This window comes from Cyprinus carpio, chromosome A3, assembly GCF_018340385.1.
Source record: "Cyprinus carpio isolate SPL01 chromosome A3, ASM1834038v1, whole genome shotgun sequence".
Taxonomy (NCBI): Eukaryota; Metazoa; Chordata; class Actinopteri; order Cypriniformes; family Cyprinidae; genus Cyprinus; species Cyprinus carpio.
Window position 1 is genome coordinate 17,811,552 of NC_056574.1, and position 119,936 is coordinate 17,931,487.

General features: G+C 39.4%; 3 protein-coding genes and 1 long non-coding RNA gene across 9 annotated transcripts; 1 reads left to right on the forward strand and 3 right to left on the reverse strand.

Moving 5' to 3' along the window:
• Window positions 1-6,688: 6,688 nt before the first annotated feature.
• LOC109056717 (fascin-like) lies at window positions 6,689-14,974 on the reverse strand. Its single transcript, XM_019073916.2, has 5 exons — window positions 14,024-14,974; window positions 11,158-11,314; window positions 8,891-9,012; window positions 8,551-8,718; window positions 6,689-8,443 (listed from the first exon to the last, which is right to left on the reverse strand). Exons 1-5 carry the CDS (start codon window positions 14,844-14,846, stop codon window positions 8,238-8,240), a joined length of 1,476 nt encoding a protein of 491 aa, XP_018929461.2. The 5' UTR covers window positions 14,847-14,974; the 3' UTR covers window positions 6,689-8,237.
• Window positions 14,975-17,164: 2,190 nt separating this feature from the next.
• LOC109056720 lies at window positions 17,165-36,216 on the reverse strand. Of its 3 annotated transcripts, none has more exons than XR_006154349.1 (3): window positions 35,941-36,216; window positions 34,869-34,995; window positions 17,165-17,532 (listed from the first exon to the last, which is right to left on the reverse strand). It is a non-coding gene; the product is annotated as an uncharacterized LOC109056720 (long non-coding RNA). The 3 variants fall into 3 exon arrangements; XR_002012168.2 differs by lacking the exon at window positions 17,165-17,532 and adding an exon at window positions 33,498-34,535; XR_006154348.1 differs by lacking the exon at window positions 17,165-17,532 and having other exon boundaries at window positions 33,498-34,995.
• Window positions 36,217-36,290: 74 nt separating this feature from the next.
• LOC109056718 (actin, cytoplasmic 1) lies at window positions 36,291-39,985 on the forward strand. Its single transcript, XM_042721308.1, has 6 exons — window positions 36,291-36,433; window positions 37,710-37,839; window positions 37,949-38,188; window positions 38,492-38,930; window positions 39,024-39,205; window positions 39,308-39,985. The coding sequence occupies exons 2-6, from the start codon at window positions 37,717-37,719 to the stop codon at window positions 39,449-39,451; spliced, it is 1,128 nt and encodes a 375-aa protein (XP_042577242.1). The 5' UTR covers window positions 36,291-36,433; window positions 37,710-37,716; the 3' UTR covers window positions 39,452-39,985.
• A 13,698-nt stretch (window positions 39,986-53,683) lies between these two features.
• Window positions 53,684-116,175, reverse strand: LOC109113387 (trinucleotide repeat-containing gene 18 protein). Of its 4 annotated transcripts, none has more exons than XM_042721331.1 (30): window positions 115,839-116,175; window positions 112,440-112,771; window positions 98,473-98,619; window positions 91,801-91,905; window positions 89,290-91,041; window positions 87,659-87,761; window positions 84,535-84,740; window positions 83,378-83,512; window positions 83,031-83,215; window positions 82,256-82,676; window positions 80,614-81,576; window positions 80,021-80,172; window positions 77,794-77,927; window positions 77,497-77,670; window positions 77,243-77,420; window positions 76,752-77,124; window positions 75,985-76,245; window positions 71,358-71,597; window positions 70,273-70,676; window positions 69,754-69,879; window positions 68,199-68,376; window positions 67,345-67,462; window positions 62,374-62,449; window positions 61,808-61,916; window positions 61,153-61,269; window positions 60,548-60,706; window positions 58,954-60,224; window positions 57,930-58,166; window positions 57,717-57,791; window positions 53,684-57,631 (listed from the first exon to the last, which is right to left on the reverse strand). In XM_042721331.1, the coding sequence occupies exons 2-30, from the start codon at window positions 112,648-112,650 to the stop codon at window positions 57,425-57,427; spliced, it is 8,817 nt and encodes a 2,938-aa protein (XP_042577265.1). In that variant the 5' UTR covers window positions 112,651-112,771; window positions 115,839-116,175; the 3' UTR covers window positions 53,684-57,424. The 4 variants fall into 4 exon arrangements, with proteins under 4 accessions (XP_042577265.1, XP_042577280.1, XP_042577274.1 ...); XM_042721346.1 differs by lacking the exon at window positions 115,839-116,175 and adding an exon at window positions 114,068-114,257 and having other exon boundaries at window positions 68,199-68,340; XM_042721340.1 differs by lacking the exon at window positions 115,839-116,175 and adding an exon at window positions 114,068-114,257 and having other exon boundaries at window positions 68,199-68,343.
• Between the last annotated feature and the right edge of the window lie 3,761 nt (window positions 116,176-119,936).

A 119,936-nucleotide genomic window follows, 5' to 3' on the forward strand; every position in this document is an offset into this window, starting at 1 on the left:
AATCAGCATATTAGAATGATTTCTGAAAGATCATGTGACTGAAGACTGGAGTAATGATGCTGAAAATTTAGCTTCATCAAAGGAATAAATTACATTTTAAAATATATTCCAATAGAAAACAGTTACAAATTGTAATAATGTTTCACAGTATAGCTGTTTTTATTGACTCCAAACTTTTGACTAGTACATTAGATACGATATTATTAGTTTTAACCCCCTCATACTTGTGAGTGATGGACCTTAAAATCATTGCAATATTCACAATTTTATATTAGGGTAAACTGTGAATATTCAGTTTGTTGTCCAGCACTAGTGTTTAACTGGCTTGCATCACAAAGGAAAATGAAGAAGGAACTGTAAGCAGATGTATATGTGATAGTGGAGCATATTCAAATTTAAAGGGGTCATATGACGTTGCTAAAAAAGAACATTATTTTGTGTATTTGGTGTAATGAAATGTTTATGCGGTTTAAGGTTCAAAAAATTTCCATATAATGTACATTATTGTTTCTCCTCTATCCCCCGCCTTTCTGAAACGCGTCAATTTTTACAAAGCTCATCGCTCTGAAAAGCGAGGTGTGCTCTGACTGGCCAGCTATCCAGCGCGTTGTGATTGGCCAAATACCTCAAGCACGTGACGGAAATGTTTCGCCCCTTATCATACTGTCATGCCATGACCTGGTGTGACGAGACAAAACCAGTAAAACCCATTACATTACAAAAGAGGGATTTGTTGAACCCAGTGGGGACATAATTACTGATTATAATGACTTATACTGTCTTACTGTCTTACGTGTTGCGTTGCGTAATGCGCTGCGTAAACATAATACCATGTCTGCATTTGTGATCTGAGAAACAACAAGCGCTACTCTACACTGCTCAAAACTTGCGTTTGAATAGTCAGTGGCAAATTCTTTAAATATGAAAATGTACTTACAGGCTGTGAGTCAGCATTATTTTTCTGAACACTAGCATTGTAGGCTACTCTCCCAGGAATCGGTCCTCGTCCTCCTTAAAATGCGCTGCTGAATATTTGGGCTGAAATGTTCTGGAACAGTATTGTAAATACAACTTAACCACTGATTTCTAGTTGTTTGGAAGACCAAACAAAGTAGTTTCGTTTCCACAATGAAACACATCGACTCCACAACGTGGCAGCGGCGGCAGCAACAATACTACAGCGAGAATCAAAGTAACGCCTTCTTTCTTTGCGTGAAAATCTGGGCGGCGTTTTGCACATATCCCCACACAGTGACAAGTGACGGGTGTGTTTTAACAAGGCATTTTAGGAGGCCGTGGACGAGTATTAACTTTTATAAAGAATATCTCTTTGGGTTTGAGACTTTAGTCTTTGCAACTTTAGGGATCTTATTGATTCACAAACAGCTTGTAACACTCCAAAGAGCAAGGAAATCTTGAAATCGCATCATATGACCCCTTTAATTAGAAAATAGGCATTTCTTTGTTCTGGTACATCCTCACTGTGAACGTGAAAGTCTCTCTAATTGATGTTTTTGTTTTTAAATTTAGATCTGTTGAGTTATTTTTATAAACTTGTAATTACAATCTCTTGCTTTCCCTGTTCATACATGGAAAACAGACTTGTGTCCACATTTGTTTAATTCTTGTACCAAACAGCAGCAAGACCAGATGAAATATTCCAAATATATCTTCTACACTGATTTGGGGGGAAATCTGCTGGATTGTTTTAAACATGATCCAGTTTGTTAAGGTATGGTCACATTAGCTAAACTTCAGCAGAATATTATGGGCAAAGATGATTCATTGACAGTGTAGTGATGCAAGAAGCACCACTTACTCAGAGGTCATTTCCAAACTAAGCACTTCCAAACGAACACACATGTTGGTCAATATGTGTGTTCGAAGTTAAACAAAAATTCACAATCACACAGATTCCTAATGAGGTGAATGCACTTCGCCAGCAAAAAATTTTTCTTAAAAAGCTAAATGTGATCACACCCTTACGCAGAGTTACAGTCTTACTGTTAGCTAAAAGCGTTACCAAATTAGTCAATATTTTAAATAAATGAACACGCAAAGGTGACTGTAATACTTGTGAATGACAACCTTCCACTTTTGCAGTTTTCTTGAGTTCTTCAGGCCCATAATCCATGTGGACCTGCTAATCTGACACAGAACATCTGACAAAATCATACAGGAACTGACTCTTTTGATTTATATAATGGAGCTGCTCAAAAATGTAGGCTTTCAGTGCCAAAGATCAATACGTAGTCAAAAATTAAGCTGTTGTTATTCAGCATGTAGGCCCATAATGCCTGTGAAGTGGGTTGTTTATTGTGCTGTATTGCATGACTCGTCCATTGGCTTGACTGTAGTGCAGTGAGACTCCTGCAGAGAGCCCCATCCTCTTGCCCAGTGCTTCAACAAAGAGCCACAGGTCTTGCTCACTAATGGAGCCCACAGGATCCTCACCTCCTGCTCTATTCAGACCCCTGACGCCTCCTAAAGCATATTACTTATCCTTACAGAGAGAACAAGGCTCTTACAGTAGCCCTTTTTTTGGTGAAATCTAAGGGATGGTGGTGTCAATCAAACTAGAAGGAATGACCAGCAGCTTCTTAAATCAGTGCTGAAGTGTAACACAATCCTGAGAAGATCAGAATAATCTGGCCATCTTCTCCCATCTGTTCTTGGTGGTGTATTTGAGCACTGGTGTACCACACCTGACACGGTGCAGGCGAATGAAGTGTCTCAGTTTGACATTGTAACCTCCTAATGGGCCAGCAGATGGACAGTCTTTAGGCCTGCAGGCCTACAGGTGTGAAGGGTCAACCCTGGCAGCTTGTGTTCAATGCACCCACAGCTTAAGAGCTTCCTGAAACTGGATCTGTTCCCCTGAATCTTCTGCCTCATGTTTCATCAAGTCTCTCACTCTTAAAGGGGTCCTATTTTGCACTTTTACAAAGTCTTACATTTAACATTTCCATTTAATCATTTAGCAGACGCTTTTATCCAAACGACTTACAAATTAGAACAATAGAAGCAATCAGACCAGCGAGAGAACAACAACAGTATACAAGTGCCATGACAAGTCTCAGTTAGTCTAGCACAGAAGTCTTGATTTTGTTTTGGGGGTGTACTAGAACAGGCTCTCATACTACCGTAGGTTGTTCGAAAAAACAATTATTTTTGACATATTTTACATTATTACAACACCTCTCTCCCCAGTCTGGCATGAACGGCTCGAATAGTTCCTGCATCAAATGATTGACCTGTTCTGAAATACGAAATGCTGTGATTGGTTAGCTGGGCCAGTGTGTGTTGTGATTGACAGCACTCGGCGCCTGGTTGGTAAATGTCATGCCCCTTATCATAGCCACCTGCTGCAAGCTTCAGTGAAAATATTGCCTCAAAATCAAATCAATTTGATTGTGATTAAAACCCAGATGATTGTAACCAGTTCGTCTGTCTTGGGAAAGCTAGCATGTCTCCGACGTGATATAACACTCGTTGCCTTCTCTAGTGCAGCTCAACCAGGTCTCGTCCCATTCGTCAATCTTTTGGAAATATGCGCTGTAGTCCAAACGAGTCGTTCGTTGTAGTTTTTGTGAAAAGTGATTTCTGTTAAATAAAATATCTCCTTTTGAATTGGACTTTGAGCTTTGTAACTTTGCCGATCTTTTTTATGCTGAAACAGCAACATTACAGACTAACTAAAGTTGAAAAAGTGGACCCCTTTAAAAATAAAAGTTCTTTATTGCCATTGACGGTTCCTTGAAGAACCTTTAACCTCCATGGAACCTTTCCATTGGACAAAACGTTCTTTATAGTGAAAAAGGTTATTTAGATTATTAAAATGTTCTTCACATGAAGAAAAAGGGGTTCTTTTAAGAACTGTTCACTGAAATGTTTTTGGGGAACCCAAAATTGTTCTTCGCACTTTTGGAACACTCATAAAAAATGTTTGCAGTGATTCCATATAAGATCCCTCTTGGGTTCCCCAAAATACCTTTCAGTGAACAATTCGTAAAATAACCGCTTTTTCGTTGTGTTGAAGAACATTTTAGTAATAACTGAATTTTTATGTTAATAACTGAAAGCTTTTTTGGGGAACCAGAAATGCTGCTTCTATGACGTTGTTGCAAAAAACTTGAATTTTAACAGTGACATTGTGGTTTGTGTATATGAATTAGGTCTACCTGAAGATAGATTCAAATTCATCATCGTTGTGGTAATGTACAGATGATTTCCAGAGGGATGGTCAGTGTATCTAATACTCACCCTGAAGGGAAGTCATGTTAAGATTTCTTCCTTTTGTGTTTGCTGAAGTGTTAATGGCGTGAAGGGCTGGACTTGCAGTCATGAGAGTGTCATCACCCCCCGTTGTGATGTAGGCGATGGTCACATAGCAGTGATTTCCCAGAGTCAGTGATGGTCATGTGACTATGTAAACATTGTGACATGTGACTACTTTCTATACAAATACATTGATTTTTTTGGTTTTTGGCTACTGAGCTCTGAATAAAACTCAGTGCCAGATGTTTTTGAATGGTCTTTGTAGCTCTCCTCTTCATATAAAATAACTAAGCTATAACGCACAACTATCTCACATTTGGGAAACAGTATCTGGTGTTTTTTCAGCTGTTCTTCACACTCAAATAAAGTTATTTTGACATTTCTATTTATCAAAGAATATTGGGAGAAATATGTTTTCACAAAAATGTTAAGCAGCAAAGCAATTTTTACCATTGATAAGAAATGTTTCTCAAGCAACAAACCAGTGTATTAGAATTATTTCTGAAGGATCACGTGACACTGAAGACTGGAGAAATGATGCTGAAAATTCAGCTTTATCATCACATGAATAAACAACTTTTCTATTTGAACATGCAAACATGTCATTTAAAATGGTAATATTTCACAGTATTACTATTTTACTGTATTTTTGATCAATTAAATGCAGGCTTGGTGAGCATGAGAGACTTCAATCTAAAACTTTTGAATAGTACTGTGCACACTTAATTGGAAAGTTCATCCCAAAATGAAAATCCTGTTATTATTTACCCTCAAGCAGAAAATTCTGTCATTATTTATTCTATTGGAGCAACATGAGGATGAGTAAATGATAACAGAATTTGTTAATTTTGGGTGAACTATCCCTTTAAGCTAACATTTGGGGTGTGATGAATGAGCTGGAATTACAAGAGTAATTTGAATTGCTTGCTTTCTTGACTCCGTATTTGATAAGAATGCTCAACGCCGACATTTTGACACAAAACTGAATGTTGAAAATTGATAAGCATTTTTCAAGGTAAAAGGTCAAGTGATGACTAACATTTCAACTGTAGTAATGCATAGAAGCTTAACTGTTTCAGTTACTGTTTTTAAAAAAATATTAGCAGTGTACCTTGTGAGTAGGTCATGTTCCATTCCATGCAGATCACAAAAATGCAGATACATGGAAAACTTAGAAACCACATGCATATTTAGAGAAATGTCCTGACATTTGTCACAGTTTAAACATTGTTCTTTTTCCACCGATTGTTACTGTCACATCTGTGCAAATCTGTTGCTCTGCTCTGATGCGTTTACTCAAATGTTGTACACCAGTCTATCATGAGAATCTGAATTCACCTTCTGTGATCTCAACCTGCACATGCGTCTCATGAAAATGATGGCTTAAAGAAAAACTCCCTGTCTGCCCACCTGAAAAACTGCAGTTCTAGCCCCATCACCAACCCCCACAGTAGAGCCCCTTCAAGTTACAGGCTCGGAGTTACCATGGAAACAATGGTCCGTGTCAGCCAGACTAGATCATTTAACCCTTTCAGTCTCTTTTGCTTGAAAGCCAGAATGGAAATGCTCATGGTGTCGTCTTCAGTGCTCACATTTAGGCTGTATTTGTAATCTAATATTATATAACACTCATGAAGATTAATTTGTCTACCAATCAATCTGGTGCATGCATATTTATTGAACTTACAAATAATCAGAGCAGCATCCTGTTCAATAAACCTAATTTCCCACCTTAAAGAATATGATGCACACTCTTTATCTTTGGGATGGGTGTGTAAACTGAAGGGGTCAGTCTACAGTAGATTTTTAACATAGTATGTTATCTGGGCAGTCATTTAAAAAAAAAAAAAGTGTCTCTGTTCTTTTTTTCTATTTACACTGAGTGGCTTCTCTGAGGATCTTACTGAAATATTGAGGATTTAAAATCTTTTTATAGCTTGCACCAAAGATCAGATGCTTTCAATTTGTATTTCTATCTGCATTTTAGATACTGAAGCTCTTTCATTGTACACTGTCCATTCAATTATAATTTTAGGCTTCTTGAACTTCAGTAATCAACCTTTTTGTTGTTTCAATAACTCAGCAGATAGGATTAACATCATTCTGCTGCTCCAGCAATAACAGAACAAAAGCCTCATTGATGAAGTGGCCAAAAGTTAAAAAAAGAAAGATGGAGTAGAGGTCTCAGGAGAAAACAAATTTCTTTCATTCTGCTGCAGCAGGGTAAGCTTTAAAAATAAACTCAGTGGAGCTGTGGTCATACTTCACCGAACTCTGCTCAAGCTTGGTGACTATTAGCTAGATAAAGTCATATCACTTCACTAGAGTGAACGTGTTTGCTTTGATCATTGCTTTGCCACTTAAAGAGAACCAACATTTTTAATGTTTATTTTCAAAAATAAAAACAAAGTTTCATATTCAAACCATATTTATTTCCGGATTTCATTTGTACCCATGGCACATGAGGAAACATAACCATAATATCAAAACAATATAAAAAACCATCTGTTAAGACTTTACAAAGTATAATGTGGAATGTCTTTTTCCCTCCCATAATGACCTTTTAAGGCACAGTCATTATCATTCCCTTAGAATGATCATTATCATGTGAAATGATAGCTTTTAAGTAATTTTGCTTAAGTTCTTGACGTGTGAAGCTCAGAGTGGCTCTGTTAGTTTGTTGCAGACCTGAAATCTAATAAAGCACCAGTTTAACCTCAGATTTAAATCTTTAATCAGTCTTGTGTGCGGTGGTAATGTCTTCATTATGTACTGTAATGTGTATGAAGGAATAAGGTTTATGATAATGTCTGTGCCTTCAACAATAAAATAAAAAAAAATACTTTTTCAGACACCTTTCCAGATTAGACCACTGCACGAGTCCAGTGAACCCAGACCCACCATTCCTTTGAGATTTGTCAGGTTTTAGAAGGAAAAGTGGTTTAATTTAGCATAAATATTTTGTTGAACCTGCAACAACATACTTCACGTCTGTATCTTCACACCCACAGCTACAGCACACAACGTAACGATGACATCACTTTCGAGTTGCAGAAAACATTTACCATTTTAATATCTATATTTCTTTTTTCCTGTCCATTCACAATTCCAGGCATGAACCCTAATTTTGAGATGAGGGACTGTATGGTACCAATCCAGTTCTCTAGGTTTTTCCTCTTTTTAAACATTAAAATTGATTCTAATGGCGCAGACAGTGAGGCAGTACATACTGTAGTACACAATCAAAGCACTGCCGTACTTCAAACAAGAAAATAAAACAGTGTAGCTCATTGCCGTCTCAGTGGTCTGAGAGCTTCCTTAATATCTCTTGTCAAGTCTATGGAAAGAAAAAAAACAACATTCATACATTTACCTGTAAATATTGCCTTAGTCCTCAGGTCACGAGGGTAGGTACTTATGACTGGCAATACAGTGGGAGTAATTACATCAACAGCTCACAGTCACAAGGTTTTCTTTAAGATTTCGCTATGTGTTAATATTAAGAGTGTGAGGCTCATACAGGACTGTGCAAAGACTAGGAAGAAGGATCACACTACAATCTGGTCAAAATCAAAATCCTGTGGCTCGACGTGTGGCGCCCGAGCCCGAGCTTCCAGAGAGCGAACAGAGTTGAGTGCAAGTCAATTATTCTGACAGATTAAAAGATGACATTAGATGTGCTTAACCACACAACACAAATTTGGATGCCAGTAAAGTCCCAGTTTTGGCCAGTCCTCGTCAATGAAAACCGCACAACATTGCGGTAATACTGTGGCACACAAACTCTGAAGTATTTAGACAGAATCGAGTATACGTGACTAGAAGTAAGACCCTCCACCTTTGGGTTTCTCTCTGCTGTTGGCCTGCGTGCTCACTCGTATTCAAAAACCATATTCAAAATGCATAACAGAAAGGGAAAAAAACAGAAAGAAAAAGCCACAGTGGTTACTTAAGTTCTTTTAGTACTCCCACATAGTGGAGGTGTCCAGATCATCGGCGTTGGACTTCAGAACACCTGCGTGATCACCCTTCAGATACTTCCCCTCAGTTGACTTGATGGCCACTTTGTTGTAGTCACAAAACTCGAGGAAGAAGTCCACTGGGGTGTCGCTACTGCTGAGCACGTTCGACTCACTGCCCACCATCCAGTATTTCCCTGTGGAGTCTGAGAAGGGATTCAAGGCATCAAGAAAAGTCTTAAGCTAAAACCTTGCTTTTCCTTTTCAACAAGATGAAGTCTGAACTAAAAACATTATTAAAGTGTAAACAAACCTCGCAAGCTATAGGCTCCGTCTCTAAACTCCAACCCGAAGACATCATATGAGGAGCGGTTGGAGTCCAGGGTGCCGGTCACCTTCCTGCAGCCAATGAAGCCATGCTCCCCTCTCAGCACAATGAGGGGCCTATTGATGAGCTTCATCAGGAACTCCTCAGTCTCACCTGAAAAAGAATTGAGACTCACAATAGCCAAGCGGGAATATGATTGCACCATTTAAATGCTCGACGCAACATGACCACCGATTGAGGGGCAATCTATCAACAAGTTTACTAAATCACATCAGCGTTTCCAAACAAAAGGTTGAAACAGTGGAAATGGTGTACCCCACCCCACCTGCGGTGTCAATAGTGGCAGCCAGCTGTCCATTCTTTTTGGCAGCCACATATTTTCCATTGCTGGCACGCAGGGTTATCTTCTTCCCACGCCACTCAATGTCAAAGTGACAGTTAGCAGACCTGGTCGAAGAAATGATACATGTATAATTACACATTATAATTTTTTAATAATGTTAAAAAAGATTTCCATTTCAAATGAACACTGTTCTTTTAAATGTCCTATTCATCAAATAATCCAAAAACAAAACTGTTTTCAACATTGATAAGAAAGGTTTCTTGAGCAGCAAATCAGTATATTAGAATGATTTCTGAAGTATCATGAGCCACTAAAAACTAAAATAACAGCTGCTGAAAATTCAGTGTAATAAGTTACATTTTAAAATATATTAAAACAGAAAACAGTTATTTTAAATCAGGGTATATGCAGGAATCCTGAAGTAAATTTCAATACATTTTTAGGACATTTTTGAAGAATTGGCGATGGACAGCTCTCTGCAGCCAATGGCAGCCTTGTGGCTAGCACCGTGCATGTGAGACTTGACAGCATTGATGCCCATCGAGACTACGCTAATTATCTTTTTACAATATGTACAGGAAGCCTCATGGTTGTTTTCAGCGACAGGCTCCAGCCATCGTTTAAACTCACCCTTCTCCAACCAGAAGTCCCCAAACTTACATTTCCCCATTTCGGAGTCCGTTTCGCGGCATGTAGGGGCGACACATCACCTAACTGCATCTGTCGCAAAATATGTGATGTCACCCGTACGCACCACGAGCACGTCGATGTTTTTAATAGTCATGAGGAGGAAAATAAATATATTCATGCATACTTTTTGGAGTCGAACTCTGGACAAAGCTTGAACAAAATTGAATACCTCATAAAATCGGGATTAAGGCCTTAATTTTCCCAAAATTGATTTATCAACTTCTAATACTTTTTAAGACCCCGCGGACACCCTGTAAATTGTAATAATTTTTAATAATTTTGTAAATGCAGCCTCGGTGAGCAGAAGAGACTTCCTTTTGGTCCGTGTACTTTTGCGTCCATTCGTTTTTTAACAATGGCAAAAAAAAAAAAAAAAGATTGGTTGTTGTATTTTTACATGCTATATTGAAAACCAAAATTAAAATTAGAACCGCATACACAAAATGCTGCCCGAAAAAATAAAATATTGACTTCTTTCCAGAAATTTGTTTATGACTTTTAGCACCTTTAATGCAGAAATTAATATAGAAAAATTACAATTTTACAAGTTTTCTTTGGTCAAACTAGAAGTAGTCTAATTCTCCAACAAGAGCCATCTCTGGAACAATGCAGAGACCTAATACATTACTTTAAAATATCATTTAAAAATAGACAATGCAGAATTCTGGGAATTTTATCATCATGAAATTAAATATTGGGGTTTAATTCTGTCAATTTTGTGTGCTATCTGGGTCATGGTATCAGAGAGGACCAGTGCAGCACTGATCAAAACTGTGGCGTTTTGAGCAGTGAGTTTTGACCAATGCTACAAAAACACACTAAAAAAATAGAGACCTTTACAGCTCTCCAGAGTTTAAAAACAAATACACTGGAGCATCTGGAAAATATGTTTCACCAGTATATATTTCTACAGCTAAGGTGCTCTTGCTTTCATTTCGTTCCCTCTAGCACTCCCGTAGAACTGGTCCTGGATACATTTAAATGCAAAGAAATATGCAATGAATATTTCATACATATTTTTAGGCATGAACAATTATCAATATCAAAAAACTATCCAAGCCAAAGGTTTTCATTAAGCAATAGGTTACTGGTAGCCATGTCAGTACCACGAGAGTGTGCTTGGGCCATCTGTATAGAGACGGTCAGAAAAGAAAAAAAGGTACAAACTAAATTCAGCATTTATATACATTAAAAAACAAACTAATGAAAACTTTTGACCAGCAGTGTAAACATTACTTCTATTAAAAAGTCTAAAACTGAATATAGTCTGACTTTTCTCAAAAGGTCTAAAGGGTCTTTAATTTATTTTATTTTTTATTTATTATTAATTTAAATTTGTTGATTCTGATGTTGAAGAAAACTAGTTTAGGGTTATTTGAGCTGATTTTCTGTCTTAAAATTTGACTTCAACACAAAGCATTTAAGATGCCTTTCACGATCTAATTAAATTAATATTGTACACAGCCGTACATCTAAACAAATCTAAAGAATGCCAGTATGAAAACACTGACAATACTAAGCCATCTTCATTATGGCATGTTACTGTGATTCACACTCACTTAGTAGAGGCAGTGCACTGAAGGCCACCATTAGCTGTGAGGGTCCAGTATTTGCCAGTGCAGGTCCTGAAGGCACACTTCTTCGTGTCCTTACTGATTTCCATCTGGAAAGTCTCCTGGTCACCTTCTTCATCCTGGTTGGCAGAGAGGTCCATGCCTGTCAAAGACAAAAAACAGCATACTGTAAACCACATTATAAAAACCACCAAACCCCTGGCTTTCATCAACGTGAGCTCACAACACATCTTAGATCTGGATCAGCCGTGCTGAGTGAGCTGAGAGCTTGGCAGTTTTGGGATGCTGATCTTTGAGATTACTTGACTAAAGAGTGTTGAATGCCATAGACTATCACTCTGGCAATTGCTTTGACTGCCTCACACCCACACACACACACACACACACACAGAGTTAATCCCCTTAAGAATTTTGGACTGTCATATATGCCAGGATGCTTAGTGGGAGACTTCAGGACAATGCATCCGGTTTGTAGTTTAGACTCATGGAGCTCAATGAAAGACCAGACCACCAGTCCTCTACTGCAGGAAATCTAATTAAACTCCATTGTGTGCATTTAGAAACCCAGTCATCAGATAAATCTAGCGTTTATGGTCTAAACCTCTTTGGAGAGGAAAACAGAAGACAAGATTTTGAAAGGAAATATTAAAGTTACATTAAGACAAACATCTACAAGATGAAGTTACAGCTATAATTTTATTAACATCTACTCTGAGAATAAATTGTTTGGTAAAATCAAGAATCTTTTGGAACATACAAGGTCAAACACGTCATCTATATTTTTAATCTGCAATTCACCATGATTGCTTTCATGTTCCAGTTTCACAAAGCTCGTAATACAGCTACACAAAATTGGGTATTAGCACCACCACGGCCTGGCCTCTGGAAAGCAGATTGAGTTTCACCCAAAAAAAATAAAAAAATAAAAAAATGCGTGCCTGAATGGGCAAGAAAAATAAATGAACAAGATGAGAAACACATGGCTGCAAATGGAAGATCTGCAAAGGAGAATGACTAAGACGCCCGGAGACTTGCTCTAAATCAGTCTCGGGCAGGACGTGGGGGTGGATCAATCATTCTAGGGAGGTATGTATCCTCACCCGGCATTTAAATGGTTTGGGAGGATCTTTTAAGCCACCAGCAGACACACCCCCAACCCCCATCACTCGACGCCTGACTGTGAATGGTCGATCCATCCACACGACAACTGCAGGGCTTCTATTCCCAAGTGAAAAGCCTTTAACCTTGGCAGCAAAATATTGTAGGGACTTACATTTCGGATGTTTTAAGTAAATTTCACAATTATAGTGCCAAACACTCAAACGGGCTCATCGGTCAACAGGGTCAAGCAGCTGCTATTAAATAGCAACACAGACAAACAATTCAAATGAATACAAAATAAAATGCAAGACACTGTTGGGAAACCATTTTTGCATTTACAGAATGATAAACATCCGATGTCCTTGCCAGGAAGGAAGAGCAGGCAAGCAAGCAGGGAGACTCCTAATCTTTTAAGTCAGATGCATTTAAGCGAGAGTACATCAGTGTTTTTTGTGCGTCCTGAAATGGCTAAACTTATGCATAGCGAGGCTCCATTGTTCTGTGTGCTGGGCTGCCTAAAGACTCTCAGCAGTTGGGCTGCATGGTGAGCTGGGGCCCAGAGCATGCTGTCTTTGTTCTCCTTCTACCCTCAACACACGCCTGAAATCTCGGCCCCCTCACAAATTCTCTAAATGACACATGACACAAACACTGAGCCTTATTCCTCTAAGGAGTGTATCCCTGAAGGCAAATATTTGAACTAGGCAAGCATGAGCACTGGTGGGGTCTGGATGTAAGATGAATCACATGTGATTTGGATGTTGTGCATCATAATTAAGTCCAGATTGCTGTAAGCAAAATCACATGAACTGCTTTTTGAGGACAGATAAAATCTTGCACCACCACAAGGCTACATGAATCAGAAACATAAAAGAAGCAAAGTCTAAGAAAAAAAGGCAAAATAGAAGAGCCAATCCTGACCTGAAGAGACCACGTGCCTCCTGGCACAGGCCCAACACACTGGAACTGTCCTGCCTCATTTAGCAATACATTGCATTGCAAATCCCAGACATCCTTTCTTAATGATGCCATTTAGGTCTTTCAATTTATTTTTTTCTATTTAGCGGTTATTAAAACATAGCAGATCATCTAATTTCATTTTCAGCAGTAATGGGCTAGTAGAATTGTAATGGTGACGCTGAAAAGCGCAATATTTCACCAGTCCACTATATAATTTGATATATTACTTCAGTCTGGCAGTCTCAAGTCAATTCTTCTGGGTGTTTACAGTAATGATTGCCTTCACTCTCAACTTAATTACAGTACACTGACCTCTCCAAAATACAGGCGTTATGGAATTTACAGAAGAATGATTGTGCAAAACTCCAGACAAGGGCTTGAATATTGATCTCATTCTCAGCTAACAGATTTCTATTCTGACAATAACCAGAGTACTGTAACCCACAGAGAGTCATCAGACAGAAACGTGGAACCAAAATGGAGCCTCACTTGGATGCACAACCAGACTAATCATTAAAAATTATATTTCCAGGAACATTTGCGAATAGACCAAATTTCAGGATCATCAAAGTAAAGCATATGGATTTTTCCCCCCACATTTGAACTGATCCACCCCTGGCTCTGCCCATATCCACACAACCACAAGAAAAGAAAAAGAGTTGAATATCTATAATTAAGAACAAGCTGTAGATAATTATGGAGGATTTATAGGAACCCAACCCTGACTGATGTAGGCTACCCTTGCATAGATGAACACATTAGTAACTGACAATAAAGCAGCATCATTTACCTTGCCTGGTGGACACATTCCTGTCGTTGCCAGCGGTGAGGACCACTTGAGGGTGGCTCTGCTCCATGACAAAAAGCTCGTCTTTGCCAACCTTCGAGCTCTTGCCGGACTTCATGGTTCCACTGGGACCAGAGGAAGCCAGGTATTTCCCAGTGCAGTCTCTGAAGGCAACCTTCCCGGACCTGAACTCCAGCGTGTACCCCGTACTCTTGTCAGGGTTTTGGGACAGGCTTCCGTCGTTCTTCAGGAACCGGTTGTCAGACGTCTGTATGTGGTACCTCTGGTCCTGGAAGACCAAGGTGATGAGGGAATCCACACCCCAGGGAACGTCTCGGTCAATGGCGATCTCGTTCTGCTCGGAGCTCAGGTGCGCGTATCTTTTCCTGGTGACGCTGAAGATGTTGACCTGGGGGTGCATGGCAATGTGCACGCTCCATTTCTCTGCGATGGAGATGGTCTGGGCGAAACAGGTAATTCTGTCCTCGGTGCCGCCCAGGTAGCGCTTGTGAGGCTCAGACTGCAGTGACCAGCGCCCATCATCATGTGCAGTGATTACGAACCGACAATCCTCGCTCGGGGTCTCGCTGTCACCCGTCACGTTGCCGTCTTTGTCAGCTGCGATGTATCTCCCCAGATGGCTCTTCAGGTAGAACGTGCTCGACTCATCGCCGTTCTGCTCCAGGGTCCAAATCTGTTTCTTCTTCATGCTGGTGGCTGATGCATTGATCTTGAAGCCGAACGTTTCAGCCGTGAGGTACTTGTTCCCACAGTTGATCAATCCGAATTGGATTTTGAGCATGTCGCTGGTTCCGTTTGCAGTCATGGTTCCTCTTGGCCTTGCTGGAATGGGTTCTGCTGGTGCACTGTGGATGATGGTCTCTTTGTTTGAAGGAGCGAGCGTGCGCGCACCTCTCTCTTTCTGCAGCCTCACAGCGCGAGCGCACAGACACAGCTGGGGCTTTTATACAGATGAGTGATGTCACGCGCCTGTCCCGCCTTCCTTCCTCACGCTCTCACATCCCATAATGAGTTGGGAAACACATAACTGTATAATATTCCCACTAGTAAAGAGTTTAACAAATTACTTCTTTTCCAAATACACTGACTCTATTGCGTAAAATAGACGTGAGCAACCTCGCGCATTTGAGAGAGGTCGAACTCTCGCGTGCACTTGAAAGAATTCTGAAATTTTTCTCACCCTCAAGTGGTTCCAGACCTGTCCAAACCACAATGGATTGTATTTAACTGTATGGACAAAAAGAGGGACATTTTCGAAAGATCATCTTTTATGTTCCACAGCCAGAAAAAAAGTTTGGAAAGACATGAGGGGGAGTTAATGATGACAGAGCAGTAAGTATGATTCAAAATTTATTTTAAAATAGCTCAATTTTAGTGAAAAATTTAGATTGCAAATCACATAACAGATCTTGGTATATGCATTTACATATAATGTTCATTCTCCATTATGAGCCTCTCAGCAGCTGTTTTACTCCAGGACAAATGCCACTTCACCGACAAGTGAGAGGATGAGGAAACACAATGCAGTGTTTATTCTGCACAAAGATATATTGACAGGCTACACATGTTGTTCAATGGGTTCAGGAAGGTCTAGTCAAATAAACAGCAGCTTCATCCAAATACCACTGGCACCGTTTCAACAGCAGCACACAGACATGAGAAAGTGATGCAGGACAAACATTCCACAGTGTCCACTGTCTTTGTAGTTCTTATGATTCTTTCATATGACTTATAATCAATCACATATTCCTTAAAATGCTTGAAATGTCTTTATTGGCATATATTTATTACAGGAACTATGCAAAATGCATTAGTGTAAATAAAAAAGCACATTAGAGCTTGTTTGAAAAATCATATAGGTATTTCAATACAAAACCAGTTTCACAGAAGGGCAAATGCTAATATAAGATTATTTAATTTAAAAAAATGCATTTTGTGTATAGAGTAAATGGATCAGACCATGAGCCACCAGTTTCATTTGCATATCAGATTAGATATTTTTCAGACATACTGTTAATAGGTGAATATAAGGGTGTTTGAAAGGGAATTTCAGTATGTAGGGTTATTTATGCTTATTCATATTTGAAGCAGTTCAAAGTATAAACAGGTTTAAAAATAAAACAGTACATCTCTAGAAAGTAGTGGATTTTGGTGTATAATTACAAGAGACTTTTTTTCTGAAAAAAAAGGGAATGTGTCAATGAGAAAAAAAAATTAGTTGGAAAAAAAAAATGGTTGGAGAGTACAGCTTTATAACGTAATGAATTGCACATCCTTTAGAAACCAATGACTGCTTTGATCAACATTTTCACTGTTGTAAACATACAGGCATACAATAAAATATTATTAAAAATAATTAATGTCATGTTGAATATTTATGTTTTATTGCATAATGCTTTTTGTTATTTGTAATAAAAAAAGGGCTTTGGTATATTGTGTGTGAAACAAATATTAAAAATACTGTGTTCACACAGAAAATTCCAAAAATAATAAGTGCACTTCAAATATCTGGATAATACACTTAATTAACTTAAAACCTGTAAAAAATGTGACATGTTGAACTCGTGCACTCAACTGGTGCAGCTTTATTACATATTGTAAGGCTATCAGGTTCTGATGCTGGATGACAAAATAATCTTATAAAGCACATACACAGACAGTTGAGTACATAGTGCATAACATAAGTTCACAGTATTACATCTGGGACACAACTAGAGAGAGAAAGAAAGAGAAATGAAATATTCCAAATGACAACAAAAGCTTCCAGTCAACTGCAATCTAGCCTCCATCACTTATCTGGGATGATTAACGAGCTGAGAATGGCTGTCTACTTTACACAAATGTAAAAGTAAACGGCCATTTAGCAAAGCCATCTCCCTTTCTGATCCTCATGCATAGTGCCAGACAGTTGTGGCATTTGTCTAGGCTGATGTTTGCCTAAAGATATTAAGTGTAAATCACAGAATTTCACCTTAATCCTTCAAAAAATACTGAGGTTAAAGCTACCCCCGTAGTGCTGGATTCTGTATCGGTGGGAATCTATCTGCATTTCTAAATGAAACCTATCTTTGTTAACAGTGTGAAGCCAAAGACCACATATTGGTCAAAACATCTTAGAAAATAAACCAAGGTCTGCAGTGTTAGCACAATGAAAGCTGATCACAGCAAAGCAGACACAACAGGACTTTCAGACATACAATCTGTAGAAAGAAATCGCATATTGGTCAAAACATCTTAGCAGAAATGGTTCTTGCACCAACATATGGTGTTTTAAATGGCAGTTCACATTACCATGTTATTTAATCTTCAGGCAAGGAGGACATTTTAAACGTTAATAAAAGCCTCAAAAAGCACACTAGAAAGTTTTGCTGAAAATTTACTCACCCTCTGGCTATCAAAGATGTAGATGAGTTTGTTTCTTCATCAGAACAGGTTTGGAGAAATTTAGCATCACATCACTTGCTCACCAATGGATCCTCTGCAGTGAATGGCTGCCAAATCAGGAGAGAAATAAACACAGATCCAGCACGGTTTACAAGTGAAAACAGTCCAAAACAGTTCTAAGCAAGTATGCTGGTGGGTTTTGTTGTGAGAGGACAACAGATTTTTTTTCAAGCTAAAAGGCCTTCATGATGATTTGTTCTTACAAACACTTTTTTGAAGCTTTTTACTTCACAAGAAGTTACCTGGAGTTGTGATGTGATGTTTTTATCAGCTGTTTGACTCTCATTATGGAGGCACCCATTCACTGCAGAGGATTCACTGGTGAGCAAGTGATTTCTCCAAATCTGTTACATGAAGAAATTAACTCATCTACATCTTGGGTGCCTTGATGGGGAGTACATTTTCGGCAAATGTTCAAATGTTTTTGAGTGAACTATTCCTTTAAGAAAAGCCTCAATAAGCACACCGAAAAAACAAATATATCAAGTAAACACAGCAACTCAAAGCAATGTCTGTGGCCCTGCTGTGCATAATGTTCTGTCTCATCCAAAAAGAGTCTTTTGTGTGCTGAGATTGTGTTGCTGAGAGAGGCATAGCAGGGTGGGCATGAGGTGGTGGCGGCTGGTGATGTGAGGCTGACTTTGCAGATGCCTGAAGCCACGTGGCATGGCAACAGCACACAAACCCTTGTGTGGCTGAACGCTCGGTCACATTCAACCCACTCTCTCTCTCTCAACAGCATATGTGCACATGGAAAACTTTTGAAACATTTTGCATCGCCCCTCTTTCATTTAAAGAATATGAGGAAAAGGTGTGGTACCCGGCATTATGATGCCATCCTGCAGTACTGCGTCAGTATGTGACCTGGCAGCGCTCTGAGCAGATTCAGACTCCTTCAGTGCCCACATCCTTGACACACACACCCTTCTGGAGCCCAGCCAATTGGACAGAGCTGCTGACAGACACAGGCTCGTGTAGCCCCTCCCTTGTATTGAAACCATCAGAGCCTGCATTACAGAGCTTCTTTGTGTTCACCATGATGAGCAATTTCTTATTTCAGCAGCACATTTACCCCCCAGGCACTAGAGATTTCACAAGTCGACAAAATAAGCGAAACATTTGTTACTGTGCAAATGCAGCCAGTTGTGTACTTTGCATGTGCTCCTAGATATCCTCAACAATAGTGATTATGTTACAATCAACACACCATACAAGGGGCTTTGAATAACTTCTATGTTGGACAAATGCTCCTTTATAACGCAACATGAACATTGCAGTCAAAACTCCTGTTCAGATGTTTTACAGTTTGGACACATTTTAACATTAAGGTGTAGTTCAAAACATTAACCACACAGTTTGCCCTAATTTTGAACAATTAATATATATGTATCTAAAAAATTTTTTATTTGAAACCTAACAGACTCCTTTTTGTGATTTCTTTTGCTTGCAAAGTGTGTTTGTGCTCTCTTCCCTTATGAAAAAGAAGCGTGCTTAAATGCACTGAATGTGCACTTGTAGTGTACTTCAATATTTTGCAAATAATATAATATTAATGAAACAAAAGGCAACTTAAGTGTACTAAAAATTTTCTTAGCACACTTAAGTACAAATATTACAAATGTATTTAAATATGACACGTTTCAATAGAAATTACATTAAAGTATATTTTAGTTTACCATAAATGTACACTTAAACCATATTTTAAAAAAATAGAAGTAATTAAGAAATTACATATGATGTATATGCATTTAAGACCTTCTACATTAAGTCCTAATACATTTTCATTTAATTGCACTTAACACACAATTAAGTATCAGAAAACATTACATTTAGTTTGTATATTCCTTTAAAGTGTATTATTTCTGTAACTGTGCTTTTCTTTTTAACAAGAGTTTACTTAAAATAAATGCCTCTTGGTTTGATATTTTGGAATCCTTTCATACATTTTTATTTGTGCCTAAACATGTCTGTCCTGAAACATGACGTGCACTGTAGATCTTTGTTGCACGTCAGCCTCTGGTTCAATAGCTCTTATTTTTGGACACCAAACCACTGTGGAAGAATCCAAAAGAATTTTAAGGGATATTTCCTGCATGGGCATGTGTTTCTGCCACACTTCCTCGTAACTCTTTTGAGGTGACATCAGATAGAAACACATCAGAAGGTCACTGACCCAAAAGTGGTTCGTAAGAGCACTTTTTCCTCTCAGGTCTCACACCTCTTGGTCTCCTCCTCTCAGCTGACTGAACTATGACTGTCCTGTTTCCCCACAGATCTTAATTGATAGCAGTCATTTCTCTGTGGAAAGTTTGCAGTGACTCACTGACCTACATACAGTACAGTGAGATGCTCTTTGTGGATTAGGCACTGAACAGTAGTGTAGATATTTGGTTTGGGATTTGAGTCACTGTATGAGTCCCCTTGCACATTGAATGACAGCAGTATGACTAAACTAACACTCATGATTGCTTTGATTATGTCTTATTTTGCCTAGGTGATCATGTCTTATCTTGCCTCACCTATGTTGCCCAAGTGAGCTACAAATGCAATTGGATTCTCCACAAAAACAGCTAAATGACGCCCCTGATTATGTGTATTAGCTTTGTTTAATTAAATGCACCAAGTCACAAATAATCCACAATGTGATACCAGTCAAAAACAATGTCACCTAATCTGAATAGGATTCAAAAGTGAAGAATGGCTTGTTTATTTCTGAGGAGCAGCACCACTGGATGTCCTGCTTCCCAACTGTAGCTCTTTCATCACAGCCTCCTCTGCTCAATAAAAGACCATGCCTGAAACCACTGGGGAGCTCTCCACCCCTCCAGCAGCTGGGGTGAAAGGTCACAAGCTTGTTTTTGTGGAGCCCCATGTCTGCTAGAGTGCTTGCTTCCTCCTTCCCTCCTGCCATTGTCATGCCGACAGGAAAACAGTTGCTCAGCCTGAGCCAAAAGCAGCAAAGCCGGCAGAAAAAGGCAAGCTTCTCCAAAGAAAGGCAGGGAGTGAGTGTCCTGTTTAATTCATCACTCTGCCAGCAGTGGGTAAGCCCCTCCACCCAGACTGCAGCGGCGCAGTGTTCCGAAGTACTGAATAACTGACGGGGCTGCCCTACATCTGCAGCAGGGGCTCCTGCATGGGTTCATAGAGTGTGGCGTGAGTGAGTCTGAGCCCGTTAGGGATGAGACAGCAGGCAGCAGAAAGTGCCATGAGAGTGCTAGAGATTACATTCAGAGCAGGCAGATATAGGTCAGTCAAACCCTGAGACAGGGCGGCGAGGCAGGAGGGGGGCGGTCGTGCTGCAGAGACATGTGGGGAGGGGTGACTGCAGTGTGTGTGTCACTGCCCGCTTGAACCAGTAAATGCACAAGTCAGTCAGAAGGCGGCTTCTGTACCTGCAGATGCAAATCTTCCTCAATGTCAAGACTCAGCATGCAGGCATTTCATTATGATGTCGATCATCATAATCGCATTTACTAACCCTGCTCCAGTTCAGTAAATCAAATTTCATGACACACAAAAAGGGGTGCTGGATTACAGAGCTGACATCACTTGATCAATTAAAGCTATACAAGGATTCTGATAGCGTGGTGCGTGATGCAGGAGATTGTAAAAGCACTGAAATGCATTTATTATTTTTCTGCTGTCTTGCAAGAAAATGTCAAAAGTGCTTGTTTTTTTAATTTTTAGTACATTCTCATGTTATACTACAACTATTCCTAAAGAAATAGTTCACCCAAAAATGAAAATTTGTAGAAAATATACTTATCCTCAACCAGGGCTGGGCGATATATTGCATGCGATTGTCACACGCATTTAGTCAGTAAAGCCGGTTCCCTGATTACCGCTAAATCGCCATCACCTGCTTTCAGATGGCGTGGCATTTAATAAACAGAGCCGTAGATCACTGAGAAGCTACGCAATATCGCATTCATTATCGCAGATGAATCGCCTTCGATAATGAACGCGATATTGCGTAGCTCGTTAGTGAACTACGGCTCTGTCTATTAAATACCACTCCATTTGAAAGCAGGTGATGGCGATTTAGCGATAATCAGGGAACCAGCTTTACTGACTAAATGCGTGTGACAATTGCATGCGATATATCGCCCAGCCCTATCCTCAACCCATCCTAGGTGTAAAGACTGAAGATTGTGATGCTTTTATCAGCTGTTTAAACTCTTATTCTGACTGCACCCATTCACTGCAGAGGATCCAATGGTGAGCAAATGATGCATTGCTAAATTTCTCAAAATCTGAAGAAACAAACTCATTAATCTTGAATTACATTGTCTGACATTACATTCCTGGTCCAGGGTGTTGTGACTATGTGAAAAAAGTAAACAAATATTTCCACTTATGATTTAATGAATGACTGTCCTCAGCTGTCTTTCAGGCTTGCTGCTGATTGCATGCTCTTAATAGAAAGATAAAATAGATCTCATGATGTAAAAGATAAGGTGATCATCCTGTGTCGAAATAAACAACTGTTGGCAGTGAAAACATTACCATAGAAAAAAGAAGAGGAAAACAATGCCATGTCTACAGTATTTTGTTTCACCACACATTTCTAAGATATACTGTGATCCAAACATCTGCGCCATCTGGCAAAAAGATGCTTCTATTTTGCATTTCTCTAATTTGCCCCTTTTTGGTTTTCATGACCATGTGCTAAATGATTTGAGATGATCCAAAGAGCATCTTGAGCTTCAGTGGAAGAACATCAGACCTTCTTTACAGTCACATGACCAATGTCACTAATTTGCTTATTAGAATCTGAAATATTTCTAGTTCATTTATATCATAATGTTTCTTTGTTTCCATCCTAACCCTTACCTAACCCTAATCCTAAATTTTCAAAATGCATAGACATTAATTTACACATTCTGCCCTGCATACTGTATCTTCTGCACTACACTGACTACTTGCACTATAATGACATTTGTCCAACATTTGCATATTTTATATGCTACTATTTGTACTTCTAGTTGGATGTGAACTGCATTTAATTGGCTGTACTTGTAATCTAATATAATCTAATCAAGATGGCAAGATGTCTGTAAGCATTTTCTGCATATGTGCATCAAGACTTGCAGGTCCTGTGTTTATGGTGTGGTTTTGGTGGTTATGGCTTCAGAGTGGAACCAGGTTTTTAAATGTGATACTGAGTTTATTTGCACTGAACACATTGTTTATGGGGAGTAATTAGAAGCACACAGGAAAGCTCGGAGGTTAATTACAAAAGACTGGATTACAGTCATTTCTCTGTCATGTCTAAACGAGCAATGCACACTACAATGCTTTTGGAGACACCAAACTAATTTTCTTTTTGTTTGGTTTATGGAGTTGTCTATTTCTATAGAAACTTAAAAAGTGTGAGATTTCTATGCTATTTATGCAAAACTAACATCCCAAAGTGCAAAGATTTGTCTGCCATTGGTCTACAAAACAGTCACACTTTTGGTTGAGTCAGTGTTGCTGTGTTAAGGGCTGATCGAAAAACACTCAAACTAAATTTTTTTTTAAAAAAGGTGTAGTGTTCACACTTTTAGGAGAAAATTACTAATAAAGTTTAAGTCTAAGCATATGAAATTAAGAAAAACGTGAGGAAAATTGCACACATCATCACCTTTAAAAAGAAAGCAATATTTACAAATTTGGAACTGTAAGATGAACCTGACGGAAAACATGCAGACATTTCTCAAAATATCTTCTTTTATGTTCCACAGAAGAAGGAAAGTATGGAATGACATGAGAGTGAGTAAATGATGACAGAAACTGTCCCTTCTACCATGACTGGCAGTGCCTCATTACATCAGAGTATTTAGTGAGACCCACTCCCCCAGTTTTCACTCATACACAGCAGATTTTCTGGATGAATGAAATGGGAGAGGGTCACATCAAACGGGGCTGCACCACAGAACAAATAAAACACAGATCTGCTCTCCTTCATGGCCCTGGATCTGCTTACACACTGCCCTTGGCTCCATTGATCTTCATGTGCAGAGTGTGTCGGATGGATAGGGAACAGGATCTGAGGAACTGGAATGAATGTCCTTGAAGTTGCTGATATTAAGATATTAGAGCTCAAGGTTAGGGTGGCAGTGAAGCACAAACAATAACTTTTAACAGTCAGTTGATGCATGATGTGTCATCATTAAGAAGTTTAAAAAAAAACAGTAGGCTAAGCTCAATTATTGACAGTAAATTTGAGGTGAAATCACAATGTCTGATTGAACCAGTTGTCACACTGACATGGTTTATTGTAAGGGTGCAGCATTACGTGGATTTTGAGGCAGTTTGGGGCTCTGCTGCGCCATCTACTGACCCTTTTATGCAACTGCATCACTTATAATAACTACTGCCAGGCCACACATCTGAATACAAGGGACCCAAGTATTTTTGGAAATTTAAGTCACACATAGACATGTAAAAATGTAATATCAAAATATCAAACCAAGTTAATTTATTAAAATCACAAGCACACTTTTCAAGCAAAACAATTCATATTTTTTTGTAATCAGTACGAAACATTTGATATGTTAATCAAAAATAAGACAAAAGAATTTGAAAACGTCCTGGTTTTCAAATGTCCACCGTTACTGTGATAATCTATACCTATGGTTATTCTTCCGAGTGGAAATGGTTTCTTACATGTACTGACACAAGTTGATTAAAAGTCATATATAAGTAAGTAGTTAGTTCTGAGGAAAGGTCTAGAATTATTTATTTCAGATGCCATTTGATGTCATATGTTATCTAATGTCATGTTCATTTTTAAAGTGTGGTACTTCCTGGAAAAGCTGTAAATACATATATAACACCTTTTGAAGATTTTATATAAAACCTTTTTGGATAATCATACTAAAATATTGTTTTGCATACTATGATTTGCATAATTTAATTAAGTAAGTTTATTACTGCATGTTAATTCTGTAATATCAAGCCCTATAGTATCGTCTGTCCCTCATGCTGTGAATTAGGTCGGTGAATGACATATCTACTATTTGAGGTTTAACTGAAAGCTTTCATATCATGTGCTCGTCTGAAGATTTCCGCTGGATTCCCTCCCCCTCTGTCTTCACTCAGCTCTCAGTCTCCACAGGGTAAATAAGGTATTTTATATGCTAATGATATGCTCTGGTCCAACAAAGAGCTTCTGCTCTCATGTGGGACAGATTCTTTACACCATTCAGAACCAGCTGTTTGCTCTCTTTCTCCACACATATTGGGCCAGTTTTGAGAAATTAAATATTTAAGAACCAGATTATAGCACTTCAAGAGGAGATGGTATTTAAAAAAAGGGCCTCAATTATTGAAGGTGTCTTCTCAACATTGTGATGTTTTAACTCACTGTCATGAATTGAATTATATTATCATTGAAACTGATACCAGTCAGATTTTCTTATTAAGCTTCATATCCTTCCCCATCTACCCAATACTTTCTAATTCTGTCTAATTGATAAAGGAATAAAAAGCTCAAAAATATAACTTATAAATGATATGACACTTTTTTTATGTGGGGACAGACACATACCATCTGTTCAGAGTAATGTTTCATTAACATCTGGCGCAGATGGCCCAACACACACATACACTACTGATGTCAGAATAAAATCTGTAAGGTTCATGTCCATTGTCTCATTTTAGAGATTTACTGTGAAACTGTTCTAAAATTCCTTTAAAAAATAACACACTCTTCAAAATAAAGGTTATTAATTGGTATTGATGGTTCCATAAAGAACCTTTAAATTCCATGGAAACTTTTCACTGTCCCAAACAGATCTTCAGTGGCATTGCTCCCAAAGCCCCTTTTTGGAACATTTATTTTTGAAAGTGTTTTATTAACCAGCCCACAATGTCTTTGTGCAGCCCATCCATGTTTTCCACATGTATCAGAAAGCAGTGGGGTGACCAGAGGCCAGCTGTAGGCTTGTAGGTTGAAGCTGGTGGAGGAAAGGGGCCTGCAGGCACCACCCTCTCATCTCATGCTGAGCCAAGTCTTTGTGATCTGTGATCCTGCCTCACCACTGCCCATCTGTCCAGCTCCCAACATCATACATTCTCTCATTCATTAGTCAAACAGCAATCTGTTTGCCATGGCACACATCTACCTGGCTCCAATCCATTTGTGTTCTCATCACATCCCACCAGAGAAACAACATTTGGTTGAAGGGAAGACCTGAGTACTAAAAAACATGAGCACAGCCAGTCTCCTTCTATACAAACTGATGGTTTACGAAATGTAGGTCAAATGTGAGTGTGTGTGATTGGAGCAACAGGCATTTTGGAATGAACCATGGAATAAATGCTCTGAAGTAAAACATTCTGCCACCTATCTGTGGAAAAGTGCTTGTGTCAGAGTTGACTGCAACTTTCTTCTAAAGTGAGAAAAAGTATTTTACTATTATGCTTCACTGAAATTATTACTAGGATTTCACATTTTATGATACCTTGTCAGGAATAAAAATACTTCAATGAAAGTATGAGTACATTGTGTCAATGTACTAAAAACATACTTGAAAGTAAAAAAGATTTCTATTTTATACATTTAACTGTGCAAGCATTTAAATTCTTTAGTTTCAGATTAGACTGATATATTCAAGAGGCTGAGGAGATTTTCTCAGTGTCCTATAAGGCTCCAAAACATTTTTAAAAGTGACTGTTGACCATCATCACAAATGAAAACTTTAACACACAGAGTTGAGAGATTAGTTAAGTGTTTTCTGAGATTATAGCTGACTCCATTTGTGGAAATTCTCCCCCTTCAAAGATTTTGCTCTAGATAGCGTCCATGTTCCTCACAGATATTAATCACTGGAAACACAAACAAATATTTGAATATGGTAAATGGTCATCGGATAGCTAATACGATTAGAGGATTGTAGCTTCCCCCAGCTTCATTCACACAGTCATAAATTAAAACAAGGTGGCAGCTAATTGGCTGGGACCACCGGCACCAAGAGGGAGACCTGTCTGTCATTACCTTGCCTAAGCTTCCGCCTCTCTCTTTACTTGGTGCTGCTCCCATCATGCCCACAGACTTGATTTCCTTTTTAGGACATAGCTGTCACAGTCCTGAAGCCAGCTCTGGATTCCCCTTTTTATTCAGTTCACCCTGTTTCTTTCATCATCTCTCTCTCTCTCTCTGTCAGAATGTGTTGAACAAGCCTGCTACCAAACACATTCTATAACAGGTACAATTCATGACATTTGATGCCATTTTTAGAATTGTATTTAGACTGAAAGCCATTTCAGATTCACATTCAATTCAAGTTGTTATATTGAGATGTTAAACTGCTTTACTCACAATCAGAAGACCATTTTTTCTTTCAAAACACTAAACAGCAACAAATCCCTCCAGCTATGAAAAAACCACCTATGAACTGCAAAATAATACTGTGTTGAGGTCATGTCAGAAAGATCATATATATGAGTTGAACACACATGAACACCACCACAATGTTATAATTATGTGTGGGGTTTTCATTGAGACCTGAGTTTCAGAGATGAGTACGTGTCATTGAGATAAGAAGGTTGACACAAAGGATGCAGCATCTGTAGTTGAGGGTAAATTTGTTGAAATGTATGAAATTACTATTATCATTATTTTTTATTTACAATAACACTAGTTTCATTTACAACATTTATTGAACAACATACTATTACAATACCATATATAACAATTTTTACAGCATCGTAAGACAATGTATTAAAAACATTAAAAAGCAACAACAACAAAAAAACACACCTGGTGCACACATTTATTCAACATTTTGTAATTTTTAATCTAACATGCAATCATTTTTAAAATTATGGGAGTCCCTGAAAGTATCAAAGACATTCAGAGAATGTTTGTTTGTTTGTTTTTTTCCCCAAAGTAAATCAACAGTTTTTCTGTAAATATCAGATAAGTGATAGTTGGGGTAAATAGCCACCCTTTCGAAGCGGCTAAAAGGAGTGAAAACCACTATGGTCAAAAATGCCACCAAGATACAGTTAGATTGGTACAGAAGGAGGAACTGTTTTCTGTTACTAAGAGGGAATAGACTGCTGTGAAATACACCTACAAAATCAATATGTACATCAAAATGTAAGTGAAATGTACAGAACTTCTTTGATAAACATCTAGAGGCAAACATAAAAAAATGACAAATTAGTACATTATTTGTTACTTAAAATTTGCATGAATATTATTCAAAAAATGCTGAAAGTATACATTTATTTTGACAAATTTTGCCCCATCACAATGGTGTCTATTTAAATTATATCACTATGTAGTCCTGTCCCACTTCTGTTTCAGGACCATTAGACCCAGACTGCCACAGCATTTACATGATTTGTAATATAACCAAACTTACCGAACCATTCATTGTTAACAAATTTTGTTGTTTCATCAATGTTCAACAAGAAAACTCTGACTATACTTGACCTTGCAAATAAATATTACATTTAAAAATTCATCACCTCCGTCCAGACTTTACATGACAATGGTTTTCCAGAATACTCTTTTTTTCCTTCTAACAGGCAGAAATAAATAGGCAAGTGAAATGACATCAGCCCTCATCCAGTAAACAGAGTATCAGCCAGTCAGTAAGACAGACATAAAGAGTAGTGGTGGGATGGGCACACTGTATGAACACAGACCCTCCCAGACTTGGCCTGTAGGAAAAAACATTCTTTTTCCATGGCTTAGCAAGATTATTGCTGCAGTCACGGTACCCTTAAAGGCCTCTGATTGACCCTCTGTTGCCTGCGGCAGTTGGCTTGGCTGTGTTTTTCGGGAGGGAGTGAGAGAATGAAATGCTGCTGAAAGAGAGGGGATCAGGGTGGAGAGGATTCCCAGTGCAGAGGCGGAGCTAAAAGAGAGAGGCCAGGCAAAGGGCCAGCCAGAATACTAAGCATCTCAATTTCAATACCCCATAAAACAGCAGAGCCCCTAAAAACAGGCGTGCCACCCCTTTTCTAATTGTTCGTGCAGTGGAAAGAGGAAAGATCCCATGCTTAACAGAAAAGGCGTGTAAAAACTGGTTGTGTTACAGTCAAAAAGTAGGTCACAATATGCAAGATTCAGCTTAAACAAAGTCTGAAAGTGAATAATTAATAGCATTAAATCCTGAATGATGTGAATCAAATTAGTAGGCTTAAAATGCTAAGTCCTCACTTGAATGCACGATTCCTGAATTGCAATTGAATTTTAAAGCTTTCTAAATATCAGTAGCCTTTATATTCACTTTGCTGCCTCATTACATGGTTAACAGGCCTGGGTCTTCCAGCTGTGCAAAACGTGCATTATGTAACATGAGGAAAGGGGGATGTTATTCCTGACCTACATTCTGTATGTTGGGAACGCCTGCACAGAGCGATGTCGTGAACTATGGTGCTCACTTTCAGTCTGTTTTTAAACAGTTTAGTCACCTTTGGAGGGGTTCAAAAAAGAAACCTACTTTTTGGATCCATGAAGGTATTCTTCTTATGTTCTTTTGGCCAGCTACATGTACACTTTGCTCACATACATTAAATGGTTAATGCACATTTGAGTGGCTGTTGACTGATACAAGTGCTTAACTCTTAATTACAGGGTCATCAGGGTCAGCTTTCCATTAGCCAGTAAGATTTAGTTACATAAGAGCTGCAAGTAATTCTAGTAGTGCTCAGAGAATGTCTTGTTGTGCCTCCACAAAGCAGACTTTGACATGTGCAAGCATTCACCTAAAAACCACTGTTTCATCCCACAATGTCCAGTTGATGATTACCATGCATATGGGCTCAACCATACCCACCCTAACAAAACTTTTGAGTCAAGAGTCATAGGCACAGCGTATAATTTTCCTCTCTAAAGAACAATTGTGGCAATGAACAAACTGAGATCTAAGCTTAATTCAGACAGGATTATTATTGACAAATGTGGTCACTGGCTTTTGTTTTCTTAGTCAGAGGGAGAGGGTAAATCTTTTGTGTCCCTCAATCTTAAACATGACACAGGATCAGTCAATAATCAACATATAACAGTCTGCTGAGAGGAATTTATCACCTCATAAACCAAAAGAAAAGCTGCTGTGGCCACATTCACAAGTCAATTCTGAAGATATATAGTTCTGCTACTGCACAACGCCATTTCCTCTTGCAAATCCAGCTGAAGGAAGTGACCCCAAACTCCCTTAAAAACCTCAGCTGCTGAATATCCATTAGCATATTATGTCATGGAATTTTGTGGAGAAAAATGGAAATCAGAAAGAAGTCAGTGCTTACAAGGCAAGAGTCGCACGTCTTCAGAGCCCAAGCGAAACACAAGCGGAGTGTGCAATGAATGAGACGCATGCTTTGATGACTAAGTTTGGCAATCACTACCTGCTAGTCCTCTCCATATATGGAGGCTGAGAAGTTAGAGATAAAGCTAAGCCCCGCCCAACAGCTCTCGTACTAGTAATTGTTTGCTGTCTAAGCACTGCAAGGAGGGGCCGAGCATGAGAGTGACAGTGCGAGTATGAGAATTTGTGTGTGTTTGGGAGCAGTAGATTAAGAGTAAAAGTGAGAGAAATGTTGAAAAAGAACAAGAAACTGTTGATAGTATATCTGGGCTTTCTGGATTATGTCAAGCATTAGTGTGTGAAAGTGCAATGTGAGTGAATGATGTTGATAGGACATAGCAAAACACTGAGAGATGAAATCAGCTATCTAAAGTTGAGACATCATCAGTCATCGTTGCCTTGCCAAGGCTGACTATATAAGGATATGACCTTGTTGTCATTATTTGAAACCACTTCCTTCTTACTCATAGTGAGGCAGATTGGAGGTAAGCTTTAAATTTCACTAAAGAAATGAATGAGCAACACTGTTGCTTTAACTCAAATAAACACAACAGAAATCCAACTGTAACCTAAAGGAAATACTATAAACAAATATCAGAAACGTTTCTGTATTGTGAAGGTTGAATTTACATAAAATGCTTGAATATGCAAGCATGTGTGAAGGAAAGAGACTCACATTGTGCAGTTTGAAACTGCAGCAAAAAAAGTAAAAATCTTCTTTGTTTAATTAAAATTCCCCAGCATCTCTGACCAAGCGCTGCTTCATTCATTAGGTCTAGAAGTTTCAATCTGATTTCCACAAGAAAGTCCCATGTGACAAGGGCCTTGAATTCTTGACATTGTTACCATGTGACACACTTAAAGATTTCCTTTTATGGCGGTTGCTGTTACATCGCCCAGAGGGCGAGGCCTTACACAGCCAAAGTGCACAAACCGTCTACAGTAAAAGCCCTTGAGGAAATAAATAAGAAGAACCCTTTTGCAGACAAAGTTAGAGGAAAAATGCAGCACAAGCCAAGCAGAATTTCTTGTTATATTATATCTTATCTCTCTGCATGTAAATTCATCACATATCTGGTGATGTCAATGGTTTCTATCATGCTCAAATGTCATTCATAGTTTGACAGGCCTATGTATGAAAATATTTAAACTTTTACAAAAAAGTAAATGTAAATGATATTATATTACACTATGTTAAATGTACATAATGTGTACAATTTCGCTCATTTAAAAAAGCAACTCTTTCTGCTGGGTATCATTCTGCGCTTTGGGCCACACCTGAGCCAAAAGGGTGTCAAATTGTTGTACAAGAAAGGACTTGTTTATTGCTTTCTCAATGCACAGTCAGGGCATCTCAATTCACTGAAAAAAGGGCAAAAGACTTGCAAGGACTGTGGCAAAAGGTTACAAAAAGAAGTCATAGGGATTTCCTTTCAATTTATCATTTTTTAAAACAAAATGTTATGTTAAGCTAAGTCACAAAATGGTTTTTATTTCTTTTTTCAGCTTTACATTAATGATGAAATGAGATGTACATATAAAACAACTGAACAAATAAATAAAATGCCTTCCGGAAGAGGGAATTATATTAATTAAAAAATCTGACAATACATTTTGACAATAAACATGGTCTTAATGAGCTCCTGACCAATTCTACTAAAAGTAATAAAGCACCCACATGAGGTGTTCAGCTGTTTACAAAGTAATTTAAAAAACCTGTTTGTGTGATGTAATGTTATCTTTTACACATCATTGAGTGAGGCGTGCCTTGCATGGCATGATGGAAAACACTAAGTATGTACTACTCAGCTGTACATTCCTGAGTTGGCTAGGCTCTCTCCCACACCAGAATATTTGAATGTGATTTCCTGTGCAAACTTGCAGATGAAATGACATCCCTTAAAAATTCACTTCCTGTAAGACATGCGTAGATCATTTCCTTATTTGGCAACTAACAATGGCCTTTGGCTTTCATGCTGTGGAATTTGAATCTTTGAGGAAGAAGCTATATTTCAATGAACATATTTACTTGCCTGGGTCAGATTTGAATCTGTTGAAACTCAAAGTAAAGAAAAATCTGTGTAAATGACATAATTGTTTAGTAGTTAATTAGGTTAGTGCTCAGCTATTGGTTAGATTGGCATTGGAATTAAAGGTGGGAAGGTTGAGTGTATGTTTTGTGCACAAATGACCCAAAACATAGATCTCTGCCAATATTATTGTTGGAGCTGGGCCGTATTACAACTCTGTCAATCTAGCCAAAGATGTTAAGAGAGCCACACCTCATCAGTTTCACACAGATATCACTCAGGAATGGCAAATATTTCAGGCACAAGAGACATTAATTCGAAACTCTTTAGAATAAAAGGTCTGACGAATAGGGTAATGACGAAATGACAGCACGCTTTCATTACAATATTTAGTTAAAGGTTCTGGTGTAGTGTTATGATTTGCAGACACTAACCTGGCAATTTCTTCTGAAGAAAAACTAGAGCTTTCATGAGCTGAACTTGCTGAAATTGTGCTATGATATTTTTTGTGGTTACTAGAATTGCCTAATTCAACAGAACACAACAACACCAATTTGAAATATCATTTCATTTCCTTAAAAAATAATTGTGAGGACAAGTTACTGGCTGAAGGGTTTTGAAATCTGAGCAATACTTGTACGTATACGCCATTAAACATGACATTTTGTATGTGCTTTGCAGGGTCTGAAATGATGAAATGATGAAGCAAATATATTGCAAGGATCATTTCAATCTTGCATTAAATGTATGTTAGACCAAAGGTCATGAATGATGAAACTGCTCTCTGATATGTAAAATTCTAATACGGTGCAGGACCTCTTTCCTGCTAGCATTACTCAACTTCCTGTAGCAGGCTTAGGCGATGCTGCTTGGCACGGTAATCTCTCCCATGCTGGTTTAAAGGCTGACTGAGTCTGGAGTGTGGACGTGCACGTCTGACTCATTCCAGGCCCAATCCCTGCTCAGCCCTCCTCTCATGAGCAGACAGAAGGTGAAGGGAAGATTAGCAGGCCCAGGGTCCTGGTAGAAAGGCAGATATTGCTAAAAACTGACCAATATGGTAGTACCATCTCAGCTCTGGGTAAATCCCAATGCATTTGAAGAGGAAAATTGCAGGCCACACAGTAGTGGAAACAAATGCATTAATTCTACATTCCAGTCTGTCAACTGATCATAAGCATGCAGTGATAATACCTTGACTTAAAATGGTAAAGATGTAATTTACGCAATCTCTGGAGAAATTCAGTCAATATAAGTAATGTTTATAACAGGGAATCAGTCAAATTTTACATCTCATTAATAGCCCGTTAACAGTAGTCAAAGTGGGGTGATGTGTCAATCTCGTGAACAATTTTTTATACGACCCGAGAGTGATTTGTTCCTTTTTTTGTGTGACCACTCATGTGCAACATCCTTTCATTCACAAACAAAACGCCTCAGGTGAACTAATCAATTCAGTTTACTGTATACAGCATATGTGGCTGTCATTCAATAAAAGAACAAAGACCCAATTGAGTGGTCAAGTAGTCATCAATCATTTCTCATAATTTGCCTTTGGCTGCATTATCATGCTTTTCTAATCCAGAATATGATGAAAGTTTGCAAAAAACAGATTTATTCGGTTTATCTGGATATTTGAAAAAAAAAATAATAACTCTGCTCAAATAAACATCATGACTTGAATAAAGTTCTGTTTATTTTCCTGAATGAGATTCAAAGATCCAAGAAAGTAAAATAATCTGATTTTCACTTCACTACAGTGAGTAGAACTTTCTTATAGTGCATCACATAAACATTACAAGAAGGTGCCAAAACAAATGCAGCATTAAAAGAAAAGTCTTCTGTGGAAAAAAAAAAGACATTCTGAAGAATTATTTTGTCTGAATGTTTTGAAGAACTGTTTTTGTCCACAGAATGGCTGTTTAGAACCCTAATGAATTTCATTTTACAGACAAATAGTTTTTTTTTTTTTAAATATCTTCCACAAAATAAATAAAGTTATACAGGTTTGGTTTGACATGAGAGTACATGATACCAGAATTTTTTTCTTCATGACCTATCCCTGCACTATATGATAAACTATGACAAACCCAAACTAAACAGGTATGCAAAGCTATATGTTTGACAACTGTTTACATGCAGGCAGCCATAAATGGGACCTCTGGTCCTCTAACGATTATTACAGCAAAGAGGAAGTGAAGCTTTGATATGGTAAGTAAGGACACAGCCACAACTCTTATGCTGAGGAACACAAATGAGGAACAGTGTTTTTCTTCTTGCTCGGTATCAAATCCTGTTGCAAGTGGTTTGACATCATAAACAAAGATACAAAAGATTTCTCTGTCTGCAGTAGTTCAGCTTAGAATCACTTCTGAACACTATTTGGTGCATCTCAAATCAAACATTACTGCATAATACTTGAGTCAGAAAGTATCTAATTTGTTTACATGCTTATAAAGAGATGGAAGAGCACATATGAATCCATTTGTGTCATAAAGTGCATAATCCAATCTCTAGACTAAGAGGTCAGCTGGTTGTATAAATGTGACTTCCTTTCTATCTTGAGAATCTGGCTTTACACACCATCAAGCAACCAGGTATAAGTGAATCTAAAATCAATCGGTGGTCCCTATGCTATTAGTGGGGGCCCAATGGTGGCCTTCTGCTCTGCTTCAATGCTTGTTTCAAGATGAGGAGTGTTTCAGTTCAGCACTTGGAAGCATGGAAGAACAAAAGAAAAGGCTAGTTTGGTGATTGGGATACTGTATTGTTGAACTGAAGGAAGTGAGTTTCATGCCAGACAACAAACTTCTAAATGCAACACAAAAACAACACACTCCCAGAAAGTGGTCCTTTGAGAAGAACTTCATAATTATGTTTCTTATCTTGTTGCAAGTGTTAGGAGAGCTTTGGTATCAGAAACGAGATAAGAACTTCAGCACTCCGAAGTACAATGGCATTATCGTGGTGATGGCCCACAACATAATTTTACTGCTCTGGATGTCTTATGTCATAGGGCAAAGCTGAGGATCATTAGGATGGTACCTTATTTAGAGATGAATGGGAACGCTGAAGTGGGAGAAGGCAGGCTGCTATCAGGGAAGGGTGGTGGTCCTCGGGGGAACTATGGATTCCCAAAAGCACATCTGCTGTAACAAGACCCCAGTCCAATCTACAAAAGTTAAAAAGAGACACATGGTTGTTTGTGTGCGTGTCACATCACATTAATCACAGTTTGGTGCATAGTTACTATTTGCTTATCTTACAGCAACTTGTGTTTATGAGGGGTGAATGGACGTTTGGCACTCTTTGAAAAAATGCTGGTGGGATGGGAGGAAGAGACATTATTGATGAGTGTCCTGCTTGTAGATAAAAAGCTTTTAGACCTTCTTACTTTTGGGGATAATATAAGTATTTTCTCAATAAATATCTCATATCTAACTGTGGTTTAACTGCTGAATCTAAAATTTTAATACAAAAGTAGTTATATTTGTTGTACATTGTAAACTATAACTTAACTTCAGCTTCAGAGAAACTCATGTGCTCAAAATGTAAAAAAAAGTTTCCTGTTAAATATTTTGTAAATGTATTGAAGACAAAATAAGAAAAAAATATATATAAGCCACTAAATCACACTGTCCTTGGTATCAGCAAGAGATTCTGACATAATCAGCTGTTTTTGTTTATAACTGCCATTGAAGGCCATGTGCATTAGTCCCAAGTTACACATTAAAAAGACACATGTAGCTTACCAACATCAGTGCTGTTCAAGCACAGCCTCATCTACTATTCAAACTGTGGCACCATCTAAAATATGCCAGAATTTTTTTATTTAATGAAGTTGACCCTGAAATATGTATTAATATCACTCCTGTGATTTTTTTGTAACCAGCTTACAATTACAGGAATGCAAGCCTGATTCATTACAAGTTTCACTACACTTTCTCTGACAACATCACCTACTGAACTCAGACCAGCTAGTTGCTCCTTAAGTATACAATCATGTCACCAATCCTCATTTCAATGAAAATACCCCTATTGTACTTGGTACTTGGTAGATAACCACAGAGCAGTATTATGCCATTATTGTGAATACAATAAGAGGTAAATGACCTACAGAGCTGCTGCTGCTGTTGTGTTAGATTGTAAACACAGCACAGGATCAAGGAGGTGTCCATCACTATGACCAATACTAGCACTTTGCACAGGCTCTTTGAAAGGCTGAAAAGAGCCTTATTGGCGTTATCACAACAAAATACGCAAATACGGAAAACAACGTATTGAACTTCGCAAACAAAAAACAGCGATTTTGATGAAAATCGCTTAGGCCTTGCTCTTCAAACAATCCAGCTTCCCCTTCTTTCACTCTCAAGTTGCAAGAAGCAAGTGTAGCAATGTGCACGCGACAGCCGGGTGTGTGACGCTGGACCAATCAGAGCGCAGAGCTCCGAAAGTTTACCTTTTATGGCTAGAGCCGGGCATCTGCCGTCATATAAAAGAGCGCGCCCAGCGTCTCAGCCTCACTTTGAGCTCCTCCACACGCAGCTAGTGCGGAATATCATCTGCCTGTAACCCATTCTCTAAAGTCGACAAACCCCCCCAAACCTAAGGTGAGTTGATCTTTAAGCTTTTTACATTTTCAGCTCGCATATATCAATTCGAACGTTTAATTAGAATGTTTAAATAAAGCTAGATTAAATGATTAGGCTCAGTTACCGGTCTTTTTTTCTCATTTACGTGCGAACTCTGCTTAAACTCTAGTTATTCTTTATTAATATGTGGTTATTTTTATATATGTATGTGTTATCATAACTGTACTGGCTATGTCAGGTGGTAATGACTGTAACGTTACGTTACTCGTTGTAGGCACGACATTGAATGGGCCGGTGTTGAAATAAGTCTTCAACCCCTTTTAACCTCAAAATGTGCTCTGGTTAACAAGGATTTTAACAGCTATCAGTATGACTGTGCGGTTTTAAAGCCGTTAGTGAGGCACGTTGCACACTTGATGGATGGCCGGAATGGGAAGTTCTTTATGCAGGCAGTGCTGCAGCAGGGTGTGACCTACTTTAGCTAACGTTAGCCGGCTAACCAGCATTCATCTGCCGGTAACTTGAGTCTAATATTCTCTCATGTGATATCGAAGTGATCAAAGACACGTCTGTTAGCTCACTTTCACCAACTGTAGTGAAAAATAGCGCAGTGTGCAGCCCTTCAGTCTTTCATTTAGGCTGATTATTCAATCATTTTATTAACTATTAACGCGTTACTAAACGTAAGGTAACGTAGTCAGTTTTTAATAACTGGTGAAAAGTACTGGTTGGGTTTAAATGGTGACTTATAATTGTGTTGGAGGGGGAAGCCTTTTTGATAAAGGCTATATAATCTCAAATGAATGGGCTGGGGATGGTGTTCACAGGTGCTTTAGTGAAGTCTGCTCGTGAGGAGTCGCTGAAGTGACTGCAGATCTGTGACGCAGTCGTTTTGGGCAGACGGCCGTTGAAATTCGGTTGAGTAATTGATACCAGGTGAGGCTAGAGGATGTAGAAATTCATTTGTGTAGAATTTAGGGAGTGGCCCTGGCGTGATGAATGTCGAAATCCGTTCCTTTTTACTGAACCCTATGTCTCTGGCTGAGTGCCACACCGCCGGCAGCCGCAAAGCGTCTCAAACCATTGCCTTTTATGGTAATAATGAGAATGCAGAGGGACTTCCTTTGTCTGGCACATCTGAGGCGCGCATTGTCACACTAGCACCCACTAGCGGTCAGACTGCAGATTGCAGCACGAAACAGGAAGCTGACTCCACATGGTCACATGCTCACTGAAGTGTTGACTTCCCTGACAGCTGTGCACTTTCTAAACCGGTTTTCTCATTCATTTACAGTTCAGCCATGGATGATGAAATTGCCGCACTGGTTGTTGACAACGGATCCGGTATGTGCAAAGCCGGATTCGCTGGAGATGATGCTCCCCGTGCCGTCTTCCCATCCATCGTGGGTCGCCCCAGACATCAGGTGAGAAACTGAGGATTAATTTCAGGCTGCCCAATAATTTAGAATTTTTTTTTTTTTTTAACTTCCTAGTTCCTTAATGTTTATCTAATTAACACTTGTCTTGTTACAGGGTGTCATGGTTGGTATGGGACAGAAGGACAGCTACGTTGGTGATGAGGCTCAGAGCAAGAGAGGTATCCTGACCCTGAAGTACCCCATCGAGCACGGTATTGTCACCAACTGGGATGACATGGAGAAGATCTGGCATCACACCTTCTACAACGAGCTGCGTGTCGCCCCAGAGGAGCACCCCGTCCTGCTCACAGAGGCCCCCCTGAACCCCAAGGCCAACAGGGAAAAGATGACACAGGTTGGTATTTGGCTGGCGACTGGTGCTTGGAAGTCTCTTGTCTGTCCTGTTACCTCATTTTAAGTTCTCCTTTTCATTCACTTCATCCAGGCTTTGTTCTCTGAGCTCCTGAGTTTCTCCTCTTTTGCTGGAAGCAGCAGGTTATCTATACATTGCCTGCTTGTTTTGCAGTTTTGACACTCCTATTCTTTCTGCACTTATTTCTTTACTCCGGTTATTCAACTAACCTCTGCATGGATTTGTGGATGGTGTGCTGTAGCTGTTTTTAGCATCAAGTTAACTTCTCAAACGCTCTCTTTCCAGATCATGTTTGAGACCTTCAACACCCCCGCCATGTACGTTGCCATCCAGGCTGTGCTGTCCCTGTATGCCTCTGGTCGTACCACTGGTATCGTGATGGACTCTGGTGATGGTGTCACCCACACTGTGCCCATCTACGAGGGTTACGCCCTGCCCCATGCCATCCTCCGTCTGGACTTGGCTGGCCGTGACCTGACAGACTACCTCATGAAGATCCTGACCGAGAGAGGCTACAGCTTCACCACCACAGCCGAGAGGGAAATTGTCCGTGACATCAAGGAGAAGCTCTGCTATGTGGCTCTTGACTTCGAGCAGGAGATGGGCACCGCTGCTTCCTCCTCCTCCCTGGAGAAGAGCTATGAGCTGCCTGACGGACAGGTCATCACCATTGGCAATGAGAGGTTCAGGTGCCCAGAGGCCCTGTTCCAGCCATCCTTCTTGGGTAGGTATCCTGACAAACACTTCCTGGTCTGTGTATGTACTTCTAGATTTGAGTTGGAGAACATCTGAAGAACTTTTCATCTTCCTTTTGCAGGTATGGAGTCTTGCGGTATCCATGAGACCACCTTCAACTCCATCATGAAGTGTGACGTCGACATCCGTAAGGACCTGTATGCCAACACTGTATTGTCTGGTGGTACCACCATGTACCCTGGCATTGCTGACAGGATGCAGAAAGAGATCACATCCCTGGCCCCCAGCACAATGAAAATCAAGGTGAGCTAGGCTCTGAGCTATGACTGTTACCTCTCCTATCAGTCTATAACTGAACCTTTGTGTCAGCTCTGCATCTTGCTAATCGTTCATCTCTCTCTACAGATCATTGCCCCACCTGAGCGTAAATACTCTGTCTGGATCGGAGGTTCCATCCTGGCCTCCCTGTCCACCTTCCAGCAGATGTGGATTAGCAAGCAGGAGTATGATGAGTCTGGACCATCCATCGTCCACCGCAAATGCTTCTAAACGGACTGTTACCACTTCACGCCGACTCAACTGCGCAGAGAAAAACTTCAAACGACAACATTGGCATGGCTTTTGTTATTTTTGGCGCTTGACTCAGGATCTAAAAACTGGAACGGCGAAGGTGACGGCAATGTTTTGGCAAATAAGCATCCCCGAAGTTCTACAATGCATCTGAGGACTCAATGTTTTTTTTTTTTTTCTTTAGTCATTCCAAATGTTTGTTAAATGCATTGTTCCGAAACTTATTTGCCTCTATGAAGGCTGCCCAGTAATTGGGAGCATACTTAACATTGTAGTATTGTATGTAAATTATGTAACAAAACAATGTCTGGGTTTTTGTACTTTCAGCCTTAATCTTGGGTTTTTTTTTTTTTTTTTTTGGTTCCAAAAAACGAAGCTTTACCATTCAAGATGTAAAGGTTTCCATTCCCCCTGGGCATATTGTAAAAGCTGTGTGGAACGTGGCGGTGCCAGACATTTGGTGGGGCCAACCTGTACACTGACTAATTCAAATAAAAGTGCACATGTAAGACATCCTACTCTGTGTGATTTTTCTGTTTGTGCTGAGTGAACTTGCTATGAAGTCTTTTAGTGCACTCTTTAAAGTAGTCTTCCCTTAAAGTGTCCCTTCCCTTATGGGCCTTCACATTTCTCAACTAGGGCTTCAACTAGAAAGCACTTTAGTGGACTGGATGCAGGTTATCTTGACCTGTTAAATATAGGTTTGGCTGGCTTTAACATTACAATAGTTTTGAAACTTCATCCTCGGAATGGCTTATGCAGAATAACTTGCTCTGAAATGATCTTTGAGCAATATCAGCCTAAAATGGCAACATACAAAATGCATTTACCTAACTGCACATTATTTGTACTGCATTTCCTCAATCATGACAAGTGGTTTTCAAGACTAAATGTTCTTAGAAATTTGGTTTCAAACTGCCTTTAATCAGGCCTCATTAAGTTTCCATGGGATAAAGTTATAGCAAGGCTTTGTGTGAGGACACAATTTAAAACATTTTACAGTTCAAAAATATCTACCACCATGGTTGACACATAACTGCTCCTGCATAAAAACTATCAAAAAAAAAAAATACTGGAAAACATGACACTTGGGCATTTAATGTACATTGCTCTAAGTTTTTATAGCTAGCTGACCCAAGGGGCTAACACATTATTCTAACTTCATTCTTATGTGAAATATTTAATATTAAACTCTTTATCGTGTTAGGGAACAGTTGTTAATGCTTAATTGTGTTGTATTGAAGTCTGAACATCTTTCTGAGAGCGCATTATGCCACGGTCTGATGGTGCTGAATTTTAATTTGTACCTCACATAACTGTACAGCAGATGGCGCTACAATCACAGCAAACTAATTTCTTGTCGCCTTGCTTTAAGAAAACAGCCACTAAGACACCAGTAGTAACTCAATGTGCAAGAAAAACAGTGAACAAAATATATATAAATATAAATTTTTGAGTAAACGTAATATGAAATACAAAAAAAAATAAAATATGTGCAAACAATATACTCTAACTGGCTGCTGTTTTTAGTTTGATTCTGGTGTGCTTGAACTTTGGTTATTGATGTAACAGATACTTACAAATATGGATGGCCTAGTTGCATATGATTTACTGCAAGCTGCTCATCGTCTGGATAAAATAATCAAGAGATGTTCCTGATGTGTACATCTGTGCGCGTGTACTGCATAATACAGATTGTGCTTTATTAATAGCCGTGGCTTTCGGTGAACTGAACTACAACAAGCAAAATCAATATTCATTATTTATCTATAATATATAACATATTGTCTTTTTAGCTGTATCTTTTATTACCACTGATGTTTTTTGTTTGTTTGTAAAACTGGCCTTAAATATTTTATTAATTAAAGCAGCAAACATAAATGGTTTACAAATGAAACGCGTGAACCTTGTGAAATTCATAATCAGCGGAGTTCCTCTGAATTCGCTCTCTACGCCCAACACAAGCACACGATGTCATTCTTCTCTTCAACTTCCTCCCACGTACATTCATGCATCCCACGGGGACTTGTGCCTCAGCAAACGCCCGCGTGCGCCGATTGATTGTGCTGCGGTATGTTCACGCAAGGACGCAGGCCACGCGCGAATGTTCTCCTCCATTCATGATGAAATAATTACACAGAGGAACAAGCCACTAATAAGTGAGTACCGGGCGACAGAGGCATCAGCATTCACCGCGCTATTTCTCATTGATTGCGCAATTATTCGAGAGACCTTAGTCCCGTCCCACAGACATGAGCATTTATGATTGATTGCTTAGTGCAAAACAGACTCAAGGATGTTGTAATTTTGTTGTGATTTTGTAGTGAACAGAAGCGAGGGGTGCTGCCGGAGGTGTTGTGCCCGTGATGTGGTCGAGCTCCAGCGTTATTAGATCCATTGTGTTCGGGCCCCTCTAAGCTGTGGTCAAATGAGTACATCGACTTAAAATTGCCTTTGCAGCTGAAACAATATAAGTTTTCAATAAATATCTTTTAACAATGAACCACTGAATAACTTATTTTCTTTGTAAAATTATTTTTAAATGAGTCAAATCTGCTGTTACCTAACCCCAAAATAAACTGAAATATTTCATTAAAAGCCATGTCTGTCCTATACAGCTGTTTTTAATTATTATTTAGTTATTTAAGTACAGTAACAAACTAAATAAGATTGAAATGAAGGTTTTTTTTATGGTTTTAGTTTTAGTTACCTATAATAAGCTTGATTCTGCAGCTGAAACCTTGGGAGAGGAGAAATGATCTGATTTTTGACTACATAAATATCTGGGCTGCCAGATGTTCAGTATCTGTGCTGATCTAAGCCTTTTCTAACTTCAAGAAATACATCTTTTCATCATATGGTGAAGTATAATTGATTGGTTACAGTGTCCTTGTAAAGTTTCATTTGAAAAGAACATCTTCCACTTTTAGAACAGAGTCCCATTTCCTGCAGAGCCCAAGGGACAGTTATAATGGCAGGTTACTCATCATTAGGAGACAGTTCTGCAATATGTTACAATACTTATGAGAAGCCGCTTAGATGCTTCTCCTCGTACTCTTTATATTTTTATTTCAGTTCATATGAAATACAAATGACTGATTGACACAAAAAGAATTTGTATTATGGATGTATTCTCTTTCTGATATTTTTACAAATCAAATCTGCCTAACCCCCAAATATATTAAACTGTTTCATTAAAAGCACGGAGAACGTGCCGCAGTCAAGGAAATTGAGAAAGATGTTGTCTGAAGTAATGGATAATCCACGAGGGGAACCAAATGCAGTCTGTCCTTTGAGCAGTTTAACTCTGGCCTAAAATAAAAAATATTGAGAAAGTGAGACAAGCCATTTGGATGTCAAATCTTCAGCTATTATAATAAATAATATCTCATCTTTCATCTTCTAGTCTTGAAATAATAAATCAAATCATGCAAATAAATAGATGCTTAATTCAAAGTTCAATTTGCTTGAGGATTAGAGGCTTTCTGAGCCGTTGAGGGATTCTATACAATGTCCCTATTCACTGGATGTCACATTCATCATGGCTTTCATTATTGCTCTGCACAGGCGCGGTACACTACTGAATGATGTGCAGGAAGTTGCTTTAGACTGTCACAAGGTGTTGTGATCATCGCTGCATTTCTCTGACTTGTACAACAAACACTGTCACTCCACTTTAAAAAGTATCAAACCAAGGATTCTCTATTTATCCATGCGTTAAATAATAAAAATATCTACCGTAAAAATACGGTACCAGTGTTAAGCATTACAAGGAGGCATCTGCATTTCATAACTGTAGGCGTATTTTTTAATCATCCAACGTGAACTACTAAAATCTGCTTTGTACCATATAACCACCATAATGACACGGGGTAAAACAAAAAGCTTCATGATGAATTAAAGATCATCAGAACACCCCTTTCCATAAACAATTGCTAATGTTTTGTTGCAGTGTTACTCTTACAAAGACAAAATGCCATCACTGTAACACATGGCTGTAAGCATTGACTGAACAACATACAATGTACCATAACCACTGTACCAAAAAATTAATAAATAAAATAAAAAAACTATAGCAACATTAATCAAATTTAACTTAATATTAACACACTATTTACAGTTACATCACATGTATAGTCCTGGTAAAATTTGTATTGTGCTCATTCTAAATGTTTTTTAAAATATTAAAAAGATAGTACTAAAATCATCTTAAAGTGTACCTCTGTAACAACCACACAACAACTGAATTCTACAATATTCTGCCAAATTGCCGCAAATCACTAAAACCATGAACTATATCACTTTACAGAACAACTGTTTATTTTGATTATTATTAATGTTATATACTTTTAAGATTTTTGAAAGATTTTAGATGACGCCAACCCCTGTGAGCATTTCAGATAACGCAACCTCTCAGTCAACAGCTGAAAGGGCTAAATCATCCTTATATTGTAATCGTCATGATCACAGCATGCAATCATTGCTTCATCATTTGTTTTTATCCCAGAACTGTACATTTCTATTATATAGACATTACTTTAGCACAGTCTTTTGACACCTCTGATAACAGATTACTATTAATTGTAATGCTGAATGTATACCATCATGTATATCATGAATATATAACATTATATATCCCCATAATGCATGGCTGTAAAGGGAAATTTTTTGCCATTTTTACTCATCCTCTTGTCATTCTAAACATCACACTAAGCTATAATATGCCATTTAAAGACATGGGATATAGCACCTGACTAATACTCTGTAATGTGACTTTTTAGTCATTTTTGGAGCTTGTCAGTGCTTGATCACCGTTCACTTTCATTGTATGGAAAACATTTTTTTTTTTTTCTCCACAGAAGAAATAAAGTCAAACAGGTTTGGAATGACATATGGGTGAGTTGTGTTGACAGAATTGTTATTTTTGGGGCAACTATCCCTTTAAGTGGCTTATTGCATTATTGAGACACTTCTTATGTGGTATGTAAAGGCATGTAACCGTTATTTCCTTAGAAAAAAAATAGTATTTCCCTCTAACAATCTTATTATAACACTTGTGCTATTATGACACCTGAATATTCTTGTGGGAAGATCCTCTGCAGGCCCTAATCCTCTGACTCATCCCTTCACAGCCCACTGACCCTGCTGTCTTCATTTTAACACAGCGTTGTGTTAGTTGTAATGTGCACACAAGTGAGTAACAGCAGCTCTCATGTGCTGTTCTCAGGGGGATCTTTACGTCACATAGTACTCAGTGATGCCTTTAACAAAATGTGCCATGTGTTTTGGACAGTTACATATACATTCTTGGTGTATGCATATGTCAGTCATATAGAACAGCCATGGTAGCATCACTGAAATAAGGGTTTGTGAGATGGTGCCCAGATGGCACAGCAGGTGCAGCGTCCCAGTCTGGGCACATGGTTAGAATGTACCTATCAAAAAACACTTCATCCTTGAATCTATACATCTCCCCCTTGTGTTTTAGCTCACACAGCTGGAGGTGATAACCCTGCAGCATCCAAGACATTTACAGTGCAGTCACAAGATGAGAAGGATGAAACCTCAAGAAAATAGCAGCCAGACCCCTCAAAAAGCAGAATTATTTTTTGCTTGGTGGTCAGCCTTTCCGTCACTCCCTTGCTGCTTGACATTTACAGACAAAACAACATACCATAAAAGAAATCATCAGACAAATAATGGTGTCTTTTTTCTGCGCTTGTGCATTCAGATATAATGAATGAGGACTAAAGCTTTCAAGCTTCTAAAAAAGGTATAACAGCCTTAAAGTAAATGCACTTGAAAAGTGACATATGAGTTGTGCACCATATTTTATATTATTCTGAAGCCATATATGATACAATAGGGAAACGGGGTTATTATCGTTAACTAAAATTTCATAAATGTCACACAGCTCCATAACTCCATAAATGTCACACAGGGCTCAAAATCACCAGAACATTTTCATTAACTGTTCCTTGCTAGTGGAATGATCTTACCAACCTCATCCAGAACACAGAGTCCCTGACAACATTCAAGAGACGACTGAACTCTCATCTCTTCCAAGAGCACTTATAAAAAACATTCCTCTATTCTCTAATTTTTCTTATTCCTTTCCTGTTCTAGCTTGAACTATTCTAGACGATGTCTGAAACTTATTCTTAAAAGCACTTTTCATGTTTATTTGCCTCTTTATGATGAATTGCTTGTTGTATTCCTCATTTGTAAGTCACTTTGGATAAAAGCATCTGCTAAATGAATACATGTAAATGTAAAACTGTAATAAAGCAAAAATAAAATAAAAATACTAAGAAGGAAAACTGAAATCATTAAATCATCATCATCATCAAAAAAAAAACTTTAGTTTACATTAAAGCACTAAATTCATGCACTAACTGGAAATAAATAGCAAAATAGTAAAAAGTAAAAATGACAGAAGCACAAAATATCTTAAAAAAACCCAGCAAAAAAACAAAAAAACAAAACAAAATGAAAACTGAAAAAAAAAAAAAACTAATTTAAAATATTAAATATAAATAATAATATATGTATAATAATAGAACACTGGTGAGAAACAGGCTGAAATTACAGTCCTTAAATCATCAAATAGCAGCATAATTATTAAAACACAGTCATTCATTGTAATGACAAAAAAACTCGATGGGTTTCTTCGGACACGACTAAAAATAATTATTTGCATTTCAGTTAGTGAGTCAGATGATTCTGTTACCGCTTTAGTTTAGTGTGATTCATCAGACTGATTGAAAAGACTGATTAAAAGATCAAAATAAAGACGTTTTTATTCTTTTTTGGCATTTATTAAACTACTTTCGATTTAGGCTGCGTACTCATTGTAAAATTGAGGTAAATTGTTTACCTTGGTGCTAAACATTCAGCAGCGTTGGATTGACGCATTCTTCAAAGTGTCTGCATAGAAAGAAGAAAGAGAGTCGTGGGGTTTTAGAGCGACATGAGTGTGAGTAAATGAGAACTTTCATTTTTGGATGAGCTTTCCCTTTAAACGTATTTATGAGCTAATGGCCACAACATAGACTGCCACTTTGTTTGTATGACTCACCCCGTCAAGCAGTTGAAAGCTGTCAGACTCAGAAATGTTCCAATCGCCCATGGTCTCACTCTCTAAACCCCGGGACAGAGAGCAGCTGGACTCCACACTTAATGGACCCAGCTATCCTGCTGCTCTCCAGATGCTGTGATCTACAGATGAAGGTCATCAATCAATCTTTAAGGACATTGGGTGTAGAATGAAACTAATGAGCTCAGAGGGAACACTGAACCTCGTGGCCTCTCTGCCGGTCTCTGTTCATTCACTCGGGTTGAATCAGGGATGAAGTTATTGTGTATTGTGGAGTTCGCCGCATGTATGGAAAAAGCACTTTGCTAGTACCACAGGTAGAGGTGTTATACATTCAGTGCAATGCCTGTGAATGCTGTGCGAAACTAAAAACGCTATGGTGACTATGATGGATTAGATTCTTTTCAAGTTAGAAAGTGCGGAGCTGTGCAAGGCTTGATTGAACATCACAGTGGCCTTCTACCTGCCTGCAGGGAGCAGAAAGACAGTTTCCGCCCAACTCTCTCGGCAGGGCCTGGCACCGCAGGGCAGCTGAAAGGAAAAGAAGAGCGAGGTTTACTTTTTCACATCCTGGCATCAGTCGTCGGTGAGTGAATTCTGCTTTCAACACACAGTTTACAGGATAAAGCTCAGCGCTTCAGGTGTGTTTACAGTGGACTGGACCATCTAATGCAAGAAGGTAAAGACCCTCCAGGCAGTCTGGGTGTTGACAGCTCCTTCTTCACTGTTTGTTCCTTTTAGAGGGGCGCAGCTGCAGTGGGATGGGAGAGCTCAGTGGTGGGGCCTCCATCTGGGACTCCTGTCAGAATATTTGAGGCAGACCTACCGGATCCCGCAGGAAAGGAGACCTTTACCCCTCCAGGCAATATGGATCAATGGCCTCCTCTGCCTCTCTTTGAGCAGATGAATGCATCGTATGTTAGCATGCAGCGAGAGCGCTCAGAACCTTAGTGTGTCGTTTCAGAGCATTCACTTCATATGCACTCTTTTACGCAAAGAAGCATTAGTCGAGATTTGATTAAAATTCAAAACTGTCTTGGCACTTTTCTGAGTGCGAGCTGCTTATGCACTCGCACTCTCCGTCTGCATATTAAAAAAAGCACGCTTTGTTATTACTGGCAAAGGAGCTGCACTGCGAGTACTTTCAGTTGATCTCGGTGGAGATGCTTCTGTCAGATTAATAACCAGATAGTGAGCCATTTGAGAACACAGCAGTCTTCTATCCGCTTCTTTATTATCAAGTAGTAAAAAGAAAATGTCTCACAATTTGAAAAAAGGCACATAATGGAAATGAGGAAAAGAAAAAAAGACTTTGGATGAAAAAGAATGGAAACAATTTTCATCACTTCCTTTTCAGACTGTTAAGTTGTGGAGTGAAAAGAATTAAATTTTGTCATAAACTAAACACATTCATATGGTAAAGCTAAACACTGAAAAATATGTAATTATAATAATACAAAAATCTATTTCGAAATATCTAATTAATGGGTTTTAAGAGCCATTTGAACAAAACAAAAAAAGTGAAACATATACTAACTATAATTTAGTCATAATACCCAGCTGTTTTTAATGGCTGTTATTGAAGAAAGATTGCCCAGAGAGCATGTAGTTACAGCATCGACCAGCAGGGGCTAATGGTGCCATAATAACTTTTTGGTCTTAAATAGGCACAACAAAGCTAATATATACAGTATATATATATATATCAAATTTGTATGAAGCTACTGCAGCAAGAGACAGCAGAGTCTACAAATTAGCAGGACACTTGGTTTCTTGGTGGACATACTGTATGTGACGCTCCATCGAAATGAGCCAGAAGTCACAGTAGGCCATTTGTGGAGAAAGCAAAATCACTGAATTTTGATTGTTTTGTGTTTTATGTTGTTTTTTAAGAAAGAAAGTCTCAGCTTTCAAATTGTCAAATTCATAATGAAATTCAAGAAATACATTTACAAGATCATATAGCTAAAACTGTAAATATAATGATGAATGTATGCACTGTATTTGTAAATGCATTGGTTATCTTTATGTCACCATTTATTGTTATCTTAATTATTGAAATGTATGTTTGAATAAATTAAGCATACATGTAATTTTTTTTAACACTATTTAAATTATTTTCTTTTATTCAATGCATAAAACACCAAATGAGTTCCTGGATCAAGACAATTTCCAATGATGGAGTGGGTCACATATTAATGCTATTCCTGATTGCAGTAAATCTAAATATGAATTCAATTTTATTCATATGATTTTTGCAGAATAAGATTTATCAAGTAATCATCACCAGATTGAACCAACAATTTAATAGATGCTAAATGAAACCCAGCACTGCTTTAATGCAGAAATAAATAACATCCTAGCCTAGCTTTTGTGAGTTATTCTTCAGGACAACATCCAACATCCAATTGAACTGAGCTTCATTATGTCCCATCAAAACTCCAAAATGTTCATTGGGCTGATTGGAGATTACTTCATTTGAAGTGATTCCCTGTGTAAAAACACTTAATTCCGGGCCAAGCTTTGACGGATGAAACCAGCCCTTGACTGCATGGTTTGTGGACTCTGTTGAGGGTGACAGTTCTCCTCCAGCTGATTTCCTTCTCCTCAATGGCAAACCTAAGGGGCGTCGCAGGGTTCACCCCACCAATGTCAAATCATTCTCTGCAACACAGAGTCAGAATTAATGTTAAATGGCCCTCCTCAAAAGACAGGCGTCCCAGGTGTGTGCGACACGCTTGTGAATCCTGTGGCTGCCGAATTGTTCCTCACCTCCCTCTTTCACAATCGTTACAGCTGGAGGAGGTGAGCAGCCTATATTAACCCCTCCGTCTATCAGCCCTTCACTTCTAGAGACCCAACTGCTAATTCCTGAATAGATCGACAGTAATTTGTTAATGGTGACTTGATAGGAAGGCAGCAGGAAAAGCAATCCTCTCAGTGATAGATCTGGGTTTTTCCCACCCAGCCTCCCCCAGACTGTGTATTTTGTCAATCTTTAGGAAAAGTGCTCCGCAGGGTTTGAAGGTCCCATTTTGTTGAACATAATGGCTCTTGATCCAACCACTGCAATCACCCCCCTCTCCTCTAAACCGCCTTTTGCTCAGTTTGATTTCCGGTTGTCTGGTTCTCACTCGCGCACCCTCTGCATGAAAGAAAACGCTGAGCTGGAGCTTGGCTTTTCTCCTCCATAAGTCATCTTTGGCACACAGTTTATTACCAGCATGGCTGATGTTGTTGTTGATGATGATGATGTTGTTGCAATCAATAGCAAAGCACTAGGTTGAATGCTGGGAAATCATTGATGTGAGTCTCAAGCAACTTCCTTCATACAATATGCAACTCGGCAACAGATTGGCCAATAGAAAACCAAATGGGAATGCTTGTAAATTGCCAAGGTGCATATGCCACCACTAGATAGCCAACGTGTTTTCAAAGGCGCTATCAGAGTAAATACATCACCGCACGTCAGCGTAGCTAAACAAACGCCCCTCTCGATGAAATACTCCGAAAACAAATTGGAAGCGCTTGACTGCATATTTCATTATGAAGTCTGGTAATAAGTTCAATACTCTAAGGACTGAATAACCCACAGATACTGTGAATCACTTCCATCATGCAATTTCCCTGTGTAATTTTACCATAAATACCATGTGCAATCTCAGCAGGACCCTTCCAAGGCAGCTTATAATGTACAAAAACAGAACACAACTGGTCACTTATTGCTTTCAGTTACAAAAAAATCTCATCTTTTTTCCTGTAAAAGATTACCATTTCAAGCAAAATGACAGTGTGATATTACCAAGGCTCTGGGTGTCTTCTCTTCCCACAATGGGAGCCCGGAGATACGGTGACAGTCGGAATGGGGGAGTCGGCCACTAATGTATCCACACAGCAGGATATTGGAACAACAAGGCAAATGGCTCTCCTGTGAGGAGCCGAGGTCCATTGCACACATTTTCTTGGTTTATTCCTAACAGGTGCACACACACACGCATCGGTGATGTGTGTTGTTCGTCTTAATGCTGAGGTGGTGATTGCTATGCCCTGGAGATTATTTTATGAACAGGGTCCTCCCTGAAGCAGTTTGAACAGCCGAGAGCATGGTCAGACATGCATCTCTGCGCTTCATACTGCCATAAATCCTGTTCCTGTTGAGGGGGAAGCAATTTGGTAGCCAGAGTGATATGGGCCATGACAGGACCAGGTCTTGGGCCTCAGTGCTATGACAAAGGCCTCGTGGCCCTGAGCAATGCCAGTCAGCTTGTTTTCTGTCAGCTCACAAAGTAATGAAGGAAAGGCAGAGGCTCTGGACTGAGACTCCTTCCAATCCGCAGACCCCAGAGGGTCAGGGCACCGCTTCACTGAAATGAAACCATTTTCTACCCAGCAATCACTTCTGAATTATTCCACTTTCCCTTTTATACTAATGGACTGAGAGTGCAGATAAATGTTTGTTTTTATACGACAATCATTTTAATGGGTCATAAATGGCAAAATGCTCCCGCAATATGGATGACCCTTGCTCTGAGGATCTTAATGTTTAATGCAGTCCTAAAGCAAATACTCAATCATATCTCCATTCAAACGCAGCTTGTGTTTAGCAGGGATCGGTAAAGGTGAAAATGAGCCACACTTCCATTCGGAGGCCATTTTATGGTGGCCTTGGTGATGGAAGACACAAAATGGACTCTGGATATTGAGGGGAGGTGTAGAGGAAAAGTCAACCATTAGTGTGTGGAACTTGAAATGGCATCCCTGGTGAGAGATTGAGCTGCTGACGTCCTCTCCATCACAGTACGCTTCCATCATTCAGCAGGCGTTAATTGTTCCACGCCTCAGTTCGTTAAATGAGCATTCTGGCTAAATGACTCCTGAATAGTTTATCATGATGGAGGGTATGAATATTGCATGGCTGCTTTCTGCTTTTTTTGGTCTTATTAGCATAATGATTCTTAGCGTTGCACTGTGGCCCCTTCTGACAGAGGAACACAGCTAGTCGACAGAGAGGAAGGTGGGTTTATTGGAGGGTTTAATTGCTTTTAATAGCTTTGACAGTGGCGGTTCACCACAGCTCTGCTCTTAAAAATGCTCAAAACGTTTTTTTAGGGCATCATAATGCATGTAGCCATACATATACAGTATGCTCCCTTTGAGCAACTGCATCACTTTTGACTGTTGTCATTTTCACACACAGCGGGAGTTGCCGATTACTCAGGGCACATTATTGAGCCGTAGCTGCCTTTGCCCCAGAGCTCCCGTTCTCTCATTTATTTAAATGTAATTCCATGATAATTTGGAGGTGATACACCTTTGAATATTTTTTAGTCACATGTGCATTCTCTCTTGCTGAAAGCACAAGCAGAAGAGCATAGGGAGAGTCATTAGTCCGTAATTTCTCAAACGACCGGATTCAGACACAAAGAACGCTACTACACATCACAGGGAGCAAGTGCTACTCTGATTGCGCTTTGTTGCATGCTATCCGTGGGCTCAGAGAGACGCAGAGGTCTCTAAACCTTTTTCTTATGTAATGCCTCTGCTTAAGTGATTGACATGAAAAATGCCTGGATTCTGATGTGTTGACTTGACATCAAAGCAGCAGGTTCAAACATATCTTTAGCGTCAATGGATCGCAGCAACTCAGTGGTTGTGAATGTCTTTACACTAGAAAGATGGAGGGATTTGATCGCCTTTGTCTTTATAAAAGTGATTCATGAAAGGATCGTGAAACCCTGCTGAAATACAGCGAACCCAAATGTGGGAGTTAAAGGGATAGTTCATCATTTACTGGTTTTGTCTTTCCAAATGTGTGACTTGTCATTTTTGTCTTGTCTGTCCCTTTGCATTTTTTGTTAGTAATAAAGTTTGAGACACACTTCCATTAGATTGCATTATGTTCATGCCACTACAAGCAAAATCAATGACGTGCATTTTCAAATCTCATCTGCAGTGTTCATGTAAATTGAGAAGTGCTTTTGATGGAGAAAAAAAATATATAATATGCCAAGGGCTTTAAATTCAACATGATTTGTGACGGCACCATTCAAGCATTCTTTACGATTTCACAAGCAATTAAAATGCAATCTCTTCCTTATTTAGAGTACTGGAACAGCGAATGGTTTCAAACAGTGAGGTCACAGTCATACCAGCCCACTAATAATAGGAGTTCCTTCTAAAGAGAGCACTTTAGCTCCATTTCACCATGGTAGACTGAAGATCAGCAAACATGTTGGAAGGGAGGTGGCTCATTTCCACTTGAAGAAATAATTTATAAATGATCAACGCAGCAAACATGACTCCCTTGGTAACTTTAATAGCTCAGGAAACAATTTTTTTTTTTCTCAAAGCAAGCTTCATTCAGTTGCCGAGTGGCGAATTCACCAAAGATGTTGCACTAGTATTAGCAAAATGAGCTCAGCTTCAGTTCAATGCAGCTGCTATAAATTGTGAATTGTTCCAGGAAGCTCTAAACCGGTATCCTGATGAATGTGATTGCTCACGAGGGAGACTCAGAAACCACCTCTTGCCTAAGAAAACACCCTGGTGACCTTCTGAATCTATTGCACCACTGTGAACAGCACATAGTGTGCAATGAATCATCACGCATGTTGAAAAACGCTCTTTCTGAAATGGGATTTTTAAAGGAAGGGGTGGGGAAAACATTCCATTGCCGGTTAAATGGCTCAAGGACTACCATAACACAAATAACATTTGTGCAATAGTGCACCACAATATTTTCACAGAGGACAACATTCATTTTCCTCAATGTGGACATGTATTTGCAATTCAGCCAATTTGTAAGATGAATCCTTTTTACAACATTCCTGTGGTCACATGACCGAAATTTTAGTATGATGGTGGTCTGTGTTACACTACAAGTCTTATTGCTCGGCTCTCGCAGGCATCTTTAAAGATGCACTTATACAGCAAACGACGGCAGCTGTAAAAAGCTCATCAGGTTGTAATAACAGTTCTCCCAAAAGGTTTTGGATCCACTCATTTGTTCATCTACAACTTCAAATACAATGTGGATTGAGGCAATTCAGAGCCAGAGGGTTTTTACAAAGACAGTTATTGAAAAAAATACGGCACAAAAAATGAGACAAACACAATTGCATTCTATGACGTTTATTGATGAACTAGAAAATACTGAGATACTAAAAGAATTGAAAAACACTGATAATGCTGGCTGTCTTTAAAAAAAAAAAAAAAAAAAATCAAATTCCAATAGTTCACACGCACAAGTCAACAGCAATCTTTTATATCGGTTTTAATATTTAAAAAAATTTATTGTTTTTTTTACAAGATTAAATGTGTGTACAAAGTATATCCATAATCATCTCCCCCTCTCATAAAGGATCATTTACAAAACCTTGATGCTTTAAAATTTCAAATAATTTCAAAACTATAGCATTTTACATTATTATTATTTTTTTGAAACAGGACCATATCAATGCTGAAGGAACAGCAGATGAAGACCAGTGAAGGACCAGCCTCCAGTCCAAACTAACTTTCCCTCTCTCATCTCCCACATTCATGAACACGTTCCTTCCCTCACTAGCAGCTACCTCAGAGAATCCAAATTCAGCAGTATTGCACATTAAGCATGGAGGACGATTGTTCCGAGAGGGGGAGTGTCATAAAGAAAGAAAAAAAAAAGATCGAACAGAATCATGCAAACAGTGAACTCTATAACGCTTCTGCTTGGCTATACACTGTTTACTAATAAGCCAGTTAAACCTTATACATAAGATACGCTCAAACGGACCCTGGACGAGTAGCAGAGGACATCAGTGATTCATCCCATATGACTGCTACCAGCAGAGGCCACTGTCTCATTCAGTGACCCAAGTTAAAGGGATGAACTCTGACCTCCATTCAGTTACACTACATCACAATAAGCAAAATATACTTTAGTTGATTGCTCTAATATTATTCCTAGAAGCATATACATGATTTCTAAAACATGCAGACAAAAATACTCTTAAAAAGTGCTTTACAGCTTGTCTCAAGCTCGGAGTAAACGTTTGTTTTGAGGGGCACTTAAATTGTACAACTCGCTAAACAGGCAAAAACATTCAACACAGATCTGTATTTAAAAGATTGTGTCAAATCAAAAAGAGCTTGCTTAATGTTGCTTCAGATTCACTGTGCATTTGAAGATCATTTGGCATTTGAATCAGCTTTGGGTATGCGTAAAATCCTCAACCAAATTAGGTGGCTTAGAAAAAGAGTCCAAACCGGAATAGGCTGAATATCGTTTTAAGCCTCAAGACCACACATACAAATGATAAAACATGTTAAGAAATACAACCTATTGAATATCAACAAGATAATATCTCTTTAAGAGAGACTGGGCAATGTAATATGAAACGTACACGAAAAAATATACATTTCAGACTGTTCTTCTATACGTAATAGTGTCAACATTTCTATAATATAAAGAAATTTACGAAATACTGAGTAGGCCAAATATTTTCCAATCACAAAGACTGGAAGTCTCTAGTGTCCATACCCTTGATCTCTCTATTCTCCCACAAAAAACGAGGGAAAAAATAAAACAAAACAAAACAACAGAAAGAACCAATAAGTATCCAATGAACATCATTCACAGAGACATCAAGGTATTCATCATGGCGAAAGAATTAAAAACAGGCAATGGTTTAAAAGCCCACGTGCAGTGACATTTCTTTCACAAGTGTAAAAATACCACCAAGAGAAAATATTACAAAAACATGAAACGTTGAACCAAGGTGGGAGGTAGAAAGAATTACAGTTTAAAAAATTTGGCTGGGCAACTGCAGACAACAACCAAAAAAATTATCCTCTAACCTCATCTTTTCTATTTATCTTGGTAACCATAATTCTTTAAAAAAAGATCAGTACAGATCATCTAATTGTTTTTGTTTCATTATTTAAAAAAAAAAGATACATACATAGTGTCCAAACACGTGTCCAACCTTAAAAACAAAAAGACATTCATACCTCCTTTGAACCGTAAAAATGAGGCACAAATAAGAACCATAATTACAATTAAGCAAATAAGGTGTTTGCTAGTCTCTTCATCCATGCAAGGAAGCCATAAATCAAATACATTTGACTGGTCTTGATTAGAGAAGCAGTGAAGACATAGCCTGGTCCTAACTGCCTCTGATGATTGATGGCACTTTCTCTGAAGCACGATATCAATCAGAAGGACCTATTTTCAAAGACAACATTCAGACTTTGCTTTTAGAGACCAAGGTTAAGGCTATTAAGAACGAATCAGAAAACGGCTTGGAATAAAAGTCGAGATAGACGCGAGAAAGGCAAAAAACAACTCTGCGTTCAACTTTCAGAGCTAAAAGATAACGTCACCTGCGCTGCTGCAATTTGTTTATTTGAAGAAAGTGCTTTCATGCATGAGATGTAATTGCTTTCTGTGGGGGATAATTCTAGAAAAAAGAGAAAGCTGAGTAAAATAGACATGATAAGCAAGCGTAGCCTGATTATATGTTGCTTTTAAACTCTCATTCTCCGTCTCTCACTGACCCTGAGAAGCAATGAGAGACCTAAAATGGTTTTCCCGTCCACCTGAACAGGGGATTGTCAAGGGAAGTCTGTCCTGTGTAAGACCAAGGGCAGAATTTAAGTGCTTTCTGTTGCAAAACTGCATTATGGGACAACTGGCTTCGAACACTGTCAAATCCCACAAACCATTTGTCCTGTAATAGTAGTTTTGATATCAAGATTACATTACGTCGAAAATGTAGTGGGCATCTGAGATTCCAGTAACAACTTACAAGACCTGTACTCTAAAACTAGTTCCTGATATTTGTTAAAATTGAAACATTATTCACAGCTTATTAAAGCTTTTTTTTATCTTTTGCTGCTTTGAAAAAAATTACGGTCACATAAAACTATGGTGCACGAAAATAAAATATATTTGTTCATATCGTATATACCTTGTATGCATGTATTTACAAACAGGCGTCATCTACATCTGTTTCCGTCCTAGTAGAGCCCTTGACTCGTAAAAAGAAACCTTTCTGCCGCCGCGGCTGAGGGGCGAGGATCGTATATAAATATTCTGATAGATCTTCTGAGCCACTCGGTGGAAAAGTGACTCACACTTTCCTATTAATAAAGAGTCCTTGCAGGCTCGCAGACCACAGTTCTGTCCTTTCTTTTAAGTGCTTCTCACATGAGCCGCAGCTTTACGTCTGCTATCGTTTTACCCATCTGAGTTCATTAGCCAGCCCTTGAAGTTCTGCCAGGGATCTAGCAGCAGTAGCTGGACAGTGGAGCATGTGGTGGGGACGACTCTCTGGGCAGAAGTGTGACATGGCCTGTCAGCTTTAATTACTCTTTCCGTTGTTGGTCCCACGGCCAAGGAAGCTGGTTCCAAGCAGGCCTTCTCACCCGGAGAATGAGTCCTGCAGAAGTGGTGTCACCTCCATTCCAGCAGCACCGGGGATGGCTGAGGCAAACAGGGCTCAAGCAGTGCAGATGCAGCTGACCTTCAAGACATTTTTGACATGCTTTCACTTTCTTTGACACATTTTACTCTTCAACTGGAGATTCCTGAACATCATTTGTCCACCACAGGCATGAAGCAAAGTGCCCCATTAACAGACCAAACACTTGCGTTGAACTTCGAATCTAGCACAGTTTTACAATACCATCAACCATCGTGTTTGAAATGATGTGCACACATGATGACATCTGTTGAAGTAGTCTCTCAACGGATGCTTGTGTCTTTGTCAGGACGTTTTCTGAACTCGTCTGATTAGTCTGGCTTTGGGTGAAGCAAACACATCTGTCTAGCCCTTGTATCTCATTCATTTGGTTCCACACGCCTCATTTGTTGATCCTCAGCAGATTACAGGAACCCCATCCGTGTTGAATATCATTCCCGTGGTGGGTTCATAAGTGCCGGCCAGGTAGTAGAGGTCTTCGCTGTCTTGGTACTTCTTAGTTTTAATCATCTGCTCATATTGCTCAAGGTTGACCACCAGACATTTATGAGAAATGGTCTGGACGTCATTCTCATCAATGTGAGAGGACTGGTACAGGGCCCGCTAAAAAGAGAAAGCAGAGAGATCTATCAGTCTGCTTTCACCCAGACTAAGATGATCAAACCATTTACTGGATTGGTTTTCTTACCTCCATGAAGTCTTTTCTCTGACTGGAAGCCTGCAGAACAGCAGGAAGACTTTGGCCAGACATTTGATCCCAGTTCTGCCAAACAAAATTTGATTAGTTACAAACCCAGATAAAGGCAAGACTGGGACAGATCAAGTACCATTCCAGTACTAACGTCATGATGCAGTGCCCGCAAACCATTATTCTTGTTTAGCAAAGGGAGATGAAAGTAACCTTTTTGTCATGAAGTTTCTTTCCAGGGTTGGTTTCCTCAGGATGATAGAACCATTTGACACGGACCACCATGTTGTTTCCCCAGGACTCCCACATGCTCTGGATATGTCCAATGAAGGGGAGGTTGGGTCGTCCAGCAGACAGGAACACAGCACAGTCTCCAATACGGATCATTTCCTTCCCACGCATTATGGCTTTGTAGAAAAGCTTCTTTGCCTTCCCTTTCATTCCCCGCCTCTGTAAGAAGTTGAAGGAAAAGCAAAGGATGTTTCTTCGGGCACTTTTTATGTCCTAGGGGGTTGATTGTTATGAAAACTAACAGATTTGAACCTTTTCCTTTTTGTTATATGAAGGTCATATTAAAATAGTCTTAGAAACTTTTTACCAGGCCTTCATTTATATTTGCAACTTTTTTTTTTGAAATATTAGTCAATTACGTAGATTTAGTATACATAAAATGCTAGATTTGAAATTAGCCTTAGCAAGACAAAGGAGTCGGCCATTTTTTTCCAAAAATACTAAATGTAATTTTTATCATCATTTCAATTAAGCCCAAAGTATGCGTACACTGGAGTATGTGTTCAGTGCTCAGTGTAAATTTCATCAACATAATGCTAGCATACAATCAGCTTCTTGAATTACTTGCATTAATTAGTTTGTCCACAAGGTGGCAACACTGGTTCAGGCCGTTTTCACAGTTGAAAAAGAGAACATGGAGACAGAACTATTCCAACTAAAGACACCTACATCAATGAGTGCTTGTGTGAGGTTTAAAAGATACATGCAACTCTTTTTTAATCAGTCATAACTTCTGAAGATAAATAGCACAGACACTAGACACTTTGTAGTGCACGTGTCGAATGCCTGCGTTCATATCTGCTAACAAAATTAAGCACAGATTGAAAGGGTATACCTTCACGTTCACATTAAAACTGAAGTATACTTTGGACTTTACACAGTGCAATACATAATTTGAGATTAGAAATGGCATAGAAAGACGCAATCCTAAAATCCATGGGCTTACCTGAGTAGGCTTTCCAAACCACTTCCACAGCTGTCTGGCAGGAAGGAAAGCAGAGATCTTGGGCCTGTTCTCGACGGAGGGAAGCCTCTGTCTTTTTGCCAGCTCCTTAGTTGTTGGGAGGTGGACTCCCTCTCGTCTTTTGGGGCGACCGACACCCTGCTTCACCTTCTGCTGTCTCTGGGGCTTCTGCTGCTGTGTGTCAGATGCCTGTTTGGCACCAGGTCCCGTTTTTGACTTGGCCTTCTCGTCTTCGTCCTCTTGAGGTGGTACATGCTCTGCGGCTGGGGATGGATGAGAAACAGCAATCGGTTCTTCATCTGAGCTACAGGAGGATTCTTCATCGCTGGTGGTGGAGGATGATGAGGAGGAGGAAGAGTGAGAACCAGCTGAGGATGAGGAACTGCTTGTGGATGAGCTGGAAGAGGTGGGACTTGATGCCCGTGAGCTGCTGGAGCTGGTCGAGTCTTGTTTGGGCTTCTTTTCCTGGGAGGCCCTTTGCTCCTCTTCTCCGTCAGACTCCGAGCTGCTGCTGCTGCTACTGCAGTTGGGACACTCCAGTTCTTTCTTCACTTTCTCCCCAGAGTTGCTCACCTTCATCAGACCTTCGCTGCCACTGCCAAGCTTACGAACACTGTAGGTGGACACGCTCTCGTTAGTAGTAGGCGGGTCTGCCTCAACTGCCTTGTTTTTAGCTTTGAGTGTTTTGTCAGCAGTGGATATCGTAGTGTAGCTGACACCCATGACAGACTTATTCTCTCTTTTAGAGAGGTTTTGGCCCTCCATCATCATGAGGGCTTTGGTCTTCTTGGTTTTGGGTGACATGACTCCCTCATGGTCCAGTTTGATAAGGATCTCGGTCTGAGGTTGCTTGCGTTGCGTTTTCACACCAAACCCAGATGCCTCCTCCTCAGGCTTCCGCAAGCGTTTGACCGGCTTTCCTTTCCCCGCAGGACTCGCAGTCTCATTGCTGGAAATAAAGGAGGCCAGAGAAGTGGAGGGCTCATTATAGAGATCCACAGACAGAACTTTTCCATAGAGCGGCGGCGAGTAGACAGACTGGGGCTGGGAACGGACTTTGCCTGGGGGCTTGATTCCTGTGGTTTTCTTCTGGCTTTCATTAGATACAGGGATGGAGGGGCTGGCTTTGCAGACTTGCTTCATTTTTCTACCTGGTGGTGGGCCGCTTTTCTGGCCGGACAGGGGCCTCTCGAGGACCTGCGTTGGGGTTGGTGTGTCAGGCTTTTCATGCTCCTTTGGAGCGACTTCAGGCTCTGGAAAGCAGCACAGGAGGGAAGGTTTTAATATGCCAGACCAAAAACACACTTACCTCTATAAAAATGCTGGGAGGCTTAAAGCAGTTCCTGTTCTGACAGTAAGCTCTTTCCAAGCAAAAGAAAGTGATTTACTATCTATGAAACCACCAATCTAGTCCACTTTTTGTAAAATCACTGCATTTCTCATTTCAGTAACACCAGATTTGACTTCTTAATATTTAATTTGAACCAAAGCAATAACCATTAAAAAAAAAAAACACTTCTATACCAGCCAAAATGTCAATGAGGGCAAATGTTTGGTTCAAAGTAGTGGAAATTACCAGGCTTGGGTTTGGGTTTTCTTCCTCTGCCCCTGCTTTTCGGAGCAGACTCCTCTATGTTTTTGGGTGGTGTCTCTTTGCCATCAGGTACATTCTTACTGCACTTCCTTCCTCGCCTTTTGGTGCTGGCCACGAGGAGAGCAGGGGACGGTTCTGCACCTGTTCATATAAATTCAGTTTAGAAAATATTAATAGACGCAGTAAGGATATTTGTAATTGACAAAACTGACACATACAAAAATACTATTTCCATGTTCTTCTCTACTACTCACATATTTTGAAAATTGTTCATACACAAAATTTTCACAATCAAACACATAAACACACATTAATATTTACCCAGCGCTCTTAAATATTACACACAAGACTTCAAATCTCTCAGTCTCTTTCTCAATCATATGCAACCCTCTGGCAACTAGTGGAAAAACATCTTTTACTGAATCCATCATCAAGCTTCAAGAGCAAAACCAAACAAATCAGTGGGCGCATTGACTCCAAATCAAAAAGTGTACATATGAGCTGTTTACCTAACTTCAACATTCAGGTAATGTTTCATGCGCTCCTTCGTGCCTTGGCTTTTACTCCAAGCTTCGCTGAATACTCACACTGAATCTTGTAGTCCGCCGGCAGTAGCCTAATATGAGAGAGCGGGATTCGGCCAGTGTCTCCATCGTCAAACTCCACTGTAATCAAATCATCCACGTCTTCCATGTCTGAGCTCCCTGTGGACACATAACAGGGTTGACGACTGACGCAAAAGAACATGCATCACCTCAATTTACATTTCCACTGAGTGAAACAGCAAACACTGCCGCGTGAAAAGAGCGACCGCATATTTCTCAGTGGTGCAGCAGCGGCTGCAGGGATTCATACAGGGCCTTTTCATTCTCATTGGCTGATGCCGGCAGTAGCAGCGACCTCCCTTTAAGAGTTTCTTGACAAGTCTCCAGCTCCCTCCTTCCTCAGCAGGAGGGAAAATAAATAATAATAGAGCAGAGCTCTGCATGTAGCTAACCACACCATCCTTCATTCCCCAGCTCGGTTTATCTGGCAGCGCTTATGGGCTTGGCTAAAAGATTTAGATTAAAGGAAATGAAACAACTCTTAAAGGTTCTCTCACTATGCTTCTGTGCGAAGGACAGTGGACATTTGTGCAGATTTTTTTCTATTTAAGAAACGTAGACGCAGTAAAACGTGTTGGTTAATAGTCTGTAATAGCCAGTGAAAGGTGCTCAATTAAGCGGAACAGGAAAACTGTACCTCTGACGACCGTGCCAGGGTAGAGGCAACGGTACTGCTGGCTCCAGTAGGCTGCAATCCGGGTCCCCTGGGGAAGGTATCTAACGGAGGGGGGTTTCACATCAATAATCTGTAGGACAAAGGCAGTGTGGATCAGAGAGGATTATTAAATCAACACCTGTGTGCATTCAGACACTTTGCGGTCGTCTGTCTTCTTAGCCGAATAACTAATGAATCATTTTCTGGCGAAGAAATGTACATTTTGTGTATATAATCCATCTTAGAGAGGCGGTAATGGCTAAGGTTGCTCTTGGCAGTGGTCCGCTTCCAACGGTACATTAGGAAGGAAAGGCAGTAGTCGCTAAAGCGTGTGTGCCTAAACCAACAGAGGTACTGGAGCAAAACATGCCCTTAGCGTAATAGCAGGGGAAGGTGCTAAACAGCTTCTATATTACACCGTGCCCCGGGCCTGTTAGCAGAGAGAGGAAATGAGGAGTGTGCCTGGAGTTAAACACACAGGCCTGTTGTGGTGAGCCGTAACGTGTATGTGGGTCAACGAATGGTGTAGGGCAGTGTGGCGCACTGACCGCCTCCTGTAGCAGCTGCTCCAGGCAGTAGATATGTGGCCTGTTCCCCCTCTCGCCCTCCACCACCACACTGTATCTGTAAGACAGGACACAGTCATGAGCCCAAAACAAAAATCTGGGCAATGCACATCCTGTTTTCATGGAAATATTAACAGCGATATAAAATTTGCAACCCATTTTACTTCCATATTGTGACTCATTTCAAAACGCATCAGGATATTCAAACGTAACAAACCAAAATGTAGGCCAGGACTTTATTTTATCCATTAGGAATTTATTTGATGGTGAAAAGTAATTGTTCCACACAGCTGCTATCATTATTATATGAAATATTATCTGGCATGAAATTACTGCAAATTCAGGCAAATAGTGACAGATCTTTTCTTTTGTATTGTGACGTACATCAGAGTGCAATGAAATCATCAAAATGAATAATAAATAAAAAATAATGTAGGGTAGGCTATGCATTGTTTGTTGATTAGAAGGAGGCAGATCTGAATGTGAGCTTGCAGTAAATTTAAGAAAGGGGGCGGGTTTTAACAGACTAAATGTTAAAAAAGTCCTGCATACGTCAATGGAAAGAAGTATTTTATTCACAATCAATGGCATCTAATTATAGATCAATAACATGCATTTTAAAATAGATGTAGGTGATGGATGAAGTTTCAGTTAATGCATGCGTTAAATATGACGTTTGTAGGCTGCTGCTTTAAAGGCTGCTTTAACCACAACAATAGACAAAAACAATGGCTGTAGAGCTATACGGCTATTGTTTAACATGAACTAATAGCCTGCACATCCTAGCTGATGTCAGTAAGAAGTGAAAGTCGAGAAAGTTAATACAATGTGATGAAAGATTAAGACCACCCTTGTTTTTATTCTTTGGAATAATATGCACGCGTGTAGTAATAAAATGAATCACTTTTGTCATGTCGGGTAGGTGAGAACACACATGAAACTGTCGAAGGAAGCCGTCTGCACTCTGCACCCAGTGCATAATGGTTTTGTCTAAAAATATAATGTAGTAGGCTGTAGAGAGGAGATGCAGATGGCTTAACCTAAAGACTCAGCAGCCCAAGAGCTTGAAGACAGGGCTCTTTTCAGAAACACACTGAGCTTTGAACCGAACTTTATTCACAATACCCAAAGGAGCTTGGCTTTCTCTCCAACCACCCTCCCTTCCTTATTCAACTTTAGAGATACAATTTGGAGGGGCTTGCCCCCTTTTTTTTTTTGGAATTCCTTGCCCGATAAATTTGCAGCAGTTTTATTGTCTTTACTGTCAAGAAGTCAGAGCAGTGGGGATATGTAAAATAAGTCAGTGTCTTGACATCGCATGTGAGAGCCAAAATGGGCTCTGACGCAAATGGAAAAAAGGAATAAAAAGAGGCAGACCAGGCTAAGTTAGTGTGTAGGCGGCCCACAATCCAAACATAGTTTTGTCTCTCCAGATTTAGAATATTATTGGAATATTATTTCTGGAAGTTGGCAGTTTTCACCTTTGTAAAATCTGCAACAGCCACATCCAGCTAAATTAGTTTCTACTGCCAAAGTGAACCAACAAGCAAACACATCAATACTTTTAGATAAAAAGGAAGCTTTTGGACATTTATTGGTTGTCTGAGAAAGAGAGAAACAACAGTGACCGGTTCTTTAAAGTGCAGGTCACTCTCAATTATTGGATGCAAGCACATGGGCTTTATAAATCAGAATGGGCGCATACATGCAGCTGCACGGGTGATTTCCAAGATGGGGCTTCTGGTTAAAAAAAAAAAAAAAAAAAAAAAGGCAGTTGGATGTTTGGCCTTTTTTCATTTGGATTCATGAGGGTGCTTGCAGTTCAAGCATGGACCCAGAGCCAGGCTTCAGAGGTGTCCATCACCAAGTGGCAGCCTTATTACTGTGACATGGACCTGGGAGGTGATGTGGGACAGTGTCCTCCAGATCACTTCCTCCTGGATCTGGCCTGAGGGGGAGGACTCTGCTGGCCAAGCCTGATTGGTTCTGTCTGCAAACGTGCAAAGCCTGGGATAAATTCACACCAGCTGTGTCAGGGAGGGGAGAAAGATTGACCGGACAAGCAGGGTTAAATATCTGTCAAGTCTGTGGATGGCTAGCCTGATGTGGGCTTAGGACATAGGAATGGTCATTCTAAATTTGTTTTTGTTAAGTGGAAGGGATTCTTACGGCAATTACGGCATGCTGCTTTAAACCATTTTTGTGCAACTGCCACAAAAATGTATAATATTCCCAAGAAACTGATTTTCCTAAATAGCAAGTGTCTATTATCATTCCACAGTCTCTTTGTTCTCACATAATAAAAATAATTTTAACTCTGATCAAGTTTTTACATACATTGTTTTATTTATTTGGGAAGCAGCCTTATCCTGGTTTCTCCGTGTGGGTTTAAATTGGTGTTGAATATCTTGAAACTGTACTTGATGATTCACACACATATACTCACACATACTATATCAACACCACTTCATATAAATAAATACTTCAGCATTTCAGCAGAACAGCATAAAAAAGCAGACTATTTACATGTCAATGGAGAAAACCGCTCAAAAGAAAGTAGTTGTGTGTAGAAGCACAAAATGCAATTTGCCATATTATATTTCTATCTGAGATGACATTCAGAAATCTTTGATTATTGTCGGAACAGTAAAAGATGGGGAATTTTATCGGTGAAAAATCACATTTTTCTCTCTCTCTTTACATAGAACCACAACTCTAAAACTAAAGATACAACAGAGAAAAAAGGATGGAGTGAAAGCTTCAATTAGTTTGCCATTACACATAAATAATGGGCCTGTCCCATTAGCATGGTCTTCACGTCAGAATATGTGACAATGGCTTTTCCAAAGGACTTTTCTGAGTAGAACACAAAGGCTTTGTGAAAGCCAAGGCTCAGGCTGAGAACAGACACTTTTCCTTACCCTAGATTTCAGTTCCAATTCAACACCGACTGTGTGAGTTATTGACTACACAATTAACCAATCCGCTCTCATGTACTGCAAGTATGTTCATGCCTGCAGAAGCCCAGGCTCTCCGCAACAGGCTCTGTTAATGAAGACAGGCGAGGCATATAAACAGCATCAGCGGCGGCATATAAACATCTGAGTGCCCAAGCACGGATGTGTTGTGTAGTACAAGCCATCACAGAATTAAATTTCCAGAGGGCAGGGTGGACAACAAGCGATATGTTGCAGTCAAGTTCTCCGCACTAGCGCCTGTTCTCATCATATTAAATTCTCTCGCAAGCAGTTCTCACCGTCACACCGAACTACCTGCTTTGAAGAGCCATGGTAACACAGTCCTGCACAAAGGCACCTTCCCTTTCCTTGGCTGGAACTGCTATTTTTAGTACAAGAGACACATGCATAGTGAGCGATAAAGGGAGAGATACTTCACTGCTAAAATATGATAAAACATATCTCATTATGCCACGCAACAGATAAACCACCACCTATCTCCTCCCTTAATTTAGGAATACACGTTTATGAACTAACATCCAGAATTTCAGCACGTTGATTGACCTCTTGCTCGCAGACCGCTGGAATTTGGGAGAAGGATTGTGATGGGCGTCTGAATGATGGCGGCTCCTCACTTTCGGACTGATAAGAGGAAGATGCATTTCTGTGCTGCATGTTAAACACCGTTATTGAGCAACTGTGGGCTGTTGCTCTAATGAAACTAAACTGGAGGAAAACACATTTCACAGAGGGCAGAAACGCAACAGAGCCCCTCTCATTAAAGATCCCCCGACCAGATGCTGCACCAGTTTGACATTTCTCACCAAATGAGATTATCCTTTATAGGGTTGACTTTGAGACAAGCTCTCTCACCCCTCAATAGACTAAAACTTGTTTATCCAAGTGGATAATAGGCCATGGGAGACTACAGAAAGCATACAAAGTGCAAACAAAACAAAACTGCCCATTTCTGTCATTGCCTCCCTCAAGACACTTCACAGCCCTTCTGTTTCCTGACCAAACAAAACATTGCACTTCCAAATTTTTCCATGGAGAACTCTGAACTGGACCTTACAATAGGAAAGACTTGGCAATATTTCACTCCCTGTAACACTAAGTGGCTCAAGTAAGCGGTTTTTAAAATAGGGCACAGGAATGAACGGCAACTTTTTTAGCGGCCTTGGTTCTAAGCCTTGAACCAAACCAACCGGCTCTGAGGTTAATCAAAACATTACAACACTTCATCCAGAGGACAACTAGACTAAACTTTCTCCTCACATGAAGTACTGAGAATTATGCAATCAAATGAATGAATTTTGTATAACTGTAATATATATTTCTTACAATAAAACACCTTCTTTTGAATTGTAAAAGCATCAAACACCACAAAAAGGTAGATTTAAATAGCCATCGTCACTGTGAGTTCTGTTCTCATGGTTACAACGACTTCTCCAATCAGTGGATCTCACTAAAGGATTGACAATAATGTTGAATTTGTCAATTAAACATGATTTTAAAAAATAATAAACATACTAACTTATTGGCTTAATGTACCTTTGCCAAAGACTGTTTATATACCAAGATAGTTCACTCACATTCCTATGAATGTAAGAAACCGCAACACGCAATATGATACAGTGCAACAAATCTCACCTTCTAATAAAAACAGCTAATTGCTAATTGGTGATGTCATCGTGTCACTGCAACTTCTGTTGAAAGTGCAGGTTCCCATAGAAACAATCAATGTCCTGAGACACATGCTTGGGAATGCATGTGAATTGGCTGGACCAACGTAAATGTATGCTGTTTGACCATTCAATGGACAGTTTGTGTAGGATTTTTGTTGCAGATTTGAAATGTAATTTTAGTATTTTCCAATTTAGACAGATAGGAGTTTTCCATAAATCCAGCTATTGCAGCCTGTAAGAAACTCTTAGGAAAGACACAGCAGAGGGTATAAAGAGAATGGAAACAGCTCGGGTGGGGGGTCTCTTACATGTCAGGAGAGTGAACCGTGTTGACGTGGCCGGCATACAGGAGTTTGTCATCCATAGGGATGAGGACCCGTAACCCATCCTGCAGTTCATCTTTGTTAATGACACAGTTCCGAGGGGCTGGGGAAAAAACAGAACAGAGGGAGATGAGAAGAGAGACATGCCGAAACTTGTGCTACTAAATAAAACCTGAGACATCTCATCACCACCTTAAAACTGCAAATGATAGAGAAAATAACTATCTTCCAAAACTCACAGAGCTGCCTACGGATGCAACATTTTAATGTGAAAACTGTTGCCAAAGGTAATTTAAGTATCTAATTTTAGCCAAATTCTAAGACAGCGTCACATGTATTCCTCGCACAGAAGTTAGTCCCAGAATGCATTGTGACAAGGTAAAAAAAAAATATAAAAAATTAATTGAATTAAAATGAAATTATGAATTGTGCCTCTCTCTCATGGGAAGGGCTATCTGTGTCACACACAGTGTTGCTGTCAATGCAGAATGTTCCAAATCAGTCACTTGTAAGTTTTCATGACGATTATGATAGCGTCATTGTAGGTAGCAAGCCGCTCACAAGGTTTTCAAATGAAGTTAATGCATGCATTAACTCTCAGCTCGTCCCATTAACGTATGAATGCAATCAGGCCGAATCAATTTTCAGATTTTTCATGCTGTATTAAGATAAAATAGGCTGTGAAATTATCTCTCTTTAACGTCATTCTAAAGACATTCACTTTTAATTGCATGCATGGACAAGAAAATGAAGTCTGATTTAGTCATAAAACAGCAATTAAAAACGGGGGAGCAATGAAGGGAACCTTGCTGACAAGAGGGAATGTGAAAGCGTCTCACCGGGGGTGCAGGGTCTTTCAGGCTGAGCGCTCACAGGGGGATTCTCATCCTCGGAGAAGCTGCTGTCCTGGTTGGGCTCAAAGTCCTCATCAGCAGCCATACTTTCCATCAGTTTACTGACAGCACCGCCCTTCCCTCGAGCCTGCTGGGGGAATTCAAGCACATTTTGCCCCAATTCCTGTGACAATGAAATATTGAACACTGAGCCATTGTTGGTTCAGTTCGAAAGATGAGACCCATGTGCTTACTAGAGGAGAATTGATTCAGTAAAACCCATTTAGATGAGTGACACGCTCGGCTCGCGAGATGTAGGATTTCTTGATTTCGAACGTGGCAAATACCCAGAGGAGTTCCCGAGCTTGTGCACTGTGCATTAAAACACGTGATTTATACATAAGATGAAGAATAGCAGCGGCGGAGATTTTTAAAATGCAGTGGAGATTTATCTTGAGAAGAAAAAAATAAATTGTGCAGAAGGGGTGGAGAAATGGATGGAGCGAGATGTCGTTTAGTTAATTTCACTGCTTTCCCACTGAGTGTGCAGTCTAATTAGACTTGCTGCTCTACTGCACTCACCCCTTTTCTCTCTCTTTCTCCTTCCCCATCTCACCTCCCTCCCTTTGGTCACGGTGGGTACTGAGAGCAGGCCCATACAGACTAGGACAGGGGAGCAGGAAGGGGCGGCTCATTTAAATGCAAGGCATTTCCCAATAGGCCTAGAGTCTGCCAGGTAAAATTATTCGGATCCCTTTCAGTGTTTCTCCTTGGCGTCACAGTGTAGCATAAGAAGGCTGCTCAACACCAAGTCCGTTTTAAATATTTATTTGTGTCATGTCAAAAATGTGGCTTAATACACAGTGCATCATGTTTTTTGATGAGTGAAGAGTGTTAAGGCAGGCCAAACAAATGCAAAAGGAGGATGTTTTTGTCATCGACCATAAAAGTGGTAGCTATAATATAATAAAAAAAATTGAGCTTGGTATAATTGTTTTGGGAAAAAAGTCTCCAACGCTCACCAAGACAGCATGAGAAATATTATTACAATTTAAAATAACTTCTCTATTTGAATATATTTTTAAAATGTAATTTTTTCCTTTGATGCAAAGCTGAATTTTCAGCATTATTACTCCAGTCTTCAGTGTCACATGATAATTCAGAAATCATTCTAATATGCTGATTTGCTGCTCAAGAAACATTTCTTCTTATTATTAATGTTGGAAACGGAAACCATGATACATTTTTTTTTTCAGGATTATATGATGAATAGAAAGTTCAAAATAACAACATTTGTTTGAAATATTTTGTAACAATATAAGGGTCTTTACTCTCATTTTAGATTATTTAATGCCTTGTTGAATAAAACTATTATAAAACTATATATAATAAAAATATATATATTTTTTTAAATAATTAAAAATCTTACTGACCACAAATTTTGAATAGAAATATAAATGAGCTTAAATAAAAATGAACAGAACTTATTAACCCAGTTGAAGAGACTGTAAAATATTGTTCAATTTATGACTTATTAGCATTGCAATGTTAGCCGAGTTACCTCTCTAGCTTTGGGCTTCAGCTTGCTCTTGCGACCTGGACTGACAGGGAGAGCTCCGGTGCTGTCCGAGGGTGTACTGGAGAGCTGGGGTGGGGGCAGACACAGGGGGGTCTCCTTAATCCTCTTTTCTGGAACATTCACACCAGATACAAAGCCAAACTATCAGCATGGACTAGAGTGAAAAGCCTCATACAAATGCATGACACAATTGGGCTCAGTTCTCCCAGACATTACAGCCATTCAACAACACTGGATAGAGAAGTAAACATTAATAGGCAGTCATGCACTGAGCACTATAAAAAAAAGGGGGGGGGGATGCAGAGGGTGGAACGGTGATGGCTGGTAATTGTAGCCTGGCAAGCAGCAGTCATCCTTTTGTGTCCAACAACATGACACTCACAGCGGGAGGCTTTCTTGTCCGACAAATGCATTAGGACACCTGCTGGTATCAAGCGCCCTCACTGTTTCCTTGGGTCTGGCACATAGGATTTGATCTACATCAATAAAACAAGGGCTTACCTTGTTGGGGTCTTTCACTTCCTTGCCTTTGGCCAGCTCCTTAGGGCTCTGCAGGGATGCTTTGGGGCCACGAGCAGGTTTGGAAGTAAGCAGAAGAGGAGTTTTGCCGGACGGGGAGATGAGGTTGGCTTGGGCAGCATCGTGAAGGAAGATGCGTTCGCTCCTCCGCCGTGTCCATTGTTCGTCTTCGCTGCCGTCAGCAGTAAGGTCGAAACTGAACTCCCGCAGAGACTTGAGTTTCTTGGGTTTGCGTCCACGCTTGCTGGGGCTGGAGTCGACACGCATGATGCTCGCGGGCGGCAAGAGCGGGAGCTCAGGAGCAGACCGCTTGCCATGCAAAAGCGACGGAAACTTCTTTCTCATCTTAACATCGCACTCAGAATCTGTAAACTCGAACTCTGTACCTACAATCCAGAAGACATAACTTTTATTACTAAAGCATGCAAACTAAATGCATTCGCACATAAACGCAAAGTGCCTTTTATGAAAAACATACCAGTAATGTAAATACTAGGCCATCTGCTATAATTTAAGCCATCTACATGTGGTCAACTCATTTGCAAACGAAGAACGACAATATAATTTTCACATGTGAGAAATAAACAGGGCCAGATGTGGGAGCAGAATTAAAGCCAAATGTTGTTGAAGGGTCTTGGAATAGTTAATGAAGGGGGCTGCTGGTCTCCGCTGGCAGGCCTGTCGCACGCACTGCTGGGGACCCGCTCCGGATCACAGCCCAACCTCAAAGCAAGGCCTGTCAGCATCACATTCTCAGCGAGTGCAAGCGGTGCAGCAAACACACACACAAATGCATCGAGGGGATAATGACACTACATTCTCAAGGTGGGGCACAACTGATGGGTGTGTATATTTCTGAGTGACTGCTCCAAGCACCTTTCAACTCGCCGGCACACATGCACGACACAGCACAACAAAAGACAACCAATAACAATGCATCACCTTGTCACCTGGGAATTCAAGTCCCAAGGGCTTAGAAAAGCAGCTGATGTCCCATTTGAGAGATTACAGATGAACCTAAGAGTGTAGGAAAAGATCCAATCCATTCAGAAAGAGCACTTCCTTACCCAGAAGGCTCTGCCGTTCCTCTTTCTTCTTGGCTTTCTGTTTAACCTCAAGCTGGACAACGGAGAGCGGATTGGTGACAACGGGGCTCGGGATAGCGCTGGCGGCGAAACGGGCCAGAAGACCCAGCCCGCTCTCTTCTATGGAAGATGAACACAGGCCGTCGCTTTCATCAAGCTCGTAATCATACCCATCTTCATCCTCATCGTCATCATCATAATCATCCCGCTCGGTAAAATACTCTGTTAACAATGGAAAGAAAATCATTTAGGATTTTTGACTTGTGACATTTCATCATATAAAGCAGGGCTCTTAAACTCTAGTCCTGGAGGACCAGTGTCCTGCTGAGTTTAGCTCTAACCCCAACTAAACAAGCTAATAAATGTGCTCTTAAAAACAATGGTTGCATAAGTTTTATTATATATATATATATATATATATATATTGTGTGTGTTTGTGTGTGTGTGTGTGTGTGTGTATGTATGTATGTATGTATGTATGTATGTATATATATGTATACATGGAATCTATATGGAATCTTTGGTGCCAATAAAGAAGTTTTATTTTTAAGTGCAGACAAGTGGGTTAAATCTAGATTGTTTTTAAAGTCTGCAGGATACTGGCCCTCCAGGACTGGAGTTGAAGTGCCCAGGTTTAAAATGATAGTTCACCCAAATATGAAAATTCTGTCATTATTTGCTCACCCTCATTCCAAACCTGTAAGAGTTTCTTTCTTCTACTGAACAAAAAAGATAATTTGAAGAATGTTTTTTTTTGTCCATACAAATGGAAGTCAACTGGGTCCAATCAATGTCGTTTATGACCCTACTGACTTTCACTGCATGGATAAAATCATTCTTCAAAATATCATCTTTTCTGTTCAGCAGAAGAAGAGTCACTGGTTTGGAATGGCATGAGAGGAAATAAATGGCAACATTTTCATTTTTGTGCGAACTATCCATTTCAATCATCATCCATTAAATCAAAACTTCAATACCATGCAATTTAAATAAAAAATATCCAACATATAAAGACTATTTTTGTAGAACAATAAAACCATCAAATTTCTAGCACTAATGCATCATTCTGCCAGCTGTAGTGCTCTTCTCACTTTCACGTATCCATTGTAATCTAGCATCACAGAAGCCGACTTTCTTTAGATTAATGTGTTCTTGCTCAAATACTGCAGCCCACCCACCACTACAGAAGATTACTGGTGGGAGACAAAGCCTGGTTTCGTGCAGGCAGCATATACTAAGATGGGCAGGCAGGATCTAGCAAGTGCAGCTTTCAAACCTTCAGAGCTTTAGGGCAGGATTTAAAATCAGCATGGCTGCTGGCTCTTTCCAAATCGAGAGGGGCCTGGAATGCAAAAGCCCAAACCAAATAAGAGCAGCCAGTAAAGTGGCCTTGCCCAATGTGCTGAATGAGCTGAATCACTGAGGGAAAAATGGGAATAGAAATAAGCCACAAGCACTGCAGAAAGCTTAGGTTGCTGGCAGAATCCCTGACTAAGAAAGTCATCAATTATTAACAGTCTCTTCAGCTCAGAGCTTGTCTAAACTGACAAAAAATAAAAAAAAACACTCAAGGACTAACTGTAAGACAGTAGGTACCCACTTTAAGCAACACTCCCTTTTCTCTCATTCTCTTGAGGGTGAGGAACACGTTTGGTGAGGGAAACACACACAGGATTTTTCAGCGTGGTTGTGAGTAGCTGAAGCCAGAGGTGAGTTTGTTAAAGACAGACTTTGTAGCAGACAAGGACTTTGATTGGTTATGTTGTGAACATTATTTTATAGATGTCACAGCATTAAAACCTGAAACATGTATTACAAGAACTGACAGCAAGCAGAGGATGTGCACAGGAAGAAGAAAGCTGATGAACACAAAGCAGGCTCTGTGAGGACAGTCCTCCATGGCTCCTGAGACTCAACTCAGACCATTCACCACTGCAGCCATGGTTATGTTCTTTTTCAATTCAAACCTCTTACTTCCTTGGTGGTAAATGTTGAAAAAAAAAATAATAAAATCAGCCATAATCTATCGTCACTGTGGGAAAATAATAAATTTTCAATCAAAATAATAATTAAATCATATACATTATCTTAACACAATCTTAATTATACATTTAATTCAATTCAACATCCAGGAGAAACATTTGGTTATATACTATGTAAAAATGGCAAACAAATAAACGAAATAAAATTGGTGAAGTAAAGCTGAAGAAGAAGGAAAAGGAGGACAAGAGAATGATGATGGAGAAGGAGGAGAAGGATGAGATTTCCTAAACTTCATATAAAAAAAATAAATAAAAAACTTTTTCCACCAAATACAAATATAGAGTGGGGAAAACATTTATTTGATCCTCTGCTGATTTTGAAAGTTTGCCCACTTGCAAAGAAATGAAGAGTCTGTCATTTTTATGGTATGTTTATTTTAACGTATAGTGACAAAATACCAAAAAGAAAATCCAGAAAAAACACATTATATAAAGGTTAGAAATTGATTTGCATTTCAGTGAGTGAAAGAAGTATTTGATCCCCGAACAAAACATGATTTAGTTCTTGGTGCAGAAACCCTTGTTGGCAAGCACACGTAAGTTGGTCACCAGGTTTGCACACATCTCAGGAGGGATTTTGATCCACTCCTCTTTACAGATCCTCTCTAAATCCTTAAAGTTTCCACTCCTTCCACAGATTTTCTTTAGGATTGAGGTCTGGAGACTGGCTAGGCCACTCCATAACCCTAATGTTCTTTTTCTTGAGCCACTCCTTTGTTGCCTTGGCAGTAAGTTTCAGGTCATTGTCATGCTGGAAGACCCATCTTCAGTGTTCTGGCTGAGGGAAGAAAAATTTTTTTACAGTACATGGCTCCATCCATTTGCCCCTCAATGCAGTGAAGTAGTCCTGTACTCTTAGCAGAAAAACAGCCCCAAAACATAATGTTTCCACCTCCGTGCTTGACCGTAGGTGTCTTATAAACCTAACGAGCTGACATTAGGAGTAACTTATTAAAGTGACCGGACTAATCGGTGTTCCACTTGGGCACACAACCAATCTGTAGGAGCCAGAATTCTTGCTGGTTGGTAGGGGATCAAATAACTCTTTCACTCACTGAAATGCAAATCAAGTTCTAACCTTTATATAATGTGTTTTTCTGGATTTTGTGGTTGATATTCTCTCTCTATCCATTAAAATAAACCTACCATAAAAATTACAGACCCTTCATTTCTTTGTAAGTGGACAAACTTCAAAATCAGCAGGGGATCAAATAAATATTTTCCCCAGCGTAACCATGGCTTGAGGGCATGTAACAGGAGGTGAGTATGTTACAAATATATTTTCAACACCTCGTCTGTTATCCAGTCTTTTTTGTATGTGTGTGTGTTTTTGTTCTATAATGGTGTAATCACAAATTAGTAGAAATTATTGAGAATTCACAGCAAAAGAGGTTGGTGGCCTACTTACAGAACAATGCTCAAGGCTCAGGTGACATGGACAGTGACCTCACGCTGAACAGCTGGCTGCCCTACTCCCAGCCAAGCCCTTTGCTTCTTAATTTGTTGTGGCAGGACAAGCAAATGCACAGACCGATAGACATTCAAAAGCATCATGGGTAGGAGAAGGGGTCAGAGGTGGAGGGGTGGCCAAGCAGCTGCAGGGAGAGAGCGAGCAGTCTAGAGAAGCTAGGTTATTCTTTTTTTTTTTTTTTTTTTTTTTTTGTAAATCAGGGAACTCCCTATTTTCCAAATATCCCACAATGCTTTGCCTGTTCACACATTTACCAATGGAAATCACTTCTTGGAACATTTCAAGAATCATAATTGCAGGTTAAGTTTTAAAGTTCAACAAATTCTGGCCTTGTGCATGTAGATTTATTGACTTTAGCATAGTTATAATGGTAGTATGTTCTACTACCAGTGGCTTCACATTAGTTTATGGCACCAATTAAAATGATAAAATGTATACAATATTGCAAATGCAGAAAAACATTAGCCAACATCCATCTTATCTGAATTCAACGGTTTCTCATTTGTTAAATATCTGATCTCTTTTGAAGAACCTAACAAGTTAGTTAAGCTTCTCAAAATCATTCGGCCTATTGAATCTCATCAGCACTGCTCATGAGCACTAAATTTATGCAAAGATCTTCTTGTGACAGCTCTTCACTCATGAAAGGGATATTTGAACAACAGAGGAAACCAGGAGCATGGAGCGTTGCAATCTAAAACTCTACAGCAGGAGATGTAGCGAAAGAGACAGAGAACACGGCATTTCTTTACTTTCAGTAAAAATGAAATCAGCATGTTTAATAAAGCTTGGGTACCAAACTGCAATACAATAAAGAACACTTTCCACACAGCCACACACATTTAATGCACAATGGCAAGACATTCCTAAAAAAGTAAAACCATTTAAAAGAGACTCTAACAAGAGCCAATTATATTATATACTGGAAGAGAGGTAGCAAATTCTGACGCAAGCATCTTAAAATGGCTTCTCAGGAAAAATGTCACCATGACCAATGGTCATGGTTAAAAATACAAGACAGACCAAAAAGTAAAAAAAGCTAAAACCGAGAGGCTGCCTTCTCGATTCTGTGCATAGTGAGGTATGCTTTATTAACCTTGATCAAATGAGTCCTCAGAGGAGCTGACTCCTGCCTCCTGTAGCAATAAAGCAAAGTGCTTATGTTTCCTCTCTTTGGCCGCCTGCTTGGACTTGAGTGATGAAGACAAAGATGAAGAGGCTCTCTTGGACGATGAGCGCTTTTTCTTGGATGGAGTGCTGCACAGGCCGGGGAGCTGTGGACGTGACCCTGCTCTCCCCAAAATGGAGCTAGGAGGCCAGCCATCCTTCAGGGAATTGTCCTCTTCTGAATCTGTGTCTGGTACAAATCACAACAGATTTCACTCAGGATAGCGGTCCAAAAGCATGTTGAACTAAAAACTGATTCAAAACGATGGCAGACTATTATTATAAATACACTGCCATTTAAAAGTTGGGGGTCAGTAATACATAATATTTTATTAACCAAGGGAGCTTGAATTGATCAAAAGTGATAGTAAAGACATTTATAATGCTACAAAATATTTCTATTTCAATTAAAAGCTGATCTTTTGAACTTTCTATTTCATCAAAGAATCCTGGAAATGTTTCCACAAAAACATTAAGAAGCACAGAAGTATAACATAAGAAATCTTTCTTGAGCAGCAAATCGGTATATCAGAATGATTTCTGAAGGATCACGCAACACTGAAGACTGTATGACTGCTGAAAATTCAGCTTTGCATCACAGGATTAAACCCCTGGGGTTCTTGTAACCTGTTCACACTAGAAACAAAACACTGGCAACAACTAAAAAATACATTTAAAAAAAAAAATCTGACTTACTGTTAGAATAGCTGCTGATTTCTGACCTCATTGGAGAATAAGGTGCTTTCCGCTGGCCTTTTCCCTTAAGGCATGGACCTGAAGGCTTCGTTTTGGCAGCAATTTTGCTTTTACCTCCTTTGGAAGATTTGTGAAAGATACTGAGATCTTTCGATAGGCTGGATTCTCCCATCTTGACTCTCATGTCTATATCAGTGAGCATGGGGACTCTGCTTCCAGAGCTAGCCCTGGACTTCCCTGAGGAACCGTCTATGAACTTACAAGAGGGCTTGCTGAGATTACTGAGCTTAGTGAGGGACAAGGCCTTGTCCAGTTTGGATGCCAACTGCTCCTGCTCGCTCACTCGGCTCTTCTTCACAGCCATTTTAGGTGCCTATTAAAAGAGATAAATGCAGTGAATGGATTTTCTTTGATACATTTCTGTTCAACAAAAGCAAGATGTTTAGGAGCTAGAAAAGCTTTTGTATAAATCCAGTATAATAAAGACCAACCTCATGAGAGAAGCATGAAGATGCCTCCTGCTCACTCCAGCTCTTTTTTTTCTTCTTCAATCTCAACACACCGCTATCTTCCTCCTCCTCCTCCTCATCTCTGTTAGAGGCCCGAAAGCGCTTCCTCAGCACCTCTCCACTCTCAGAGTCCTCGGAGTAAAGCACGCTTCTGCCCAACCTGCAAAACAACAGAGCGTTCAGCTGGAGGGCAGGCTGTGTGGAGCACATTATCGGTGCCTGAGCTACACACTCACTTCGCACACTTCGAATCCAGCTTGCTGGAGGGCGGAGACAGTGCGCATAGGCCATGTTTCCTTTTTCGGGGACGTCCTGGTCCCCTGCGGGCTAAACTTCTGTTCATTTCCTGCTGCTGAATCTGTTGTTGTTGTTGTTGCTGCTGCTGTTGTTGTTGTTGCTGACGTTTCTCTCTGTGAATCACAGGGATCATAAATAGCAGATTGCTTTATTGTTAGTGGGATTAAGTGAGGTAAATTTGCATAACTGGTCTTGATGAAGCGGTGTAAAGGGAGGTCATTAATTGGGAGACTCACTCTTTGTCTCTCCGTCTCTGCAGTTTGACCAGCTCTCGTTGCTTTTCTTTGTAGCATTGCTGTAGTTCAGCGAGTCTCACACGGTAGTCTACTTCCACAGTGTCCATTCCCTCCAAAGAGGATTTGGAGAACATCTAAGAGAGGAAGCAAGATTATCGCCTGTAGTTTGACTTCCATAGCCAGTACTCTCAGCAGCAAATAAAGTATTATAAGCTAAAAGCTTGCTATGAGATACAGTGCATATAGAAAAGAATCACCCCCCTTTAAAATAATCACGTTCTGTTGCTTTGTAGCCTGAAATGAAGACGGACACAGTTTTTGTTTTATCCTGCTGGATTTACTCAGTGCAACTTATAACATCCAAGTGAAAGATATAACACCAACATGTCAGAAAAAAAATAAATGAAAAAGGATCACTCTCGTGTCATTATTTTGTTGAAACACCTTTTGCTTTAATTACAGCCTTTTTTCTGTTGGGATATGTCTCTGTCTCTACTAATTTTGCACATCTAGACTTTGCAATATTTATAAAACATTCACCTTTTTCTTCTTCAACCACTGTGTGCTCAGTTGTTTTGCTGTGTGCTTTGGGTCATTGTAATATTGGAAGGTAAACCTTCTTCCCATTGACAACTTTCTGGCAGAGGGCAGCAGATTTTCCTCAAGAATTTGAAGCTGTTTTGCCCCATCCATTTCTCCTTCTATCCTGACAAGTGCTCCAGTCCCTGCTGCAGAGAAACAGCTCATAACAGGATATTACCACCTACAAGCTTTACTGTAGGAATGCTGTTATCTGGATGGTGAGCTGTATTGGATTTTTGCCAGTTGAGGCCAAATAATAAATTTTTAGTCTCATCTGCTTCAGAATCTTCAAGGTTTGTTTTGGCAAAGCTCAGTCGTGACTGCATGTGGCCTTTCTTGAGGAGTGGCTTTTTTCTTGCAACCTTCCCATACAAGCCACATTTGTGGAGAATTTGTGATATTGTTGTCACTTGGTCGCCTCTCTGACCAGTTTCCTCCTGCTCTTTCATTCAGTTTGGAGCGACGTCCTGATCCAGGGAGGGTCTGTGTTGTACCAAATACCTTCCACTTCTTAATAATAGACTTCCTGTACTTCTAGGCTTGATAAAGCCTTTGAAATCTTTTTTTGTATCCATCTCCTGACATGTACCTGTCCACAACTTTATCCCGGAGATCTTTTGACATTGCCTTGCCACTCATAGTTGATTGTTTGCTTCAGCTGCACTTCAAAGGAATGAAATGCTCCAGAAAAGCTCTTTTCATGCTGAACTAATCAAAATGACCACAACTTATCACAACTGAAAGTCAAATGGCTTTCTCTGCCATTGAGGAGGTGATTAGCTACACTTGCTTGAGTTTACAAGTAATTTTTAGTAGGGTCCATGATCCTTTTTCCAAATCATTGTTTTTTTTTTATTATTATTATTGTTTTTTTTTTATTTACTTTGAGTTAATATAATATATTGTAAATCCAGCTGGATAAAACTCTGTCAGGTTTTTATTTCAGACTACAAAGCAATAAAATGTGATTATTTTAAAGGTGGTGATTCTTTTCTATACCCACTGTATGTCCGTATGCAAAAGGTCAAACACTGCAAAAAAAAAAATAATAATAATAAAAAAAATAAAATAAAATAAAAAAAAAAAACCTAAACACTGCTAAATGTAAAAAATTCTAATTTAATTTGAATTGGTAGAAAAATGAAAATGGTATTTGTAGAAACTATATTAAATGTAAAAACTTAAAACGTCTCTAACTGTAAACAGTTCAAACGTTAAAAAAATTTGAAAACAAAAAACACTGCTTAAAATTTAAACCTTCAATTATCAGCAGCTGTGAACTGTTAAAATATAAAATTTGAATGCCACTTTGAAATTGTAAGTACTGCTGAAATGTTAAAGCATCAAACACCACTATGTCAACACAGTTAAAAAAATGAAAATGCCATTGCAATTTGTAAACACTACTCAAATTAAAAAATTCAAATGCCATCATTTGTAAACACAATTAAAAATGTGAGCAATTCAAATACTACTGGAATTTGTAAACATGACAAATTAAATATGTTAACATTGCTTGTATTTAAATCTACAAACATTACAATTCTAAGTGTGCACAAAAAAAACCTTAAGCAGAGGTTTATAAGAGGGAGAAGGAAAAAAAATAAGAAAAAACAAAAAAGGAGTAATAAAAAGGTAAGCATACAGGTTCATCTTTCTTCTGTCTCCAGCTGTATTTCTTATTAGGGTTGAGCTCTCGGGGGAGGCGGATGATAACCTGAGGTTGACACTCGATGGCCTCCAGGAGGACCTGCCTGCCAGCTTCCAACAGACTCTCCAGTCCACAGAGCATTACAGCTGCAAACACAAACACACGATCGATACCAACATTAATTACCTCTAGGGAGCACGGGGCAGCCCCACATTCTCCAATACATCAGTATATGGGTGTTTCTTGTGTCAGACTGCATTAATGGATTTGACAGCCAGATACATCTAAAAGATCAGATAGCTGCATTTACATATTCTTTAAACAAACATTTTTACTCTAAAAAATGCTTGAAGTATGAGCAGCATTGGCACACTGTTCAACACTTCAGTAAATTCTGAATATATCACTAACAAACAATTCCTGCTGAAACAATTTAAAGCTTGTTTTAGCACATTTTACTTTTCAGCTCACTACAGCAAGCAAATATATTTCCCCAATCACCCCGCATCCCTGAGAACTGTTGGAGCACACTAGATCAAGTCCCTCATCCTTCAGATTTCCCTTCCTCTCTCTGAAATGAGACTCACTTTGTGTGTCATCTATGGGTTGCCTCTGCATCTCCAGCTCTGCCATCTGGCTGAGCAGGGCCATGCCTTCCAGAGCAGTGGACTCCAGGGGACTGACAATCGCGCAGAGCTCAGACCTAGAGCCACATGCATCTGCCAGGATGGACACTGCTCCGGCCTGCGGAAGCTCACTGGCTGTGACCAGAGCAAACATGCCTGCCATGGGGTCTTCAGGCAGGATGGCCACCGGTGCGGAAAGGTGAGGAGGGCTGCTGTTAGGCAGGAAAGGATTGTCAAGTTTGGACTCCAGGTGTGGAGCGTCCGGGACAGGATCTCTGAGGTCTACTGGGTTCAGGCTATCAGAGAGATCTGAGGGCGGTTTTGCTGGATGGATGTCACAAACTACATGGTGTGTGTCACTGTAATTAGATGATGATTTGTAGACTTGGTCAACCAGACCCATTGAGTCCTCTGCAGTTTCTGCTCTGGTGGTTCTCTCAGAGTCCGGCATAGATGTTTCGTACAGCCCTGGATGGCTTGAGGAGGCAGCTTTGATATTGACAGCCTCCCCATCTTCCTCATCTGATTCCTCTTCTAGCGATGGTGTGGCTGTGTCTCTAGGGTGTGCCTCGGCCTCTGTGGGGATGCTAGAGTCTTGAATGGTGATGGGTGCAAGCCTCAGGCTGTCCTGGCCCAGTACATCTTTGCTGTCTTCCAGGTTTGGCTCCCTTTTGAAAACAGTGCCGCCCTCTTCCATGGACTCTGGCTCTCTGGATGGCTGAAGTGGCTCGACAACCACTGGAGAACACAAGTGCTGGGGTTTGACATCTGTGGCGGTTGCCAAGTGCTCGGAGGTCACAGCCGGCAACGGCACATCTGGAGCCAGGCCGTCAGCATCTGCAGCAGCAGCCGGCTGGAGGAGGTAGGAGTAATGGCTGCCGAAAGGTGCTGTTATCGATTGGTATGGGTAGCCGGGAGGAATTTCTGCCAAAGAAACAGAAGAGACAGGTTTTTGAGGTGCTTATGCAAAGAGTAGAAGGGCTTTAGTGACAAAGTGATTAATAACCCCACATGTTCTTCTGCACAGGGGCTTTATGAAACTTTCATGAACCAAATGGCCTCAGCACAAGCATCCCAAAAGCCCTTTTATACACATTGGCCAACACGTTCGTGCATACTCATACATTCAGAATTCGCCATGAGCAGAAGATCTATTTATTCTGAGCACTGAACATTTTTAAAGGGAAAGCACCAGGGGATACGGGTACAAAAGGGCTGCTGTCATAAGAAGTCTGTATTCCAGTGAAGTGGCAGCTGGTAATCCCATATGTGGGGATTTTTGCAGGCTACTCATTAAGACTGCACTACCCTGCGAATTCTGACATGAAGAACAGCACACTGCATTTGACTGCTGTCCTGTGTGGATTCTCGGTCCCCTCCCAAACATGTTTCTTTAAAAACAGCACTATGGTGATTAATGACTGTGCATTATTAAACAGCTTTCCTTTCAGTTTTTGAGTAGTGTTCCTCTCATTTAATGTGCAATATGCAAATAAACAATTATGTCATTAGACTATGCAAATCTACAGTTGAGCCGACTGTGACAAATTAAGCAGACTCAAACCTGGACATTTAATTTAGGAAAACTGATCTTCCCACTTACCACGGTACATGGATGGGAAGGGAGCAGAAGGTTGCTTCTGTAGACTGAGTGGTTCTTTCTCAGGCACTTCCACAGATTCCTCTTTGGTCTGGACGGGGGAGGTAGGAGGGGGTGATGCCGAAGCAGGGCTGACTGAGTGAGGGACAGGAGACGACGGATGGGAGTAGGGCTGTTGAGGGAGGGACTTCTCCACTTTGGCTTCAGATTTCAGTGCAGTGACAGGTGAAGGCAGCAGTGGGACGGGCAGTGGCGTAAGGGCTTTGCTGTACGAGGTGGAGGGGGTCGGGGAGCGTGGGGGAGGCTTGCGTGAGTGCAGGGCTGGAGTGGGGATGCCCAAGAGACTGGATTTGGCCCCTTCGGCTCCTCTCTTGTCTGGCTTTTCCTCCAAATCTGTCCTTGTTTGACTTGCATTTAATCTCTCCTGCATCATTGTAAAAAACAAAACAAAAGAAAAAACACCCGAAACTTTAACAATTAAAAGCCTATTTAAAAAATACAAAAAGTTAAAGTATAAGATACTTGGAAATGTATAAAAACAACAATAATATAATAATAGTAAAAAAAAAAAAAGAAACTCTGAAACTGAATTTAATTTATTGTACCACAGTACAATATTTCAGACTTGATGTTCATATATGCATTTGATTGTAGGCCTGTTTTCTATGCCTGTTTTCTAAATCAGAGTTGGTGCAAACAGACCTGAAGGACTAAATGGGAAATACAGGAGTGCCTCCCAACAATTATAATGACACTGATAAGACAGAGAAACTCATACCACTAACTGTGCGTTCCTTTGCAGCTCCATGACCTGTGCGGTCTGGTGCTGGATCATGTAGAGCTCCTGTTGGCGCAAGAGCTGCTGGTGGGAGAGGAGCTGGAGCTGATGGGCATGCTGCAGAGAGCTTCCTGCTGCCGGGTACATGGCCGACCACAGCTGGGGGCCTCGCTCTAACATTTCAGCTTTTAAAAGAACAGGAGGAATACTTGAGCATCACGCATCAAGTAGATTTATTTTGCTACATGTCAGGGAGATCACTCCCACTCACTTTTAGAAATTCATGTTTTATGCGTGTGTGAGAATGGAGAGATGGGAAAATATGAACACAGAAACATGGGACATACCATAGTGTGACAGATGCTCTGTCGGAATAATGACCACCTGCCCAGTTTGAGGATCTCGGGCAAACTGGTAGGTTGGGGGGATGGTGCCAGGATATCCTGGAGGCAGCGCCTGATGAAGGGAAGGGGGACCCAGACCTGTACACAACAGAGGGGATAATGGTTGGGTTCACGGTACTTGTAGTTGATGGTCCATTTGCACTTGCTTTCTAGCAGCTTCATGAACACTCAAGAGTTAATTCCCAAGAGAAACACCATTCCCACTATAATCTCACCCTTGTGCGTGGAGCACGGACCTTGTTGAAATCCTGCCAAGAGGCACAGCACTTTAAATACAGCAATTTACTTGGGGGACATTTTTGTTTTTAAAGTAAAGTCTAGACAGAAACTCAAACGTCAGACAAGTGTGAACTGACTGTGCTGTTCGTTGTTATTCTTGGATGGAAGTTGTGGAGTGAGACTGATTGTTTCTAAGAATGTCTAAAACACTCAGCCTAGACAAAAAGCTCAGGCCGTCTGGCAGGGCAACAGACTGCCTCAAGGAAATAATTCAGCGTCCAAATCCCATTCACAACACAGTTCTGAGGCATTCCAAAGTCCATGACCTATAATCAGTTATTACTCATTAAAATAGGAATAAATGCACGGCTTGTGTTGTCAAGTACTGATGTTGGTAACAGTCGGTAATGAAGTTACCAGCATTTCTCGCTAGCATTTTGAGCGCTGTTGTGTGGATTTTCAAATACACCTCTGATTGGCCATTGTGTTTTCATGCTCAACAGATATAAACACGGGAGTGTTTGAAAGCCGCGTCTATCAATGAATCCGTCTATGAGCACATATATTAGGGATCCGCTGATAGATGCAGCTTTTAAACACTCCCGTGTGTATCTGTAAGCGCTTGGTGAAGAGCGTGAAGCGATGATCACTGTAGCCAATCACCGATATATCTGATGAGCATGAGAACACAATGGCCAATCAGAGGCATTTAAGAATCCGCTCAAAATGTGTAAATGTAATGCTGGTATCGTCACATTTTTTACATTTCAGTACTGACTGGCACCGTCATTGGTACTTTTAACAACACTATGCACGGCAAACTCTTGTTGTAACATGACATAATTCTTTTACGACCAGCATAGGCGAAAGAAGGCAGGTACCATATGGAGAACCAGACAGCCACATGGATGGGGCTCCTGGCCGTGGCAGCCATGGGTGGGAGGCCAGGTGGGAGGCGGGGTCAGCAGGCCAGCGGCCCACACCAGCCAGAGTGGGTCCACCAGTTACCATCAGGTTGGGGTTCAGTCCACTAGCAGACACCATAGGTGGATGCAACTGGGTGTAGTCTGCCAACTCCTTATTCTCTCTGTGAATGACAACAGACTTGCTTATTAGAGGTTGACCAGTCTATTGCAAAGTCAACTAGTATTTACATTTGTAAATTAAAGTCTTCATTTCAAAAAACCTTCTGTATTATATATAAAAAAAGAATATTTCCTTAAAAAAGGGGGTAAAAAAAGCAGTTTTCAGATGTACTTAGATTATTTATTATTATTTTTAAATATCCAATATTTTAAAAGATGTGAGAGTCTTGATGTCATGGCCTACCTGAATGAAGTAATCACTTAATTTTGTTTTTATTTATTATTCCCAACAAAGACTAAATTAAAAATCATATAAAATAATTTCCATGTTTTTTTTTTTTTTTTTTTTTGTCAAGAATGTTTAGTTTGGTGCTTTACTACATATTTTCAACAAAACTAAAAAGACTGTTGCTAGATTTTTTAAGGATCTGAATTCTAAAAAAAAAACCCTGAAAAAACATTGTAAAGAAACTTTTTTACTCTTCCAAACCTCAAATTCAAACAAAAAAAAACCCATGAAAAAACATTGTAAAGAAACACTTTTTTACTCTTCCAAACCTCAACAACTTTCAGTTTGATGGTTTGTGAAAAGCAAAAGCAAAAAAAAAAAAAAAAAAAAAAATTCAAATCACCTTGTGTTTGATGGAAAAAATCATCACACAGGATTGGAACAATATGAGGGTGAGTAAATCTTTATCATTTTTGGCTGACCTATTCCTTTAAAAGTCTACTAAAGTGCCCAACATCCAGGTGCCCACATTTGATACCCAGGAAAATGTATGTCATAGATGCTTTTACAATGCAAAATTCATGCTTAATCAAGCCCAACAGGAAGACTGGTGGCCATTTAGCCCTGACTGAGACACAAATTCCCTTACACTTAAGGACAGACACTGAAGGTGGAATCCTGCTGAGAGAGCCAGTCACTTTAATAAACACCAATTTCCCCAGTGGGGAAGACTTTTTCTGCTCCTCGAAATGAGAGCTACACTTTGAAAATAGTCTCATATTTGCTGAGAACTGTTGCCATAAATCCGTCCACTCTAAAGAAACCCACGCTGAGAGCGTGACCAATGAAAGTAAAATGTTGCTCCGTTTAGCCAGTGTGTGGAATCAAAGAAACAAGAATCCATTCGCACTGGCTGGAAATGCTTAGAGTTTACTACAAGGTAAATTATTTTAATGAATTAATTAACAGACTTTCATCCAGGCTTCTAAAATCTTTTTAGAAAACATCTATTCGGCACATACCAACACTTCAATGTTGCTGCTAAATGTCTGCTGAGATTATAAACTAGCCTCAACCAAGGCAGCAAAGAGAGTATCTTTAAAGATCCACACATTCAAGCTGTCACTGAAGTGACTTTAATGAGTCACCTTCACAGGGCATCTATGCATTAGCTGCCCCATCTCCAATCACAAGCTCTCTTTTTCAGCTCTATACTGTGCTTTTGGGAGAAAACTATCCTGTTCCATTTTCAATCAAACCTCTGAACCAACACTGGTGACACTCTTTGTATAACAAAAAGGACACGGGGGAATATACCATTTGGCATTAGAGAGTAAAAGTAGTGGAAAATACCCATATTTTAATGCTGGGACTCTAAAAGGTGCCCTCAGTCATTTTTGTTTATCTTGTGCTGGGGTCTTGGGCTTACATTGACAGCTAGCAATGTGGACACCTCAAACACCACTGAATGCCATGATGCATTTATTTAGTAAACACCCAATCATGTGATCTCAAACATATGCTTGAGATGATGCATTCCATGTAAAATAAAAAATGCTTCTATTAGGCTAAAGATATTGCCTGAGTATGTATCCGAGTATGAGCATATTTCTAAACAATTTTCAAAGACAGGTCTACTTTTATTTTCTTTGTACAACTATTTTAAATGAGAATACAAAATGCACACACATTTAAAGCCAGTGAAACATAAACCTAAGAAGTTATCCTAAGAAATGACTTGTGACCAAAAACTGAGACGTTTACAAAAATCTAAAAAGGGAAGGTTAAAGAGTTTTTCCAGATCTACTGAACTAATGCAACTTAAAGGGTCATGAAACCCCCTGTTTCAGCACTGGTTAGTTCTCACCACAGTTAATAAAAAAATAAAAACACTAAAAAGTGGGCGTGGTGAGCTGGGGACAGGAGGGGGAAGAGGGGAGACAGCACAGACAGCTTCGCGTTCAAACGGTTTAATTTTGCTCCCATCAAGTTAAAAACACAAATAAATACACAGCCATTTGCACTCTGCATCGAAAACATATATATGAATGCACTCCTTATCAGTTGTATCTCTGATAACTTTAGGCTTATTCTGCGGCGTTTATATAAGCCTTTTGACGGGTTGTGTCACGGAGCTGTAAAAACGGTTACACTCACTAAGGGAATGAATAGTTTTTGTGCTGAACTCTTACAACAAAGCAAAAACAAACACTCTTCTTCGATACATGAACGTTTCTCTGAGTTAATGTATGCGGTCTCGCAGTCTGAAGTGTCTGTCATAGCAAGTTAACACATTCTGTTGTGAATATTTAAGCAAAGCGTCTTCTCATAGGATAAGAACATGCAGTCTCATTAATAATTTAACAGACACCGACACGTCATCGATGTACTATAGTCCATTGCCACGTCACAAATTGTGACATCAACACAATTTTAGACCCGGAAGATGAAAATAGCACAAAAAAGCTTAAAATTAACCAGTTTTCTCCAACAGTTAGAACTATCGAATGCTAACATTGTCTTCTATGATGTGCAACACAAACACCTCTGCTACAATCTCAGAAAAATTAGTTTCATGACCTTTTAAACTACAAACGCAGGACTGAATTAACAACTAGACCGATGCCTAGTACATTTCTGAGAACTCAAAGTTCAAGGCACTTTTCGCCAGCGATTATAAACTCATCTCACCTTAAAACTTTCTCCTGCTCACGCTCCACACGTCCTGACAGCAGGCGCTCATCGCCGTGACGCGTCCTCTCGTCTCCGTGCTCTTCCTCTGTGTGGATTGGGCCTGCAGGACATTACACCAATTGAAGATGTTGACAACTGATCCAAAATATTTTAACTAAATTTGCTAACCTTGCAGTGTTTGCCAATGATCTCATTTTTCATCATTTGAGATACCAATATACACATTTCTGACCATTCTTGGCTTAAAAACAACCAAATCCTAGTAGTGTCTCCCAGTCTGGCAAGACTTAAATGTTACCATTTTCTCTTTATAAATCAACTGCTCCAGAAATAGCCCAAAGTCCAAAGGTGTTTATCAGTCCTAATACTCAGAACCAGTCATAAGCAGTGTCTTACAGACAGACTGTGCAGACAAAAAAAAAAAAAAAAAACCCACGGAAAACCTATGCAGAGTAACATATCACATTTAGAAGAACCCATTGAGGCCCATCAGTCACTTATCAATGTTTCAACACCACTGTGGTGTTATATACGGTTCAAATTGCTCTTCATAGAGACACAGCCATTTGGAGAATCATCAGACAAAACAAGCAGCATTTTTAGAATTCGAACTAAACTAAAGGACCCTTTGAAGTCTGTTCAAAATACCACAACAGCACAGCCCTGTATACCAAAATATAAATGTGTTAAAAAAAGTATCTGAGCGGGATTTAGGTAGGGGTGCATTGAACCTTTCAGTACTGACAGACAGTGGCTGAGAAGAGATTGTGTTCTTCTAAACAGAGGAGGGGGACGAAAGTGCACACAGATCTCTGTCATGCTCCAGGGAAAAGGTTTCAGTCTGTTTCCAAGGTTACCAAAAGCCTGTCCGACATGCTATCCGTTTGCATCAAAAAGAGTCAAATTAGTCAAGCAAAGCTCTGTCCCCAAAACTTGTAAATTCAAACCTTCTCTCAGAGTGTGGACTAATGTTATTACTGCAATTTCCTTGCACACGAGAGCACATAAATTAATGCTATTCTCCCCACCCTTTCTGTCCGTTCCCGAAGCAGATTCGATTGCTAAGCAACAAACCTAATGTCATATTAGAATGCATTGCTTATTTGCCACCTTTAGTAAAGCTCTGTTTATAAGCAGGCGGGCGCGCAGTGTCTTAGTGAAAGGTTTAACACACTCCCTATGCTAACAGGAAATGCTGTGGGCCAAAGCAATAGCAAAGCTCATGCTGTTTAAGAAATAAAACGAAAGAGGGAGTGACCTTGCTGTTGAGCATGCCCACATAAATGGGCTGTAACCACAGAAAATAAGATTGGGTCAGTGTGTTGCTCTTCAGTTTCATTAAAGGCATGAAAGCATGTAAGAACAGAGACCAGAAATGAACAATTTATGCCACCTAAAAGGGTTAGTTGTGCTGATTTTTTCTGCTGACCACAAAAGAACTGCTTTTGCCCATACAATTAAAGTCAGTGGGGTCCAAAACAACATAAAAAAAAAAAAAAACAGAGGCATTTTTAAAAATATATCCTTTTGTGTTCCATAGAAGAAAATAAGCTGTACAGCTTTGGAACAACATGGGAATGAAGACTTGATTACAGAATTTTTTTTATTTAAGATAAGTGGAAACACACCTTTGATGGCTCCTCCAAGAATTGGCCTGTCCCTGTCCGATACCGAGCTGGGCTTGCTGCTGTTGTCCCTCTGGCGGGCAACTGCCACCGCAATGCCTACCGGTGGATGACGAACCTCGGCTTCCCCCTGAGAAGAGTTTCCTTCTCTGCCAAAGGATTTAGCACTCTCAGGTCTCTCAGGTTCCTTCTTCAACTGCTTTCCAGACTGCTGGGGTGGAAGGTGCTGAACTCTAGATACTCCAGGATAACCAGCCTCCAGTTTCATGCTGCCCAGTCCTCCAAAAGGACTACGACTATCAGATCCGTGCCTGGAGCCAGACTCACTGGAGAAGTTGCCACTGTACTTGATGAGGCTCTGCATGGCCGAAACCTCCCCGTGCCCCTTGGGACTCCCGCCACTGCTTACCGGTCTATGTAAGCCAGTAGTGTCCAGGTACATTCGCTTGCCCTCTTCTTCACCTCTGGGGCCATGGGTGTGTTGGGCCGCCAATGCGGCAATGTGACTGGTAGCATAATTGCCCATCTCGAAAGGCTTCCATTTTGGTTCAGCAGAACCCAAGGCCTTCAATGGATGCTGTTCCGAGTGATGCGTAGCTGGATCCATTCCAGAAAACGGATGGGCAGACCTTTGAGCCCTGTCCCGCTCTTGGCTGCGAGATTCAGTCTCGAGTCCCATTCTGATCAAGTGTTTTGATGTAGTGTTGGATAAGTCCCTGGCATCTGGGCTGTTTCCAGATTTATTTGTGCACATTTCCAAATGCAAGGGCTTTTTCATGGCCAAACCATTCGACCTAATTATCGAACCTTCCTCTCGTAAAATGTCTTTCTTAAAGTCCCCGTGAGGGGGAGACTCGCTCTTAATGGAGGACTGACCATGGTCAATGTGTGTTCTCTCATTCCCCACCTGCAGGGCTGATCTGTGCGAGTCCCTCTCCCTGCTCTTGTCATTTTTATTATCTCGAGCTTGGGAGGCAATCTGAATTGGTCCCTTACGCTCATCGTAAACCTCGACAGAAGGCACATAAGTAGGAGCTATCACTCTGTGTTCTTTGCCTGGCTCTTTTGGTGTAGAGTAGAGCGGGTACATGCTGGGCGGCATGTGGTGAGGGGGAGGGTAGGTGCCAGAGGACACCAGCCTGGGCGGGAGATGGGATGGGTTGGGCTGCAGAGAAGAGGGACTGGCATATGACACATGCAGAGTGCCAGCTGATGTTGCAACCGAATCGCATCTTCTCTGCTTGTCAGAGGAAAGATGGCCCCCTGGTCGGCTGGTTTCATCATCTCGGTCCCTGTCCCTCCTGTCCTGTTCTGTACTTGGGTGTCGGGTTGGCGTGCTGCTGCTTGTCCCACAGTTGCCAAGTAAACTGTGGTGAGATTGTTTGGGTTTAGTGTCCATGGTGCTCAGAGCAGGCGAGTGCTGGTGAGAGTAAGGCCGAGCGTGCTCTGCAGTTTTTACAGACCTCTCTGAATTGCTCACTCTACGCTCATCTTCTGCCTTGACATCCAAGGTGAGGTCCACCACACTGTGGGGCCGTGACTCCTCTTTTGGCCTTTCTCGTTCCTTCCTTGGAAGGGAGTGGCCTAGGTCACTCTTACAGGGCTTCTCTTTTCCCAGATCCCTGCTCGAGTCTTTAGAGCTTTTGTGAGCAGGCAGGGCCTCCTTTTCCCTGGAGAAGGAGCCAGGCATGTGAGCCACTGGGCTCCTGGCCATTGCAGAATGGGAGTGCACTGAACCTGGCAGGTAAAACCCCTCTGAGAAAATGAGAACAAAATGGAAAGAGTGAGCCTGTCAGACCTTTAGACATCTGGTACAAAAGATAAGACTGTTCAAAGGCTCTAAAGTGCAGAAAGTATATAAAAAGATCGACCACATACTATTAAATTGTTAAAACACTCTAAATGAGACATCATCTATCTGCAAGTACAGCAGAGCAGAAAGCAAAAGACATGTAAAAGTTCAAGCTTTAGCAATGTGCTGCCTGTTGAGGCAGAATTAAGTCTAAGGTTTTACATGGTAACATTTTACTGTGACAGATAAAGACCACTGCAAAAATAGTATGGTTTAAAAAAAAAAAAAAAAAAAAAAAAAAAAAAAAAAGAATATTTTTCACCCCCAAATCAAAATATGAAAAAAAGATTTTCACAAAACAAATAAATATAATGATAAAAGTAAAATAATAACACTGAATTTAAATTCTACATAAATTCAGTATAAGAAAAACTACCATGAAACACTTAATACTTAGCACTTTTAATAATAAACAATTATTTTTATTAGCATTTTGCATTACCGTAGGTAATTTATATATCAAGATAGGCTTCATTTTCTTTTTTTTCCTCTCTTTTGAATTTTTGTGTGAACTGACCTAGATATTTCTTCACAATTTAGAGAGATTCACCCTGATAGATAACTTTATATACACATAGAGGCCTAAATGTTATGATAGACATATACATACATAAATCACAGTGATAATGGTTAAACATGTTATTTTACAGACATATACAGACCTTTTTGTGAGTCAAAGAGAGCATGTTGGCTGATGTGTGGATGTTCAAGGTGGCCCAAGGGAATGTAATGGCTGGGGTACAAACTGCTTGGCAAATGAGAAAAACCTGGAAAAGAGACAGTACAGTCATGTTAAATCTTGTTATTTGAGAGAATAGTTCTACTTCCAGTATTTAATGCAGCATCTGTATCTGGCTATCATCAGGCAGAAGGACTGTTAGTACAATAACCTTTGAAAATAGTTAATGACAGCGGCACTTGAGTCACTGACTGTACGTCGGTCCACGAAACCTGCAAAAATCTTTCAGTGTCATTATTCAAAGCCAAATTATGCGCACTTACAAATACACAGATTTGACGATTTATTATCTTATCAGTTCATGAATCTGCTTCATAGCCAGAGCAGCAGCTCACCTCGGCCAAATCATAAAATTGACTTATTACCACCCAAAGCAAAGGGAGAGAAATATTTCTCAAATCTGACATCTGGTAACCGGGGAGCGGCCATTCACACATGCAAGTCATGAATTTCATCTAAGATTTCACTAAGGGCAAAGACGCACAAATGCACATTCATAACCTCAAACACTACAAACAGCCATAAACAAAAGCACAAAGGCACACACAAATAGTGCTGACACATAACATTATCCCTCCTTTAAAAAAATAAGCTTTAATGAAAGACAAAAGGGTTGTCAGGGATAAGAACAAATGGCTCTCTAAAAATAGAAATGCTCGACATTCAAAAGGGAGGATAAAATGTTTAGAGCATAATCCTCTGGAATACATATATAGGGTCATGCAAGTCCATTCATCATTCCTGGTTGTAGAAGATACATTCAAATGGGTCCGATCAAATCCTTCACTCATTACCTCCATTGTGAGACATGCAATGCATTGTGGGTGGGGTACACTTGCATTTAAAACCAGCGGGACCCGAGGTGCATACGAGACCCGTTGCTGCTTTTATGGACTCACTTGGCAGGCCCGTACCGCCCTGGCCCCCGGTGCATGCAGATCCAAGAGAGACTCTGCACGAGGACAGGCAAATTAAATGTTTGAAGCGGCTGTGTCATACAGGCTTGGCAGTTTGGTGAGAGGTCAGGTGGTGCTGAAATGACTCATACGAACACCCTAAAGAGATGAGTAACCACTAAATCAAAGAACTCAGAGTAAACGGCATGTTCGCACTAAACGCTAAATGCTGAAACAAGATGAGAATGGCTTCTGCTGCAAATGAATGGAGCGAAATGAGTCCGGAAAGTGCGCTCCTCCCATCCCTCTGGCAAAATTGCAACACGTTCAGAGAGGCTTTGCTGGAGAGAGGTCAAGCAGCCGTTATATTCGATTTATGGCCGAGCTACTGGGCACATGGCTGCTGAAGCACCTTTTAAGGTTTCGCAACAAATTACTACAACTAAAGAAGACCAGAAAGCAGAGGGTTAGAGCTTAAGAGGGAACATTCACAACACATCCACCCATGTATAGAAAACTTAATTCTAGGCAATCAAATTTGCCATTTAAACTGTGTGAACAGACCGGTCGCATCTGCGCGCAGATATTGACAAGTTAAGTTTATGAACAACAGCAGGAGTGTCTTAGGTGTAATGGATTAGTTCTTACCATCAATGCAATTTAAATCAGGTCACATCAACCATTATGGATTGACTTGTGTGCGCCCCAGAGCGGTCAGCTCTTCGACGCAATGTTTAGAGAGAGATAGAAGATACAGTGTCCTGGAGAGGCAGGGTCAAAGGTCAGCCCATTTCAATGAGTTTTACCAGAGCTCTAAAGCAAGTTTTATTGAGGGCACATGGAAACGGCCTCAAAGCCTCCGAAAACGAAACCACGTCTTCAATCTCTGCATGGTTTCTCTGTGGATCTCATATGCCATAGATTAAATTCCTCAGACAGACCAGGCAAGGCTGCTTAAAACACACAGTGTCAACAACAGGCTAAATAAAGGACAGAGTCAGCCCACAAAGCTAGTGCGGTTATATTATTCAGTCACATGATTGCTAAAATGCCAGTGGTGGAGCTGTTTATTTATCCATTGTACGGGTGGCAAAGACATTCATCGGTCCATCTGTCTAAATAAGCTACACTTACATGGAAAGACTGCATTCGTTTTTATTTTAATTGGGAGTCGGAGACAAACCACTGCAAATAAAACACCAGGGTTACTCAACACTTATCTACAGTCACAGCCTCACAGTCAAAGCAAAGTCTTCGTAATTAGTGATAACAGTAACACGAGAACATTAAGTGTTACTGACGGTCTAAAAACAAAACAGTCTAAAAATACGACCCTGCTTGAAAGTGCACATTGCACAGTGTGTGTCTTTATGGCACTACATGTAAGAAGAGCGGTGGTTCAAAGGCTGTCACTTTATTTAGTACATCTCAGGTGACTGGGTACTGCTACGCCGCTGATTGCATTCCCACACCATACTGAGAGATGATTGAAGGCGTCCTACTCTTAGCAACAGGGCTAGAACTGCGGCACCGCATTTATTTCTGTGTTCTTCTGCATGCCTCGTAAGGGGTGTGGTGGAGGCAGGCGTGCTCTCACACAACTACAGCACAACTAATCTCAGTTAATCTCTCTTTCTCTAATGTGAAATGGAGAGAAAGTCTCAGCCTACACGATATCTGCAGACTAGCTAATTCGTTTTGAGTGCCACTGCCAGTTCCTACAGTTCTGCACCACAATGTGCCTAATGCAGGGAAACTTCCTGACAAGCCAGGAAGCTAGATACAGGGTTCCCACAGATTTTGACCAATTAATTTACATGACTTCTCAGTGCCCTCATGATTACTGGAAAGAAATGTCTTTCTTTTTTTCTTTTTCTTTTTTTAGGGATTGCCGGGCAGAATATCCATTTGTTTACATTTTAATTAAAGGATTTGATTTTAACTACAATCTACAAATGTTTCTAATAAGATTTTGTACAAATATATAACGTTCAAGAACTCATTATTTCAGCAGTGTTCATCAAATTTTTCAGTTGTTGAATGTTAATACAAATAATTAGGCCTTCACGTTAAGACATTTGCTGGAAACAAAAGTAGTTAGTTAAAAGAATATTGGGGAATTTCCCCATAATATTTGATTTAGTCAGTGTAACTGTAAAGAGGAAATGTGTGTATTTTCTGGAGCACAGAACCATTTAACCTAGCTCATTCTTTAGGGATCTATTACTGAGGACAGGGGAAGGTTACAAAAAAAATGGGCTACATGTGGAGAGGGGAATTTAGCTCAAAAAGGAACAGTCAAAAAAGGAGGCCATTAACAAAAGCAAAGATACTACGACATAGCCTTGCTGACATAAGAGAAATACTGTTCCCAGAGGTTAGGACTATATAAAAGTCATCAAAAAGGCTTTGAAGGAGAGGAGCTGGTTCAAGACCTGTATTTAGGTGCAGAGGGGCTTCAAAGGTCAGAAGAAGCTCCAACAATTTCAATAAACCCATTCGTGTGCACCAAAAAAAGGTACATTACAGAATTTCTGCCAATGTGCATCCGCCTCCACTCTCCCTCTTTTCATTATCTTTAATATACATCTACAATTTCACAAACACATCAGTATTCAAAACCATCATCTGGACCCCAGGGATGCCACAGGAAGCACAGCAGAACATCAAAGCAATACCTGCGCCAGCAAATCCATCATCATAGTCAAAGAGGGGCATTCCTTTCTGAGCAGAGTCCAACGTGTGACGAGAACAGCAGGCATGGGCGCTCTATCAATCACACAGCGCCGCCCTGCAGCCACCATCATACCCTGCACAGTCCAAAGGTGAGCGGACCTCAAGGGCCACGCATCTGATTACAAACCACAGACCACTGCAGATAAATAAGGACCAGGGAGGACACATTCCAGGGATACTCTGATTCTTGTCTAATATAAACAAGAGACGAGGTTCAAACTGTCACCCAAGCCACACACGTCTCCACTGTTGTGGAAGACCTGGTCCTCACAAAAATCTCATTAGTGCATTCGCATAAATTGTGTACTTTAAGGCTAACCGCCGCTTGGTACATATACAAGCCCCACGTCCAAATAAACTGTAACATTTCACAGTTCGCTGCAATTCATGTTTATTAATTGAACTTCAAAGATAAATCCGACAGCAGGGCAGCGGTTTTTCTCTCTGATTATGGAGAATTTGCAATCTGCAGCGGAGGGAGTGCGGCGTGCCTTATTGTTTCGCACATTTTGTGTAAAAATAGCCAAATTCCACAGCTGCTACTTCGACTTCCTTCAGTTAATAAGAGCCAGGTGCACCCTTCAGAATAAACAGGCATGTTCAAATATTTTCACAGGCTGCAGAGACAGAGTAAACTTCAATGTCAGCTATTCATCGCATTTCTACACAGGCAGAGCAAGGTAGGCTTGCTATGATATGTGCCAAGGTTTTAGACAATTCATCTGTACTTTCTCTGTGGGGACTTGAAACAAAGGCCTATGGGTACAAGGCCCTTTAACAAACCTTGTTAATAATCCGCCCACACCCTTTTACAGAGCTAGCATTGCTTTTCTTTCGATTGTTTGGTATACATGTGAACCATTTTGAGAGCTGAAATCCCTGTCTTCTCAAAATGGCAGGGGCTGGAACGGCTTCAGTGCTGAATGAATCATCTTGCTTGAGCGTGCAAGTCTGAAGTTAGAGCACAGATAAGGGCTTGACTTACACACTAAGATGAGGAGGAGAGAATATGAAGGAAATGTGTAATGCAACTGCAGGGCAAAATAAAAGAATCTCAAAAATCTCAAGGGCTCAACAACGAGAATGGTTTTGTGGACCTCTGAGTTTTGGGGCATCTGACATAACAGTCGTTGGCCCTGTTGGCCTATTGTTGCACTGACACTAAAGCTTATTGGTTGATCATATACATGTCTTGTGCAAACTGAAATATCTGCTCATAACATTAGCTGTAAGATAATGTTATCTAGCTAGCTAATATAAGCCAGGGCTGTCAGACATCACAATGTTGAGCCGGCATCGTGATGCCCCCCAATTGTCATCAGAAATGTCCGCGAAAGTCTGTGCACACAGCTCCAAGTGCAGCCCAATTTTTGTGACCGTGTGGACTGTTCGCATACAGCAGCGCAGGCGAGAAGTGAATGCTGAGACAGAGCAAGTCAAGTAGGTGATACTTGTGTCAAGCTCGTCTGTCCACGCTCATCCACGGTTGAGTTTACTTTGAAAGCTGTGTGGACGTGGCTGTGCACGAGACAGAACGTGATGCTGAAAGTGAAGAATTCCCAGGCCTTTAGTGCTCAGCTGCTGCGGAGCATGCCAAAATCAAAACTGCTGATGAGATGAAGACAAAAACATCTATTGGAAAATGAGAATGTTACGTTTTTAATTATATAATTGTTTTCAATGTTTTGGCAGATGGCCATCTAGCGAACTGGTTTACCCCCCTCCCCCTACATTTTTGTTAAAATGGATTTTAAAAAATCATGAATTAACATATGCCATTGCTGCCACAGTGTTACATTATACATTTAATTTTATTGCCATTTATAAACCTAAATTTAATGGTTTAAAAAAATTACACTACTGTTCAAAATTTTAGAATCAGTAAGATTAAGAAATTAATTCTTTTTTCATCATAAACACATTAAATTGACCAAAGTGACAGTAAAGACATTTAACATTTTTCAAAAGATTTCCATTTCAAATTAATGCTGTTTTTTTTTTTTTAGTTTTTTTAAACTTTCCATTTATCAAAGAATTCTGAAGAAAATATATATCACAGTTTCCACAAAAATATTAATAAGTTTCAGCAGCAATCAGTATATTAGAATGATTTCTGAAATTATTATATTATACTATTACTACTGGTCCTATAGTACTAACTAGTACAGACAACAGACAAAAAGGTCTTATTTTGAGCCCTTATAAGCTACTTCAAGCTAAGGCTCTGTATCTAAAGAAAGCAATATAATATACATAGTACTGTTATACAAAGAACTGCAGCACTAATATCTATCTTAAGATCTGTCAAAGCTCTTAGATATTGACTATTGACAGACACGAGCTATTTCAAGAAAGGAATTGGTTACAATTACGCTGCAGCAGAGCGGCTGTCAGATGTGGCCTATTCTACATTAGGATTGCAGGGAAGAAATTGATTTTTTATTGTCTTTTCTACAGTCGCTGCACACCATTCACACAAATCTAGTTTATTGACTTCAAAAGAGAGAGAGAGAGGGTAATCCATCATAGACATCAGACATGACTGCATATTACACATCACTGGCCAACAGACTTAACCAGCCACACACACACACACACACGCTTATCAAAAACAATACTGCACCTTTACCTGCTCAAGAGCAGTCCACAGCACATGCTCGTACTTCCAATACCAAGTCGATTTCCATTAACTTCAAATATAAAGCTGCCTAAAAGTCCCTGTGGGTCGTATAGTAGAGGGTGTGTTTTTTCCATTAGCCCATCCACCCGGTCCTGCCTGTCACCCAGACCTCTGACTACAGCCTTTGTCTGAGTTCACTGATCTGCCAACAAACCTAATCGTTAAACCCAATACGTTCAAGCTGCCTCATTCAATTGCAGGTCTTGCTTCGTTTTAAGCGTTGAAATGCTCCAACGTTTCTCCCCATTTCTCACAGGACACATAGAAAGACTGCAATTCTTACCTTCATGAGTGTGAGAAGCCCAGAGCTGGGCCATTTGCAAGCTGGCTGGGTTTGGGCCTCGAAAGGCTGGATCTGACGACCCATGAGCACTGGAGGCGCTGACGTATCCACCAAGGAATGGGCTAGAGGCACCTGGGAAGGCATCACCTGCGAAAGAGAGGATCAAACGTTTGCTTATGAAGTGACAGAATATAATGAAGCCGTAAAAAGTCCATAAGCGCTGTCATTTGATATGATGACATTCCACTCAGGAGAATAGCCTTGGCAAAAGTGGAATGATTAGTCTGTGAAGCTCTGTGGTTTTCTTTTGAAATCCAGGAACCGCAAACATGTTCCTATTGCCGGACGGCCTTTTAATTCCCTTCAAAAGAAGAATGTTTACCAAGAGGCACAGAAAGACCACAAACACAAATTGCTTTTGCTTGTAAACAAATGTCATGAATAATTATTACTCATCCTAAATGTTATGTTAACTGTCATTACAATAGCCACCAGATGTGCAGCTTCAAAATGGGGAACGTCTAAATAAGAGCATGTTTTCATCTTGCCGGCTTTGACATCGGCGCAAGAGGCGACGCAGAGACGTGTGTGGTATTCGGTCTGCTGCCTCCTCAGAGCTTTTAAAGTCGAACGGATAAAAACAACAGTGATAGTACATGTAGCGCCCTATGATTTCCACGATGCGGAAAATGCGGACAGAATCGTGTCATAAAAACAGAATTCACAGTTTAATGCAGAATGTCACGGAATTTGTCAAATTTTGAATGAATTAATCAAAAGTAGGTCATTACACTTAAATAAAATCACGATATGGACTAGTATCTGTAAATATTAAGCCGCAAAAGTCTATTTAAATATGAATCCTGCATGTTCTGACGCGCGGTTTCATTTACTACACACATACTGAAGCATGCGTGACGCTTGCGGTGATTTCAGCATCTACCATCTCACTAATGAGGATGTAAACACATGAACAACATCTCCAGAAGTACTCTGAAAGTCACTTCATGAGCATTAGACCATTTGATTTGAGTAAAACTAGCATCATATCACATGCACAGAACTGTCAATTTATTTGTGTTAACCCATCAACATAAAAGTGCGGTTTGATTTGAAGACACTGCCTATTACTATTTTTCAGAAGAATGTACATAGCCTACTACTACTACAAAAATGAAACAAACATTTTTTAAGGAATAATCACACAACACTTCTTCCATGTTTTAATTTTAATAGTAAATCCCCTTTGTTTGCCAAAAACTAAAGTTTGCTTAATTTTCAATAATTAAAAGAAAAAGTTTTATGCCTAGTGCCTACATTTGATAACCAGAAAAATTTAAATACACAATACAGAATTTCTGAGAAAAAAAAAATTCATAAAGAAAAGAAAAAAAAAATTATAAATTAAATGGTTTTATGCATTCAAATAATTAGACATGCTAAAACACAGAATTTGGTTAAAATAAAAAATATGGTGAGAAAAATAAAACATTTCATAGGGGCCTAAACATAATTTTTGTTAAACATTTAATAAATTGATGTGAAAATGTGAAAGTTTCATGATTTTAATTAATTAGACATGCTTTTTGATTAATACAATTTAATTAAACTAAAAAAAAAAAAAAAAAATCTAAAAAAAAAAAAAAAAAAAAAAACGGAATCCAGAAAAAATGGAATTTAGGAAAAAATAAAAATGATTTCATAGGGCTCTACACATGCCGTTTCTCCAGTGGGATCTGCAGAAACATTTACAAATGTTTGTTGGGTCTATAACACCTCTGGACAAGTCACTAAAAATCCAAGGGAACGGATACGTGGTTGAAGTTTCACCCTAATGCGGGACATTGCTTGCCTTTAAAACAACAAATTAAACTCTCAGGTTCATCCATACGCCACACTATCCATTCAAGCAAAACGTATAAACAGGGATGACCGAATTAATGAGGCCTTCCCCCCCAATTCCTTCAATACGACTGCCTTCGTTCCCACATGCCTTTCCTCAATTCAGTGTGAGAGGAGCACTTCACAATTATTACTCAAAACCAGAGATGGAGTCGGACACACTTTCACAGATACACACACAGACCACTTCCTCTTGTGCCGCAGACACCTTGGCACAATGGGTCCATTTTTTGCATCTGTAAATAATGCATTAGCATGACAAGAGGAGGAGGAACAACAAGGCATCAACAGCAACATGAGCCTTTTGTAGTCGAGGTTAGCATGCGATTAACCTATGAGGGAAGCAGTCTTGATCTGCTGATGAACCGTTAGGCCATTGTATCGCACATCGCTAACAGCAGATGTGAACCCTTTGGACTACATCTAAACATTAACCACAGGACAGATTATACCCCTAGATGGGGTGCAATGGAGAAGAGGAGATAGCAGAGCAGGAGGAGATCCATTCTTGGAAAATTTGGTAGGTTATTCTGTAGAATGCAAGACAAACACGACAATCTACCGTGTTTGCAATAACAGACATTTATTTCCTTGTGAAGAAAAAAAGAATATTATTACTATAAGTTCTTCTAAATGCAGGATCACACACCACTGGGCTTGTGACTCTAGATCTTTTGACTTGGCCAGGGGTGCATTTCAGACTTGTAGGGTTCACGTGAAAAGAAGCCACGTTTTTTTTTTTTTTTTTTTTTTTACCAATATGAGTCCAATCCTATAATGCAAAGAATGAGACATTTAGGAGACACAACTAATCCAAAGCAAAGAATGGTACATGTTTACAACAGGGTCATCCTCTTCCCAGGAGTGCAATGGTTACTGGGTAACTCAGCAACTGTCCAGTTTACGGATCACTCCTTATGTGGTTTGAATTTAAAACCTTTAGGGTTACTCTTTAACCATTACACCAACATACCTTTGTGAAAAGTATACTTGTTCATCAAATGTCTTATTTTAAATTAACAAGTGTTGATAAAGAGTTGCGTAAATATGAAACTGGGTCACAAGTCAGTCTGATTTGATTTGGAAATGATTCATAATTATTTCCAAAAATATGCCGAGGACTGCAACTGGAGATGGATTGCACTGTAGTCAAATATTAACAAAATACAACATCAGACTATACATTCACAGTCTCAAGAACTGAATTTTTGTTGAAGAAATTCAATGTACATTTAAAGACTTCAGATGCAAAAACAAATGCAAAAACAAAAGTCCATCTGAGATTTTTTTGTTTTAAATGAGCATTTTTATCAGACTCCTATGTTTAGGTTCAGTAATTTCACTTTGACAGCAAAGAAAGGATTTTTAGTCAGTTATTGAATGATGAATGGTTTTTCTTCATTATTAGGTTGAAGCACTTTACTCTTTACAACTTTAGGGATCTTATCTATTCACAAACAGCTTGTAACACTCCAAAGAGAAAGGAAAACTTGAAATCGCATCATATCACAACCTAAAGCTTTTCAATATGGTCCATGCTTGTCTATGGCTGTGTACTTCACTTTTGTGTGCGGCTGGAATGACTGAATCACAAGTTTGATATTATTAACATATTAAGTTATGGCTGACAACTAGTTTTCTTTCTACATTTCTGAAGGGTGAACGCTCCACTCAAAAAGGAATCACAGTCATGTCTGCGCCATGGCCTGTAACAAAAGCAGCAGCTCCTGTCAAATAAATAAAATGAAACCTCAAAGCTAGAATCTGTCTGTGTGCAGTTTCTGAGCGCAGTGTGAGAACCACAACACAACAGCAAAAAATGTTGCCCTGATCAGTGCCGCAAGATTGTTTACCTAGAAGTACGTCCAAGAAGGTCTCAATGGGAATTTAAAAAGTCAGTTGTTTCAAATTTTCTCTGAAATATTCATATCCCATCTGCAAACATTTCTCAGTGCCATATAATCCCCATGAACCCAGAGTTTGCAGGACACGTTAATTGTTTCCAATCACTCAGCTTTATAGCACTCACAGTCGTCATCTCAGATGCATGAAGAAAAACACAAGAAGTTCAGTAGGTTAGAAATAGTTCAATAGCTGAATAGGATACAGGAATTTCCTAATTGCTTTTGTTGCTGCAACCCAACAGGCCTTGTGGTGAGCTTTCGCAATTCCCCAACCAACACCCCTTATAATTAAAGCCAGACCCTTAAAAACAATTCAGAAAGAACTGTTGTAAATTAGAGAAAAGAGAGACACTAATTAGAATAAGGTCTTAAACTGAGGCAAAGAAAACGGGACCATTAAAATACTCAGAGCTACTCTTAACTGGTCCTTCAAAGCCCACCACCTGCTCTGAAAAACATAAAGAGCATTCCCACATGACAATAGACGACATTATGATAGACATTACAATGCTGTAGACGTAAAGCATGCTCAGCAGACCAATTCACACATCAAGGGGAAACCAGATTTAATGTCACTTAAAGCAAAGACCATGACGGAATTACACAAGAATGCAAAACATTGTGGAGAATATATAAGACATTTTAATGGTGAAATGCAAAAAAGTTACAATTCGTTCTTTCCTATCTAAAATCAAAGACCCCCCCTCATACATTTTTTTTCCTAGTATGACAAGCAGTTCCACAAATATGTTAAAATATGGAAGTTGGTTGCAATTTCCATTTCATGCCGACTCTAATGTGCAGACACAACTGTATTTAAAAAAAAAACAATACTAAAACTAAGTTGAGCAACATGCAACGATTATTCTAACATAGCAACACTGTTTCAGTCAATGGAAACATCTGTTTGTCGACCAATAGCAGAAACTAAATTATATTTTTATTATACCATAAACCCTAATATCTTCCAATATCATCTTCCACTCAAGGATGAAGCATTTTAAAAACTGAATTATTTTTTTTCTCTCATTGTTTTGATACCCAAATTAATAACAGAAGGGCATAATTCTTTGTACAAAATAAAAAAAGAGATTTAACAAGGGCCTTGCTAGTTTCTGCTATTAAAAAAAAAAAAAAAAAAAAAAAAAAAAAAAGACGTTTACGTGCCAGTCCCTTTTAACTTAGCCTACTGGTAGTCCATGATTATGGTGGAAGACAGCAGTTCAACTTTTACTACTAGCCTACCATTAAGAATTAAACACCATCCTTGTTGAGCAAAGCAACACTCACTTGGGGAAAGCATACATTTAAGTTGTTTTTTATTAACCTCTCTGATGTTTTTGTAGAATTATTTTTGTAAGCATTCCTATCTAAGTAGGGGTGTAAGAAAATATTGATACATGTAAGTATCGCGATATTTTGTTTGGTGATACTGTATCGATTCTCAAAAACGGAATATCGATATTTAAAAACAAAAAACAAAATCATACAAGATTCATGGCAATTGTTTCATTTTGAGTTTGCATCCCGACTGCTAGATAGCAGTCTTCATCTCTGAACTTAAACAGTGACATAATACTAATACTAGCATTAAGGCACGCCACTATCGTTAGCATTAATATAGTTCGCTGCCAGTAATGGAGGAACAACGAATTATTCCAGTTCCAGCCTCGGTGTACAAAGCTAAAGTGTGACGTCATTTGGGCTTTTGTGGTAACGTCCACCACGGGACTGCGGCGCGGGTGACACCTCGGTTCCACCGCTTACTGCGTCCCGTGTGAAGTGCCTTCGCGTGGTGCACAGCGGGCGGTAGGATTGCTGCGCGGCTGCAACTTTCTCTCGTGGTGGGGGCATTTTTGTGCAGTTTGGGCGGTGCTCACGTTTTCACATTTTAATGGCCCAATGGAAAAACGAGTAATTTGGGATTCTATCTCAACTCAAAGCATCACCAGCAAAGAAACAAAAACATGTCAAAATGTACAAGTTCTAACAAGTCAACCTGGATCTTATACAATACACTGAATTCCTGCACCTCACTCACACTGCAGGGCTCAAACTGAAAGTTTTGTTCAGATGTTTTGACAGGAAAAGAATGACAAAATAATTGCTGCCTATAGTGGTAAATCTAACATACTGAGGTAATCTCTGTCTAATAAACAAGCTTCTACGCGTCAAGTTTAGGCGTCAGTGCCTATTCAAATACCGAGCCTACAACTGTGTTAAACAATGTGTCTGGGCAGCAATTCATCCTAGAAAATGGCAAGGATTATACATGGCCCTTTGTTGTATACAATAGGGAATGTTTAGTTTTGCATGCAGAGTTTGTCCTTTAGTTTGAGCAGAATAATATGTACTCAGAGCATATGGGAAGTAAATATGATTCAGGACAAAACTTACTTTTCTTTATTATTTGAACAGACTTGAAGTACAAAGACTCAACTAAATCTATAATCTAAATAAAGTATGTGTTCTATTGCTGTCAGAGGATATTCCTTTAAACTCCACCCAAAGCCTGATTGGTTACCAAGAGAAACATGAGCCAGCAATAGAAAGGTCAAGCACATTTGTGACCATCAACATTCAATCCTTCCTTTCAAGACAGAATGCTGTTAAAGTTACAAAAGTAGCATTTGTTCACAGCGTTTTTTTAAGGTGCTGCCAGCAGCCAGAGTCATGACCTTGCAGCCAAAGAATGACATGCACGTGCAATGAAATTTTGCAATTTCTTTGCAATTTCTTGCCCACAATGAAACATGAATAAAAAAAAAAAAAAAGAACACACACACACACACACACACACACAGCATGGAATAAAAACACAGAGGCAGCTCTGTATTATGTGGCAGCTTTCCAATCATATCTACTTCAAACAGCTGTGTGATGTAACATACTGCCCTAGTAACATTAATATCTGCACTGAAGAAAAGCTGCTCATCACCTTTTCATTATACAAGAACAACATTGTACATCAGTGACATGGAAAATAAGGCTCCCTGTCCAAATTTAAGATCCCACCATTCCAGATTTTACACAGGGTGCTGTGATTTCACCCTTTCATCTTTCCTCAGACAAATTAGCACATGACGACAAATGCCTCAGGAGAAAAAAAAAAGGTTCCTGTGAATTATCATTATTATTATTGAAGAATAAAATAAGAACAATGGGAAAAGAGCACATTTCCATATGAGTAGAACATTTTTTTATGATGATAAATTTCTAAATAATGAAAAAAATAAACTACAATTTAAGTAGAAAATATTCCGGACCACTGGAAATTTCTTCAAACTGCTACTGTACTGCAAGTTCTAGTTTAACAAAATCCAAATCAGATAGCATTTTCTTTTTTTTCCTTTTTAAACTTCATACATGGCAGCTGATGAATGCAGCTTCATATACAGCAAGCCTAGCAAATGTTTGAGAACTCATAAATAACACTAATAAATGAATTGCTTTACCAAGATTACTCAATGTAAAATTAGTTACTTGACTGCAGGTTTAAAGAACAAAAGGCAAAAGACATACCACTAATAATCTATGTAATTAAGGAAACTGAACAAATACAACAGTCTGCATTTGGTAAATGTCTGCCACAACTGGACAAGCTAAAATAGTACAAGCGTCTTCAGCACTTTGTTGCAGGCACTGCAACTGGAGTCAGTGATATGAGAGCAGGGCTGGCTTTCATTTCACATCCTTTGTTAGCTTTTCAGAGGCACAGCCTAATCCCAGGTCAGGTCACTGCTACCCTGTGTGGCCCTTCCCCCAACACAAACTACCCCATCCTCATGCAGGCCGGCCCCAACACCCCCCTCACTGCCCTTTGGTCCATCCTTCAGACCTGTGTGCACATGCAGTCTCATCAGCTTCAGTTGAGAACACTAATTATTACTGCTAGTAGTAGTGACTCAATGTTCTGTAAAATGCTATTATCAGGCTATAAAATAATTTTTAGATACCAAATTTTATATATTTTATATATATATATATATATATATATATATATATAACTTCCAGCAAAGCAATCACTGGGGCAAAGGTTTGAAAATCAAACCGAAGAAAAACTCATAAAATAATAATAATAATATGAGCTAACATAATTGAACCCTAATATAAATGTAATATAATACAATGCAATATAGTGTAATACAATATAATATAATAATGCATTATTACTTAGTGTTATTGTATAGCAACTTGGTATAGTGATGCAAAACAGTAAATATCTAAAATCCCAATAATAAATGTGAAGAGAGCAAATCTAAATGTGGCATAAATCAGCTGGCTATTTCTGTTTTGTCTTTTAGAAAAGAGATCCAAATTAGACAGCACAGACATACTGTAGTTTTTCTAGGCCATGAGGTGCTTCAATATAGAAACTTGATCTTATCAGCCTTCCAATCACTTACAGTCAAATTACATTTTAATAACTTTTTTCCCACTGCCATCACTTCTTGCAGATGTTAAATCAAGGATGTTCCATTTCCCACTCTTGCTGTACAGTGGGATCATTCTAAAGGGAATTTTGTATTAGTTCCTGGCCCTCCCAGGATTTTTTTTTGAGCAGCATTATGAAGGAAGACTAAAGATCAAACGTTCAGAGAAAAAGACTTCAAATAAAGCAAAACAACAAAGAAAGAAAGAAAAAAAAAAAAGAAAAGAAAAAAAAAAAAAAGAAAAAAAAAAAACTCAAAATCATCCGGATACTTAAAACAGGAAAAAAATAAAGCTGCAAACACCCCCGGTGAGACCCCAGCACTCCTCATAAAACACACTCACATGAGCACGTCTAACAGCCAGGGCAGTTTATTTCAAATGTGCGCAGCGCATAACCCATGTAGGATGAGCAAATGGGGTCTACACGCCAGGACACTAAACACTTTATGTTTAATTCAGAGGAAAGTCAAGGCTGCAGGACGTTTACACACATCCTCCCCCCTCCTGCTCTCTTTCCATTAGACCCTTCGCTCCCGCCATACCACTCAGGATGAGAGGGGGTTGGACTCCTGCATTTTACCATTCACCCTTTCAGCTGAGCTCCTCGCCTGTCACAGTAGATCACAATGAGGGACAGGTCTCATACTGTCTACTACGGCTCGCTGCTAGCCCACGCTGCAGGCAGACCACAGAGTAAGTTCCACTGCCGTGATACAACCAGACAGCTGTGAGGACGGTCACACATTAATTCGGCTCTTGCCACATCCCATTGCTAAACAAATGGCAACGATCACTGGTTCAGCTCTTTCCCCCTCTGTGCTCTTTACAGTAAGGTTCCTGTAACCTTGAAACCTCAGCATACAGAGCGGGAAAGGATAACACCTGGATGGCAAAGGCCATTTTTACAAGTGGGTTTCCCCCCTAAAAACACCCTTTAGGTTATAAATGAGCGTTTGTTCCCTTCCTGATTAAGGCAGCACAGCCATTTCTTTAGGAGTCATCAAAATGATGGTATAGCATACAGCTTATTAAAAGGAAATGGCTGAAATAACAAGTGTAACACAACAGAAACGTTCATGCCCGGCTCTGGATACCTGCACTCTGCTGTAACAACAGGAAAGATAGTTCTTCAAAAAAAGAACAAATGCACATAAAACCTAGCTGCCATTTGGGTTTTAGCAAAAAGAGGGTGCTCAAATGGAATCAATAAAACAAAACCCAAAATCTATAGGGGAGTGTACCATGTGGAGGCAGTCATTCCTATCTTGAGGCCAAACACCAGGGTCCTCTATTAAAAACAGCCTTTAAACCACCAGCAGGGCTGCAACCCCGGGATCCTCTGGTGCGCCATATGAAAATCAATCAATTGTACATTCCAAAAGGTAGCGCACTTCAATGGCATATCAAGCGAAGATTTGCATTTTCTCATGATGTTAAATGAGTGGGCTGTGGAGTAGAAAGGCACGTTTCATGCATTATGTTTCAGCATGTTCAACAAACATTAACGTCCCCCTATTAGTTAGGCTATTACAATTACTAAGGCTAGCATTACTAATATAACAAAAAAGTAAAAAATAATGGATGCTTGTTCAATCTGAACAATAAACAATCACTGACTCGAGGACAATGAGAAAGGAAAAACCATCAACCAGAAAATGCAGGTCAAAACGAACTTGGTGAATCATTCTCTGAGGCTCAGGAAGCCATTTAATCTTCAGATTAATATCCTTTAAAAATCTCTGAACATGTCAGCCATTACACAGTCATTGAGCATTACACAATTTAAACTTGTTCTCCATCATAAACTTGTTCTCCTTCCCAACAACAAAACAATCATCTTGATTCTAATGTCCCTGAACTACAGTGTCATGAAAGGGGAGTATATCCATCTAGAGCAATCACTTTAATTACACTGTCATATAAACTGCATTATATAAAATAAAGAAGACTTAAATGTAATGTTGTAGAGATGTGCTTGCTACATTCCTTCTTCAGTGGGATGTTAAGTGTTAAATGTGAAGACCAGCAGATGGGCAGATTATATTATACAGCCTACCTATAAAATGCTCCTGGATTCAGGTTTCTCAAACCATTTCTAGAAGTGCTCAACATCCGCTGCCATTTCCTACCAGACGCCCAAAAGCTCAACTTTAGGTGATGATTCATATAATTTATGCCATGTTCACAGGTCTGTTTTAAATTGCTGCACTGTAAATATCAAGAGGTGTTCAAAACATATCAGTTGATCTTTAGAAGCACATCAAATGAGTAGGTAAATGCACAAACAGTCTAAGAATCAGTTACATAAAAGGCAGAGATAAACCTTAACAATATTTTGGAAGTTAAAACAAAACTCCAACCCCTGCAATTCTATTAACATTATGATGATTTACAGTTCATAAACAATGTGTGCAATGCAAAGGGCCCTTGTCAGATTACAGATAAATCCTGTGAAAAAAAAAAAAAAAAGAGCACTTCCTATAGAAATGCTCTGCAACCACATTTCAGTAAAAGCTTTCCATAACAGCAATGTAAAGCATTAAAGTTAAGGGGAAAAATGTTGTCACTTTGAAATCCAAGAATAACAGCCATCTGGTGAGTTGGATTCATGCGCGAAATTTTTGGAACAAGTGTTCAATGTTGTACATGTTTGCTTCACAAGCTGGTGCAAAAACTCAAAAAAGGTACACCCACCCCTTTCCCAAAACAGAGCCACACTTACACTTCACTTCATCCTGCTCAAACGTCTCTTCTCAAGTTTAAGAGACAAATAATATTACAAACTAAATCACTCATTAACACGCTTCTATCCTCACCACAACTACTACTGCTGTTATTCTTTTTTTTTTTTGCTGGACAATTCTAAAAGCCTTACAGTATCAAACCGTACAAGCAGTGGTAAGTAATGCAGTATGACGAACAGCTGGGTGAAAACCAGCACAGTTCTGAAACCTGTTGGGAAGCACACATATGGCACAAACTCAGATTGCTTTCTTTCCACACCACATGTACAAGACCATGTACATTCAAGACTCAAATTACATATTTTCATACACTCCGCATGAAATTCCAGGCATGAAGTTTTGCTCACATGCCCCTCAAGTCTTTCACCATGTGACTTGGTTTAAATCCAACAAACCAGAAGCCACCATCCCTTGTTATCTGGCGCTGAGACTGGGGTTCAAAAGCAGCCTTCCTTCACAACTTCAACATGTCAGTGTACAAAGTGCTTGAAAATATAATATAAAAAGCTCACTTCCCAACATTGTGCCCCATACGGTGAAAAATTTTGAATTACATCGCACATACAAGCTGCTCTTAACTCTGTTCAACTCATGTATCTAGTCACAAAAACAACATATTCCATAGAATCTGGTGAACCAACAGAAAAAGAGACTGAAATCTGTTTTCTCTTTGTAAGAGAGGAAATTTGGCTATTGAACAGTTATTACTGGAAAGAATGGAATGTTCAGGCAGTTCCCAGGAAACTGAGTCATTCCATAAACATTATGTATGTTCACTCATTACAGTTACGCATGAAGACCACTTATGAAAAAGTCACTAAATACAAACAAACATGTCATTGACAAAGTCAGTGTGATGACCACTTGCAAGAAGCAGATTTTAAAAATAACTGCAGTTATATAATATTGTCAGAATTACATGTTTTACAGAATTACATCACAGACACTGTGATTCACAGACAGAGACAATGTTTTAGCACATGTAATGGACGATTTTAAAAAAAAAAAGCACATATTTGGGCTCATGAAAAAAAATGAGTATCAAATACCCTTTGAATGTCTTGTTTCTATTGATACTTGTACACAAGATATTACAAGATAAAGATAGACCTGCATGTGCACAAACACAACAAAATACATTTTTTTTAATTCTTTAAAGAAGTAGATGACTCATCAAAGCTCTGGGAAATAATAATAAAACTATCATCTCTGCAAGGGCATCCAATAAGGATAAAGTGCTGCCAAATGCAGTGACAATTTATTACACTACCCAAATCTTATCAGTATAAAGCATCCAATAACACCATGTAAAAAAAAGTCATGGTAGTTGAAGGCTAGGGTGACTAAAACTCTCTCAGATAGATAGATAGATAGATAGATAGATAGATAGATAGATAGATAGAAATAAATAAATCAACAATATACTAGTGAAATAACACAATCACTTTTTCATAGTTACTACCACTGATTTTTTTCAACAAAAAATGCCAGCACTGTTGTCATTTGTGATCATCTTTGATGTAGATGGTGTTTTTTTCTACATTTGTAACAATCATTTGCATTGGGTCCAACCCCAGGACACAAGACAGCTATTCTATATGGCATCATTAACGCTGTTTGGCAGTCATTTGTTTGATGAAGACTTACGTTTTAGAATTTTTACCAACTATAACAATAAACAACAATTACTGCATTATTTGAGCAACATAAGCTATAACATTCATTTCAATTACTGCACGACAGAAACTACCGTTTCACAACAACTGACTGAGACGGTAACAGAACCTCAAATCTATTAGCTGCAGAAACATAACACAACAACAGTTCTTTCTCTGAACTCAATATCCTTGCACTAAAGCTTTTTTGCAGTCTTTAAGACATCACAACAATTTTTTTTAAATCAGCATCCAATTAAACACACACACAAAAAATGGCCCAACGCTTATACGCAGCACAAATTAGTGGATTTTTCCTGAGGAGGGTCATTTTCATTATATTTTCAACTTTTCAAATTATTTGGGTAACACTTTAGTCATCTTATAATGACCACAACATACATATATCTGTTTCTTAATAAAGACAACTACTAAAAATACATATATTATGACTAAATCACACGAACATACAACGGTTACTACAGAAAATTCAGCTGTATGCATCTAAATAACAGCACATTTACAGAACGAAATGCAGCATCTTGGCAAACATAATTTTTCTTTAATATGCAGTTTAGACTTTTAAAGAGCATTTCTAAACACAAGGGCCCGACGCTATGACTTAACTGAGTGACAGGGAAGGCAATAGTTCACTCGGGAAGAGGAATAATTGTAGTGTTTGCCCCAGTCAGAGAGGGGGAGCGATGGAAAACAAATGGGGCAATTTCAGCCATGAATCTATATTGTCGATTTTCATTAGATGCTAGTTTAAACATTAGGTCTTTTGCCCAAAAGACACCTTGTGTTTTACTCAAACAGCTGAATAATTCAACTTGCGCCAACATGCATTACTTTCCACGGTTTTAGCATTTTTCTTTAGTGCTGTTTGCGAGCGAGGAGAGAAGATCTGTACGGGTGATTTGAGCGCTGATAATACACTGCTTTTAAAAACAACTGTTCCCATAAATGTTTATGAGAACATCTGAACGCCAATGTGTATATGTTTGTGTTTTTCTGTAACCGAGGGCGAGTCCTGTTTTGTGAATGGTAGTAAGTTATATATGAAGACGAATCATTACTTGTATTTTATCCGTGTTTTATAAGTAACGTATTCGCGCACATATACCATCCGCATACACTTAAAAGTATTAAATCATTATTAATTCCTCCCCATGTTTCTGTAAAGTCTAAAGCGATATAGCGTTAAAAAAAACAGCACTGCAGATCGTTTACAAAACGCTAAAAAAGTTAAGTAGTGACATTTTTGTTATGCTGTTTGCTGAAATGCTAAATAATAATAATAATAATAAAAATAAAACTGCACTTACTATGGTGAGAATGTAGGTTCATGGCCGATGAGAGATATTTTCCAGTGTGTAGAGTCGCCGGGTGCCCCGCGCCCAGATGACCGGGAGACGGTGGCATTCTGCCGGCCGCAGCGGCCGCGCCGAGCCGGTGTGACTCCATGGGCAGCCCCGAGAGAAGGGGCGGCGGTACGTGAACAGATCTGGGGGGTCCGAAGTCTCGGCCATCCATCATCCACAATGACCCAACTTGATCAAAGAAACAGTCCGGGTAAATCCGAATAAGCCAGTCTTTATGGCTATAATGTCCCTAGATTCCCAGGCAAATCAGTGTCCTTATCCGGCATTCTGCCGACCTACAAAAACAAAACAGAAGAAGAAATAGTCTCGATAGGTGCGGACCACTACTGAAATGAATCCAAAATTATACGGAGATGAACACAAGCAGTGCTGTCATATAATGACGCAGTTTTAATCTCAACTAGATCACTGGAAAAAGAGAGTAATCTTCTCTAGTGCGAGCGGTGAGGGTGCAAGCGGACATCAAAACGTTCAATATCACTCGCGAAAAGTCCATTTTAGGATAAACAGACGGCAATGCCTCTCGTAATCTGCTTGTAGGCAGAATATCGGGCGAAAATCCAGCCTTTCGGTGGAGACGTGACCGCTCGTTCGCGCAAAGCGACCTATAGGTTCATTCAAACGGATTACAAACATATTTAAAATTGTCCGTGTATAAACGGTCAAGAGCGGACAGTCCGCGTGCGTTTAAAACACGCGAAGTGCACGTATACAATAAAAACAACATTCTATAAAACGGACGGATTTAACCACCACCACTGGCGAGTTTGCAGATCTAAAACTGTTAATAATTGTAAAAAGATTTTTTTTTTTCCCACTCTTTTTCTTGCTTCTTGCAGGCTGCCTTTTAACGAACTATATCATTGACCTCTGCCGAAACGTTTGTCTGCAAACAAACCAGGTTTATCCACTCCAAATGGGCTACGGCATAACGCATTTAACTCTATTTTAATATCTATCTAGACAAGTAGATTATCACGGTAGCCTCCCAGAAACATGCATACACAAGCAGCTAATACCTTTCTGAACAGTTCACTGCAGCCTGAAGGTTTAGGCGTTATTAACTTAAACAAATGGTTAATTTTAAGATCTGATGAGGTGGTTCCACTTCTTTTCCATACATGATTTCACGTATTACTTTAGTTATTACTGTCAATACATTAAAAAAAATACATGTATAGCCTATATAATGCCGTATCCAAACGTCTGACCTTTTCACATGGCAACTTCCAAATTTCGAGATTAAGTAACTGGTATCAAAGCGCGACAGAAAACAAACTTTAGATGCGCGCATGTTATCCAGCCATGCTTCATGATGGCAACACCAACCCGACCGAGAGCCACGTTTCAAACTTTCCCGTTTCTATTTCCAGCAACGAAACTTTAATCTTTCGAGCACCGCGTTTTAGTGAGACGCAGATAAAGCAGTATTAAACTGAGCCAAACTATCCCCCGCCTTTTCACCGCGAAAACAGCGCGTTGTTTTTATAAAGTGTCCCCGATGTTGCTTCGTAAACATCATGTTACTGTGTATCGGGTCATGTGCGGAATGATAGCTGGCTACGTCTTACTTGAAATGGCGACTCAGTTTATAAAATCCAATTTCTTCGCAAAATCCGTGAGACCTGTGGTGGAAATTTTCTTAGACTCCATTTACAAACCATCCGTAGTTACGCAGAGCGAGAGCACATACGGGGAAAGGCCCTGTGCTCAAACCACCGTAGCTCTCGGTAAACTCTTCTGCAATGAAACAAGCATTGTTTAACAAGCTCCGCCTCCGCGGAACTCACTCGACGCGTTCCACAACGGAACATGTGATTGGTCTACAGAGGTGTCAGTCAACTCCATGTAAACACGTTGGCTCCTCGCCAGCTCTATAAAACCAATTATGGAACAAGGAGGTTGAACTGTTTCAAGCCCCCCTTCCTTCAAGACTTGAATGATCAAAACATGCGAAGAATTTTTGGAGGGCAGTTTCAAGGCTGCTCAGACTCGACTCATTAAAAAGATGGATGCGGACCTGGTTATTACTCAATGAACACACACTACATGAGTCCAGTCTCTAAAGCGTTTATGGTATGAGTTGCAGGCCTATTTAAGTAACGTTAGCTCGAACCAAGGATTTTCGAAGTTGGGTCCAGAGACCGCAAGGGGGCGTTTGAGGTTCCGCGAAAAATTAAGTTATACATTAACTTAAGATATTAATTATGTCCGCTTTATCTTGTATTATCTGGTACTATAACACTTTCATTATGTTTTTGGAAATTGTGAGATAAGCCAAACTATTTTATTTTAGTTTTTAATAAAATAAAGTTAGCCTATTTAGCGTCTCAACACACAGATTCAAGAATAGTTTGCGATTGTACTGTAGGCCTATCTTTCTATTGTGTTTTTCCTTGCTACTGTTGTCTTCAGGTGGCACACCCAGGGTGCAAGACAATATTGTTTAAACCGCTAAGTATATCGAAAAAAAAAATAGAAAAAAATTACCCTGTCAAACTATATATTTAGCTGATAATATATTATTACTTTGCTTTGGCTTTTGTACAATGACAATATACATGTAAACTTTTATATTTAGGAAACATAATGTGGTCTTATAATAGCATTACTAGTTTAATATTTTTACACACAGTATAAAAGGGTCTTTATGGAAATATAATCCTATTTGGTGGTTCTTAAAAAAAGGTTGAAGATCCCTGTCTTACATTAATGTGAAGTTGAACACATAGGATATGAGATTCTCTAAAACACTTGACTGAAGGCTTATTTCTTTTTCTTTCTTTTTTTATTAATTTTCCTTTTATATAGAAATAACATCTTTGCAAATGATGTATTATTTTACTAACCAGGTATAAAGTAGTGCATGTGTTATTTGTTAAAATGGGAACATTCCCCTTGTCAGTGGTATGTTTCTTTAAAAATAAAAAAAATCCAAAGGGTAATACAGAGAAGCTGTAAAAACGATTAACGTTACTGGAGATTCAACAAAATCATAGGTTGTGAAACACGCTCAAGAAATGAATATCAAAGTATATTTTTTCAGTTTTCTGAATCACCCGTTCAGTTTCCCTGTCAGTCATTCAAGCATGACATCACGATTTCATCTGAACTTGAACTACAAACTCTAGGACCAATCGATCAGTTCACGAGACCTTTCCACATTGAGGAAAAAAAAAAAAGATTAGAAAAAAAAAATGCGCGGTTTCTAACCGCCCTTGTCGTGCTCCTCTCCAGCCAGTGAGGCGGTTTCAAGGCGTCCTCGTGACGGCAGTGGAAACGGGTCGCACAGGAGGAAAAGACCTAACAGTTACGTGAATTCTCAGGTTTGAAAGAGCATACCTCAATTGCAACTCCTACTTTTTAAGGAGAACATTTTCGGGAAAAACACCGTGCTTCGGGACTGGCCGGTTTCTCCAAGGACTCACGGGAACAATAGCGCTGATTTGCTGTGGAAAGCCCTCGGCTCGCGGTCATCAGCGCAGCCCTGCAGCTTCACGCGTCTCTGAATGCGTGCGGTATTAATGAGCAGTGGAGCGGTTCATGTTGGCGATTTTAACTGTACTCCTGATAAAATACCAGCTTTCCTTCGGATGTTGCTTAACATACAGCTGTTCGCCTTTCCCAATTCATAAAAATCAGCATGGATTGTTGATTTAGGATACTTTCTTGCGTCCATTGTTCTTCGTCTCGATGGTTAAAGGTGGGTCTTGAATGCGTGTCGTGAAAATAGACATTTACATATTTACCCAGCCTAAGTTTTTAATGCTTCTTACGATTATCGTCTAAATGTTCTGCGGCACAGTCCATTGTGCTTATAGTCCATGGACCGAAATCAGCCGAATATTCATTAAATATTGGTTATATTTATTAAGAAAATTAATATAATTATAAACCATATTATTGTTAAATATCGAGAAGCCCAAACTGTACAACAATATACATTTCAAATGAAATCATGAATTGATTGAAGGGCTCTTACATGAGGCTTTTATTGTATTTTACCCATAGTTATGTTACACAGATATTTTATATTTATTTAAACGTGGTCTTACATGCCTATAACATTTTATGCCTTAATTGCCTAAAAGCAGTGAGCAATGTTTACAAACATAAAATTATTAAAATAAATGAAATGAAAAAGAAAATGTCTGGTGTATTGGATGTAACACACTCACTTTTTTTTTTTTTTTTTTTGCTGCAAGGGCAAATCTTGCTACAGCTTGCAGTCTTGCACAACAATCCAAACAGTTTACAACATGTTAGAATCTTCTGAATGCTCCAGATGGTGGCAAAAAAGTGAATCTAAATAAAATAAAGATGTTTTAAGATTATTGCCAGTTGCACTGTCCATAATCTGATAAGTTAAAATAAGTAAAAGGTTGAACAAATGTTTACACAATTCTCACGCAAACCATGAACTGTAATGTACGGCTTGACAGGAAGAATTTTGAGCAATGCAAATTTTTGTTTATTTAGACCAGAAGGGAGCTAAATCATTTAATAAACAAAGTACAAAAGTAAAACCCACATGCTTTGCATGGTGTACGTAACAGGCCTTTTTCCTGAAATGTGCAAATATAAGCAACCTAATGTCCTCCAAGAATCTGCAAGTCATACTAGCTTGACATCACTTGTTCAAGTGAAATGGAAGGTAGATGTTTGTAATTATAATGCAAATGCCCACAAAATTAACGACAGAGTTAAAACATTGATACTCGATCACCATTGACACAAATTGGCAATATAGTTTAATTAGCTTCTGCGTCTTTTTACTTTTTTCTTTACAACTCTCTCTCTCTCTCTTTCTCTCTCTCTATATAAGCATCGTGTAGCTTTTTTTTGAAACTTCATTGAGATATTGAAATATGGTTTGTGTTCACAATTCAACAAAAATGAATGGTATTGAAAGATCAAATGTCTAAGAAATATGTAAACTTGCTGCACAGAAGAAAGTATAAATATCTTGTGATGTGATAATTATAAAAGAAAAGTGTTTGTCAATTTGGCAGGAATATATGAGGAATATATATGGCATATCATCGAGGTTCCGAAAGTATATATATTAGCTTAACCTACATCCTCTAAGAAACTTGCCTGGGTAAACATTTATTTTTTTGGGAAGGGACTTAATGGACATGCTGGGAAAATAACCTACAATCATGAGGGAATCGGTTTCCTGAAACAATAGACTTCGACTCTTTTGAGGGCATATGAACTCCTGACATTTCTAAAGAGAACAATTTCAACATTACATTTATGTTCTTGGCAGACACATTTTTACCAAAAGAAGTTTCAAAAGTAACAAAAGGCCTAACTTCTTGCAACCAAAGATATAATTCTATAATGTTTAGCAAAAGGTCAGTTCTTTAAAATAAAGATATAATCTGCCTCCCACAGCCTCTGTTGCTTTTGAATCAAATGACTCATGGCAGCCACTGTGTGTGTGTGTGTGTGTGTGTGTGTGTGAGAGAGAGAGAGAAAGAGACAAAAGATAAACAGATTGTTGTGGCTGCCTTTTTTCCTAACCATCTCAAATATATCTGATTAAGTGCATGGTTTGAAATCAATGCAAAAAGAGAGGACTAATTTGAGTATTTTTGTAATTGTTTATATTACTCTCTCTGTGTGTGTGTGTGTGTGTGTGTGTGTGTGTGTGTGTGTGTGTGTGTGTGTGTTCATTTGAGTAGGTAATTGTGTATAAAATGGTATAAAAACAGCAAAGAACTGGTGGCTTTACTTGCTTTAGCAAATCAGTTACAGGCCAGTGAAGGTTGTGTGTAAAGAAGACCAACTCGTGATGATTTCACCTGGCCTGTTTGCAGTATTATGCTGCATGTGAAATTCTAAATTTCTAAATTTAATGTCACTAACTTATTAATTGCGACTGTGGAAAAAATATGTTTGTTTTTATAGAATGAAAAAGATCGTGATTCGGTTAAAAAAAAAAAAGTGTCATGAGAAACAGCCCCATCTAAAGGTAGCAGCCAAGGTCCTGAAAAGCGAGGGGGAGGGCTGACCTTAGCAAGCTATCCAGTTCAACATACTTGTATCTAACCTTGATATGTTAACAGCTGGCTAAGCTCGTTTTATAACTTATTACCCTATCATTTTCATACCTGTGAGGAGTAGAGAACTGACCCCTCCTTATAGAAGTATGACAAAAAATAGACGTAAACTAAAGCACCAACGTTTACGCTAAGATCACATTACTAACTCTGCACATGAACAGAAAAGCTCACTGTTGTGGATGTTAACCAAGAGTGCAATCTTTTCTACTCCATCAGCAATAAAGATTACTGTTTATCAACAGATATAATTTACAGTCAAGGGCAAAGTAATGCCAGTGCTGTGACTAAGTGTAGTAGAAGTGTTGTGACAACCTTCACCATTTACACGGGTCAAAAGTTTAAAATAACTAAGCCTTTTAAATGTTTTGAAATGAGTCTCTTATGCACAAAATACAGTAAAATAGGGATATTGTGAAATGTAATAACTAATAATAAATTACTTTAATAGCTTAAATGGAATAAATTACATTTTAAAATACATTCAAACAGAACACAGTTATTTCAAATTTGAATAATAATATTTCACAATATTGCAGTAGTTTTGAATGTATTTTGATCACATAAATGCACATAAATGTTTTTAAAGCCATATTTTCACTAATATTTTAAATAACTAAATTTTAAAAGTTGGAAATTCTAGCAAAAATTATTCACATCATAATACAAATCTTCAGATCTCGAGAAATCAGAAACTGAATTTTTAAAAAGATGAAAAAAATTATGTTTATCAATAATGAATGAAACATTTATTATTATGATCATGTCGTACATAACACCAGCAGTTTTTCTTTGTGCATGAGAGATGAAACTCTACTCTTTGAAGTAAAAGTCTAATTTGCTGGTAACCGTGTTAAACAATTTTCTAAGCTGGAAATTTTTTGCAGAAACGGCAACGCAAGGGGAATGCCTGTGTGATATTTTAAGAGAGAAGTTTTTCTGGGTTCATTTGAACCCTCACATCTGGCAGAGCGAAACCTATACAAATATATTTTCAAGAATTGGCATGCACAAGTAAAAATGATGCCTTAAGTTCAGTCATACCAGTTTGATTCCAATGGTTTTTTTCTGTATCTGTGATTTCAGTCACACAAATGCTGTACATTGGTCCCCTGGGGAAGATGTAATCTACTTTACTGCTTTATCTGCAGTTTATGGAGACACAACTGCTTACTGGCAGAATACCTCAGTGTATCAAACACAATAACCAGCTTAGAGATCTCGTCTGAAACAGGACAACCCTTTTCTACATCGCTAAACATGAGGAAGTCTTTTTGTATTTTGAATGCCACTTATGTGAAATATAATATGTTTGGATACAGAATTTATTGCACCTTACAGACTCCCATTTCTAAGGGATCCTTGATAGAAA

Coding starts and splice junctions, on each gene's coding strand:
- LOC109056717 (XM_019073916.2), bottom strand. CDS start 14,846: ATGACTGCAAACGGAACCAGCGACATGCTCAAAATCCAATTCGGATTG. Junction 11,315..14,023: donor GAATGTGTCCACCAGGCAAG/GTAAATGATGCT, acceptor TGTCTTTGACAG/GCATGGACCTCTCTGCCAAC. Junction 9,013..11,157: donor CAGTGCACTGCCTCTACTAA/GTGAGTGTGAAT, acceptor TTCTTCGACCAG/GTCTGCTAACTGTCACTTTG.
- LOC109056718 (XM_042721308.1), top strand. CDS start 37,717: ATGGATGATGAAATTGCCGCACTGGTTGTTGACAACGGATCCGGTATG. Junction 38,189..38,491: donor ACAGGGAAAAGATGACACAG/GTTGGTATTTGG, acceptor CTCTCTTTCCAG/ATCATGTTTGAGACCTTCAA. Junction 38,931..39,023: donor GTTCCAGCCATCCTTCTTGG/GTAGGTATCCTG, acceptor TTCCTTTTGCAG/GTATGGAGTCTTGCGGTATC.
- LOC109113387 (XM_042721331.1), bottom strand. CDS start 112,650: ATGATGGATGGCCGAGACTTCGGACCCCCCAGATCTGTTCACGTACCG. Junction 71,598..75,984: donor TGAGGACTCATTTGATCAAG/GTTAATAAAGCA, acceptor CATTGTTAACAG/AGTATTTTACCGAGCGGGAT. Junction 60,225..60,547: donor AAAACCCAAACCCAAGCCTG/GTAATTTCCACT, acceptor GCTGCTTTCCAG/AGCCTGAAGTCGCTCCAAAG.